This window comes from Amborella trichopoda, chromosome 8 (genome assembly GCF_054954075.1).
Source record: "Amborella trichopoda isolate Santa Cruz 75 chromosome 8, AtrichopodaSantaCruz75HAP2 v2.0, whole genome shotgun sequence".
Classification (NCBI taxonomy): domain Eukaryota; kingdom Viridiplantae; phylum Streptophyta; class Magnoliopsida; order Amborellales; family Amborellaceae; genus Amborella; species Amborella trichopoda.
Genome location: NC_142343.1, coordinates 32582714 through 32726892, shown reverse-complemented (window position 1 = coordinate 32726892; position 144179 = coordinate 32582714). Strand labels below are relative to the sequence as shown.

The following is a 144179-nucleotide window of genomic DNA, read 5'->3' as shown; positions in this document are numbered from 1 at the left end:
CTCCTCATTGATTCCTGAGATCGAAACGTGGAGAGTCTCTTGACCTCTGATTTGATTCGAGCAGTGAACGAAGACTTTTGGCGTGAAGAAGCTGACATTTCCCTTCGTATTGCCCTCGTGATGTCTGTCGATTTATCGATCTCTTCTCTAACCACTTTGCACGCGAGCGCCCAGCGGGTAGAGCTCGTGCCTGGCTCTTCCTGCCCCATTTTTTCTCTATTGGTAGAGAGATAAAGAGGCTGGGGAGAGAGAGAAAGAGAAGAAAAGAGATGGGTAACAAGAGAAACAGGGTAGAGAGGGAAATGGATGAGAGAGAAGAGGTGGGTGTGTAATTACATTGTTTAGAGAGAGAGAGAGAGAGAGTGTGTGTATTTGTGGAAGAAAGGAAACCTGAAGAGGGAGATGCAGGCTGGTCCAGAGATTGAGAAAAAGGGGTTCAAGTCAATGGGTGAGTTGGTTAAGGAGTTTGTTTTGTAGGTGGAGAGGGAAGAACATGGTTTAGGAAATAGCCGTTAGAGGTGGCGGGTGGTATATTAGGTGGTCCGCCATACCATATGTAACACATGATCCAGCTCCCCAAAAATACAGTCAGTCACCCATACCTTGTTTTCATTTTCTTTTGTCTCAAACAGGGGTGGCAATGGGCCGGTGGCCCCGCCCGACCTGATATCCGGCGGTAAAAAACTAGGGCCTAGGAGACAAAATGTAGCTTGATGGTTGGGACTAGGCCAAGCCAAAACAGCCTCGACCCAATACAACCCTTATTTATTCATCTTTTTTGCATTGTTTGCCTTTAAATTTACCCGCCTCAGCCCGGCCTAGGCCTGATAAGGCGAGTGCTAGGGCTGGGCCAGCCCTCAAGGGAATAAGTCTGAGCTAGGGCCAGGGTTGGCCCGGACCATGCCCTGCCGTTTGCCCGCCCTACTCAAACTTTTATTTATAAGTGAGGTTTGTATGAGGCTTCAAAACTACTTCAAAAAAATGAAATAATGGCGTTGAACTTACGAGGACATAAAAATCGTAAAAGTAGACGGTCTAAATAATACACGTTTAATGCATTATTTTTATAAGAGCAATCTTTTTTGTACGGGTTTTTTAGGTGCGCCTTACTGTAATATTAAGCCATTTCCTTTATCAATAAAATTTATATAAGGGCAAGGTCCTAAGCAATCAAATTAAGGTGGACCTCAATTTGTCTCTTAGGTGGTCACGCTGGACACATAGTGTTTTCCATTTTAATAAGAAAAAGCTACATATCCTCTCCTTTAAAAAGCTTTTCTATATTTGAGGGGTAGGATTGCAACGCGAATCAAGGCAGTGAAATCGGTGGTCAGCAACAACGACTTGTTGCCACGATCTCAATTGAGGCTCTCCACTCCTTGCGTTTTCTTCAACAAAAATCAAGAACTTGAAACTTTTGCTCTTTATTTCTCCTCTTTTGAAATTTTACAAATATGAGGTCTGCACATCAAACATTTATGCCCTGTTTGGTAATCGATAGAACACGAAAATTTGATCTATTGTTTTTCGGGTACTACGTTTTCCCTTGTTTGTGAATAGGCGAAAACATGAAAATTTTGAGAGATGCATGGTTCTGCATTTCCACATTTTTCCCTAATTACGAGGAAAATTGCAGTGCATATCTCTCCATAAGAACCTTTGGACCCTTTTTATTTATGGAATTGTATATGATGAGATCATTTCTCTTTAATACAAGGAGGTCACAATTACTTATAACCAATGGTTTAAAAAGCGGATCGGTGACTCTGCTCGGGCACCTCAAAAACCGATCCGGATTGGGAATCGGGTGAATCGATCAGATTAAAGCTTCAAAAAAATTCGAAAAAATTATTAAAATTCATTATAAATATTATTTTTTAGGAATTCAATAAAAAATAAGGGTACCCCATTAAGAATTTTCATTTCTATGCATGAATATGCGAATATTGATATGTTCTTTCCCTGCATGAACTACTATTTACCATTTAATTTAAGTCACACAAAAGGATAAACATAGAATTATCATGGAATAAGTATATCAACATACATGGACTACAATAAAGCATACAATTAGTAACATATGATCTAAACATAAAATGACAGACGACGTCGTTCTTATTCTTTGTTACGCTGGTGCCATTGATTGAATTCGTTTGACAATTCATTGATTCGATCTAAAAACAAATCATCGATATTAGCAAGCGTCTGACTATATCCAAATCCCTGAGTGTTCTGTTGTATTTCCAATCCAAAATTCTCGAAGCTTGTCCATCCTTCATGCTCACCTACACTGTCGTGCTCATCCCTACCATGTTGCTGTTGAGACTCGATATGTGAATAATATGGCTGGGATAGGGTGGCCTCGGAATCATCATCTCTCTCATTTTCCCTTAGACCCCCTTCCCACTCTCCTTCATTAGGTGCAATATCACCAACATCTCCGACGAATTGTGGATACGTTGACTGACTGCTTCCTCTTTCATGCTGCTCATCACCTTCTTCAAGCTCTTCCGCACCGATAGCCTCAAGGAGCGCTCTCTTGTGCAACACTGGCTCCTCCTTTTCTACTACCCATTGGTCTGCTGTTTGTGTGACAAATATTGTGTTTAAGTCTATCGGCTCATAGTCTTCAAGCTTCCTTCTTATTTGTCGCTCTCGGAGGTTTAAGTTGTAATGAACGTAGACTAGTTTATGAAGCTTATCCGAAGCGAGTCGATTTCTCCTAGTAGTGTACAACAATTGGAAAGTACTCCAGTTGCGCTCACAGCTAGTAGCAGAACATGTCTGGGAGAGCACCTTGATTGCTATCCTCTTTAGGTGAGGTACATCAGTACCATATATCTCCCACCATTCAGCTGTATTAAAATGTAAAAAGCATTGTAAGGGCAAGAACAATTCATAAGATTAAATATATGAATGAACAAAATATTAGCTAGGGGATAACCTGAATCCATCTTAGTTCGAGAATTCCTAGCAAGTCTAGTTCCGAAGGATCCTATAGCATCCCTATACATAGCAAGCTAAAACAAATATTTTTTGTTTTAGTGAATTATTCCTCACAAATGTAACAACTCAATAAAGTTCTTACCCAAACATTAAATAATACCTCTTATATTGTTGTTGCCTGGTTTCGATGGCTTCTCTCCAACCTGGCAACAATGTATCTGACCCCTTCCATAATCTTGTGGGAATGTTCAGGTGTCAAATAGAAAAATTTTGGGTTGAAGAAGTAACCTGGAAAATATATCGATAGAGAAATGTCATTTAAAATTTCATAAAAAAATAATTTACAATGAAACATTCTAATGATATAAATATATATTTACCTGCATAATAAATTGGACGTCCAAATTTGGTGTTCCACCTCTGTTCTATAATCTCGATCACTTTGCTAACAAAACTACACTTCTCCCCAATAGCTGATTTCGCTCTTTCAATACCTTCATAAAGGATGCCTATGGTAGCGTTCTTGTCAGCGTCCACCATTCTTAGCACCGTGATCAAAAGGGCAGTGGCCTCTACGACAGTGGAACATCGAGACCAGAACCTCCTATTTGAGACTATGTCGTCCACTTTTATACCGGTACTGGACTTCGAAAAGCGGTCATTTAACCACTCTTCACAGGTAAACAATCTCTTTAATGCACCTTCAGATTTCTGAATGGAGTCCACAGCTAAGTAATCGGTCGCAAAGCGGGTTATGGCAGGCCTGATTATCTCTTTTTTCTTAGAGTGTTCTCTAAATAGAAATAATATTTTAAAGTGGTTGTATATAAATCTCGACACCAACCTTGCTTCATCTAGAGTCTCCTTCACAATTTTGATCTCACCAATCTCCACTAACATAAGATCGATGCTGTGTGCAGCACACGGCGTCTATACTAGATGCTTCCTCTTATCCATTAACTTGCTGCCCGCAGAAACACATGCACGAGCATTGTTCGTAATAAACTGGACTACATGCTTATCTCCTACCTCCTCCACTATCTGATCATATAGTCGTACGTAGAAGTTTGCATCCTTCTTTGTTCCTGATACGCCTTTGCTAGATAAAAAAGCTGTACCTTTTGGAGAATAGGCCAAGAAGTTTAAAAACTCCTTTTTGCTAACTTTATTCAACCAATCATCACTCATGAGAGTAATGCTTGTCCTTGGCCAACTCTGTTTATATTCTTCAATCCACTTAGTAACTTCCTCCACCTCTTCATCTAATATTGGCCCACTGAGCTCATATGCTGTCGGGGGTTTTACCTCGAGCCCTGCTCTCTGGATTGTACTAACCATAGGTGGAAAATATGGGTTATTGGTTGCATCAAAAGGAATCCCTTTATCGTAGAACCATTTACCAACATATCTCCCTAACATGTTTTTTGTACCTTTAACCATGCATTTTAGGGTCATATGTTGTGACTTAGACTTTGAGAGAAATGGGTCTATACGACCATGACCTGCAATACTGGCACTTCTAGATAAGTTAGGAACTATTTCTTCAATGTTTGATTCTTGTTGACACATACTGCCACCAACCCCTCCATACATATTTGAGCTGAGCCCGCCATACATGCTCGACCTGGGCCCGCCATGCATGTCTAAGTCGGGCCCGCCATACATGTATAAGCTGGGCCCGCCATACATGTCTGAGCTAGGCCCACCATGCATGTTTGAGCTAGACCCATCGGGCTTTCTAAACCCATATTCCCTTTGATATTGTTCATGTAAACTCAATCTTATGGCCATGTCCAGCTCATTATTATATTTGCTCTTCTAGGTCATTATTATATTGCTCTTCTGTATCATTCCTACTTGATGGCGTATATAAACTAGCTATCTCCTTATTCATCCTATGTTTGGCAATTTTTTTACCTTTGTTAGCATTAAGAATTGCCGCCATCTGTTTTTTTACATTACTAAGGACACTACTGCATGCAGAAACATTTCCCTTAACCCCTACCAAGTGTTGCTTGAACCTATGTACCCCACTACTTATCATTCTTTGGCAGTAATTACAAATAATTTTATCTTTTTTGTTGGGATCAAGTCAGATCCCATATTGCCATGCAGAGTTTTCTGCAGATCTTGACATGATTCAACTGTTTTAACATGTAAAAAGTTAAAAATTAACCTGACAGTTCAACAAGAAAAATAATCACCATGTGTAGTGATAATATGTTGGGGTAGTTCATGTAGTCATATTTGTCGTTATTTGTTATTGCAAAATACCTCTATTGACAATCATATTTTTGTACATATCAATTACAAACATACAAGATAATATAATACAAAATGCAAGCTCCAAACATGGCTACAACTCAATTATCAAGAACATACATTTTTTGCATTAAAAATTTATTAATAAAAATGAAAAAATGCAGGATAATATAATTGTCATATATGCCACGATTTTTTTACAATGATATTCACTTTAATTCCACACGATAATACAATTTAACAACATGTATTTTTTGCGTTCAACATTTTAAAAATTGAAAATACATTTTTAATGCAAAACTACATAAAAAATATAATACAGTTTTGCATTAGAAATATAATAACATGTATGTTTTTTGTATAAATATTCTATCAACATGCAATTTTTTCAACAAAAACTTTAACAATAAAAATTAAAAATCTGGTTTAATACCTCATGATAATCAAAACCTGGTCACTATTTTCACATCTTTTCATAAAATCACGATTTTTAAAATAAAATCCATCATGTACAAAAAAAAAAAAACAAATAAAAACAATTCTTCACAGAGCCACCTAACATAAGTTATTCCAACTCAAACATGCATTAACAACAGATTAAAAAAATACAGTTTTGCATTAAAAATATAATACCATGCATTTTTTTGCATAAATAATCTATCAACATACAATTTTTTCAACAAAAACTATAACAATAAAAATTTAAAATATGGTTTAATGCCTCATGATAATCTAAACCTTGTCACGACTTTCACATCCTTTGGAAAAATCATCATTTTTAAAAAAAATTCGATTATGGATAAAAAATAAAAAAAAACAGTACAGCAAATTTTCCTAAAATTCGATCGTGGATTACAAAAAAAAATTCGATCATGGATTAAAAAAAACAATCACAAATTTTCAAAAAATTTGATCATGGAATACCAAAAATTCGATCATGGATTATGGATTACAAAAAATTCGATTATGGATTACAAAAAATTCGATCATGGATTACAAAAAATTCGATCATGGATTACAAAAAATTCGATCATGGATTACAAAAAATTCGACAATGGATTACAAAAAAAAAGAAAAAAAAGAAAAATTCGATCATGGATTACAAAAAAAAACAAAAAAACAATTCAATTATGGATTACAAAAAATTCCACCATGGATTACACAAAATGAAAATTCGATAATGGATTACAAAAACAAAAACAAAAAATTTGTTCTTCACAGAGCCATCTTACATCAGCCATTTTAACTAAAAAATCCACCTCCAAGCAAATAAATTACATCCAATTGAGTACATTTTCTGATAAACAACAATATAAGGAATCAAAACCCTAAATTTTGAACACATTATCATCTATAAATCAAATCTAATGGCTTAAAATGAGCAAAATAACGAAAAACGCAGTTCTTCATAGACAACAGTCATTGAATCTAAAAAATGAAGCTCAAATTGAATAAATCAGATCAAATTGAGTACATATGATTATAAACAAGACTATAACGATTAAAAACCCTAGAAATCTAATACATTTAATTGTAATATTTCATGAACAAAAAATCGAAAGGCGGAAAAAAAAAAAAAAAACAGCAGAAATTTTTTTTCACAGACATCACTGTGTTCATCTAAAAACTCAGGCTGTAATTGAGCAAATTAAACAAAATTGAATATGTTACATGATAAAAAACACAATAACGATTAAAAGCCCTACAAATGTAACTCATTATTTTCAAAATATGCAGTGAAATAGATCATATGGTGGAAAAAAAAAAAAAAAAACCCTAAGTTCTTACCTGGTTTCGCGAACCCGAGCCTTCAATCTCCAAATTACTCTATTTTTCTCAACGATTCTCACAAATTCGTAACATAATGTTTTGATGAACAACTTTACGATCAAAATGACTACAAATATTCACAGATTCATGCTTTATTTGGCATGAAACACATGGAGAGGCGAAAACCCTAAAAACCTAACTTTCATGATAAAAAAAAACGAAATTTCTCCACCATTTAATCCATGAAAAGGCTGAAAAAATATGTGTAAAGCCTGCATGTTCGATCACAAGGCAAAAAAAACAAAAACAAATGATAAAAAAAATGATAAATTTTGAAGAATCCCATGAAGAACATTGTGCAGCCCGTGTTCTTCACGGGACTCGCTGATTCCGTACAGTGAATCGACGAGTCACTGTACAGAATCACCCGGTTCTCTCTAGAACCGGGCGATTCCGTGTTTTTTGACCGATTCGGCACGTCCAGTGCCGATTCCCGAGTCGAACCAGGCGAGTCCGATTCGACTCGGCGTTTTTTTAATCACTGCTTATAACTATTGCTTTGATGTGTTACAAAGTTTAAGATTTGTTTGTTTTTTAATTTTGGACTTGTTCAATGCAATAAATATAGCCATCCAATTTCACATCCAATGGTCAAAATTAATTGTAACGACCTTGTTCCAAATATAATTAGTCTCTCTTCTCTAACCCAAACCCCCTCTCTCACATCTTTTCCCAAGCTTTAGCCCCCCCTTCTCTCTCATCCGTAATCCCACTTTCTCTCCCTCTCTTCAACCTCTATTACCTTCTCTCTCTCTCAGAGCAAGCACCTTCTCTCTCTTGTCAAGTATTGTTTTCCAGCTATATTTTTTTATGTTTTGCTTTATTTTCTTATTATGGTGTTGAGGTATTTTCTGAAAGAAAGACCTATGCGATCTTTTACCGAGGATTTTTTTTTTTTTTTTTTTTTTTTTTACCCTTTTCTTTTGGCAAAAGATTACTTGCATGTGGTCTCTATTATAAGATAAATTTCAAAATAAAATCAACATAACAATAAAACCAATATCTTAACAACTTGATGTCATTGAAACAACTATGCACTATGCTTGAGAATAAAAGATAAGATTGCAAGAAACAAAAAAAAGAGTGTCGGAGATTACCTCAATTGGGTTTGTTACACCCTACATTGAGTCACCATTATTCGATGGCGCGAGATCAACAGTCTAGCTTCAATCTCGAATTGGGAAAACAAATTTCGGTCAAGCTACACCAATGGAACATGAACCCCTTTGATCACAAGTTCAAACCCTAGTTGAATTCTCTTAGCAACTTAATTTGAGAGAGATGGATTCTCTTTTTGCTAAACCCTAAAACCCTTAGCTATAAATCCATATTTGAGATATAAGAGAGAGAAGAACTCCATAACCTAAACCCTTAGGTTCTTTCACAATGTGAGAGAGAGAGATAAACTTTCTTAAGAGAGAGAAATAAAAAGATAAGGTGTAGAGATTTTGGGTAGAGACAATCCATTTTTATAAGCTTTGAATAAGATTAGGGTTTCTTAGAGTTTTGGCTTACTTCTTCTTGTGAGATTGAACATAGACCATCGATCAAGGGTGACTTGTGGGGTGAGAGATTTGAGTCATCCATTTCATAGATGGGTCATCAACATTATGGAAGGTGAATGAACCATTATCCCCCTTTTCTAAACCATTTTCCCATCAATAGGAATTAAATAAATTAAATCTAATCAAAATATTGTGCATACTATAAAATAGCACAAATCTACTCAATATTGCCACAAAATCTTTCAAAGATATATCAAGTCAATATTTAGTCAATATCTTCCAACCAGATGGCCACATGCCATATCACCAAAAATGGAAAGAGAATAAGGCTGGGGCACGCCACCCAAGGGAGGCATTCATAGGCCCCACCTTCTAAAAATATGGCAGGCCCATATGCACAATCGGCCCCATGATATGTTTATATATAAAAAATTAATAAAATGGTTTTAGAATATTATTTGAATATTTAAACAATTGTAAAATCAATATCTTTAATTTTATAAATCCAAAAATTATAAATAAAATATCCAGGGGTTCATAAAAATTCAAATAATAATATTAAAATAATTTTCAGCATAAAACAAATACAATTAAATTAATTTGATGGAAAAATGATCCATATGATTTAAGAATCAACAATCATGGGACACTCCACCTTCAACTGTGCACTACAGACCACACTTGCTTTATCAGACCGACCAAGTATTTTCCATGACATACAGTCCAAGCAGGGGTTCATTAGTGGGTCACCAAAGTCTAGCCGATGAGCCAAGGGATTGTAATACCAGTCTGTAGATTTCAGGTCCTCCCCTAGAGACAAGTCTAGGTCACCAAAACCTTATGCGACCGCAGCTCTATGGCGCATAGGGGTATCTCTCGCACATGCATACGCTTCACCCTAAAAGGTGGATTTCTGGCTTTCCTGAACGATCTATCGATATGCATGTCATGTGATGGTACATGGATGAGGTTTTGGCCCCTGTCTCTGTAGGCCACCATCACACACAAGGGTCACACAGTCCCTCGGCTCACTCATCCGGGCATGTTCTCCGACCTCATCAAGGGCTAACCCATAAACCCTCATCGGTTTATTCTTCATGCCCATGTAACATGATTTTTTCCCAACCGACTGGCCTAGATCGTTAAGCACAGATCAGTAACATTAATATGGTCCACGAGGGACCACACTCCCACTGAATTCATGTTCCACTATATCATTTCATTTTACAAGCACTCATAAGGCCTTTAAAGGCCACATGAATCCAACATTTTATGTTTTTTGTTTGCAGAAGTAATCCTTATTTTTCTATTAGATTTCAGATAAGTAACCATTCTCGGGCAATCCTTGTACTACTGATATAAATGTACTTGTTGATCTCTGTAATCAGTCATGGTCTATACATGTATATGTTGAGCTTTTTAATCAGTCATGATTTATACATGTGTTGAGGTCTATTGCATTATATTAATGGTTAGAGACTTAGAGCTCTAATGCTCTGTATTTCTTTATCAGTTGGGCATATGGACTTGGTTATCAGTCAAAAATATTGACATTAGTGCTATTAATTCGGAAAAAGTTTATACAACGCCGAGGCTCTAAATAATCAAATTAAAGCACACCTCAAAAATTTCATTAATAGATGTTGTTTTGATGTCCAAATATCTTTAAATTGATTATCTCGACATCAAGATGCATGGACATGAGAAAAAAATGGATTCCAAATTTTGGAAATAGTGCATCTTGTAATATATTTTTGGACCGTCAATATTCAAGATTTTCAAGTTTTCATAGATCTTCTTAATCTACATTATTTTTAAAGTTTTAAATTTTATAACTAGATATAAAAAGATATTTTAAGGCTATCACAAAGATACCATATTTCTCAACACTATTTGATTGTTTAAAGCTCGGCTCTATACAAACGGCACCTTATCAATTAAAACCTTATATTTTATTCTCCATCAACTTGATGCCTATCACGAGGATATTTCCAGGTGATCATTTTTCATTGGTCATGTATTGTTTTTATTGAGTCATTTATTGATGCTTCATTAGGTTATGTATTAGTGCGATTGATCTATCAACAGTATGAGAATGTTTATGAATGATTACTTGATTTATCAAGTGCCTATCCATATTGATGTCTTGGATCTTTGGACTCGTGCTTCATATATTTTTAATTGACTTTCTAGATTTAATCTTCATTGTTCTTTATTAATCTACATTGTTCTTTATTGCTTTCCATTTTTGCATAATACTGTTGACATGTATGGCTACAAGGCCTTACATGTCTTAGCCTACATTTATGGGAATTCCATATATTCAACAGTCATATCCATATGATTGTAACCCTTCGTCCAACGGTCATATCCATATGAATGTAACTCTTTAGAAACCGTTGGAGATCAGGGAACCCTTTCGTTTCTCAGAGACCTGCTGGAGAAATACAACGGTTACTCCTTCTTCTCCCTTTAAAATGGGAATCCAGAGAGAGAATGTTAACAGCAATGCATACGTATATCTCTCTAAATGGCAAACGGATAAAAATCTAGGCTCTGCAATCACCAATCTCACGCCACCCTTTCTCTGATCTCAGGTCTTATACGCACTCTTCATTAAATTTTTCTAACAAAGGTATCAGAGCGACCAACTTCCATCTTCCCTATTTTTACTCTAAATGTTTTAACCAGCGTTTTAAAAAACGCCGAGTCGAACCGAACTCGCCCGGTTCGACTCGGAATTCGCGAAAAGGGACCGGATCGGTTGAAAAATCAGAAATCGTCCGGTTCTAGAGAGAACCGGACGATTCCGCACAGTGACTCGCCGATTCACTGTACGGAATCGGCGAGTCCGAACAGTGAATCGGCGAGTCCGTACGGTTTTTTTTTTTTTTTTTTTTTTTTTTTTTTTTTTGTAATCCATGATAGATTTTTTTGTAATACTTGATCGATTTTTTTGTAATCCATGATCGAATTGTTTTTGTTTTTTTGTAATCCATGATCGAATTTTTTGGTTTTTTGTAACCCATAATAGAATTTTTTGTAATCCATGATCGAAATGTTTGTTTTCTTTTCTTGTAATCCATGATCGCTTTTTTTGTTTTTTTTTTTTTTTTTTGTAACCCATGATAGAATTTTTTGTAATCCATGATCGAATGTTTTGTAATACATGATCGAAATGTTTGTTTTTTTTTTGTAATCCATGATCGAAATGTTTGTTTTTTTTTTTGTAATCCATGATTGAATTTTTTGTTTTTTGCTTTTTTTGTAACCCATGATAGAGTTTTTTGTAATCCATGATTGAATTTTTTGTAATCCATGATCGAACTGTTTTTTTCTTTTTTTGTAATCCACGATTGAATTTTTTGTTTTTTGTTTGTTTGTTTTTTTTTGTAATCCATGATCGAATTTTATGTAATCCATGATCGAATTTTATGTAATCCATGATCGAATTTTATGTAATCCATGATTGAATTTTTTGAAAATTTGTGATTTTTTTTTTTAATCCATGATCGAATTTTTTTTGTAATCCATGATAGAATTTTTTGAAAATTTGTGATTTTTTTTTTAATCCATGATTGATTTTTTTGAAAATTTGTTTTTTTTTTTTTTTAATCCATATTATTCAAAGAGAAAATGAGAGAGATGATGATTCTGAGGCCACCCTATCCCAGCCATATTATTCACATATCGAGTCCCAACAGCAACAGTGTAGGGATGAGCACGAAATATTGTAAATTAAATGCTGAATGGCGGTTCATGCAGGGAAAGAACATATCAATATTCGCATATTCATTCAAAAACATGAAAATTCTTAATGGAGTACCCTCATTTTTTATTGAATTCCTAAAAAAAAATATTTATAATGAATTTTAATAATTTTTTCGAATTTTTTTTAAGCTTTATTCTGACCGATTCACTCTATTCCCGATCCGGATTGCCGATTCGCTGATCCGGATCGGTTTTTTGGAAGCCCGATCCGGGTCACCGATCCGTTTTTTAAACCATTGGTTTTAATAATAGAGTTTATGTGATTTGTTTGTTACTTTTTATGCCCAATATATATATATTATTTATTTTTATTTTTATTTTTTGCAGAAACATGAGCTTCTCATGACGATCGGTCAAATCGGTTACCATGATGGTGCAATAGAGGAAGCATATAGTGGAACAAGGGCCATAGATGCTGTTTGCAGAACCCATGATAGAACTTGCTCAAAAGTTCAGGAGAGAGAAAAGGCAGAGGTAGTGTTGGGGGTCGATGATCTTGATATTTTTTAAAGAAATTAATCTTCAACAAATAGCATCATATGCATGTGACTTAGAGGATTGGGGTTTTGATTAGTTACACCCCAACAAAGAAAATTATAATGTGGGAAGAGAGAGACAAGTCTTTGGGTGGGTCTCAGTATGCAGCAAAGGCAAATCTACCATCAGGCCTTCAGACGCCTGGTTTTGTTGGTGACTCCATTAATGGCCGGATTAAAGCTTCTGGTAAGAAAAAGAATATGAAGAACTGGTGCACAAGCTGCAAGTTAGAGTGCAATATGGTTTACTTTGAATGCCAAGGAGAAGCATATTTTGTCTTAGGCATAAAAATAACTAGAGATAAAAAATAAATACTGTTGTGCTTAAGTCAAAAGAGATATCTAGATTTTGTTTTTAAAAGATTTAAAATGAAAAATTGTAAGTCATTGTCTACTCTTGTTGAAAAGGGAGTAAAGTTGTCTAGTCTTGTTGGAAGGATTGTCCAGTAGAAGGACAAAAACAAAAAAACAAAAAACAAAAAACAAAAAACAAAAAACAAAAAACAAAAAAAAAACATAACGTTCCCTATGCACAAGTTATTGGTAACTTGGTATATGCAATAAGATATACAAGGTTATATTTGAGTTATGTCATATGACTTGTTAGTAGATATCAAAATAATCCAATCATATCTCATCGGAAAGCCTTAAAAAGAATTTTAGGGTAGTTTCTAAAATTGTACTTTTAAGCAGATAAGCTTGAAGTTATGAGATATTCAGATGCATATTTTAATGAGGATAAGGATGATAGTAAATCCACCTCAAGACATATTTTTCTCTTTGGAGGGGTTGTTGTTTCTTGGTCTAGCAACAAACAAGGGTGTGTAGCTAGATACACGCAGGAAACATAATACATTACATGTAGCATTGTTTGTACTTTTTCCTTCTGGATAAAGTGCTTTATAGATACCTTGAAGCTGCAAATAATTGACGAATCTATCCAAATATTAAGTGATAATCAAGCTACAATTAAATTAATTCAAAGTAGCGTAAATAACTCCAAAGGAAGACATATAGATGTCCAAAATCACTACATTCAAGATGTAGTTGAGAAAGGTAAAGTAACTGTTAGTTACTTGCCCTCATTAGATATGATCGTTGACCCATTAACAAATGGTCTAAGTGTTAAACTACTGTTTAAGCACACTAGCTTAATGGGACTTAAAAATTTTAAGTCCGACAGTTTTCATGAGTGAGAAATCTACATTAGCGTGAAAATCCTCATGATAGACAAGCTTAATGGGACTTAAAAATGTTGAAGTTAGACAGTTTTCATGAGTGAGAAATCCGCATTAGCATGAAAATCCTCATGATAGACTAGCTTAATGAGACTTAAAAATGCTCAAATCTGACGGTTTTCATGAATGATAAATCTGCCTTAGCATGTCAATTTTCATGAGTGATAAATCTGCATTAACGTGAAAACCCTCATGATAGATGACAAATCAACACTAACGTGAAAATCCTCATGATAAATATTGGTTATGAGAGACATATCCACAAAAGCGTGAGAAAAACCTCATGACAATATATTTTCTTAAAGGTCATACTCAAAAGAAGAAGTATGTATGTGACTTATCATGCTTAGCCATCATATCCAAGTAGGGAATGTTGACATGTATGGCTATGAGGCCTTACATGTCTTAGCCTACATTTGTGGGAATTTCATATATTCAACTGTCATATCCATATGATCGTAACCATTCGTCTAACTGTCATATCCATATGAATGTAACTCTTTAGAAACCCGTTAGAGATAAGGAAACCCTTTCATTTCTCAGAGACCCGTTGGAGAAATACAATGGTTACCCCTTCTTCTTCTTATAAAATGGGAAGCTAGAGAGAGGATGTTAACAATGAATAGGCGTACATCTCTCTAAATGGCAAACGGATAAAAATTCAGGCTTTACAATCACCAGCCTCACGACACCCTTTCTCTGATCTTGGGTTTGATCCTATATGCACGCTTCATTAAATTTTGCTAACAAATATCATAAAATATGCTCTAATTTTTTCGTTAGTAGTTCTTGCATTCTTGATTAGCCATGTAAGACCATTTTGCTTAAATTGTTGGAAGCCCACAAATCCAATGATAAAATTTAGTAATATGAACTTTGCCCATCATGTAATTAAGGACATGGATGGGTTATAACTAAAAAAAACTCAATCAAAAGATAAGTCTCACTATCTAATCAATGAGTTTCATATAATTTTTTTAATATGAAATTTGCCCAATATGTAAGTAACTACATGGATGGGTTATAACTGAAAAATCTCAATCAAAAGATAAGTTTTAATCTCTAATTAATAAGTTTCATAACTAACGCTTAAATAAACGGTTTCTATTGTTTTTACATACAGGTTGCCAAACAAGTGCTCGTAACTTCCGGCCACAAGTTGTCTACTTCTACTTTTTTTGTTCCCATAAAAGCATCTTTCTCAATTACCAAATGGCACTTTAAAATAATGTGCTTCTTCAAACTCCATCCAAAGTCGCAGTTCCAAGGTCAGAAACCTTCCAATGAACTTAAAATCTATTTCTATCCTTAATTATAAAGTTTGAACTTCCAAAAAGGGGTTCAATCAAGCAGATCTATAGACACTTCAAAATCTTTGAAAATGGGTGATCCAGATAATATATTATAATATGAATTATTTTTAGCACTTAAAATCCTTCTCTTTTTCTTTTTTTTCTTGAAGAAAAGATGATCATGTGGAGTGTTTTTTAGCATCAAAATAACATTTTTTTTATAGTTTTTAAGGTGCACCATACTTCTAGAATCCCCTATTTTTTCATTATTTACATTCAAGTCCTACTTTTTGAGAATATATATATATGAAAAAGTCTTCCCAACCTCTATAGGCATATATGAATAGTGATTTCGCCCACTCTCATCACCATCCAAAGTTTATCGCACGGTCACGATTGTCTAGTAGTGTTTCAATTTTCATTTGTTTTTTACAAATCCAAATGATCTGAAATTTGGAGTGTGTGTACATCTTAGTGAGACACACCTAATAAAAATGTAAAAAAAATAATTCGTAAAAAAAAATGATTAAAATACCCCTGGAATTTTTTGGGGTATTTTGGTCAATTTATTTCATATAAAATATTTTTTTGATATTTTTCTTAGATTCGCCTATTTTTTATGTATACATATTCTAAATTTCAGATCATTCTGATTTGTAAAAAACAAATGAAAAATGAAACACTTTCGGACAATCGTGACCATACGATGAACTTTAGATGGTGATGAGGGTAGGCGAAATCACTGTTCATTTTCGCCTATAGGCGTTTTGTAGTATATATATATATATATATATATATATATATATATATATATATATATAAGTTCCTGTACGCCCATGTGTGTACTGCTACAGTAAACACCCAATGGCCCAAATCGATTCTGGGTTGATCTGACGGCCACAGTTGTCTGAGAGTGTTTAAATTTTAATATTTTTTCTACAAATCTAAATCACTTGGAATTTTAGGTATATTTTATTCTCATCAAGGAGCATATAATAAAAAATATAAAAATAATAATTTACGAAAAACAAATTGATCAAAATACCCCCGAAACTTTTTAGGGGTATTTTGGTCAATTTATTTCCATGTAAAATATTTTTTTTATATTTTTTATAGATTCGCCTACACGCCTAAAATTTCAAGTGATTTAGAAATGTAGAAAAAACATTAAAATTCAAATACTACCGGACATCCGTGATCGTCAGATCGGCCCAAATTCGATCTGGGCCGTTGGGCGTTTACTATTGTGGTGCACGAATCGGCATACTGTAGCATCTTCCAGATATATATATATATATATATATATATATATATATATATATATATATATATATATATAGGTGCGGTTTGTATGTAGCCTAGGCTCTGAACAATCAAATCAAAGCCTACCTTCAAATAGTGTCGAGAAATGTCGTTTCCATACTGAAAATCTTGGTGATAGCCTTAAAATATATTTTCATCTTTATTTAAAAACGTTAAAGCTTCAAAATTAGTGTAGATCGATAGATCTATGAAAATCTTGAAAATTGATGGTCTAAAAGGCGTTACAAAATACACTATTTCCATAACTTGAAATCCATTTTTTTCTCATGTCCATACATCTTGATGTCGAGATGATCAATTTGAAGATATTTGGGCATCAAAACAACCTCTTCTAGTGAACTTTTTGAAGTAGGCTCAAATTTGATTGTTTAGAGCTTCGGCTCTATGTAAACTTTTCCCTTATGATAATATTAGATTTACCCTCATACATTGGTAAAATATTAGATTTACCCTCATACATTGTTAAAATATTAAAGAACTATCAAACAATAATAAATGGTATATTAACCCTACAACATTTAGGGATATTTTGGTTATTTTGATTTATTTAAAATTATTTTTTGTATTTTTTATAGTGCGAAGCATTGACATATAAAAATTGAGTTCAATCTTATGTATAAAAAATAGCACAAAGTTAAAATGCATTGAGGGGCCGTTTGGATCCTTAAAAAAAATCAGGAAATGATTTTCTTTGGAGATTGCCTATTTTCGCTGTTTGGATCCAAAATCTTTATTTTGTCCCTAAAATACAAAAACTATTTTTCTCCCCACAGGCTAAAAATTTAATTTCCCTGTCAAATTTTCTTGCAGAGATGAACAGCAACATTAAAACGAGAATATAGCTCGTTGGGGCCTAGACAAAATCGGGTAGCCTTTTCCTCTCTCTCTCTTCCCATTTCATACGGATCTCTTTCTAATTTCATCTTGCTTTAGTCACTGCCTTCTCTCTCTCTCTACTTGGTATTGATCTAGATATTCCTTACAATTAATAGTTTTTTAAACAATTTTTTCTGGATCCATCATGGAGCTGAATGATCTTGAAAAATAGGACTTGAGTGTAAAATATGAAATATAAATAATTATTTTAAAATTCTGAAAAAAAAAAGAGTTTTTTTTGTAAATTTTCCCTTTATCTTTTATATATCATTTAATGTCCTTCTTTTCTTTTTTTTTCTAAATTGGTTGATGTAGAATTTGCAATAAAGGAAAATAGTGAAGAGAGAGAAAGAACAACAATACATATATGTGATTTGACAATGGAACATATGATAGCCAAGGGTAAAACCAATATCTCATTCATAGGGATTACTCTGGTTTACTAGAGTTTTATAGGATTACAACTCTTGTCTTTTAGGAAACAAATCTCATTACAATTTTATTTTTATTTTTATTTAATGAAAAGGTCATGTCAACTCATGGGCTAATGAAATAATGTATGCTCAACGGCCCAGACTAAATCTAGGCCGATTTGACGGTCACAACTATATTTTGTATATAAATTTTAAGTTGTTTTCTATAAATCTAAATAACATGAAATTTAGGGTATCCACTCTTCTCATCAAGGCACACCTAATAAACATATTAAAAAATTATTTGCAAAAAATAAATTGATCAAAATACCCCTGAAACTTTTTGTGGTATTTTGGTCTATTTAAGCTTTGTGTATTATTTTTTGATACTTTTATTAAATTATCCTATGTTTTAAGAATAGACACTCCAAATTTCAAGTGATTTATATTTATAAATAAAATAAAATTTAAATACAAAATACAATCATGACCATCGGATCGGTTCAAATTCAATCTGGGCCATTGGACGCTTGTTATAGCTGTCTGCCAGCCGGCTAATCTCAACCTCTCTCTATTATTTCAATAATATTTAGTTATAATTATAATGCCACAATATATTATTAACATTGTCAATAATATTTGAATCTATTATAATTAATAATGTTATAATAACTACAAATAATAATAATACAAGAAAAGACTATATTCATGCAATTGTTATATGTTGTTTATTGCGTGCATTACCCAATTAATTCTTAACATAAGCTCAAATTTTGTAATGATATAATATAATAAAAGGAAATAAGTCATAACCCTAGAATCCTATCATTTCCTAGGAGGTATTTGAACAGGGAACAATGTAGAGATGCACAGTCTCGTGCATATCTTGGAGTGAGGCGAAGGGAAGTTTAGCACATGTGCAATATGGACAATCCCAAAATTCAGTAGTTGATATTTCATAAGGCGTTTCCACACCAGTAGAATTGACCAGTCAATATCCATAAAATGTGCTTCCAAATTTTGTGTCCTAGAAGAAATACTAATTGCTGATCATAGTAGTATTTATGATTTCAAAATCATTATTATTATATAAACATTTTCATGACACATTTTTTTAAAGCTAGAAAGCTTCAAAACTTAATTAGTCCACTTACATTTAGTATACAACCTTCACAAATACTATTCCTTCATCATCAAATTAATTCTTCAATGTCAATATTATCGTATTTTTCTTTTCAAAATACCAGTGCTATTTCAAAATAATGTTTCTTTTGCAATATAATGTTTTGGAAATTGCATTTTGTTTTATTTATAAAGATTAGAAGTTGTGGGTCATTGATCCCATATTGGAGAATAGGGTTAGGAAAATTACGGTTAAATATGAGGACTTCTTCACTTGTGTTTTAAGATTCAAAGGTTGAGAAGGCCTAAGCGGAATATGCCAAGCATGCAAACATATATGCACATGTGTGCGTGAGCTTGCATCAGCACCCTTAGCCCTGCATGTGTGCAAGCCGGGCTCATGGCTCGTATATCTTTTACCACTATGGGCAAAGCCACCTGTGGTTCAAAGGGCATTCTGGTAATTTAGTGCCTATCGGCAACTCAGGTAATTTGATGTGCACCAGTAGATGGGATAATTTAGAGCCCACCTACCGGTACAGTGTGGGACTACCGCATGAAGCATGATGAATGTTCTTGGGAACCCATGTGATGGTTGGTATCTGGTTGTTACAACTAATTAAAAGCTTTAGTGGTTGTGGTTGAGGATCAAAGAGTTACAGCTTTTCTGCTGACATGTGCATTGAACAGTTTCTGTTTTTGAGAAAGGGCGATATTCATTAAGATAATGAAAGGTTACAATAAAAGGAAAACGAAAATAGAGAGAAGAGGCAACAGAAAAAAAGAACAAAAGGAAAAGCAAGGTAAGAAAAGAAAAAAAAAGGGTAAACTAAGCAAGGCTAAGATGAAGTGGCCTGCTCTTTGAAATGGGTAAAAAAGAGAAGACAAGGAATCGCAGTCAACGAAAAAGAAGCGTTAAGCCCAACTTACAATAAACTGCCGAATAGTAGACTGCCGAATAATAGGCCTTCAAAGGTTCTCTGATTTTTCTCTTTCCAAATGACCCCGAGAGAATCGACAACAATAATGCTCAATAGATTAACCCCAGGGACATAAAAAGAGGGTTCCAACGTTGGTACGTGTGGGCGGCCATGGGGCCTCACATGTGCCATATTTTTTTCTCTTAATATTTATCTTAATGTATATTAATATTTATCATTAAAAAGGCTTCTTAAAGAGAGAAGATGTTGTTATCCAACGGGTAGAAGATAACTATCCATCTTTTCGGAAAAGAGAATCACGTTCTCAGATATTCCAAGAGGAAAGCCGAACATTAGATAACAACCTACTTCTATCTCTCTTTAAGAAGGGTTCCATGGCTATAGAAAGGAACACAGAGTTTTTAATTGTTTTGATAAAACCTGATCTCTACGATTCACAGTCTTATGACGTTGCCTTCAATTCTTGAGATTTTAGAAGGTTCATTTCTTTTCATCAATAATTCAACATTGGTATTAGAGTAAGAGATTATTGTCAAAGTGTGTTAGTGTAATTTTCACTCCTCAATTTGATGTCCTCTCCCGTCACCCTAGTTTTGAGTTGCAGGCTCCAAAGCTATGAGTCTAATCCATTTAATTATTCGTTGTTAGCTTTATGGGCCATGAGTCACAACGTTTTTGTTGTTAGCTAATGCTCGTACTATTACTCAAATTTTTGCATCTCATTGTTATCCTACCACAACCTCACGAATTCACTGAAATTTTGTAAAACTCACCGCATCTTGTAAATTTGACTCCAATTTATTTATTTTTATTCCTTCCATGCTCTCTCTCATAGCAAAAGCAAATCTATGACTTTCGTATAGACAAGCCTTTTTTGTTTTCTTCTCTAAGACATCCTCCATCTTGCAATTGGAAGACTGCTTCTGTCAATCAAATTGAACATTATTGCGATGAATTTTAGTGCATATCACTGAATGTCACTGTTGTTTTGACTTTATACCTTTGCTAAATATCAAGACCATCCCATTAGATATTACATCCATATATGACGGACAACCATCCATAACTGACTTCTCCATATTTGATTTCCTCGTTGAGAATCAGATAACGTCCTCAGAAATAACGAATGAGAGAGAAAGAGAGAGAGAATGTCTTTATTTTGTACAGTTGCTGTCATTTTAGAAAGAGAGAGAGCTATTGTTGAAATTGTAGAGAAAGATGCACAGACACAAAAACTGTTGAAACTCAGTCTCTAAAAGAATTGAAAAATCAATCTTTGATGATGGAACGAAACATTTGTTTTTGCTTACTAAGAATCAAACTTTGAAGAGTGATAAAAATATTTGTTCTCAATTGCTGAAAATTATTGTGCAGCTCTTCTTTCTTTCATTTTTGGCTGCTGAAATTAGTGCACATCTTTTATGGAATATTGAAAATTGTTGTGCACACACTAACTCTTCGAGTGAAGGTTTACATAACAATTGCATGTATTTTTGTGCTCTATAATTTAGGAATTTTTCTACATATTCTATTTGCATAATAATTTCCATTGTTTAGCATAAATATCCTATGCTTTGGTCTCTTTAAGTGAGAAAATTTTATGATCTTGATTTAGTGACCTCAATTTTTGGGACTGTGTTGTACCCAGTGATTGAAAACTCGGCGAGTCGAACCGGACTCGCCCGGTTCGACTCGGAAACCGACACACCCGTGCCGGTTCCATAGAAATACAGGGAATCACCCGTGTCCTGAGAGAACCGGGCGATTCCCAACAGTAAAATCGCCGAGTCACCGGTTCTCAATAGGAAAACACGGGAGTGTTATTCACGAGATCATTGATTTTTTGTCATTTTTCTTCGTTTTCAGCTTTTTAATCGAATCTTCCAGCCTTTACTTTAATCTTTTCAGACATTTCAGTCAATAAATTGTTGTAGAATCATCGATTTTGATCACAAATATTTGGATCTGTGAAGAACAAAGCGTGAGTTTTAGGGATCCACCATTTCTTTGATTTCAAGCAAAATAGGGCATCATTTTTTGTAAAATCTGAAGGTTATTGATCTTAAGAGTGTTGTCTACAAGTTTTTGTTCATAATTTGTGAGTATTTTGGACGATTACATCTCATATTTGAATTTGAAGCCATGGTTGCAGGAAAAACAGGTAAGAACTGTTTTTTTTTTTTCCTTCAGTCTATCAATTTTATTCAATATTTTACCAATAATGTGTTAATATTATAGGGTTTTGATTCTTTATAGTGTTGTTTATCATCAAATGTATTCAATTTGATCTGATTTCTTCAATTTAAGGTTGATTTTCAAGAAAAAATGACTGATGTTCGTGAAAAAGTGCCTTTTTTTTTTTGCCATTCAATCGATATTACTCAATTATTTAATGGGTTAAATTTATAGGGTTTTGATTCCTTATAGTGTTGTTTATCATCACATGTATTCAATTTGATATGATTTAATTTGAGCTTGATTTTTTAGAAAAAATGACTGACGTCTATGAAGAACTGCTTTTTTTTCTTTTTTTCTTTTTTTTTTTTCGGCTATTCAATCGATTTTACTCAATTATTTACAAATAATGTGTCAAGTTTATAGGGTTTTGATTCCTTATAGCATTGTTTATCATCAAATATATTCAATTTGATCTAATTTATTCAATTTGAGCCTGATTTTTGAGATGCAATGACTGATATTAAGTGAGTCTGTGAAGAACTGCATTTTTTTTTTTTTTCCCCCCATTCAATCGATTTTATTTCTTTTTTTTTATAATAATGTGTTAATAACTAATTTGTAATCAATTTGATGTAATTTATTTGATTTGAGGCGGATTGTCGAGTTGGAATGACTGATGTCAGGTGGGTCTGTGAAGAACTGCGTTTTTTTTATAAAAAAATTTGATGATCAATTTATTCGAGAAATCGTGATTTTTTGAAAAATTGTTCAAATCGTGACTAGGTTTTGATTATCATGATGAATTAAACTGTATTTTTAATTTTTATTGTTAAAAAATTTCATGTTGATAAATTATTGATGCAAAAAAATACATGTTGTTAAATTTTTAATGCAAAACTGTAGTTTTTAATTTTTATTGTTAAAAAATTACATGTTGATAAATTATTGATGCAAAAAAATACATGTTGTTAAATTTTTAATGCAAAACTGTATTTTTAAATTTTAATGCATAAAATGTATGTATATGATTGATAAATATTTTATCATTATATTATCTTGAATGGCTATATCATTGTAAATATTATTTGTGGCATGTATGTATACTCTTGGTATTAACTGTATGAATATCATTGTAAAAAAATCATGGCATGTATGATAAATATATTATCTTACATTTTTCAATTTTATTATTAAATTTTTAATACAAAAAAATGTATGTTAATACATAATTTGTATATATATTCTTGATAATTGAGTTGTAGGCATGTTTGGAGCTTGCATTTTTTATTATATTATCTTTCATTTTTGTAATTGAGATGTACGACTATTTGTGATCATTTTAATTGAGTTGGGAATGTTCCCATATATTATTGTAAATATTATTTGTGGCATTGTGAATGACTATATCATTGCAAATATTTTTTATGTCAAATGTACGTGTAGTGACATTATGGATGACTATATTATTGTAATGGCTGATATAGATTATTTTTATCTATAATGTTGCATAAATCAATTATTTTTGCCAATAGGAACTAAAATATTTTTGTCAATAGAAATATTTTTCATTAACAACAAATATAACTTCATGAACTGCCCCTGCATATTATCACTATCCATGGTGATTATTTTTCATGTTGAATTATCGGGTTAATTTTTAACCATTTACATATTAAAACAATTGAACCATGGCAAGATCTAGGGAAGACCCTGCATAACAACATGGGGTCAGACTTGATCCTAACAAAAAAGATAAAATTATTTGTAATTACTGCCAAAAAATGATAAGTAGTGGCGTACATAGGTTCAAGCAACACTTGGCAGGGGTTAAGGGGGATGTTTTTGTGTGCAATAGGGTCCCTAGTAATGTAAAAAAGCAGATGACGGCATTTTTCAAGGCTACCAAAGGTAAAAAAATTACAAAGCAGATGGTGGATGAGGAGATAACTGGTTTATATATGTCATCGAACGGGAATGATCCAGAAGAGCAATATAATAATGACTTGGAGATGGCCGCAAGAATGAGTTTACAGGAAACATACCAGAGGGAATGCGGGTTTAGAATGCCTGGTGGTCATGACATGAGCATACATGGTGGGCCTAGCTTTAGACATGCATGGCGGGCCTAGCTCGAGCATGTATGGCGAGCCCAGCTCAAATATGTACGGAGGGTTGGTGGCAATATGTATCAAGAGGAATCAGACGTTGAAGAAATTGTTTCTAGCTTATCTAGGAGTATCAGTATTGCAGGTCATGATCGTATAGACCTATTTCTCTCAAAGCCTAAGTCACAACAGATGACCCTCAAAGGCATGGTGAAAGGTACGAGAAACATGTTGGGCAGATTTGTTGGTAAATGGTTCTACGATAAAAGGATCCCCTTTGATGCAGTTAGTAGCTCATATTTCCCACCTATAGTCAATGCAATCTTGAGAGCCGAGCCCGGGATAAAGCCCCCGACGGTATATGAACTCAGTGGGCCAATCTTGGATGAAGAGGTGGAGGAAGTTAAAAGGTGGATTGAAGAATATAAACAGAGTTGGCCAATAACAGGCATTACTCTCATAAGTGATGATTGGTTGAATAAAGTTAGCAACAAGGAGTTTTTTCACTTCTTGGCCTATTCCCCAAAAGGTACAGCTTTTTTATATAGCAAAAATGTATCAGGGATAAAGAATGATGCAAACTTTTAGGTACGATTATATAATCAGATAGTGGAGGAGGTGGGAGATAAGCATGTAGTCCAGTTTATTATGGACAATACGCGTGCATGTGTTTTTACATGCAGTAAATTGATGGATAAGAAGAAGCATCTAGTATGGACCCCGTGTGCTACACACAACATCAATCTTATGTTAGAGGAGATCGGTGAGATCAAAATTATGAAAAAGACTCTACAGGAAGCGAGGTTGGTGTAAAGATTTATATATAACCACTCTAAAATTTTATTTTTGTTCTGATAACAGTCTAAGAAAAAAGAGATAATCAGGTCTGCCATAACTCGTTTTGCGACAGATTACTTAGTTATGGACTCCATTCGAGAATCTAAAGGTGCATTAAAGATATTGTTTACCAGTGAAGAGTGGTTAAATGACCGCCTCTTGAAGTACAGTACCGGGTTAAAAGTGAACGGCATAGTCTCAAATAGGAGGTTCTGGTCTCGATGTTCCGTAGAGGCCACTGCCCCTTTGGTCACGGTGTTAAGAATGGTGGATGCTGACAAGAAAGCTACCATGGGCATCCTTTACGAAGGTATCAAGAGGGTCAAATCAGCTATTGGGTAGAAGTGTAATTTTGCTAGTAAAGTGATTGAGATTATAGAAAGAAAGTTGAACACCAAATTTGGACGTCCAATTCATTATACAGGTACATATATATTTATATCATTAGAATGTTTAATTCTCAATTATTTTTTTATGAAATTTTAAATGACCTTTCTTTATTTATGTATTTCTAAGTTTCTACTTCAATCCAAAAATTTTCTATTTGACACCGGAACATCCCCACAAGATTATGGAAGGGCTCAGATCCATTATTGCTAGGCTGGAGAGAAGCCATCGAAACCAGGTAGCAATAATACAAGAGGTAATATTTAATATTTGGGTAAGAACTTGATTGAGTTGTTATATTTGTGAGGAATAATGCACTAAAACGAAATATTTTGTTTTAGTTGCATGTATAGGGATGTCATAGGATCCTTCGAAACTAGACTTACCAGGAATTCTTATCCCCTAACTAATATTTTGTTCATTCATATATTTAATCTTATGAATTATTCTTGCCCTTACAATGCTTTTTGCATTTTAATCCAGCTGAATGGTGGGAGATATATGGTAGTGATGTACCTCACCCAAAGAGGATAGCAATCAAGGTGCTCTCCCAGACATGTTCTGCTACTGGGTGTGAGCGAAATTGGAGTATGTTTCAATGGTTGCACACTACTAGGAGGAATCAACTCGCTTCGGAGAGGCTTCATAATCTAGTCTATGTTCATTATAACTTAAACCTCCGAGAGCGACAAATAAGAAGGAAGCTTGAAGACTACAGGCTGATAGACTTGGATACAATATTCATCACAGACACAGCAGAACAATGGATAGTAGAGGAAGATGAGTCTGTATTTGTACAAGAGAGCATTCCTTGAGGCTATCGGTGAGGAAGATCTTGAAGAAGTTGATGAGCAGCATGAAAGAGGAAGCAGCTCGCCAACATATCTACAATTCGTCGAAGATATTGATGATATTGCACCTAACGAGGGAGAGTGGGAAGGGGGTCTAAGGGAAAATGAGAGCGATGATGATTCTGAGGCCACCCAATCCCAGCCAAATTATTCACATATCGAGTCCCAACAGCAAGAGGGTAGGGACGAGCACGACAGTGTAGATGAGCATGAAGGATGAACAAGCTTCGGGGATTTTGAATTAGGACCACACCAAAATACTAACACTCAGGGATTTAGGTATAGTCAGATGCCCACTAATTTGGACGATTCGTTTTTAGAACGAGTTAATGAATTGTCACGCGAATTCAATCAATGGCACCAGCGTGACCAAGATGAAGAACGATGCCGTCTATCATTTTATTTTTAGGTCGTATGTTACGGATTGTATGCTTTATAGTAGTTCATGTATGATGATATACTTAATCCATGATGATTCTATGTTTATCCTTTTGTGTGATATAAATTAAATGGTAAGCAGTAGTTCATTGCAGGGAAAGAACATATCAATATTCACATATTCATGCAAAGAAATAAAAATTCTTAATGGAGTACCCCCATTTCTTATTGGATTCTTAAAAAACAACATTAATAATGAATTTTAATAATTTTTTCGAATTTTTTGTAAGGATTAATCCGACCGATTCGGTCGATTCTCGATCCGGATCGTCAATTCACCGATCCATATGGGTTTTTGATGTGCCCGATCCGGGTTACCGATCCGCTTTTTAAACCACTAGTTATACCATATTTTTATTGAGAATATTAAATATCATTATAGATTCTCTATCTAGAGCTAAAATCAATCGTCAGCAAGAATTGCATACAATAGTTTGTTGCCTCCTTTTTAAGTTTTCTTGCATTACACTGTTCGAGAAAATTCTTCTTTAAGGTTTAGCCTACTGAAAGTCAGCAAACCAATTGATTTGACTATCAGACAACCCTTTTCTTAAACACAATTAAATTTTTTGAGCTTTTAGGCATATTATCTAAAGCTTAAAATGACATTTAAGCTAGTCATGTCAGAACTATCAAAACTTGAAAAACTCAATAGAACCAATTTTTCTATGTGGAAAAGAAAAATTGGATATATTCTCTTCCAAAATAAGGTGGGCTATGTTCTAAATACATAACCACTAATTTTTTAGCCTAATACCAATGGTCAAGCCAGAAAGCGACTTGAAAATGGTTAGAAGATCACAAAATAGCTAGGACTGATGTGTTGAGTTTCATGGATGATGATTTAATTAGAGTCTTTGAGGACCAAACCACAACTCAAAACATGATGGGTGCCCTATCTGAAAAGTATGAGACTACTTCTAAAACCCATGTGTAATTATTATTAGACAAATATAATTCTTGTAGAATGAAGGAATTAGACTCAGTGACCGATCATATTAACAAAATGACAGTGCTCGCAAAGGACCTTGCTAAGGTCGGGAATCTAGTCCCTGACCATATGTAAGTGTCAATTGTCATTAACAGTCTCCTTCCATCTTGGGAGTTTGTTATAATTGCATTGAATCATTTTGCACAAGGGATAACCATGTTGAATCTTCTCATGCACCTCAATATTGAAGCTGAGAGAAGAATGATGAAGAAGTTTAATGAGCTCTACTTTGCTAAACGTTCATCTTCGCAGATTCCCAATAAACCTTACAATAATCAGAACAATAACAATAATAGGTATGAGGGAAAAGGGAGAAATTTTAAAAATGAGAAGACCTATTTTTATTGTAAGGAAATTGTGCACATCAAGTTTAATTGTCCCATGCTGAAAAACAAAAATAGGAACCAGAATAACAACAGTACTCGAAATAATCAAAATAAAAGAAATGACTTGATCTGCATAGTCCTAGAATCTTTAGTTGCCGACCATGATTTGAGGAATTGGTGGGTCGATTCAACCTCCACTCGACATGTCTCGAAGACCAAGGATGGATTCACAGAGTTGAAGGAGATTGCAACCGGTAACCAACAGATTTATATGGGAAATGACACCTACTGTGATGTACTTGGAGTCAGTACTTTTAAACTATGTTTATCAGGAAGAACGAATCTCATACTGACTGATACTTTGTATGCACCAAATATGATGTACAATTTGATTTATGTTCCTAGGCTATTCAAGTCTGGTCGGGTCACTATTGGGAAGCATTCTAGAGCATTGGTGTATGGTACTAAAGTTGACAATTTGTATCGATTGAATATTAATGAAAGTTCATTTCTTTCTAGTTATTTTGATACCTCTTTTTATGCTTGTGTGTGTGGATGATTCATATTTATAGCACTTAAGATTATGACATATAAATAAATATAAAAGGAATCAAATGGTTAAAAGATGTTCGCTCCCCAACTTAAGAGAAATTGTGTTCAAAACAAGTGAGCCATGTAGTTCTGATAAATTAACTAACAAGTTTTTTCCTAAAAGGAAAATGTTTAGTGAACTACTTAATATTATTCACTCTGATATATGTGGCCCATTAAATGTAAAAAGACATAGAGGTATGGAATATTTCATAACATTTATCGATAATTATTCTTCAATAAGTAAAGATTCAATAGATGAACATCAAGGCTACATTGAAGCCATTAGCTCACTTGACTCAGCTGAGTGAACTCAAGTCATGGATGATAAACTTGATTCTATTAAAAGAAATCAAGTTTGGGAGTTGGTTGACCTCCTTAAAGATAGAAAAATCATTAGTTGCAAATGGGTCATAAAGAAAAAGCTTAATACAAATGGATCCATTGATAAATATAAAGCTAGGTTGGTAGTTAAAGGATTTACCCATATGGAATGTATAGATTATTTAGAGACTTATTCTTTAGTAGCAAAATTTTCATCTATTAGGATCATCTTAGCGTCAGTTGCATATTATGATCTAGAATTATTTCAAATGGATGTTAAAACAGCTTTTTTGAATTGAGAATTAAAAGAGATATATATATGTGAAATAACCAGAGGGATATGCAATTAAAGGCCATGAAGACAAAGTATACAAACGTAAGAAATCATTATATGGTCTAAAACAATATTATAAGCAGTAGTATTTTACTTTTCATAATGCAATGATTGAAATTGGTTATATAGCCAATAAGTTAGACCATCGTGTATATGTCTAGAATAATGGGAGCAATTTATATATATATATATATATATATATATATATATATATATATATATATATATATATATATATATATATATATATATATATATCTTGATAGCTAGTAATGATATTGGCATGATTAACTATACCAAATCATAACTAAGTTCTCATTTTGAGATGAAAGATATGGGAGAAGCTTTATATGTATTGGACATTAACATAACAAAAGATAGAAGTTCGAGACTTCTATGTTTATCTCAAGAAAATTATTTAGAAAGTATTTTAAAGAGATTTAAGATGGAAAATTGCAAGCCCGTAGATACACTTGTTTGTAGAGGCTTGAAATTGTCAAAGATAAATATTAATAAAGTTGAAATGGAAAGAATTCCATAAGCTCAAACTGTAGGATGCATAAATTTTGTCATGTTGTATACAAGACCTGATTTAAGCCCCGCATATGGTCTTGTAAGTAGATTTCAGAGTAATCTTAGGATGGTTCATTGGCAAGCAGTAAAAATGTTACTCATATATATTCAGAAAACTAAAAATTACAAGTTGTGCTTCCAAGCTGATAATTTAGAGGTTACTGGGTACTTTAATGTAGACTTTGTAGGAGATCCAAATGATAGAAAATCAACTTTAGTCTTTGGAGATTGATGTATTTCTTGGTCTAGCAAGAAACAAGGTTATGTAGCTCGGTATATTATAGGAGCCGAGTATATTGCTTGTAGCATTGCTACAACTTATGCCGTCTGAATTAAATGCTTCATAAATGATTTAAAGTTGAATATAGCTGATGACTTGTTGAAATATTTTGTGATAATTAGGCAGCCATCTCAGCAGTTAGAAATAGAATCTATAGTTCCAAGGGAAGCACATTGAAATTGATTATCATTATATTTATGATATTATTAGAAAGAATGGAATAACTGTAAGTTACTTGCCATCTTCAAATATGATTGCAGACCTTTTAACAAATGAATTAAGTGCAGAAATATTATCAAAGCATATAGCTTTGATGGGACTTATGAATATTTAAGTCAGGAACTCCCAAATGGGATATTTTTCTTTGATGTCTTAGTCATGAGAAGAAAAGCCGCATTAATATGAAAAACCTCATAACAAGCAGCATGACAAAGATAAATTCATAAATGTTAAACCCACTAATTGATATAGACCAATGAATCTGACCCTCATAGCAAATTGGGAGATGTTGGTACGTGTGGGTGGCCATGCAAGCATAACTCTTTATCCGAAAAAGAGGCTTCAAGAGGAAGCTTCCCAGGTTTCGAAAACAACTCCTAGCTGCTAAATAATTAATCGGAGTTGTCTTTCAAACTTTCAAATCGGCAGGCAAATGTTGCAACTATTGAAGGCCATTCAAGCTCGCGAGTCTACTATAATAGAAAGAAACAGTAAGCTCTCAGCCCTATTTGCTTGCGGGCTCTTCGCCTTTCGTCAAGGCCCTCGCATCAGGCCCTTTCTTTGAACCTTCCAAGTGATCATAAAATAAAGAAATGGTTAATATATTCAAGAGAATTACGTATTTACAAAATACCGTCTCAATTCATCCTATTTCATCAGATCCGGGACGTGATATGGTTCATCCGTGAGTTAACGAGGAAGGGAAGTCAAGTGATCATCGAAAGAGGGAACATGATGACAATCCGATCTCATTTTCCCAAAGATTAGAAGCCTCTTGACTGACGTCGCAAGACATTACAGCGCTTACCTATGTTGATGGGCTCGTATCCAGATAGCTTACAATCTTCTCGATGATAAAAGTTCTCATCGCCTCTTTTTCATTTTGGAGCGTTAGGGTAGAAGATGAGGAGGCTTGTTTGAACGGCCCAGCTTCCAGGGAGCCGGCGTGAGGATTCTCCTTCCACAATATTAGCTGCAACAAGACCATTCATCCCAGTTGTGCATGAAGCAATCAAGTCACGTGTACCATATTTTTCTCTCTTAATATTTATCTTAATGTATATTAATATTTATCACTAAAAGGGTTTCTTAGAGAGAGACTATATTGTTATCCAACGGGTAGAAGATAACTATCAATCTCCTAGGAAAAGAGGGTCACGTTCTCAGAGTTCCCAAGAGGAAAGCCAAACATTAGATAACAACATCCTCCCATCCTTCTTTAAGAAGGGTTTCATGGCTATGGAAAGGAACACAGAGTTCTCAATTGTTCTGGTAAAACCTGATCTCTACGATTCACAGTCTTACGATATTGCTTTCGATTCCTGAGACTTTGACTAGTTCATTTCTTCCCATAAATAATTCAACAAATTTGTTAAAGTAGAATATGCACATCCTGAGGCCAGGGTCCATGCCAGTTAGCCAAACTAGCATGCCAGTCACATAACTCTACTGTATATTTGCATTTGAGGAAAAGATAAGCGATTGTCTCTTCATCCACTTTGAAAAACATGAAGACATTCATGATAATCATTCCCCTCCTCCGTAGTTGGTCCATAGTAAGCACTCTTCTATAAGCAAGGAGCCAAAGGAAGGATATGACTCTGAGTGGCACCTTACACTTCCAAAATTTGGCAAGGTACTTTTCATCCTCAAAGTACATGTCCCTCCATATCTTTTATAGAATGATTTGGTGGAGAACTGTCCTCTCGTTTCAAGGCTCCAAATGAGCCTATCCTATTTCCACATAAAGAAGTGGAAGCTATATAGAGCTTCTAGCAAAACCGAATATTGATATGCAACCAGGTGCATTGAACAGTTACATTAGATGGATATGAAAGAGCACTTTTTTTCTCTATAAATACAAATTTGTTTACTCCTTCTGAGTACATAATTTTCCACCAATCCTAAGTGTTTGACAACTTTCTCTCTCTTAAAAAAATAGGCAATTCTGGTGCTCTAGATCTCGCAACACTTATGCATTTATATTGGTGAGATAGTACACACAATCTTCTGCTTCTTGAATCTCATGGATAAATTTGACTAGAGATCTTAAATGTCCATTGATTCATACCAATAAGGGGAAAATATTGCCTAGTGACAGTGATTTACTCATGATTAGAAATAAAGAGATTGGAACTTTCTTCTTGCTTATATCTCTTATTATTTGCCCGTTTCACCCACATTTCCAACAAATACTCCCTACCATTTATAGAGAAGAGAAATTTTTCATAGATATATAAACAATCAAATATGTCCATCAACTCATGAGGATGCCACAATCGATCATCTCATGCTCCTATTATTTTTCCACATTGTCATGCAATCAAGTTTCAGTATAAAATCCTTCCATATCTGATATTTTAAAACAACAAAAATAGAAGCCTAAAGCTCCAAGATAAATGCGACTTGATTTATTGCTTTCATTTTATTTGAACACTCTTAAACTTTTAGAAAAATGTTTTGATGGAACTAGAGCCCAATCAAAATAAATAAAGCTTCACCTCAAAATTCACGAAAATTTCAAAGCCCGTTGGAAAACTTTCAAATTGATCATCTCGGCCTTGACTGTGTGGTCTGAAAAAAAGATTCAAGATTTCAACGCCTAAAAATGGTGTATATTGTAACACATTATCTAAACCGTCCATTTCGGCTTAAAAAGATCTACAAGATCTATATTCTGTACCATTTTTTGAGCTTCAAATTTTATAGTTGGCACTAAAAATTTATTTTAAGACCATCATGGAGATTTTCGATGTCCAAAGTGCTTTTTGGAAGAGAATTCGAGGTGACATTGTACTTTGTTTTCATGAAGCCTCGGCTTTATAGAAACTGAATCCAAACTTTTATTGAACCTCCATTTAAATGACATAATATTTTATTCATGAAAGTGTTATTCTCTTTGAAAAGTTCTTCAATGTTCTATTATTATCTTTTAATAACTAAAATATACACAATGTTGCCTCATTTTTTGCCTATTAATTAATGCTTACCCCTCATCTCTATTATTTTTATGTCAACTTTTCTGTGCATAATTCAAAATGTATTATTACTTCCCTTTGATTTTTGAGAAATTTGTTACTCTTTTATTTTAATTGTATATCTTGTACTCTTCCATTGTAAAATCATATGATTATTTAAACAATCAATTATTGCATATCAACATACTCCCCTGTTGCATATTTTAGTTGCATATGTTGCATTATTACTAACATTATTACTCTTTAATTTTGAATTTTTTTCATAAATAAGAGGGGGAGAGTTCTTATTCATAGTAGGAATGGTACTCAAAACCTTACGTTGTGATGCCCTACTGCTAACTACTTAGCCTTGAGCACATTCGGTTCTTTAAAAAAAATAATGTACAAAAATATGACTAAAACGTATCATAATGAATGTTGGTTGGTTGTCAAGTCTCGATAACAGGCTAGCAATGGGCGCTAGGCCTGACCAAGCCCTAAAGAACTAACAAATTGCAGCCAGCGCCAAGAAAGGCCAGGCCACAATTGCCTGAGAGCACCATGGCCTGACCTAGCCCACCCATGTTCCTTCTCCTTATTTTTTAAGTTTGAATCAAATGGGCTCGGCCAAGACCAGGCCTATAAGTACACGAGCCAGTGCTAGCGTGGCCCATTGCCATCCCTAATCAATATGTTCTTCAATTTAGGTCATCCTACCTACATTGTTTGGGATTTGTAGCTCTCAAGACTTATCCTATTTATTTTGATGTAAAAAAGAAAACAATACGGAATATAAAGAGGGCTCCACTTCAAAGACTTTCATAGGAAAAACTTAGACCGAGTGCGTGAGCCCAACACCACACAAAAAGTTTGGATTCTCACACTAAGAAACCCACCATTTTTTATTTTTTTTGGAAAATGGTTTGATTGGGCTGCAATCCTTTCAAAATAAGTAAATCATCACCGTATAACATATCGAAAATTGCAAGTCAAGCATTGGAAAACCTTTACATCGATCATCTCGACTTGAACACTATGGTTATGACAAAAAATTGGGATTCCCAACTCTAAAAATAGTACATACTGTAACAAATTATCTAGACAGTACATTTTGCCTTAAAAATAAGTGTTCATAGATCTGCAAACTCTGTAGTATTTTTTGGGTTTCAAAATTTATTGTCCGTGTTAGAAATTGATTTTAGAGACATCAAAAAGATTTCCGGCATCAAAAGTACTTTTTGAAAGAGGATTTGAGGTCAGGCTTTATTTTGTTTTCATAAAACCTAGGCCTTGCAAAAACCTCATCTCTTTGGTTTTTTTTTTTTTTTTGCTAAAAAATTAGATTCTCAATCTAAAATTCCATAATTTATCATGCATTGTCTTAGCACGTGTAAAAAGCAGAACATGTGACGCCACGGCATAGAATCCAGTAACCTAAAAACTCACACGTGCCAAGCCACACTTCCAAGCCAATGGGTTAAGAAGGCTAAACCCCTTAAATACCTTGCCAAAAGGCTAAACCCCTTAAATATAACGTTAGATAACGGCTAGGGAACAACGTGCTCTCCTCCATCTCCAAGGTTTGAAAAACGGAAACTGTTTTCTGTTCCGTTATGCTTATCTTTGGCAGTTGTTCATTATAGTCGAAATTGCCAAGAAAAAGGAGAAATAAAAAAAATATTATAAACGCAATAAAAGATGAAGAAAGTGAAATAATGGATATTTCAAATATTATTCAAATTTTCTGATTAAAGTTTCAAAAATAAGGCGCATTCGAAAGGCCTAATATTGAAAATAAGGGCCCGTTTGGATAGTTCAACGCCAGATGCAAGTGAGTGCACTAGGAATGGTCCTCCTCAGTTTTATAACAGTAATATCCGCTATTTACGTAAAATTTGTTAAATAAAAAAGATGAACAAAAAGGTGTAAAAGAGGCGAAATGGAAAAAAAAAATTGAGATGGGTATTTTGCTAAAATTGCAAAAAAAAAATTGAAATTTGAAACATAATATTTTATTTTTAAACAGGGAAATTTCAAAACAGGAAATATTATTCTCCATTTTTTAGAATTTTTAATGTCTAATACTAAAATCCGATATTGCGGCCACTTCCCTTGTGTAACGCCGTTTATTGAAAATGGAGTTTAAGGAGATTAGGGGCATTACTAAGGACCCCATGCAAATATAGTTGCATTTTTATACCAAACAAAACCCAAGAGATAGGGAAGATGTAGAGGGCTAGAAGAAACTGAATTTTGATAGGAGCTCTAGAGGGCAACAGGCACTGGAGGAGTTACGAGGGATGAGGTTGCAAGGTCTTCACATATTGATGCCCGTTGCGATAGTGCAGTGCTATAGAGGCATAATTTAAATCACATTTGCAGCGAATTAGATGTTTATTCACTTATTTAGTGACCACCGAAGGTTATCAGAAGGGGATTTTTATAATATCATGCTGTAGTGCATGGGATTTTCATAATATCATACGTTAGGAGGTGCAAATTAGTTCGAGTATAAAGGTTGAAAAGGACAAAAGATATGTCCAAAAATACGTGGTTCGAAGTATTTTGAAAAGATACGGCTATTTATGGTCTCATTAAGAGTATGATCTTAAATAGAGCAAAATGACATACCAAGATTCATGAAACCAACCCTAATTAATTAAAAAAAAAATGCATTGATGATGATACTATGGTGCATGGGTACTACAAGGCCATCATGGAACTTTTCATAAATTTTCGATGAAATCAAACATAAAACAATTTTAGATGAAATCAAAGATTGGAGAGAGGGAAAGGAGTTGTAATAAACACGTGTAGATATATGGTGATGAATTTTGTGCATATACGGTGATATGTCTATAAATTCTAATAAATGAAAACACACTGTTATCTGTTAAAAGCAACATTCTTTTTATGTACCATTTTTATTCGTCGAGACCCACACGATATTCCATTTTTTAAACTGGCCATTACTTGTTTTTGACAGTCCTTGTTCTAAAAGAAGAGCAAAGCTCATGTCCCCTAGAATTTCCGTTATTATCAAAGTCCGTCCAAAATTCAAAATTTACGCTCATACTCGATCTTTTGCCTTTTTTGTTTTTTTTTTTTTTTCTTCTAAAATTGGCATTTTTCAGGTACCAAGGTAATTTGAATTTTTTGGATATTCAAAATCCAAAAATTCATTCGCCCCATTTGTTTCATAATTTCTCTACAGAAGCATAGCGAGTAGCATTTTTGGATTTTGAAAATCTGAAAAAATATAAAATAATAATAACTTTTGGATTATAAAAATCCAAAAATGCACCTTGAAAAAAAAAAAATCCATTAACATTTTCGAATTTTTCAAATTTGGAAATTAGAAAATTTCAAATTTTGAACATCCGAAAATGCTCTTGAAAAAAAAAAATTCTTTTTTTATTTTAAAAAATATAAAAATGTTCATGGAAAAACATTGCCAACAAATCACTAAATTTTAGAAATAATCAAATTTAGATCTTGAAGCTTCGAATTATGGGCTGTTTGACAAAATGGGTACAAATGTAATATCAACAAAATATTTAGGTAGAATTTAAATAACATACGCATAAAAAGTAGGGAAAACTTTATGTACCTCCCCACTATACTTCTCCCATCTCCCACTGCCTCATTTGAATGAGCGACGGAGATGCCCCAATCACAATGTCTATATATGGTTTTATTTTAAAAAAATTTATTGAACATTTGGACACCAAATTGGGGGTGTCCATTCCTCTTTAAGCTCGCACCTGCAAAAAATATATATCCCTAAAAGCTTTAGGGGTATTTTGATTATTAATTTTTTATTTTTTATATTTAGTGTGGCGCATTGTGATGATGACACGTATTAAATTTTATATTCATATGATTAATAGAAAAAATTAAATATAAAATACTCTAAGATGTTATATCTGGATCACGTCAGTGGCTCACTAGCGACATTTTGAGACAAATAACCTCAACCGTCCATTTAAATTGGACACTCGATAAGAGAGGAAGTATACAAGATGCATAAGGCAAGAATGTACAAAAAGTTCTCCCAAATGCGTAATTCCTTCTCGAAAGAATTACCTATTGTTTTCAAAGAACGACCGTTTTTCATGTCATGTTACCTAGTGTTTTAAAAAACGGCGAGTCGCAATGGACTCGCTCGAGTCGACACGGGAATCGGTTGCCTTCATGTTGATTCTAGTGTAATATAGGTAATCAGGCGTGTCTAGAGAAGAATAGTTGTTTCTTAACGATATGCTACAGTGAATAGGGCGAGTGGACACGGTTGCTTACAGAAAAAGCCATTTTTTCCACCAAAAAAACTATAAAAATCCAGTGTTTTTATCAATAATGGAGAGAATAATTTTTTAAGTCTATAAAGCGATGATTGGGCTTGGATCAAACCTAAGAAACAAATTTTATGAAAGAACTTTGGGGATTTTTTAGCGGATTAGGGTTTCCTGCAAAAAGTCAATTTTTGTGGCCGTTCATTATCAATTTGATCCCCTTTTTTTTGCTGAATGATCGTGGTAGAATATGATTTCATCAAAGTAAGGTACAATTATTTGTTGTTTTATATTTAAATTTTATAAATTTAGTTATTTGAGCTCATGTTCTTCCTTTTTCACCAAAAACTTCATCAAATTTCTTTGTTTTTTGATGAATAATAGAGAGAAATCACTATTTAAGTACTAGATTGTTAATTTCTTGCTAAAATTTGGGGGTTTTTTAGTGGATTACAGTTTTTCATCAAATCTCGATTTCTGTGGTTGTTCGTCATCAATTTGATCCTTTTTTTATTGTGGTAGAACAAGCTTTCATCAAAATTAAGTACGATTATTTGTTGTTCTATATTTTAATTTTATGAATTTTGTTTTGTGTAAAAAAAAATTGAGCTTGTGTTCTTCTCCTTTTTCAGCAAAAAGTTGTTTAACTTTTTTTTATTCAATTACTAAGCTGGTGTTTCTTTGTGATTCCAATAATCTGGTTTTCCCTGCATTCTACTAATAATTTTAGGAAAAAATGGACATTTCTTATATTTAAAACTATGATATCTATTAAAAATGATAAATATGATATTTATCGGAACAATATTTTTATTGAATTTAGTCATATTTATTTGTTAATGTGGGAATTTGTTGACATTTACTGTTATTTGTTAATAATTATGTTGTTTAGTATTTTGCATCAGTAAAATTGATATTCATCAGTAATATACTAATATAGTCAAATATTCTCTCAAAAAAAGCCTTACCCTCTGCATCTAATTCCACCCGTAAATTTTCCTCGCAATGTGTTAAAGAAATTCTTGAGAACAACTAAGTTACTATTGTATTAAGACATATCTAATAATTTCATACGCTTGGTGGCCCATTTAAAACCAATTAGGTCTCCTGTAATTCACTCCAAAAACTCAAAAATCTATTTCAAAGAGGCAAACAAATGGCTAATTTGGATGCTAAGTTCCTCTTCTTCGTCCTCACCAGGTCTCACACACTGTTGCTTAGGTCGTAGAACCCATAGACCACAAGTACTTGAAATTTTCAAGAGAGAGAATGTACAAAATGAGATGATTCTATGGAAATAAAAAGAGTGTGTGAGTATTTTTTCCATCTCCTGCCTCTGATTGTCTGTTCAATTTAGAGTTATCATTTCCCAAAAAATGAGGCACTTTTGAATACTGGAGTGTTTAATGGAAATCTTGATTAAAATTTAATGGCATTTTTTCTTTAAAATTTTAAATAAACAGGCTTTCTCCTATAAAGGTAGGAGCATAGTTAAAAGGGGATTGTTCTCTCTCTCTCTCTCGAAAAACGATGAGAAACTTGCCATGAAAACCAAGGTGCTTGTTTCAAGCCCCCAAATCCTAATCCTATATGGGTTGTGTAACTGTGCAATGACCTTGGATCTTTTTGTATTCAGAGAAGAAATCAACAACCTGCAGAACTCAAAAGGCCTAGCAATTCCCTGGATTAAAAGCCATTGAATCAGATTCCTCTCATCTCAATATCAATAGCGTCATACTGAGTGGAGATATTTCAATGAGAAAGAGTTCACATCATTCATACTCACCTTAAACTCCGTAAGTCTGCCCTTGTTAACCTCAAGCTCAATCACTGGATCAAGTTCTCAATCTCATTATTAGAACAAGCCATTGAGAAAGAAACCTAGAGTATACCTCGAATTCATGCAATTTTTAGAGAGATAAACAAGCCGTTGGTGCTCGCAGAGCATTGGGGAGCTTTTGAGAGAGATGAGAGAGGGGGTCGATAGATAGGGTCAACACGAGATGAAGAATATCTTCTTTTATTTTAATATTAGATCGTATTTTAGGACTTGTATGCTTTATTGTAATCCATGCATGATGATATACTTCATCCATGATAATTATATGTTTCTCCTTTTGTATGATGTAAAATTAATGGTTAACAATATTTCATACAGGGAATGTACATCTCAAGATTCGCATATTGATGCAAAGAAATGAAAGCTCTTAATGTAGTACTCCAATTTTTTATTGGATTCCCAAAAAACAATATAATGATTTTCATGTTTTTTTTTTATTTTTTTAAAACCGAATCCAATCGATTTGACCAATTTCTTATCCAAAACACCGATTCACAAATCAAAATGGGTTTTTGGGCCGATCCGGGGCACAGATCCGTTTTTTAAACCAATCCTAATACCATTAAGCAAACCGTCAAACCACATCCAAAGCGGGAGGCATTACCACGAAAACGAACGTTATTTCGGCCATGCGCCCGTTATCTTGAAACAAGGCCCGCCCTAAGCGGTTGGGCCAACAATTGGGCCGCTAACTGTGACGAAGGACCGAGCCCACCATTCCGACGCCGGAAAGCTAACACACGGCGACCACAATGCCCGGCGTTTGACGTCACCACCGTCCCTGTTGTTCCCCTGCAACCGTCTCTCTCTCTCTCTCTCATTGTCTGTCCCGTCTTTCTTCCCTCTTTCTCTCTCCTTTCTTATCCTCAGGCCCTTCTTATCTCTTCTTTCTCTCTCTACCTCTATCTCTTCCTTTCTTCTCTCTCTATATCTCTTCCTTTTGTTGAGCCATTGGGGAAGCCTAGCGCCGGGCGCACCCTCGCCCACTTGCGGTCACCGGCTTCTCCGTTATCTCTTCTCCCTCTCTCTCTCTCATCGCATGATATTATATAATAATACCAACTTCGTTTCCCCTTCTCTCTCTATACCCAACATCTTGTTTTCTAGGGTTTGCAGAAATGGGTGAATACCTCTGCAACCGAAGGCTGATTTAATGGTGGATGTGGTTTTGGAATTTTTCGTCATGGGTTCTTAATTGTAGATCGTTCTCTCTCTTAGGACCCAGATCAGTGGATTACAAGGAATTAGCAGGGGTTATCTCTTTCTTCAATCGTCGTATTAGGTACTTTTCTCTCTTCCATTTTTGTGGGTGCTTTTTCTCTTGACATATTGTTGGATTTGGGTTTGTTATCTATGTGAAGTGTTCGGTTTGATCTCTCTCTGCGAAAAACTTAAAGAGTACTTGGCTTGAAACTTTTCTCGTTGGGTTTCTCTTTCAGTGAGCAAACTGGTTTTGGGAAAAAAAAATCTCGAAAGGTCATTCATGGGGATTGTAAAGTTGGCTTGTGGGGTTTCTAGAGTTACTGGTGAGCTGTCATCCATGGCTAGTCTTTCAAGCGAGGATGAAGATTCTCGAACCAGGAACTCAGCTTCTGATGAAGAAAACAATATTGATTCAGGTGGTGAATCTGATGCTCTGGATTCATTTGAATTGGGTGAGACAGGTTCTGAATTTTGCCAATTAGGCAACCAGAGCTTTGCCATTCCTCTTTCTCTTTATGAACTTCCGGATTTGAGCTCTATCCTCTCTGTTGATACGTGGAATAACTGCTTAACCGAAGAGGAACGATATAACCTTTCTCAGTATTTACCTGATATGGATCAGGAAACATTTATGCGAACCCTAAAAGAACTTTTCTGTGGTGCCAATTTCCATTTTGGGAGCCCATTAACAGAGTTTTTCAATAGATTGAAAGGTGGGCTTTGTGAACCTAGGGTTGCTCTTTATAGACAAGGGTTGAACTTGTTTCAAAAGAAAAAACACTACCATATGTTGAAGAGATATCAGGACTCCATGGTTGGGAGTTTGTTGCAGATTAGAGAGGCTTGGGAGAAATGTGGGGGTTACAGTATTCAAGAGAGGCTTCGGCTTCTGAAAATTCTTAGAAGCCAAAAGGGTTTGATGAGCGAGAGGGAGGAGGATTCAAAGATGCATGCTTACGAGTCCGAGAGTGACACTTCTTCAGAGGAGGAATCGAGTGATGGCCTGGTTTCGAGTGCATGGAAAAGGAGGGCTAATGATAAGAAGCATCGATCAACTGGGTTTCCTGCAAAAACTGGGCATCGATCTTTGATAACCATGAGACCTTCAGTTGATGTTTCTTATAGAGGTGAGGTATCCAAAGAACCAGAGAAGCATGGGAAAGTGAACCCAAAAGGGATTTTGAAGATTGCTCCAAAGGTTTCAGCTAGAAACACTGAATCAAGTTCATTCAATTCATTGGGAAATCATGGTGTTGAGAAGAAAACCAGACCCCAAGTCTCACTTTTGTCCCTTCCTCAACAGGATCGTACAGTTGGATTTGACCCAACAATTGGTTCTCGAAGAACCAGGAGTCAGTTCAGATTGGATGAAGCAACAGAGCATTCTAATGAGATGACTAGCCAAAAGGTTCGGATTGCCCCAAAGCCTAGCTCTCTCTTAAAGAGCAATGTTTTAAAAGTGGGGAAAAGGAGTGAAGCTTCAAAGAATCATTACACAGAGGTTGTGAGGCAAGAAGGGAGCCCTTTCAATGGGGGGAGGTTGGGAGAAGAGGACTCCGAGAGTGGCATTGATTTGCAACTGTCGTCAAAGAATGGAAAGATGCATTCCAACCTAAAGCCAAAGAAGGCTAGTGAGATGTTGGGTCCTGAAGGTTTTGTAGTAAACCCCAATAGTTTGAGGAGTTCTTATGATTATTATGATAGAGATGGTGGAAAGAAAGGCAAGGCTTCTGATAAATTCAAGTCGGTGCTTGAGAATCATGTGGCACCGATGACGGAGAGGGCTCAGCCAGTAAAGGGGATCCATGTTAACTGGCCATCAAGTCGCCAGTCCTATCGATCAAACATTTCACTTGATGATCATGAGGAGGCACAAGAAGGTGGTTTTTCGACAAAACTTAATGAGTGGGGGTTGAGAAAAACCAAGAAATGGAAGATGGGGGAGGAGATGGTTCATGACTTTCTAGAAACAAGTAAACCCACTGGAGGTTTTGACTCTTATTTTCACTCTGATCGAAGAGCTAAGCATTCATGGGAGAAGAGTGGAAGGAGGCACATGGAGGATGGAGAAAGCCCATCGAATTCTTCAGAGAGTTTTGAGGAAGACGCAGAGGTGAGACCTTCTACGAAGAGGTTGAGTCATGGGGGTGGCCTTGTGGAGGATAACGTCTCTTACTCTTTGAAGAAAAAGTCAAAGTCTAAGATTGGTTCGAGATATATGAAGAGGCCTATTGAGTCTGATTATTTGCGAGATCATGGCAGCAGATCTTTTCAGGATAATGATCGTTTTGGCCCCACAAAATTTGGAGATGACTATCCCAAACAGAGCAACAAATTGGGCAGAAAGGCTCAGTTAGAGGGATACTATGGAGAAAAGCCAAATATGCCATTTCGTAAACCCTTCTCTGAGGAGACAAAGAGGAAGGGGAAGACTGATTTTAAATATACAAATGGGCCTAGTGTTTCTGATTTCCTTAATGATGATGTTGGGGTTGATTCAGATGAGGATGATAGAACACATATGGGCAAATCAATGAGGAAGAGCTATCAAAAAGATGAACAGGGGAGCTCTCGGATGGGATTGCTCGAATGCAACTCTTCAAAGAGAAAACAAAAAGCAAAGGAGGAATCAAACTACTTGAGCAGACCTGATGAGTCCACGAATTACCTTGATGACCAACCTCTTCCAAATGATACCTATCTCGTAAAGAAGCAAGGGAAAATCAAGGCAGAGGTTGGAACTGGTTATTTGGGTTCGGACTCGAATCGTCCGGTTAGAGGAGCAGCTGATGAAGAGCCTGAAGCAAAGCTGGTAAAGAAGCCTTCTGCTCTGATCACGCCTTCAGTCCACTCTGGCTTCTCATTCTCCATCATTCACCTTCTCTCAGCTGTTCGAAGGGCAATGCTTACCCAAGTCACTTTGTTTGTTCAGAAGCACTCTGAGAGGGGTGAAGGGAGGCAGAGAACAAAGAAGGAAGAGCAACAGGGGTTTAATGGGGGAGAAAATTCTATGCCTTCTCTCTCTTTTCAGGAGATTGTTAGCCGTGTTAGCACAAACCCTGGAGACCCTGCTATTCTGAAAACACAGGAGCCCCTTCAGGATCTGGTCAGAGGGGTATTGAAGTTACTTTCATCGAAATCAGCACCATTAGGGGCAAAATCCTGGAAACCACTAGTCCTGTATGAGAAACCCACAAAGGGCTGGTCTTGGAGTGGTCCAGTTTCATCGGACAATGGGTTAGTAAATGAGGAAACTTCCCCTGAAGCTTGGGGTGTTTCCCATAAGATGCTCTCAAAGTTGGTCGATGCATACGCCAATTGGTTGAAAAATGGGCAAGATACCCTTCAGCAAATTGGAAGTTTGGCTGCTCCCCCTTCCCTTTTGATGCTACCCAATTTGGATGAGAAGGAGAGATTCAGAGACCTGAGAGCCCAAAAGAGCTTGACCACGATAAGCCCAAGCTCTGATGAAGTGAGAGATTATTTTCGAAGGGAGGAGCTTATAAGATATTCAGTTCCCGATAGGGCTTTTGCTTATACAGCTGCTGATGGTCGAAAATCAGTGGTTGCTCCTTTGAGAAGGTGTGGTGGGAAGCCGACTTCTAAGGCGCGTGATCATTTTATGCTGAAGCCTGATAGGCCACCCCATGTTACTATACTCTGTCTTGTGAGGGATGCAGCTGCTAGATTACCAGGTAGTATTGGCACAAGAGCAGATGTTTGTACACTAATAAGAGATTCTCAGTATATTGTTGAAAATGTCTCAGATGCGCAGATAAACCAGGTGGTGAGTGGGGCATTGGACCGGTTGCACTATGAACGTGATCCATGTGTGCAGTTTGATGGGGATAGAAAGTTATGGGTTTATTTACACAGAGAAAGAGAGGAAGAGGATTTCGAGGATGATGGGACTTCTTCTACGAAGAAATGGAAAAGGCAAAAGAAAGATGGAACTGAGCCCTCTGATATGGGAAATGTAAATGATGTTGGTTACCAAGGAATTGGTGATCAAGTTGCAGGTGGGTCTTCAATGGGATATGATTTCTCCACTGATTTCAATGTTGAATCTTCGTCCATATATTCAGATGGTAAAGAGCTTGGATATGCTGATTTGAGGACAAGCATGGATGATGGCATTGAGCCTTTCATAGATTCAGTTCCAGGTGGCTTGCATCAGGGCCATCCTATGGGTTGGGAGGTTCTACGGGTGAATCCTATTCGTCGGGATACAACCATGCAGTGCCATGATAGTTCTGCAAATGATGATGTTGATGATGATGCATTTGATAGAGATAGACCTGGTGGATTCTGAACAGAAGACTTTAATGTGAAGAGCATATGGGGTATGACTTGTTGGTGATTTTTGCAGTTCAAGGTATCTTTTCAGAATTCTTAATGCGTCTTCTGACTTAGTTGCTTCTTTAAGAATTTGTGATAGGTTAATTTGGAAAGCATGTATTCTACATGTTATCCATGGAGACTACCCGTTAATATGAACTGTTGTTTCCTTTTTTTATTCTTTGCATCTTTTATGATTGTCAATGTAATTTTAGGTTTTTAATAGAGTTATATGTAGTTCTATAACTACCATTGATAAATCTTTGTTTTAATGCTGTAGAGGAAAGACAATATCAAATGTTGTATCTTTCCACAAAGGGGTTTTGACATAATGAATATTATTCAAATTTATATGTTTTCCTGCTCTGGACCCTTTCCAATAATGATCTTGTTGAGGTTTTTAATTGACAGGGAACTTATTGCTTCAACCTTTAATTTCTCCATTGGCATTTTCTAGGTGATAATGCATGCGTTTACTCTCATGGTGGGAATTTGGCGAGCCTTATTTCTGAGGCCTAGCAAATAATTGCGTACTACAATGTTATACTAAGTCATGCCATTAAGGTAACACATGCATTTTCCTGGTGGGAATTTGGCGAGCCTTATTTCTGAGACCTAGCAAATGATTGTGTTCTACGATGTAATACTGAGTCATGCGACTCGTACCATTAAGATTTTTTGCCTTGTTTCTGAGGCCTAGCAAATAATTGTGTTCTACACCCAAGCGCAACATATGTTCATAAATGTTCAAAAAAGACCATAAAAGTCTACTCTACAATATCCTCTTTTCCATACCCCATAAACCCTTTCATAGCACTTGAAACTGAACCTTAAAACAAATTAACATTAATAGAAATAAGGAGAGAATCCCAGACAAACCATGGAGTTTTCACACTGATAACCACGCTTCGGGAATGATGCGGAGCATGTTACCATCCTGAAGCTATTGGAGTTGCCAAAGGTAGTTCAGGACATGTGCCTCTGCTCAAATCACCAATTTGTGGTTGGCAGAGGCCAGCATATGGATGACCTCCAACAATTTGCACATGTCTGCAGCCCTAATAAAGAAACATGTAGAGGATAGCTGTGAAAGCAGATGGTAGAAAGGTGACTTGGAGGTTGACTCAGATAGGGGATCTTAAGAAGGTGACTTAGAGGTTAACTCGCTTAGGGTATGGTATGAAGCTGTTCGCTATCATCTTGGCGAGAATGAGTAGGAAACATAGGATTGGAGTTGGGGGATTGGCCAATTTCATGAAAGCAATGGACACCTGTTGATAAGGGTTCTGGAACTTCGAATGACAGTTGGGTTTCGGACCAAGTGAGGGAGGTGAGCACCCATTATGCACTTGTTATTGGGCGTACTGACTCTGTGAATCTGAGTATGATCAAGTGGAATGCAATGCACAGGTTCTTTCCCTCTTCCTCTACTTCTCTCGTTTCCTCTCATGATACCCTTCTGAAGCTATAAACTAATGTAGTCAAGGAGTACGGGAAAAAGCAGATGGGGATTCTGAGTGTTAAAGCAGGAAGCGTAGAATCATTGGTGACTGTAGAAGGATGGAAGGAATCTCCTTGGATTTGTGCTAACGAGGCTCTGTGAGGACTCTACTCTAAGTTTAACATTAGCCTTCAACACAAATCCTGTAGACTTGCAATGCACAAGATTTGCTTCACACTTAGCTTGTGATTGGTTGAGATTTCCGGTTTATATGCTATATTCCTCTAGCACCGACCACAGTCCCCACCACAAAGATCTACTTTTGCAGTCATGTATATAGGAGTGGCTCTTGGGTCTCAATAAAGATCAGAGATGGAGACTGCAGTGTTCTTTGTGCACCCATGCATCACTGGTTCAATAGATCAAGCATTGGCTCTGCATGGATCCTTGCTTCCACAAGCATTGATCCTTATATCTCACGGATGGAAAGTGGCGTTGCCTAATAGCTTACAAGACTAATGGTACTGTGGTATCCCATAGTCAACCCATCCCCCCCCAAGTTGAATCGTCAATGACCTTTATAGCTCGTTGGAACATCACATTTAAACCCTGTAATATGGGGACTTTCTTCATGAGCTTTAATTTAGGTGGGCTGTGCAAATCTTAATCTAATAGGTAATTGGGTGGTTTAAAAAACATTAAATGCATTTGGGGAATATCTGAATTCATGGGCGAGCTTCGAGAAAATGAAAGTGTAGTTTAGCAATTTTTACTATTATTTCCCAAATCTGACATGTTGGTTGGGGGTTTGAACACTATAGATCAGGTTCATTTGGTCGAAGTGGGTTCCACAAAGCAATCATTGTGTCATGCAAGGCATTTATAGCATTAACAAAGGTGTAGATTTTAATTGCAACAAATTTTTTTTTTTATTTTGTATTTATCACTTTAAATGCAACAAAACCGCATGAGGCCGAGAGGAGGCTTCATGCTTGTGCACTTGGAATTCCAAATTCTATGTTGTGCCTTTGTGATAGAATGTGATTTAAAGGAAAAGTTATTCGCTGCAACGTCCATCTCTGAGATGGATGTTGTACAAAACCCATGGGGGCTAAAATGAATTTAGATGGTGTAGAAATTTTCCTTAAAAAAATCACATTTGAAATATTGAAAATTTTATTTTATTTTCATTGTCATCATCATCTTAACCTAGATCATGAATCCCTAAAATTTTGGATTAAAATCTATTTTTAAGATAGCTTTATGTGGGGGCCCGCATATGTACAGTATGAGTCGACTGACTCATAGAAACCCCATCCTTACCTGAAAAGCAAGGTTATTGTGGTGCTTTTCGTGCATATTAACTGATTCAGTGTTTTTTAATTGCAAAAATATTTTTATTTGGTATTTTATTTATATTAGCACTGAACCTGAAAGGACACACTGCTATACCCAATTAGAATGCCAAATTCCATGTTCTGCCCTTCCCAAATAATCTGATTTTCTCTGAAAGCAAGGTACTTAGCAATGTTATTCTCATTAATTAATTCACGGTTTTTCAATTGCAAAAAATTCTTTTTTATCGAAAATATTAGTGTTATTATATGAAACTCAAAGATCGCCTTGGAATGCCGATTGTCATGTTTTGTCCTCGCAAAAGTATGTGATTAACTTTGAAAGTAAAGGTAATAGTAATTCTGTGCGCAATGGGTTCTGTACAATGGACATGGTAATTGATAGATTTATAAAATGTGAAATGTCTACATCGAAATGAATACTGAGGACACTGGTAAACATGATGAGAGCAATATGATAATTTTCATAAAATTAATATTTTACCCCTGAAAGAATGGTGATATGTGTTGATGAATGAGGGCAACAAGGTGATTTCATTTAATACTGATTCCTGAGGATGGATGATGCACTATACAGATGTCTCAGGTAATAGAAGGTGAAGATTTAGTTTCAGGGGAAAGTACTTTAGGAGTTGAGGTATGCTTGGATGTGATAAGTGCTTAGCGGGATTGAAGATTATGGATTACCATGTAAATTGCCCATAGGATTGCTTAGTTTATGGCTGTACTGAAAGCCCTTTATGCAAGCGAGGATGACTGCACAAGCTAAAATGGATATGATGGCTACTGACACATGGATCATAGATAAAATATGAGCTCTAAGAGTATGCACGGCTACAATCGAACCATTGGGTATTATAGGGCTTCACAACTTTGGACTATTTTAAAGGTCCATATCTATTATAACAGTGAGTATCGGTTATGTAATAGAAAGAAAATGACCACTCTTTTGGGTATTCACTTAATCTTATTAGGTGTGGGCGCTTTTCTCCTAGTGTTCGAGGCTATCTTCATCTAAGCTCTCAGAGTATGCACGGTTACAATTGAACCATTGGGTATTATAGGGCTTCACAACTTTGAATTATTTTAAAGGTCCATATCTATTATAACAGTGTGTATCTGTGACTTACTCCTACGATCCACATACACTTACAGAATCAGTCTTTGCCCCCGTGTTCGTGGGTATGATAACCAAGACCACCTGGTGAATAATAGAATACATAATTTAACAAACTCAATTGAGGCATAATATATTATTATGTAAGCATTAAGTTAATAAATACAAAAAAGGTTACTTCGAAGATGATCTTAAAACAATTTGAAATTACAATTCATCATAATTTATAGTTCCACTTCCATAAAATTACCTGGTTATCATGAGAGATCTCTGCTTTAGAGAGAGAGAGAGATGTGAAAGGAAAACTTATGTATCTGGAGTCTATTTTCCCAGGGGTGTTTCCTGCTTTTGTAAGGAACTAAGGATTAAGGGTTGACATAGATCTAATGCTATTATTAAATCAAACAAAAACGTAGCATTAATTGGGTGTTAATACCATGGATGCTTCTAACAAATTTATTTTATACGGTATGGAATAGTGTTATGAACGTATGATCCATTATATTATCAATCACCCTATGAATCAAAAGCAAGGAACACTTCCTATTCACATGGACTTTCCTTCTCTCTCCAATTTGGTAAATGTTGCACACTTTTAGCAGTCTTCTTGGTTGTCTTTGACACATTTCTTCACATTCCTTTTTTTTTTATAATGTATTTAGCGCTCTCACTACAGAAGGAACTTTATATGGGCCTCATCAAGATGGTGTTTCTGTTGCTATAACTGGTTGAGTATTTAATGCTGTAATTTGTAGGAGATTATTTTTGTGTTTCTTGCTTCCATTAAGTTGATGAATGTGTTAATAGGAATCTTTTCAACTGAATATGTTTTCAAAGCAATATTCAAAGCAACTGGTATATGATTACTGTTGGACAAAAAAGAATTAACTGTGATTGTATACGATGGGCAGAACTATCTTTTGATCTTTTGTTTAGGACTTATTTGTCTTATTTCGCGAAGAACAGTATTGTCCATAGTCTGTAATTAGGTTACAACTTAATATAAATAAGAGTTGTGGAGGTCAAAATAGATGACCATGCCACTGTCTTTCTCTCTATCTCTCACATGCCTCCCCCTCTCTCTCTCTCTCTCACATTTCTTTCTTTCCTCTCTTTCTCTCTATAGAACCTATCCTACTCTTCTCATCTCTTTCTCATGTTCTTGAGGAAAAATCTCCAATGGAAATTATTCATCCTAACTCACCCATGTTCCTGTACCTCCCAAGGTGTTCAGTTGTGTATATTTTGTCCACATCCTTGGTCCAGAGGGGGACAAGATTGATGCTAAGCTTTCAAATGTATTTTTCTAAGATATCCATCCCATCAAAAGGGATACAAGTGTTATGATCATATTACCAACGTTTGTTATGTCTCCATGGATGTTACTTTATTTGAATCAGCGCCTTACTTGTCCTCTACAGTCATGAGTGCTCTCTTCAGGGGGAGAGTAAGATACATTTTAGTGAGAAGAGAGCACATCAGTTGTTCCTCTTCCTATTCCCACACCAGTTTTATCTGACGAGAATGGTTTATCTGAAGGGAATGATGTGCATCCAGAAAAGGAGTTGGAAACATATATCAGGAGGAAGGAAATGGTACAACCCGAAGTTCGAAGTGACTATACTTTAAATGCTAACCCGGAGTCCAGAACTACTCCTGACTCAGGTAATTCTTTCACCCTCTCGAAGAATCCTAATTTGGACTTGCTTATTGCTATTCGCAAGGGTATACCTTCTTGCACTTAACATCCCATAGGAAACTCTATATCCTACAATTCTGTCTTCCTTTCATCATGCCTTCATATCTGCTCTGTCTTCTGTTGTAATACCTTCATGTATTGCAGAAGCACTTTCACAACTTCAATGGAAGGCTGCCATGGGTGATGAGATACAAGCACTTGAGTGGAACAATACATGGAAATCACCAACATTCCTAAAGGGAAGAAGGTCATAGGATGTCGGTGAATATGCACTGTAAAATACAAAGCTGATGGCATCATTGAAAGGTATAAAGCAAGATTGGTTGCAAAAGGTTTCATTCAGACTCCCAGTATTGACTACCAAGACAATTTTGCTCCTATGGCCAAGTTGAACATTGTTAGGATCATTCTTTCACTAGCTGCTAATAAATCCTGGCCACTCCATCAGCTAGATGTTAGGAATGCATTTTTTCATGTAGACATTCAAGAAGAAATCTATATGGCAATGCCTCCTGGTTTTCAGATTAAAGGGGAGACAAAAAAGGTGTGCAAGTTAAAGAAGGCGATATATAGACTTAAACAGTCTCCTAGAGCATGGTTTAAACAGTGAGGCATTGTTGAAATTTGGGTTCAAAAGGAGTCAAGCTAAATCATACACTCTTTGAGAAGAAGAATACTGCTGGAATTATTGCCTTGATAGTGTATGTTGATGATGTTGTTGTGATAGGGGATAATGTGAAGGGCATTGAGGATCTTAAATCTTATTTAAGCAAAGTGTTTGATATCAATTATCAAAGATTTAGGACCCCTTAAGTATTTTTGGGGAATTGAAGTGGCGAGACCAAAGAAAGGGATAGTCATCTCCCATACAAAATGTGTGTTAGACTTGGTAACAAACGGGGATGTTAAGATCTTGACCTATGGATACTCCTTCAGAAGTCAATCATAAACTTCATGGAGAACGGGGAGAGTTACTCAAAGATCCCAATCAGTATCAACGAATTGCGGGCATACTTGTATACCTCACGATCAATCGACCAGACATCTCTTATGGAGTTAACCTGATCAACCAATTTATCCATGCACTACATAAACCACACCTTGATGTTGTGTACAAAATACTAAGATATCTCAAGTCTGCACCAGGGAAAGGGATGTTTTACTCCAATCGCAGGCATCCTAATGTTGTAGTTTACATTGATGCTGATTGGGATGGTTGCCAAACTGATAGAAGATCCACAACTGGTTATTGTACTTTCATTTTGGGAAACTCGGTTACTTTGAAAAACAAGAAACAAAATGTGGTTGCAAGATCAAGTGTTGAAACATAATACAAGGCAATGGCTGACACTACATGTGAAGTAATGTGTATCAAAAGTGTTCTTTTTATTTGGAGGTTAGAGTTAAGATTGCCATGACTCTATATTGTGACAATGAAGCAACCATTCATATCATGGAAAATCGTATTTCATGAAAAGACTAAACACATTGAAGTAGATTGTCACATGTGAAGTCTAAAGATCAGCTTACAGATATCTTCACCAAAGTTGTTGGACCGAACAAATTACATGATATCATAAGCAAGCTGGGCATAATTTATATCTATACATCAGCTTGGGGGGGAGTATTGGAAATAAAAGAACTAAGCTTGATTGTATTTGATGGGCAAAACTGTCTTTTATCTTTTGTTTAGGACTTATTTGTCTTATTTCTCTAAGTAAGGATGATATTGTCTATAGTTTGTAATAAGGTTGTGGAGGTCACAATAGACCACTACGCTACTCTCTTTCTCTCTATCTCTTATGCGTCTCCCTCTCTCTCTCTCTTCTTCTTCTTTTTCTTTGTTTTCTTTCCTTTCTTTCTCTCTTTAGAACCTATCCAACTGTTCTCTTCTCTTCTTTAATTTCAACTATTACTCCCAGCATGATCCACTCCTGTCTTCAAACAGAGGAAGGAGGGGTCTCCAAACTACTGCCAATTTTGCTTGGTTGCAAAACGTTCCAATGGGCACCAGCAACCTGGTGGCTCTTTAAAAGATGCGATGTTTCTTCGATTTAAGAACTGCTGCAATCCTTTCAGCTAGAACAACCTCCCTAACTTTCTTCCTCTTTCTGTTCTTCTTAAATCCCCTGTAGCTGCCTTTTCACCCCCCATTACTCTTTGTAGGTATTTCTTATGGCTGACCACCTAAAGCCACCAAGAGACAGTGGTCCTACGACCATAAAATCTAGGGTTAAACCCTATGGTCAAACCTAGGTTAAAGGGGTTAAACCTAGGCCATATTTCTAGGGGGATCAATTGAATAAATTATCAAGTTATAGTTTTTCTTTTTTAGTAAGTTACTTCCAGCTTTGATATTTTCCTTTTTTTTTGGGCAGTTTCTAATTTTTTAACAAGGGTTAGCTTCTAAAATAATTATAAAGGAATCAAGATTCATAGGTTTGTTGATCTTAATTGGTGTTCCAGTTAGAGAAATACGGACATGCAGCCCCTTGTAGGGCCTATGCCAACTCAATGAAAATTTGCGTTACGAGATTTTGGAGAGATTCCACTTTGAGGAGAGATTCTTCCTTGCAGCCTTTTAAGATGATACCTCCCTGTCATTGTCTTGGTAGAACACTGTACAAAAGGAAGGGTTTTTCCTTTACACACCTCCATACGAGTAGTTTCTTTATGTTATTTTTCATGTATATATGATTCTCTACAAATTAAAAATATATGATGATGATTTGCATTGGTAATGGACACCACATAATTTTGATGATGCTCTTGATAATCATGGGTGTGTTACCTCAAGGAAAACCACATCTTTAATAGCAGGTATATAATTTTATGAATACCACTGATACCTATTTCTAGCTTTTTGAATACAACTGATTTTTACTTCTATCTTTTTCTTGTTTATTTCAATAAAATCGGTAAAAGGTTTCACATTGAACTTAAATAATGTTGCCAGTGTGATACATACCCCTGAAATTATTCTGGTTTTGTGTTAGGCAGGAATCCCGTTGAGCACCGGGCTGTGAAGATGCTCTAACGCAAATACCTAATGTTTATTGAGGAAGTATTTTGTTCTTGCGACATTGAACATGTGAAGGGGTCAAAATTTTAGGTAGTTCCAGTTATTTCTAGAAGTTCAAAAGTAAGTTTTGATGATATTTAAGAACTAAAGTAACAGAACACTAAATATGTAGAAATTGATGCTTTCTGTAGGACCTAAGGTGAAAATTTTGTTGGTAGAGGTGGTTCGATTGAGAGCGGCACATTTGTACATTGAAGTTGGGGAGCCATGTGTATATTTCTTTTTCTTTCTTGCGAAATTGTAAAATAACACTTCCTGCTTGTTGAGGCCAAATGCTTATCCAGTGTCGACAGTGTAACGGTTTGCTTTGTTCTTTGGAAAAACTTTATGAGGTTGAGGCTCTAAACAATCAAACTAAGGCACACCTCAAAAATTCAACAGAAACTTTTTTTTGATGCCTAAAAACCCTTAAATCCGATCATCTTGACCTTGAGATACATGAAGATTAAAAAAATGGACTTCGTCTTGTAAATAGTGCATCTTGTAATGCATTATGTGGGACCAATTTTCAAGATTTTCAAGTGTTCATATATCTGCTTGATCTACACTACTTTTTAAACTTCAAATTTTTTAATTAGAGATAAAAAGTACATCTTAAAGCCATCATAAAGATGTTCGGTACTAAAATGACATCTTTTGATAATATTTAAAGGTGCGCCTTACTTTGATTGTTTAGGGCCTCATCCTCATAAAGCACACCCCTTGTTCTTTTGTTATGAAATGCATATCTTGGCAAATCATTTTCATTCATGTAATTGTTGTATTAGCCTGAGAATTGCTAGAATATAAGAATTATGTGGCATGAGAGAACAAGAAACACTGCAACTGAACAAGAAGAAAAAAAGAAAGTGGTGCCAGGATATGGTTATTGGTTTTGGGGAGAGAACCAATCTTGTATTCAACATGTCTGTTGCTTTTGACTAACCCCAGTGATATTGGAAACCTTCATTTTTATTTTTATTTTTATCATTTTAAATGACCGTGTTTTGGTTTACTGTCTTATTGTGCATTTTTTCATTTATGAGTTGTAAATTATCCTTATTATGGGTGCATTTCCGTTGTATCTTTAGATACATGCCAGAACAAGATTATCTTTTGAGTACAGATGATCAGATTATGGTGTAAATAAAGCCATGTAGTTTCTCAGTAATTACTAGATAGGTTAAAAACTTTATTTTTATTTTTTTTGAAAAAATCCAGAAATTTCCATAAATTTTTTGAGAGAACCTTTTGTTTGAAATTGGGAACTTTTGACAATATCTGGATTGCCTTGAACAAGTACTAACACGGAAAGATAATTTATAAAATCACATCCATGAGTTGAACTATTCAATAATTTACTTGGATCGACTTGCAAATATATAATTTTCTTTTTATCAAATTTCAAATAGTCCCATTGACACGACACATGATCATAAATTGTTGTATGGGGGAAAATTGTTGCATGGGTGAAATGTTAAATAGTTGATCTGATAAATTTCTTCATTAAAATACCCGCAAAATATATATGCACGTCCCTTGTGTGTGGTCTTCTTTTTGTGTTATCCATCTTTCTCTGAATTTCATCGTATTGACTTGTCTGTGGTGTACTTTTCCATGTTAAAAAAAAGATGTAGAAATTGAAGATGAAAGCCATGAGACCTGTGACGAGCCTAGAACTATTGCTTTTAAGTTTTTTTAATGTTGCAGAGATGATTTATCTTTGGTACAAGGTGGTCACAATTAATCTCGACCATTGGATGTGAAATCGGGTAATTGCATTTATTTCATTGACCAAACTCAGAGTTCAAAAGAAATTTTTTCATATTTTGTGACATTCAATCTCTTAGATTTCACATTGGATGGTTGTAAGTAAATGTGACATCTTTGTACAAAACGTAAGTGGTCTCATATAATCCCTTCTTTTTATGTGATTTTTCATACCGTACTCACTCCAAAGATCAATTTCATGAAAAAAAATGTTTTGGAGCTAACAAAATGCTCTAAATTATACTAACTCTAAACCCTCAGTTTGGGGAACAATTAGATGGAGGGTTTTAAGAGCTCAAATTTTAATCACATTGAGAAGATAAAAAGAAGCCCTAAACCATGTACTTTGGGTGTTGGATCAAATGCAAAAATTGGTCTTGTTGTCATGACCGGTACATACTCATAAGCAATTAACCAAAGGATGAGGTTTGTATGAGGTGTGAAAATTTATGTTTAACCTTAATTATGAACTTTAAAAGTTCAAAAAATAGTGCAAATCGAGCAGATTTATAAAACACTTGAAAACCTTGAAACTTGACAGTCCAATAAATGTGTTACAAGATGTATTATTTTTAAGACTTGAAATTCTTTTTTTTCTTTGTATCTATATATATCGAAGTCGAGGTAAATTGAAAGGTTTTCTAACTTTGAAACACTCTTTTCTACTAGATTTTGAGTTACACCTTACTTCTATATAATGAAGGTACAGCCTTTTATAAACTTTTTCCTTAACCAAAATATCATACAGTAAAGCCCGACAAAGCGTTGTAGTATCAGGATACACGTGCTTTTGCACACGTCGCCAAAGCAAGAGAAGTATAAAATCAAGTTACCCTTAATTTTCATCATACTTCGTTTCAGCAAATATTGGTAAACGTGATTGGTAAAATAGTTTAGATAAAATTATAAAAGTTTTTATAATGAAACATCAGGTTTTCCCAAGGGGTGGATTCCTCTTTAAAAACGACTTGCATTGGAGGGAGCATTTTGGGACTCAAGCTTGGGTCAAGGCGATAGCAGCTGGGTTTTCATAACAGTACGTCTTAAGTTTCATTCTTCAGTAATTTTATTTTGTCAAAAAGATGATATTTTTTCAAAGAAGGGAGTTTCCTCCTTCAAATTCTATTTCCATTCCTCAGTAATTTTGTCAAAAAGATGATATTTTTCCAAAGAAGGGAGTTTCCTCCTTCAAATTCTATTTCCATTCCCATGTATGTATCTTTGTCAAAAAGATGATATTTTTCCAAATAAGGGAGTTTCCTCTTTCAAATTCTATTTGGATGAGAGAGAGAACACGGAGATATAAACATTAAATTAGGTTGGGAAATCGATATTAGTTATGATAAATTAGGTTGGGAAATCGATATTAGTTATGATCTCTTGTATTATACCCTAAACTCTCTCTTGGCAGGAACCTATTTCTGACTAGATGGTGTATTTGCACCCTTAATTATGACTTAATAAAGTAGAACACAAATGTTAGAAGAGAATAAAATAAAGGAAAATTAACAAACAAAAAAAAAGTATTATTTAATTTTTAAATTAACAAAAAAAAGTATTATTCAACCATTGGATAGATTAATTGGGGGTATTTTAGGAAAAAAAATTGATTGAAAAGGAGGATCTCAACGAAAAGTTCAAAACAATTTGGACCATTTTTTATTTTTGAAACAAAAAGGATCTCTATATTAATTTCACTCTAATATATTTTATATTTTATTATGTTTGTGGTTTATATCAAGCATCAATGTTAAACAATCAAAATAATGCGCACCTCCAAACCCTGTTAGAAGATTCAGTTTTGGTGTCAAAACTTCCTACGATGGCCTGAAAATATATTTCCAGCTGCAGTTATGAAATTTAAAGCACGAATAATGGTGTGGATTGAGCAAAGTTGTGAAATACAATATTTTTTTAATAAGAATATTTTTGGTTATTAGGAGGTTGTTACATCATTTAGGAAGGACTTGACATTACCCACATGAAACATTAATTACCACTAGTGTACTCCTTGTGGGTCATGTTATACATCTAAATGATGTCACACCCTTTATAATGACCAAAAATACTTTTATTAGAAAAATATTGTATTACAAAACAAGAGTATATAAGTGTTTAAAATTTATTGAGTACAATTATAAAAAGAAAAAATTTACATAAGGCTGCAACTTTAAAATGTAGAATTACAGATGCACCTCAAAACTCCATCGAAAAAGATTGGTTTAATGTTGAAAAACCCTCTAATTGATCATCTCAACATCGAGATATATGCATACATATATAAAAAGAAAGATTTTGAGTCTTAGAAATAGTGTTTCTTGCAACATATTATCTAAACCATCCATTTTCAATATTTTCATATGTTTATACATCTACTTGATTTTTACCATTTTTGGTGTTTAAAAGTTGGAAAAAGTTTACATAAGGTTGCAACCTTAAAATGTGGAATCACATATGCACCTCAAAACTCCATCAGAAAAGGTCGTTTTAATGTTGAAAAACTTTCTAATTGGCCATCTCGACATCGAGATGTATGAATAAAAAAAAGAAGGGATTTCGAATCCCAAAAATAGTGCATCTTGCAACACATTATCTAAACTGTCCATTTTCAAGATTTTCATATATTTATAGATCTACTCGATTTTAATCATTTTTGGAGTTTAATTTTTTTTAATTAGATATAAAATAGGTTTTCAAATAATCCTAAGATTTGTTTATACCAACATCACATGTTATGATAAATTTGGAGGTACGTTTTAATTGGATTGTTTAAAGTTGCAACCTTATAGAAACCACTCCCTTAAAAGTTTATAATGAGAGAAGAAAATAGATTTTGAAATAATCCTAAGAAGTTTTTACACCAAAATTACATGTTATGATAAAATTAAGAGGTGCGCCTTAATTGGATTGTTTAAGGTTGCAACCTTATAGAAACCACACCCATAATAAAATGCCTTTTAAATAAAAGAATTGTATATAATGAGACCATTTATTTTTGACACAAGCCGGTCACGGTTACTTACAACCATCCAATGTGAAGTTTGATAATTTGGATATATCACAAAGTTCGTAAAAAAAATTTCTTTTGAAGTTTGAGATTGGTTAATGGAATAATTGCAGCCACCCAATTTCGCATCTAATAATCAAATTAATGTCTTACCTTGTATCAAAGGTGAAACTAAAACAGACAGCATTGATTATTGCAACCATATTGGAACTTCAATAGTGCAATGTAGGACTAGGGACCAAAAATAAAACAAAATCTGCCCTTTCAAAAGAAAAGATTCAGTGGTTATTTTCTGGTATGCCATAACTAAAATAGACGGCATTGATTATTGCAACCATATTTGAACTTCAATAGTGCAATGTAGGACTGGGGACCAAAAATAAAACAAAATCTGCCCTTTCAAAAGAAAAGATTCAGTGGTTATTTTCTGGTCTGCCAAGCGATAAGAGCGTATTCTTCTTCTTGGACTGAGGCTGATACAGTTTCAAATTTCATAGTCATGGGCGTCAATTTGCAGGCGCAAAGGCCCCTGCTTTTTGCATTTCCGCAGGGTTTGAACTCCAACGAAGCTCAGATAAGCTCGGTTTGTGAAATCTGTGTGAATTCTAGGGTTTTGAGACCTGGAATTCGTGGAGTTCTAATAAAATCCAGGGAGTCAAAAACACTGGTTGATGGAATTTCAGTTCGATCAGCGCTCCCTTGCGCTTTCCTTCTCCATCATTCATCAGGTGTTTCTCTAATTTCTTTAAATTTTTTATTTTTTAATCAATTTGGTAGAAATACTTTGAACATTTCAGGCCTCTTTTTGTTTTTTTGGTTTTTAATATGTTGGTTTTGAGTTCAGGTCCACGTCTTCGAATTGGGCGGGTTTCCTGCACTACAAGGAGCGAACAAGAAGGCGCCTCTGTTTCTGGTACATTTTAATTGCCTTTTTTTTATATTTTTCATTTTTTGGTCTCTATGCATTTGAAAATTGTTTTGGATTAAAAAATAAGGTTTCGTGTGATTTTAGCTCCATGTGATTTGTGTGCTTTCTCTTTGGTTCTTTGTTCATTATACTTCTCATCATTTTCGCAGTTACTTAAATTGGCTGAATTTTAAATTTTGGCCTTTGGCCATAGTATAAGCTATTGACCAGGTGCAACGCACTTACAGAGATGTATATCTTGATATGTAAATGAAGTTTCTGATATGGTTCTCTTCACTTATGGGTATCATAATTTTGTGAAAATTATGTTCATCTTTAGTATGAAATACTTAAACTTATGCAGGAGTGAATCCCATTTAAACCCGTGGAGCTCAAGCTCTTTGTTTGCGAACTAGATTTTAGGTGCTAGATTCCAATGAGTTAATCTATAGTTCTTTGTTCAAATTATCCACATGGCTTGATGGTTGAGGCTAATAAGTTCTATTTGTAGTAGAATTATGAATTTTATAGGGAAGTGTTTGTTGGAGGGATGTGGTCTTTCAAGGCCTCGATCGCCAATGTATACCTTGTATATATAAACAGTGGGAGCATGGGACTCGAAAGGGACCCTATTGTGGTTGATTCGCCAGTTGGCGATCAGGTGCATGGGAGTGTATCTCAGATGCACAGAAACCTCTGCCCACGGGGCTACGCTTAAGGCCCATGCATCTATTGAAGAGGGTCTGGGGCCATCCCTTGGTCGAAGTCGAAGATACCCTGTGGGTTGGCTGGAGGGTAGAATGGAACCTCCACGTGGGAAGGCTATCGTGTGAGGACAAGGTTCTAATCCTTGACCATTACCTACTCATGACATGTGAATATGAAAGCTTCTTATGAGAAGCCTTCTTCTGGGGTGGTCCTGGGAAGTTCGTGCACATGTGCATGAGAGAGGAACCCCTGCACCCAAGGTGCTTGACTTCTCCTTGGGGGTGCACTTGAAATCCGTTAATAGACTCCATATCCCCTCCATCTACTGGTTGGCTTTGATGGACCAAGATTGAGCGCCTACCTAAGAATGTGGGTCATGGGTTCGTTGGGTCGATTTGAGAAAGTGGACATGGGTTTTGGGGTAAGCTGAATAGAATACCTTAGTGATTTGATTTTTTGAGCTTGTAGGCGGCTAATTTTTTTCAAGAATTTTTGAGACCTCCAAACTTTTTGCAATGATAAAACAAACTTAAAATGATTTTTGAGGATTTTTAAAAATATTAAATGATTTTTATGGTTTCAAGAAAAAGAAAATATTAAATGATTTTTTGAACTCAAATTGGTCTAAGAAAAATTGTTTTCATTAATTCCAATCTAGGACAAATAGGACACATGTGGCGTACATGGCCAATGCACCATGTGTGTGGCCACCCCGTGGGCTCCACAAGGCCTCACATGATGCTGACATCAGCATGGCAACAACATCTTGAGCGGCACACTAGTTTTAGCCCTTGTTTGGTTGTCCGCATGTTGGAGATATGAGTGTTTTATTTTAAAGGGATGTGGGGGGACCACTTTGGACATGTGAAGAAAAGACACTTCTTCTGGAAGGGACATTTGTTGATATTAAGCTAACGACCTAGGACATTCCTATATATGGCCTCCATAATGACACTTGACACATGAGGCCATGAGGGTTTGCCCACATGTGTGATAGAAGGATAATTTTCATTGGTCACATGTGTGAGGTCATGTGAATTAGTTAAAGTGAGAGAGAGAAGACACATCAGCCTATTTTGACTAATATCACATAATAACCAAGCGTAAGAGCGAAGAAATGAGAGGTACGCCCCCGCCCATGGAATCTATCTCTCTCACACTTCGAGTAAAATATCAAGAGGCTAACCTTGGTCACTGGATTAATGTGGATTAACCTAGACTAAATCAGGATTAAATTCAATAAAGGGAAACCAAGGGCTTGGATGGTCTTGGAGATAAAGGTGTCCTATTCGATCACTTTGTCCTATTTGATCCCTTTGAATTCCGTATTCGAAGTTGTGATCAGATCTATTCATTAAAAAGAATCTCTTTGATACATTTCTTATGTACCCATAGGTGCTATATTGGATTGGAATCAGATTTCGGATCAATCCATATTGATTGACGGCCTCCATTATGTTGTTGCTAGCAAATATCACTATTTTTGGATCTTTCAAACCATTCCTGTTGGAGATTCGGACCGATTTTCTTCTGTTCCTTTGATAAAAAGATTCAAATCCTGTCCTTTGAGCTATGATAGCTAGATAAAGATGGGTGATTTGGATTAAAAGCTTTCTCACCCTATGGATTTCCAAGATCAAGGGCTCATAATCCACCTCCCATAAGAGAACCTTCAACACACTCACGTAGCTTTAATTTTCTCTTATAAGTAGGGTTGCTGAACCCCTCATTTTTCAATCTCTTGGAAGTAATGAAATGCTGCCCTAATTTCTAGTGAGAAAAAAGTTAGAGTGATGGGCTCTCCCATAGTAGTGAGAGAAGGAGAGGTGACCTTGGTTCAAAGTTGTGTAGTCCATAGCTCCTTTCTCTACCATACTTCACCATACTTTTCATAAGCCTAAGTAAACTCCCAAGGAGCATCACACACTCTTCTTCTAGCTGAAGCACGTTCCTCATAGGTGATTTCTAGCAAGGTTTAAGCCCTCTTACTATCCCGCCTTCATAATATCCAGGTACAGTCTTGCATTAGTCTTCTTCAAGCTGAAACACCTTCCTCGTAGGCGATTTCTAGCAAGGTTTAAGCCCTCTTACTATCCCCATAAGACTATTTTCTAAGCCCTCATAATGTCCTGTCTCTCATTAGAATATATCTATTACCTATACTTGACCTCATGTTTGTGCATGCCATAGGGAACTCTTTTAAACCTGAAACCTAATCTTGTGTCAATCCCCAAGTTCTTAAATAGTTTGGAAGAGGTTCTATTTGTTTCTCACTTGTACCGGTGCTACCGAGGTGGAGCATCTGGCATGGGGTGTATGACCTCCTGAGGAGTTGATCTCAAGCATCCTTAAGGTAAAATCGGCTTTCCATGGTCCATGATTGTTTGTTAAATTGTACTTTGAGTTGTCATTACAAGAGATAGCTTTGTTGAAGTTTATGCAAGTTTTGTAAATCTTTGATGCAATTGTTGTTTTAAGTGTATGTGGCTAAATGTTTTGACTAAGTATAAATTGTCTTGTATTTAAGCTATCTCTTGGTGTCATTTTCAATGGAAATTGAATTGAGGCCATGATGACTTGTATTTGATGTATTCTCGAAGTCTTGTAATTGAGTTTTAAGTGAGTAAATTTGTCTATGAATGTGTATGTAATGTGCACTTATGTGCCTTAAGTGAAGTTTTTAAGTGTTGGGTAAGTTGAGACCGCAGTTTTACACCTAACAGTATCACCTTCTTACAAGGTTCAGTACGAAGGCACACTAGCCAACCCCCATGGTGGATTTAGTTTTCAAATTGACATGTGCACTCGTATTTTAGGATGATCTCTGATTTTTAAATATTACATATTGCATACGTAGGTCTTTGGTATCGTAAAGTGGTTGATGACAAATGACTTTCGCGTAAGAAATTATGTCGTTTTAATGGTTGATGTGTATAAAATGGAGATCTTTGCATCTCTATGATTGTGTATAGATGGAGAATTGGTTCTTCCTGTTTGATTACTTCAAAGCTTTGAGAATATGAAATATGTAGTATATATTAAAATTGTTCGCTTTAATTGATGGAAAAAATTGTCTGATTATTTGTTTGGACCAAATTGTCTTTGATTATTTTGAAATTTTTATAAAATGTGTTTTTACGAAGGCACGTGGATCACTCAGTGTTTATTCGAAGACAATCCACAGATATAATTCTCGGTGGTTCATATTGATGATATTGTCATTGCACTGAGTGATAAGGAAGGAACTAATAAATTGAAGGAGTATTTGCGACATTATATTTAGACAAATGATTTGAGATAGCTAAGGTACTTTCTTGGAATTAAAGTCACCCGATCTAAGTATGGTATTAGTCTGTCTCAAAGGATGTATGTAACAGATTTATTATCAGAAAATATGGATGTTGGGTGCTAAGCCATTGATACACCTGTAGATCCAAATATTAAATTATCAAAGGATGGAGGAGAGTTATTTGAGGAACGGGGCAGGTAGAGATGACTTGTAAGCAAACTTATTGACCTGATGATTAGTCGACCTTATACAGCCTTTGCAGTGAGTATAGTAAATCAATTCATGCACTCCCCCAGGACACCACTGTGGGAGGCTGTGCAAAGAATCTTGAAATATCTCAAGGAGCCTCCAGGTCGAGGGCTTATTTACAGGCAGAATGGACATTTCAGCATTGGCAGTTGTTTTGATGCTTATTTGGCAGGGTCTCCATTAAACAGCTATTGTACTTCTGTTGGAGGACATTTGGTGACTTGGAAGAGGAAAAAACAAAATGACATAGCTAGGTCTGTTGTAAAGGCTGAATACAGAGCAATGATTCACACTACATGTAGCAAAGGATGTATGTAACAGATTTATTATCAGAAAATATGGATGTTGGGTGCTAAGCCATTGATACACCTGTAGATCCAAATATTAAATTATCAAAGGATGGAGGAGAGTTATTTGAGGAACCGGGCAGGTACAGATGACTTGTAAGCAAACTTATTGACCTAATGATTAGTCGACCTTATACAGCCCTTGCAGTGAGTATGGTAAATCTATTCATGCACTCCCCCAGGACACCACTGTGGGAGGCTGTGCGAAGAATCTTGAAATATCTCAAGGAGCCTCCAGGTCGAGGGCTTATTTACAGGCAGAATGGACATTTCAGCATTGGCAGTTGTTTGGATGCTGATTTGGCAGGGTCTCCATTAAACAGCTATTGTACTTCTGTTGGAGGAAATTTGGTGACTTGGAAGAGGAAAAAACAAAATGACATAGCTAGGTCTGGTGTAGAGGCTGAATACAGAGCAATGATTCACACTACATGTAAGTTAATGTGGCTGAAACTTTGATGCAAGATATGGGATCCGTAGTTACTGAGCCAATTAAGATGTTTTCTGGCAGTCAAGCAACCATCCATATAGCCTGCAACCTAGTATTTCACGAGAGAACAAAGCATATCGAAGTGGCCTGTCATTTTATTAAGGAAAAAGTAGTGAGTATGTATAGGTCTACTTCATATATGAGATCAATTAGCTGATATATTCACCATGGCTCTTAGTCCTAATTAGCTTCAGATGATTTCTTCCAACCTGTGCATGGGTCACATTTACGCTCCAGATTTAGGGAGAGGGTTAAAGATTAGTTCTTCTAACTATGTGCTGTGTTTGTCAGCCAAGAGGGCACTTCTGGCCTTCTGTAAGAATTTAGGAGATCGGTATAACACTTAAGGATATTAGTGTCTTTTGTACGTAAGATATTAATATAATTAAGATAAGAGGGGCGTGGATGATGTGTAACCCTCATGTTACTACTACCTCCAGTCACCTCTCTTAATTTTCCCGTCTCTCTTTTTAGTCTATTAGAGATCTTCTCTTTAACTTTCCTCTCTCCTCTTCCTTGCATCTCTCTCGTCTTGCACTCTGGTCCGTTATTCTTGACAGATATCATAACTCAGAAGGTGGTCTAAATCCTTAGTTTTATATGAAGTTTCAATGCTGGGTCTTATTGCTAGATTGTTGGAGATTCGGTATAACCCACTTCTAAGATAAAAATACAGGGAGATAATTCTTTATTGATTCATGTATTAAGTACGTAAGCTATATCTCGCATCTGCGCCCCTGCCCCCTACAACTACAACTTTTGATCGGATTATACTTCATTTATGGACTTCTCTTGGCTTTGGGGTACTGATAAACATGTGCCTGCTGATTATAGAGATCCTAAGCAAATCTATGTTACCAGGTAAGTTCACAAATAAACAGCTTGTTTGTCACCTTTATTTAATCAGACTTTAACACATGATTGTGAATATGACATTTTTGTTTCCCTCTATTCTCAAAATGTCCCTAGTATTTCCTTAATGACTAAGATTTACCAATACTCACCTTCAGATTGTAAATAAAGTGCGACTATCTTGTCATTTTAAATACAACGGAGATTATTTTAGTCATTTTACAGAGTGCATCTGTAGATGCCATGTGTTAGAGTACAAACATGAATAAAAACATAAAATTAGTTTCCCTTTATTATATAGTCATTTCCCATTTCAAAATTTTTTTATTTTTATTTTTATTTTGAATCTGTAATTTACTTTCTCTGTTACTCTAAATCTAACCTATTTTTAAAAATAAATAATTTTATATGGAAGCCTCGCTTATCGAAAAGCATCACTCATGTCATTCACTGTCTTTGCCTTCCCCCCTCCCTTGGAATGCCGTTCCATGCATTGCATATGGGACATGATTGTTATTATTGTGGTTCTATATATTTTTGGATTTCCCTTAAATTTATTTTAAGGAATGAGAGGTAGAAAAGAGTAATAAGGTTTGTCTACCACAAAGATCAGCTTGCCTTCCCTTATAGTTTTCCCTCAATCTGGGTTTCACATGCTACATTCTGGCTGGAATTAGCTGTTTTCATTATCTGCCCCAACACACAAAAAGTTGCATATTTTCAAAAGTATTTTGTAATGTGGGGCCTATCCTTGTGCCACCCCACATGAGTGGGTTTTTGTGGTCTGGCATGCACTATATCACACTTAAGATACAATATAGTGGCTTATCAAAGCAGGCCTTTAATCACTAATGGTAGAGCTGAATAGCACACCATGTTTTTCCCTTGCAGTGAAGTATTCTGTCTTAGAGACAGGTTTTAATATTTGGCCTCAGCATGGGAGTCAACCTGGTCCAAAACTGACTCAAGTTGGTAATTGGTAAGGCTTCTCCTTGATTTGGTTTACCGTTGTACTCTAATGCATGTATATGCTGACATTACTTGTGTCGGTATTTCTTCTAAGCTGTAATTCCATAATAGTATATATGACAGCGGAACTATTATCTCAGGATTTAACTAATTGCATATGGGGTCCCACTTTATAGAAGCATGTGACTGTAGGCTACTATGGAGTTTGTGTGGTGTTGGGGCTTTTATAATGCGGGTTTGATTAGGGTCATGTAGGTTGGTTCATACTTACCAGGATCACCCAAGAAGTGATCACTCCAACTTTAAAAGCTCGATCCTGTGGTCCGGGATGAGAGACCTCGATTCCAAACGGTTTTTAAATTTAGGGATCTCGATCTACAAAACTGGGGATCTAAGATCCCTGGTGAATGAGATCCATATCCCTCTCATCCAAGTCATGGGTCCATGAGTAGGTGAAATTAAGCCCCCACCATTTCTTTTACATTGGTACCAAAGATTACCAACACATTTCGAGTATCATGCACTGATCACCCCCCTTCCTCCACCCATACTTTCTTTGACTCCTAGCCAATAACCCCTCTCTCTCTCTCTCTCTCTCTCTCTTTCTCTCTCTCTACAAAGGTATATTTCTTTAAAATTTTTAAATTCTTTTAGAATTGGCTATTGGTTAGAGATCAACCAGTTGAGAAATAGTCCTAATGCCCATAATGGCAACTAGGGTTTGAAACTTGAAGTTTGAACTTTGAACTTTGAATTTACAAGTCATGAAAATAGACAATAAAACATACACGCCTCTGCCATATTACGTTATAGAACCCATAGATGAAGGAGAGCAACTGCAAAGCTAAAGCTTCACCATTTTCAACTCAAAAACCTTTTCATTTCACTTACTGGAAGCTCTTTAAGCTTTATACAATTTATCTTTGGCTTCAATTGCCTCTTGCTGATCATATTCATCATTATGGAGACCTTTTCCCTTTCTTTTCTTTTAGACCCTTTTCTCACTTTGAATCTAAAGAGCGTTTGATCAGTTGCATGCCCAATTGCGTGTAAGTGAAATGACCAAAACGAGGAAAAACAATGACACTAATTTTCATCAAACACTAGAGCTTCTTTCATGCAATGAGGACTGAAATTTGGATCCTCATTTTGAATTTTCAGTTTCACTTCTCACTTACAAATCACACTCCAATGAAAATAAAAATATTTTAGAAAACATTATTCTTTCTATTTAATGATAATTTGGCTTTTGAATTCAGAAAAAACATCAATCATATCATTTAACAGACTTCGTTCTCGAGCTAGAGTACCCTTGTTAAGCGCTCTTGGGAGCCTCAATTCTAAGCTAGGCAGACCTTCATCCCATATACTTTATCATTCATTTCCTGGAGAAGTTTGAATCATGCTCCCTTCATATTGGAATCACGATTCCTTTAAGTCATGCTGAACGGATCTCCATACTTATCCACATATCTTTGTCTATCTCTTGATCCTGTGGTCCCGATCCTGATTTAGGATCTGTCACCGCTTTTGATCCCTGTAACTATGGGTTGATTCACATTATTGTGCTAGATATCAAGTCATTGCTTGATAAAAAGTTAAAAGAATACTTGTTTGTTAGTCCAATTAAGGTTATAAAAATATTCCTTTTCCTTTTTGCTTTAACAGGATGTTGACTAATTGATATATGCAGGCAATGTAAATAGAGCTAGGGTATATAAGGTTATTGTTGGGTTTTGTGGCCTTGAAAGGCCTAAAGAGCTTGTAAATATAATATTTTATAGTGGAATATGCACTTTAGTGAGAGAGTGTGTGTTGACTGACTAAGGGTTGTACGGTTTATGGTCATGTTCAACACCCTTCCCCTTGGGCATGTGGCACTGCTGAGAAGGGTTTATAGTGGGTCATCCCTTGTTGAGGTCGGAGAGATGCGTAGGGAGGTTGTTTATAGGCCAGGAGAACTGTGTGGTCTCCTATGTACGGATATAGGCCTGTGAGAGCAACATGTACACATGATAGGCACATTACTGGGTAGCAGCCCTATAGAGGGACATGTGTACATGTGAATAAAGAGATCCCCTTTTACACTGTGGTGACAAGTGGTAGACTTGTTCTTAAAAAGGGAACTGAAATCCACATTCCAGGATCATGGTCCCAGTGTTAATTGTCTAACTTTAACCAGCCTATCATGAACCTTTGAAATGAGATTGCGGGTCATGAGCCTTTTTTGGGTTGGATAAGAAAATAGTAGTGGATCATGGTTCTTGGGGCAAGTGGAGTGCCCTTATTGTCGCTATTTTTGACTCATTCGTACCAGTTCACTTCTAGTATATTTTATTTCGGTTTTAGAAATGTTTTTATGATTTTTAAATATTTTTCAAAATTTTAAAATATTATTTCTGCTGTAATATTTATCAAAAGGGTATTTTTGAAATTTTTAGAACTTGAAATAACATGTGGGACCAAGGATCCAGCTCCACATGTGTGTGTGTTTTTTTTTATGGGGACCACGTGTCACCTCTAGTGGGCCACGACTCATGTTTTAAACAAAAAGTGGCACGCCACTTTTCTAGGAAAAAGGGGGCACACCTCATATTTTCTTGGTTCAAGCTTTTAAATTAATTAAAAGACAGGAAATTTTTTTAAAATAAGATTTGGTTTTTTATTCTAGTGGGAGTTTTAAAATATAGATTAACCTTGATTATGGGAGATCTAGATTATGATAAGATTGATCATATTTCACATTTAAATAGGAGTTAAATTTGGGTCAAAATATAAGGGGATGAGGTTCCTATTTTTCCACGCAAAATCATTATGGCTGATTTTTGGGATGGATGGCTTTGATTATATCCTCACCTCACAGATTTTCTAATTATCTTAAAGGTCAAATTGGAAATTGGTTAAGCCATACTTAGATTGGAATCTTATTCAAAATAGAAAATAGATCTTGTTTCCATTTAAACAAGATTTGAGCCCTCTCTCTCATTACATCTAGATATCTCTCTCTCATGCGCATATTCTTCTCCTCCACGCCACTTTTCTCTCACCCTCTCTCCATCACACCATATCTTTCTCTCCCTTTTTATCAAAGTGAGAAACATGTGACTCGTCTTTTTGGTTTAAAGAGAGTCGCGCCACCCTCTCTTCTATCTTAGGAGTGACTTCAATCAAAGAAAAAAAGGAGAGAAAACGATGGGACTTTTAAACCCTAAGAGAGGCTTGTTATATTTTAAAGAAAAAAAGGAGAAGTCTTGCTTAGAGAGAGATCAAGTCACAAGTTCAGTCCTATTTTACTACCATAGGGTTTTTATAAACCCTAGTTGATTTTTGAGCTCTCAAAAACCCTAAAAAAAGACGTATTGCCTACAAAGCTTCCCTAAAGGAGTAAAAGAGCGTCATCAATCAGGGAATCGGGTGTGGGGTATAATTAGACTTGTGGCGGTAACTTTAGGTTTCAATAAGTTTTTCTTGTAGTTTTAATTAATTTTTAGTATTATTTCTTATTTTTTATGAATTTTCAAGAAGATGTATTGTACTAAAAAATTATAGTGGAAGTTTGTTTAAAGCTCCTGGATAGTTTCTATTTCTTTTGGCAGTGGAAATAAAGATCCTAGGTTGTATCTAGGGTATTATTTTAATTTACAGCAACATATAGTAGTAGTTCATATAAGTGTAATTCAAATATATTGAATAAAAGAAAATTTTTGAATTTAATGCTTTGAGTTCCACATAGCCACTTCTTTCAGTTATCAGGTCATAATCCAAATGGGAATTTTTGTGACCATGAAGTTTCTAGCAGTCAGTAATTTGGGGAGGATCTAATTTGGGAGAGAATTGCATTGTCTTGTGATTTTACATGTTAACAATGTCAAGATGCCATTGGAATGTGGTTGAGAATGTAGCCAAGTTTGTCTTCCTCAACCTTTATCAATAATGGAATTTTATGTGAAACTTGCCCAGAAATCCCGTGTTGTAGTAAATTATTTCCACTCACTATCATGACATGACTTACTTCCAATTGCAATAAGGGATTGATACTTCTGTATTTTCTGTAACTTTGTCGATAATAGCCTAGAATTGGAATGTTTAATTTATTATTTGTTGAATTTTGTTTGAACTTTCTTGAATCTTTCAGGTCCCTATGAGTCTATCTGAAAGAATTTCTAATGTTATGTTGCAACTTTAGAAAATACAGAGAAAGAAATTAGACGCCAATCACAGGAGGACCTAAAGATTGTTGATAGTTCCTTTCATCAATTTCCTTCAGAGAATCTGAAGGAATCTCCTCCAGAATATGAGCCAAATACGCCATCATCGATAAGGACAGTTGCATTATGGGTGAGTAGTGACTGTCTTCAATTTCATAATGGTTAATTTCTTCAATAGTTGCAAGGATGCTCTAGCTCTCGGCTATTGTGATTTCATCTATCATCGTTTGAATGTTTTGAGCTCACGTGTCCATGCTGGTCTGACATATATAAATATATATCGGTCACATGCCAGGTTTGTGCTGCTGTTGCTTTTGGAGTTGCTATAGGTTTCAAGGATGGAATTGGAAAAGCATCTGAATTTTTTGCAGGGTATGCTACGATTCACGTTCTTTCAGATACATCCTTTGTTGTCATGAATCCATTGTTCCATTCTTTTTTCTCTGTGTTGCTTTGTTGTCTTTTCCTCTTAAAACATGGGAACTGTACTTCTTTTCATGCTTTCGGCATAGTGTTCGATGGTCCAATCTATAACGCCACATTAGGCAATTAACCTTATTAGTTTATGCATCTCTATTATAACTCATATATTTGTCTTGCCTAAATTATTTTGTGACAATTTCTGACGGGTTGGGGATGTACATTGGAGCACAAAGTACTAATACGTGTAGTTGCTACTATATGTTACTAGGACATATGAGTGTATTTGTAATTATCAGGTGTTATTCGGGTATTTTAGTCTTTCGTAAAAGTGAGGTTTTTATGTTATTTGAGAAGAAAGAAGAAGATAGTCGCTATGCATGAGTGGGGGAGAGGATTTGCAATCCATTGTCTAAAGCTATGTGTTGTGTGGTTGGACATCCTTATATTCATATATGTATATATATTGTTCATCATCATTATCCAAGCATTATCCAATTAATTGGGGTCGGCTATATGGATCTTGTTCCTCCATTATTCTCTATCAAGGGCCATATCCTCAGTAAGATAAAAAAGCACCATATTTGTTCTCACTACTTCTATCCATGTCCTTTTAGGCCTTCCGCTCGCCTTTTATGAGCCTGCCACTTAAACAAAATCGCACTTCGTAACCAGTGTTGTTTTAGGTCTATGCTGCACATGACTAGCCCACCTAAGTCTACTTTCCCTCATGACCTCATCTTGTCGCCTCTTGGAGTCACACCTAACATCTCTCGTATGTATTCATTTCGAAATTTATCTATTCCTGTCTTGCCGCTCATCTATCACAACATCCTTATCTCAGCTATGCTCATCCTATGGACATATGTTTCCTGACCTAATTTTTTCCATTCTCATGGATCATCTACCCAACTATAAAAAATAATCGATTTTAGGTACTTCTTGGCCATTAATCTTAACTAATTCCTCATTTCTACTTCTATTATTACTAAACTTGTATTCCATATATTCTTAGTTTGATAGATTTAGCTAATTTAAAATTTTTAGATCCCTCAAAAGTTTTAACTTTGCGTTGATGTCATCTTTAATCTCATCAATCAAACCTATGTCGTCCACAAACAACATAAACCTCGGTACCTCATCTTGCAGATGCAGTGTTTCAAAAAGCGCTAGACGACACGTAGGTGGCCATGGGGGTTGAGGTCGCCCAACGCCTAGGCGGGCGCCCAAAACCTGGACGGCCTTGTAGAAAGAAAAATGTTAGAATTTTTATGATTTTATCCATAACTATATACTAAATATAACAATATAACTATATAGCACATAATCCATAATTCATATTTGATATTTCCATGAATGAGGAGAGTTTTGACAGTCCATAATCCATATTTTCATACAATGCTAAAACCATACAAGCATACATTGATACACACAAGAGTTAGATAGTAGAAATTAGAAACTAAAAATAAGAAAAAGAAAATATACAGAAATTCAGAAAATATACAATCTAGGACTCAATAGTCACTTGTCAACACCAAGAGTCAAGCGTCTTCAACTCTTCATTCTTCAGTCATCATCAGAAGGAGTAGGGTAAGCCTCATCATATCCATTAGATTCGAGAAGCCTCATCATATGCATTAGATTCAAGGCCATCATCATCATAGTCATCTCTCTTTCAACATTATGCTCGTCCTTCTCTGTTTCTTTTGAATCTGCCACTTCCTCCTCTTCTTCTACCTCCCTCTTACTCTGTGCAGATGAGGCCTTAGGAGTCTTGGTTGCTCTACTCTTTTCTATCTTTTGGTGCTTCCCTGAACTCAAATATTGTATAATCTCCTCCCTGATAGCCTCGGGAACATTTTTACACGGGATAACATCCCTCTTGTTACCGACAAGCTGTTTTTTGAACCAGTAAATACCCCCATTAGTATCATTTCCACAATAATTATATTTAATATGATTTTTGTCATTCGGATTCGGGTTATGACCATAGTTCCAACCCGGATCAGTGCTTCTAGAAGAACTTGGAGAAGATATTTCTATAGAACAAAGCTCATTTTCATCTTTTTCTAGTTCAACTAAATTCAAATATTGTCTAATCTAATCCCGAATAGCTTCAGGCACCTTTTTACAAGAAGCAACATTCCCTTTAATACCAGGAAGGTGTTTCTTAAATCGGTTAATACCCACATTGGTTTCTTTTTCACAAAAATTACACCTTATACAATTTTTATCGTGTGGTTTAGGGTTATGACCATACTTCCAACCCAGATCACTTCTTCTAGTAGAACCAGAAATAGACCTATCCAAATGACAAGGATTTTGTTCCTGTTTGTGTTTTACTGAACTCATATATTGGTTAATCTCCTCTCTGATAGCTTCAGGAACATTTTTACAGGGGGCAAATTCCCCTTAATACCGGCAAGATGTTTCTTAGACCGGTTTATGCCCCATTTTGTATCTTTTTCACAATAATTGTATCCTTTGTAATTTTTGTCATTCAGATTCGAGTTATATCCATATTTCCAACCTTGATCACCACTTCGACTAGATCCTGAAGAAGATATCTCAAAATAATACAAGAAATAAAAAAAATAAAGTTTTGCACTTTGATTTCTTGAACTCCAAACTTCTACCTCTGAGATGTTTTCTGGTGCTAAAATATTTTAAAACACCCTCTAATAGGATTAAAAAAACTTTAAAACTAAATCTAATCTTGATGGTTGATGTTTGGATCCATTTCCCGTGACTTTGAGAAACACTTTGATCCGATGAAAATCACAAAATCTAGTTTTTTTGAGGTTTCTCTCTCTCTAAAATGGATTCATGTGGGTTTAGGTTTCAAATGGGACCTAAAACCCACCTTTAAAAACATTGTTTTTTCAAAAAAACCTAAAAAATATCTAAAAAAAATCCATTCCACACCTGGGCAGGGCGTAGGCCCTAAGCGGCCTATCAAGGTTGGGTGTTGGCTTAGGCGAGTGCGTACCGCCTAGGCGGCCGCCCTGGGACCGCTCGCTTAGTTTGGCCGCTTAGGCCTAGGTAATGCACCTAGGCCTTCTGGACCGCGTAGGCGCTGGGCGGCCCGCTTTTTGAATCACTATGTGGATGCCTAGTTAACTCATCTCGTAGATGCCTAGTTAACTATGTGGGGTAGTTTATTTCAGAAGTTCACCGGCAACTTTTCAGCATTCATGAAGAGAAGGAATGTACCAAACAACTGCAGTAGTTATTGATTCATGAGGAGGGTATATGGAGACAAAAATCGTGACAGATGTGGTTGAGAGATTGTGATTTTAACACAATTTTTTCATCTTTCAACTATTATTAGAGGAAGAAATGATAGAATTATGTTTCTCAAGAATCAAAATGGGGTTTATCTTGCTATTTTGAGACTGATATTGAGAAGCATATGATTGGATATTTCGAGAATTTGCTTGCTCAAGAAAGCATTGTTGACTTGAATTTGGCAAATCAATTTCGACCCCGTATTTTACTTGCTCAAATAAGTAATTAAGCTAGTCTTGTTGGAAGAGATAAAGGGATGAATTTGGTACATGAAGAGTTAGAGTACCCCGGGTCCAGATGGGTTGTCTGCTAAGTTCTACATATTCGGCTAGGATGTAATAAAACATGATCTCTTTAATGGCCCTGAAGGATTTTTCCGGATAGGCAAACAAATCAATTCTCCTTTTATATGTCTCATTCCTAAGGTGAGCTCTCCAAGTGTTATGAAAGATTTTAGGCTCATTGACTTATGCAATGCTTTGTATGAGATTATAAGCAGAATTATTGAGGCGGGTTCGGAAGTCTTATTGATCCTTGACAAGCAGCGTTTTTAAAAGGGAAACTTATCACGGATAACATATTGACGGAAAATGAGCTTATTTCTCTGTCATAAATATTCCAATAGGGCCAAACTATGCTTACAACTTGATTTGAGTAGTGCCTATGGGTGTCTTGGGGTTTCATCCTTGCAAGGATGCAAGTGTTGGGTTTTTCAGAGCTTTTCATCTCTTGAATTTGGCTTTGTTTTTTCACACCACCTTTCTCAATATTGTGCAATGGTTCTCCCAAAGGATACTTTCGAGGGAGAAGGGGCCTACGACAAGGGGACCCTCTATTGCCTTTTCTATTCTTGTTAGTTATTGATTTCCTTAGCAGACAGTTGGATGAAGCAGTGATGCAGGGTGTGCTTCCCAGGGCCTTCCCCTCAAGTTGTGATTATGGGATCTCTCACCTTTTTTGTGCAGATGATGCACTAATATTTAGTGATGCCACTAGTACTATTGCTACTGTTATGAAATCTATGCTCTTAGATTTCAAATTAACCACTGGCCAGAAATTGAATATTACCAAAAGCAAAGCTTTTGTCTTTGATGTTGCACATGGTATCAGGCATATGATTCTAAAGGTGCTTGGTTTTGTTGAAGGGTCTTTACCAGTAAGATATCTGTATCTTCCTTTGTTTCGTGGTGATTTAAAGCATTCTCATTGCCATAGATTGGTTGGGAAATTTTTTGGCAAGATAGGGACATGGCAAGCCCTATCTCTTTCTCACTCAGGCTGCAATTGTTAAAGTCTCATCAAGCATTTTTTGGATTCTTTCTTTCATCCTGCCCAGGCTGTACATGCAATATGATGGAAAAATCACTGCAGAACTTCTTATGGGCATGCATAATTGAAAAGAAAAATATTCATCTTGTAAAATGGAAAACTGTCTAACTTTGGAGGAGGGGCGTCTGAGGATATAAATACTGCCGATTTCGATACTGTCTGCATGATGAAATTGGCATTGAGGATTTTATCTAACCCATCTTCTGTACTAGCACGATTCTTCAAGCACAAATATTTTCAAGGACTCTTTTATATGGGGGGTTAAGAAAAGGAGCTGCTCCTAGGCTTGGAAGGGGCTTCTGTAGGGCATAGCTAACTTGAGGGACAATGTCAGATGGGTTATTGAGATGGGCAGTCAGTGGATTTCTGGGCAGACCCATTGTTATCTGAAAGTCTATTTGAGAGTCATATGGTGTGAATGTCCGCAAGGACCTTGGTTTACTCGCTAAATCTAAGGTGTCATATTATTTACAAGGCTCTCCTCAGACTTGGAACTTTCTTACCCCCACTTCTAGTCATCTAATTAGAATATGGATGGAGGTGGAGGGTTTCACTGTCCCTTTGAAGCCATAGGGAGATTTTCTACTATGGATTCCTGCTTCCAATGGTTTGTTCTCAGTTAAAGCAGCATGGGAATTCATTCGACCAAAGGGGACCTCTCAGCCTATTTTCATAGCGATATGGTCTTCAAAATGCCATTCCAGAGCTAAGTAGTTTTCTTGGCTGGCACTTCATCACAACTTCTGACCTCATTCCTTCTTAAATAGCGCGATCTCCGTGGATTCTGTATGTCCCTTTTGAAACAATGGTGATGACAATATTTGGAATCTGTTGCTACAATGCGAGTACAAGATTTATTGAAATCGATTGCATGGAGGTATGGTAAGCGTCTTATTCCTGGCACATCCTTTACAGTAATGTTAAGAAGTTGGATTGGCTTCATATTCAAATCAGATAGGCTTCTTAGCATTTGGCTATCCCTTTTCTTCACTACAGTTTGGTTTTTATGGGAACAACACAAACGCAAAATTTTCCAGAAGAAGGTTTCAAGAAGGGAAAATTTGTTGAGAAAGATCATTCATCATGTTCGTGATTTAGCAGATGCCGAAGGCTTGGGACTTCTATGTATCGGAAAAAGCAATAATCGAAAACCTACAAATCGCTTGGCACCATCAGAAGACCAAAACCTCTACCCCGGTTGCCTGGTCTTTCCCTCACCACCAACTTTTCAAGCTTAATGTTGATGAGCTTCTTTCTAAAACCCGGGTATGGCAGGTGGTGGTGGGGTCATTAGAGACAACGATGGAGTCTTTATTGCTGCTTTTGCTACCCACTTTGACATTGCATCAAACAATAATGCAGCCTGTTTTGCTTTGAAGGTGGGCATGGATTCGGCTATTGAACTTGAATGTTTTCCACTCCAAATTGAAAGCGATTCGTCATTACTAGTAAACATTATTCAGGGGCGTTGCAGAGCTCCATGGACACTCCACAGTAGCAGCCAATTGTCGACACAGAATTTCTAATCACAAGTGGAGCATTTACCACATCTATTGTGAAGCCAACATAGTAGTAGATACACTTGCCAAGGAGGGAGTATCTCTCTCTGATGCTACAGTTTGGCATTCTAGACCACCAAATTTTATTTGTCTTTACTTCATGATTTGGCACAATTTCCCTACAGCAGGGCTGTTAAAATGTGATCTGTATTTTCTACTTTTTTTAATTAATGAAAAACAGGTAGGGGGCCTTCTCCCCCACACATGGGAGACCCTTGAGGGGTTGACATCACCCCCACGTCATCCTCCATGTGGGGTGACGTGGGACTGCCCAAGACAACACGTGGACACCCATTGGCTATTTGGGTGTCACGTGTGGGTCCCGAGGAATGTCCTTTTTTATCATTACTTACAAACTATTTTAGAAAACGAATTTTCTTGCCCAGAAAAATCCAAAACAATTCCCATAAATCCATAAAAATCATTTTAATGATTTTCCATCAAAATAAATCATTTTGACATTTATTAAAAACATTTACAAGGGAAATCAAGATCCTTGGAGTTGAATTATAAAACGGAGCACTCCACTCAGCTAGACTTGGAATTCAAAGCCACCATCTCGGTATGACCCAACAGACTCTTGACCCACAATATATAATCGGGGGTTCAGGATTTCAGCCCATCAAAGTCAAACCAATGTTTGACCCTGAATCCCCAACTATGAGTGGATTTTAGCTGCACCCCCAAGAGGACGTACCCACATAAGGTTCCTCTCTTGGCACATGTGCATATATCTAATCAACAGATTCATGGAAGAGCGGCTTCCCATGTATTGCAACTGTATATGCACATGCTACGAAAAGGTTTTAGGAGTTAGGGATTTAGGCTAATGTCCTCTATTGGCTCTGACCTTCCTATGCAAAGCTTTTTGTCATCAAGATCATACGTAAATCGTATTGCCCTGACCCCTCACTCAATCATGTGGCACAAACATAACAACCGACCTTGACTAAGAGGTAACCCTCGAGCCTCTCGATACTTCTTATGATATAAATCCTTCTCATGACTTAATCGATGTTCCATGACTTTTGGTCCCAGTGCACCAAGATCCTAGAGTTTGTTGGGTTTTGTGGCCTTTAAAGGCCTAGAGATCTTGTAAATATGATATGTTACAGTTGAATATGCACTTCAGTGGGAGTGTGTGTGTTGATTGACCAAGGGTTGAGCTTCTTAGGGCTTTGGTCATGTCCAAAACCCTAACCCCTGGGCATGTGGCACTACTGAGAAGGGTTTACTGTAGATCATCCCTTGTTGAAGTCGGAGAGATGCCCAGGATGATGTTTGTATGCCAGGAGAACTGTGTGGTCCTTGTGTACGGTTGTAGGCCTATGAGAGCAAATGCCACAACCTCAAAAAACTTACGCATGGCATGTACACATGACAGCTGCGTTACTGGGAAGTTGCCCTACAGAGGGACACGTGTACATGTGCTTTAGAGAGAGCTTTTTTTACACTGTGGTGACAAGTGATAGACTTGCTCTTAAAGGGGGGGGGGGAGAAGTGAAATCCACATTCCAAGATCATGATCCTACTATTTATTGTCCAACTTTAACAAGCCAATCATGGGCCCCTGAAATGAGACTGTGGTTCATGGGTCTTTGTTGGGAAGGATAAAAAAATAGTAGTAGATCATGGTTTCTGGGTTAAGTGGAGTGCCCTTATTATTTCTATTGTTGTTCAAAAGTTTGTTGAGATTAATTGAGTTTGAAGTCATATGGACTAATATACATAGTCAAACATCGTGTTCATCTATTGGAATTCTTTTTAGTCCTTCTGCCACTGTTTTGAGATCTTTTTATTTTTTTTTGAGCTTGAGTTCCACAATAGAGGGATAATAAAGAATTTTGGATGGATTGTGATCATTTGGAATTTGCTTCCTTAAACATTGAAAGTGCAGGATTTGTGAATTATGTATTCCTTTCCTGTAATTCTAATCTACTTTTCTTTTGTTTATCCAACATCTTAATTTTGAAATATATGTTTACTCATCTCTATTATTTCGCTGGAGCTATTGCATTTCATGGAATTTTTTTCCTTCAACCCAAGGCTTTGTAAATTTATTGTGCTTGACATGCTATTCGGAATTTCAGGTACATTTTGGAGCAGAGTTTGTCTGTGGACAATCTATTTGTCTTTGTACTGATTTTTAGGTACTTTAAGGTGCCAGTTGCTTATCAGGTATGGAACTTTGTGTCCGACTATTTAGTTTTGTTACTGGTGCTGGTTAGGCTATTGTGATTTGTTGTAACTTAATTTTGAGGTTCAGCTTGTATCACAGTCTTACTGATTTTGTTCCAACACAGCTCAATATTGTTTAATTATTCCTATGCTCGTGATTTAATTTTTAATCTTGAAATTAGAGTCGGGTTCTTTCATACGGTATTGCTGGTGCAATTTTCTTTCGAGCATCAATGATATTGCTGGGGACTGCCACCCTCCAGGTTTGTTTATATCACTTTGTCCCGTTGATATTATTTTACTTGTTGTTATATACATAGATGTGATGGCTATTGCATCTTATTTGTACTTCATTTTTAGAGGTTCGAGGCAGTAAACATACTTTTTGCGGTGATTCTTCTGTACTCATCATACAAGGTACCATTTCTTATCTTACTTATGTATTCATCTTTCAAGGAAAGTAGAAAATTATTTAAAGGAGTTTTCATTCTGCACTCATGTTTTGTTTGAGATGCTGATTGCTTATGAGTGATTCTTCTGTACTCATCATACAAGGTGCCATTTCTTAGCTGAATTATGTATTCGTCTTTCAAGGAAAGTAGATAATTATTTAAAGAAGTTCTCATCATAATTACCGGACTGTCTCCACCGACCTCGCGTTTGCTGTTCTGAATCCCTATTCTGCATTTTCATTAACTCCATAGAAACTGTTTTTCGGAACCAAGGAAACTCGATTCCTTAATTTTGGAATCTCGATTCGACACATCTCTAAAAACTATTTTTCGGAACTAAGGAAACTTGATTCCTTAATTTCGGAATCTCGATTCAACACATCTTGAGAAACCATTTATCGGAACCAAGGAAACGCGATTCCTTAGTTTCGGAATCTTGATCCAACACATCTTTAGAAACTTGAACCTATTAATTGTGGGTAGACATTCCCAAATATATCAAATCTAGATTCCAATGAGGATTAAATCTTTGTTTCCACGTCAATTTGAATAGAAATCGTCCTTCAAATGCTTCTAGTGGTTGCAGGGTTTCATTATTTTATTTGTGCCACCCTAGATGCCCTTTACTTTAAATTTAAAATATAACTGGTAAATACAAGACATACAATTAAAAAGAAAACCATGACACAAACATGATCCTGTTTTGTCTTTGTAATAATGAAGTCAAAATAACTATTTAGAAATACTTGTCTTTTGTATGTAATGACCGTAAGTTCAATAGTAAACACATAAAATTTGGGAAACCTTCTAATAAGAGGCATCCAATATAGGTTCTAAAGTTGTTGAGGTTCGAGATGTGCATGTCGCTTCCTTCTCCATAAAAATGAAATCTTGATTCCTGATAGGGTTGTCAAACGCATTCCACAGTCCATATTATTGTAAATCTCGATCTTAAACTAACATGGATCTCCGATCCATATACTTCAGAAACTTGATTCCACATATGTTAGATTCACTATTCGAAACAACAACATATCTTTGTTCCACATATGTCAGAAACTCAAATCCATAGATGTCAGAAACTCAATTCCGCATATTAATGAATCTTGACTCTTGGAGTGTCGGTTCTAGGCGGATGGGAATCTCGATTCCAAGGAGGACAGAATCTCGATTCCATATGTGGATGAAACTTGAATCTATTTTCGGTCGAAACATGATTCTCAAAAACTAGGAATCTCGTTCCTAGTGATTCCTATTGTATGGACAACGATTCCTAAGACAAGAATCTCCAGCCGGCTGTATTCCGTGATTTCGGTTCCTAAAACGATTTGGGTTCCCAGGTGTTTCCAACCACTCATGTTTTGTTTCAGATGCTCATTGCTTATTATATAATCTTTATGAGTTGTTTAGTTTTGATGATTGATTCGTTTTGAAACATCTTATCAATTCATATTCTCATCTTTCCTGCCTAGGAAGTGAGTTGTTTATTTTGCTTTTGTATCTTCATGCTATTTACTGTCTTGATAAGAAAAGGTAACTAGCATGCAGACGTTCATGCAATTTACTTTTATATTTGTATGCATCTTAACAATGGTATGTTCTTTCAATTGATGAGTAAATCTAATTGTAAATGCACCATGGTAAAAATTGTGAGTGTATTGAAACCAATTCTCTTGACTTGGATGACAATGTAAACAAAAAACAAGCCAATACAATTTAAATACTTTCAATACACTCGATATTACAACTTGCAAAATCAAATTACAGCAAGGTCACTATAACTACAGTGAGCTATTGACTTCTAAATACACTCAAATGAGAGGATACAACTCAATTAGGGTCCCTTACACATGAACAAAACAAGCCACAAAAGGAGATCATCAAACTACACATGTATAATGTGTATTTGAAAATTCAGTACTGCTCAAACTTACAAGGCAAATTTATACATCAATAAACTCATGAAACTCATCGCAATATGATCTCCATCACATCAACATACATATGCTCAAGTGTGCAATGCATCATGACCATAGGAAGCCAATTGGAGCTCTCGGTGCCCGGTTTATGGCATTGGGTCTTAGCTATGTGCCATTGGGTGACATGCGATGGCATACCACAAAATCGGGCCAATTCTTCATTTAACAAATGGGAAGCCAAGAATTTGCTGATACACACTAAGGATTTGCAGAGTTCTAAAGATCAATTCAAGTAGAAAAATCGTGGGAGAAAACCGGGCTCTTAAAATACAAAATCGGTTCAATTAAGTTCACAATTCGTCTCTCAAAATTTTGGCATAGTCTCCTCTCATAAATCAACAATTCAAGAGATCAAGAAAAAGATCTAAGTGACTTATATGATCACAAAAAACTTAAAGAAATGTCAGCCAAAATTACTCCGAAATTCAAGGAAGAAAACTCATGGAAATTATGTCAAAATGTGCATGGGTGAAGCCTTTAACTATATGAATCAAGTGAGATCAATACAGACTCAAAGGATCAAAGATCTAATCATCTAAGGATGGAGAGATATTGTTGTAATTGAGAATTTGCAGCAAGGAGAAACTAAATGGATCAATGAAAATAGAAAAGATCTTACTCAATTATTCAAGGCTTGAAGACTTGATCATCCATGGCTTGAATTTGAGCTTTGGATCACCATTAATGAATTAGTGTAAGACCTTCAATGGAGTTCTTCTCTTAGCTTAACTTGAGCAAAGATCTCATAGAGATGAAGGAAGATACTAGTTGTGGGTGTGCCACTCACAATGGGAGAGAGAGAGAGAGAGAGAGAGAGAGAGAGAGAGAGAGAGAGAGACAAGTTCGTGTCATTTTGGAGAGAGAAAGGGTTAAGTGAACTTATGTGAGAAATGAAGTCTCGAGGGGCATTTATAAGCTTCTAGCCCACAAGTGTGGAGATGTTTCTAGAATCAGCCATGCAACAATTTAAGTATGGGCCATAGGTCAAATGAGGCGTTTTGGACTAAGCATAATTCCCTACAAAAACAAAGACAGGTCTCATCAGACCTGTGAGTCCACTCCCAAGTTCCAAACCATGAAACATGACATCAAATTCAAATTAAGATTTATTGTCAAAGTCCATAGTCTCATTATAGGCATCACCACCTTCTCCATCATCTCTATCCCTTGCATCTATTGCCAATCCAATCGTTTCCTTGTCACGTTTTCTTTGTCCTCTATCTCCCTTTGAGCCATCCTCCTCCTTTTCTTGTATTGTGTATTAATGTGAAATTTTTCTATAGAATATTTCTCTGGAATATTTCATGTCCGTGCTTGAAAATGCCTTAAAAAATAATGATATTTCAGTAAGTTTGAATGCTAGTAGATTATGATGCAAATACATATTTTATGATTCATCTTTCATTTCACACATACCTAATGATCTTCTATTTTTCCCGACTAGTTCAGCTGTTTTCTGGAGAAGAGGAAGAGACGGACCTATCAGATAATGTGATTGTGAAGACATGCCAGAAATTTATCCCTATCACGAGTAACTTCCTCTTTTCTATATTTCTTCTTTTGTGTATCGTTCCACCTTAAAAGTTGACTCTGTTGATTACTACACACATACACACACATATCTACATATCTAGGTAATGTAGAGTACTTGACAAATTGTTGATACATTTCTTTTGTTGACATGCCTTGAGGCATGTAGATGTTTGTTTTGTTATATGTAGTTTTATCTTTCTTTGCCATTATTAAAGATATTAAAGATTAATTATTTTGTGGTTATTAGTGCTCACTGTAGTGTGAGGTATCTGTGCCCTTTTTATAAACTTTAGGACATTAGGTTTCATTAAATTACTTACAAGATTATTTTTGTAATATGTATCAACATTATCTGTTATAATAAGTAAAATATTAAAAGGTGCATGTAGGGAGATTCAATCCTAAGCTGTTCCACATCCAACTGGTCTCTTTCCTACTTGCAAATCAGTGAGCTTCCAAGTACCATTTGACTCGAGCGCAGTCATTTCTTCATCCATAGTTTTCCTCCATCCAATATGCAAAAGAGCTTACTAATAGGATTTAGGTATGGAAGAAGAAAGTGCTAAAGCAAAATTTCCAAATTTAATAAAATGAGGAATATGCTGTTTTGTACCAGATCACTGACCTTTACGAAGTGCTATTGGAAGGTAAATACTTTAAAGTTCATGAGTAGGTTCAGGAATAGGATGAGGATCTGCAAACAAAGATGAAGATTGGTCGACTGCTTGAGTTGGTGGTGATGGCCCATCTTTTAATTTCCTCTTCGTACACATTTTGAGAGGTTCCTCCTATGGAACTCTAGTGAAAGGAGGAGAGACAGACCCTACAGAAGGAGACACTTGAGGTAATGAATTATCAATAGAGAAAGAAATAGGAATGGAAACAAGGGTAGAAGTAATGGGTTGTGAATTCACCCCTTGTGTGAACTGTCCAATTTATTTCTTGCAGTTTGCCCTCATCAGAAAAGTATGGAATATTTTCAAAAAGGTAACATCAGAACACACAAAGTTCTTTTTCAAACCATAATGATAACATCGATAGCCTTTTTGGTACGAGAAGACCCTAAAAGTACACAGTTAATAGCTTGGGGATTGGATTTGTCTGTTCTAGGACCTAAGACCTGAACAAAGCAAACACACCTAAAAACTTTAGGGAGCACAGTAAACAAGGGTCTATCGGGAAAAGGCAAAGAATGCAGTGATTTTCCTTCCAAAACAGCTGAAGGCATATTAATTCATCAAAAAATAAGCTATCAAACAACATCTCATTGAGAATGAAGAAGTAGGACACACAACGCCTTTACCAAATACACTAGATAAAGAACCATCGGCTAGAGTGACAGTAGTAGTGCTATCTGGTTTACTAAGAGACGAGAACATAGAGGACTTACTAATCATATGATCAGAGGCTCTTGAATCAATAACCCAAGAAGAAGCCTTCTCAGATGAAAGGAATGCAGAAGTACCGCTAGAGTAGCAGTGGAAGAGGAGGGATGAGTAAGATGGATCTTAGCTACTTGATGATTAACTTATTATATTCTTCTATTGATAGCAGGAAAGAGTCACTGGCAGAATGTAGAGTCTGGTCTTGATCTTTGGAGCTAACTGGGTGCACACCATCACCTTCAGAAAAATAAGCCACTTGGTTATCCCAAGCAGACTTACCAAACTTATCCCTACATTTTTCAGTAATGTGATTTGTTCGTCCACAATGGGTGCTGCCTCAACCTCTACCACGATCTTCCCCTGAAACCCGACCACACCCTCTATTTTCACCACCCCAGCCATTGCTATCACCTCTACCCATGGAGGAGGTTAAAGCATACCCATCACCATTGCTAGTAGCTTGAAGAAGATACAATAAACCGTTGAAGAGAGTGTACGTTATTGAAAAGAGGGAAGTCCACTACTAGCTAAGATCTACCCCCAAACAGCATGATGCTCAGAATTAAGGCCAGATAGGAACTTTGCAACTCTGAATCCCTCTCTTTGCTTTTTAAGAAGTTCCATATCAAAAGCTAGGGGTTGATAAATATTCAACTCTTCCCTCATACCTCGAAAAGAACGATAATAATCACTAAGGCTTTTATTTCCTTGTTGTAAAAGACAAACTCTCATAAAGTTGATAAATTTGAAAAATATTTTTATCAAAGGACTATATTTCCTTTACAACTTCCCATACTTCCTTAGCAGTATCATAGAACATAACATCTGCTGTCACATGGGGTTCCATACTATTCCATAACCATGTTATATTCTCATAGTTCTCCTTAAGCTACTCAGCATACCCACTTTCCTACTCTTTTGGGACATCTTTAGTAAAAAATTTCATCTTACCCCTTGTGCCTAGAAAAACCATTGTGGATTGGGCCCACAAAAGGCAATTGGACCCATTTAATTTTTCAGAGATTGATGGAATCCCTATTATGTCATTGACAGTAGGAATTCCAGGTTTACTTTCCTTGACCATAGGAGTAAAAGAATCTCAAATATGCAAGGTATGAAAGTATATGTCAGACCAGACGCTAAAAAACACCTTAAAAACTTACTGGAAATTTATAAATCCAACGATCCACAAGCACAAAATAGCAGATAGCACTCACAATAACTTCTCATCAACTGTAGAAAGAACACTTATCTGTTTAAAAGCTGATGAACAAAGCTCTTTCCACTATACCTTACGATGAAACTGCAAAACATGTCATTCACAACTCCTTCAACACAGCTTATAGCATTTTACAGTTGTTCCTTGTGACTTGCTTTCCACAGAGAGGAACCTTTCAATGGTACGTACATGCACAGAACACAGAGGCCACCATGTTGGCCTCACACACACTGAAATATTTCTTAATGAAAACAACACTAACAGAATTATCTTTTTTTTTTTTATACGAAGATAGCTATTTCTTTAAAGAAGAGAGAAGACAACAAGCAGATCAGTGCTTGGATGCCATGTGACCAGTACTGTGAACAGTGTTATGAATAATGCTTTGAACAGTAAAAATTGTCAAAACTAGAGAGAAAGGGAAAAGAAGAGAAAAAGAAAGAGAGAAATGATGAAAGAGAAGAGAGGAGAGAGTGACATGAGATTCAGTCACCCCATGTCTCACTAACTCATTGAAAATAAGTATCCTAAAGTATATAAAAATGGCTGAAATGCCCCAATCCACAAAACAAGTTATTCTTTAACAATTACGATGGAAGTAAAGAATGCTCATCCATAAATGTTAGCATGCATGCATATCAAAGATAGGGGGCATAGAAACAAATCTAATATAATCAATTTCAATTGGTTTAGAGTTTGAGTTCATAGTAGAAAAGAAAAGGAAAATACTGTAGTAGATGCCTTTGAAGGCCACAAATTTTCTATTAGAAGAAACACAACCTTAAGCTTCAATGCATATAATGTTTGGGTATGTATGCCCAGCTTCTCCATGCCCCCCAAAAAAGCATAAAACAAAAAGAATGGCTGGGTGTGTTGCAAAGTGGAAGGGAGATTGGATTCTAAACTGTTGGCATATATTCTTGATACTTGTTCGGAATGATGCTGATGGACACTTGTGTGATTTCCCCATTGACATAATGTCCAACCTTTGATGTACGTCTTCTTGACAATTCACCTTATGAGTCTTTCTAATTGTATTTTGAAGAGAACAAATGCACAAGTTCATTATTTCACACTACTTTTTATACTGTGTAAGCACTAAGGCATAAGAGATGTCATTCCATTTGTGAATCATGTCAGATTTCTTATTATTTCTTATGATCCTTATTTTTGTATAAATGGAATATTTATGATTGTGAAGTTAAACTTTTCATGTTTGTTTTTGGATCCTTTTCTCTTTTGAATCTATTTTTTTGTAGCGTTTATATCATTTTATAATTAGAGTTACTCGTCCATGGAGTCATAATTATACGATATCTTTCATATTGCTATGTTATCAAAAAGGGCTTGTGGGCTTATCATTTTAGTGTAACGAACTTCGAAAAACATTTAGGCTCATAGATGTTTTGGGGCAAATGTGTATGATGGTACAAGTAGTCTGGTATGTATTGCTATGTTGATTACTTTTGTTTATTGTGTTGCTAACTCTTTCAATAAGGCTAATGTTCTGCTCTGGTCTTTTCTTAAACAGATGGTTACGATGGAAACAGATTCATAACAATGCAGGATGGTGTGAAGAAAGTAAGTATTATGTGGTTTCAATTTTCTCATGAGTCATAACCTATTAGGAAAGTCAGAACTGGGATGATTTGCGATTAACCTAAATGCTTACAATTCACATAGCTTGTTTATTGGACATTTCATTTAATTAATGCATTTTTTGCCCATACCTTTTAGTTGGACTGCTCAATAAGAACTATTTATAATTATATTCTCACACTTGTTATGGTTTTTTTAAATGTGAACTTGAATTCATTAATACCGATTGCTTATTATGTTGGGTAACCATTTTTGGTAGGCAACTCCATTGCTCTTGACACTGGCTGTTGTTGAGCTCAGTGATATTGCATTTGCAGTACGTCTTTTTTGCTCCTTGTTTTTCTTTTTAGTTTTTTGTACTTTCCAGTTGATTTTCAGTGAAAGTTTATTGTCTGTCTGTTACACTGTTATTGTGATTTATTTTTTACTTTCTAATGCTTAGAGGCTAACAATAGAAATCTGTGATATGTCTAGGTGGATTCCATACCAGCAGTTTTTGGGATAACAAGAGACCCTGTCATAGTTTTTTCTTCAAACCTCTTTGCGATCGTAGGTAATATTGAATTGATACCACTCAATCCTTTCTCTCAAACTGAGTCTGAGTATATTGTTGTAGACACTGATCCATATAACTCTAGTACATAATGCCACTGAATGCATGCAAGAGCCTTTTGTTACCAAATATATGCTTTGTATTTCCCGATGTTTTCCAATGCTTACACGTTTTTTGGCTGACAGTCCTTGTTAAATCTGTAAGGTGTAAATCCAGCACATCTGTATGAGTCATCATAGGGGGTCATGTTGCCCTTATTTATTTCATGTATGTGATTTATATTGAGGCTATCAATGGCGTTTGTTTTTTTACGTTAAATCAGTATTTTCAAACTCTGTGAGTGCAACGTCGACTTGGTAGAGCACTTGCCTGAGTACCGTCATTTGGCAGCTAAAAAGGGGGGCCAGAAATCAAGCCCCTTTTTCTTTCACCATTTTTTGCCCCAAATCCTCTAGAGAGCCCAATTTGTGCTCAACTGTCATCCATACACTCGTGTTTGCATGATCTATCCACTAGATGGATCAAATTCCAGGGAAAAGAAATCAAATGTCACAGATTTGAGATATCATTATTTGATTTGCTTGACAATTGTTTCAAAAAGCGGCCCCCTAGTGCCTAGGTGGCCCTTCTAAGCACTGGGTCCCTTGGCGGGTGCCTAGGGAGATTGCCTGCCCAAGGGCAAAAATGCCGCTTGTGGAGGGGCGTTTTCATCCTTTTTCCCCCTAAACAAGGGGTAAGAAAAAAAGTAGTTGGGGGGGGGGGGCGGGGTTGAGTTAAGTTCTTATGTGACCTAAGTCCCCTTTTGTTACCTTTCAGAGTGGAAAAACTTGGAAAGACCACATTTGTGAATTTCTCTAAGATCCATTAGGCATTTCAAAATTTGGAAAAATTGATCCAAACATCGCCCTTTTGGTTTGAATTTGCTTTTGTAGTTCTTTAAAACTTATTAGAGCATGTTTAGGAAGCATTTGAGGTTGGGAAGCATCTCATACATTAAAGATTGAAAATCTAGGAAAAAGGTTAGTTAAGAATCTTTATATTTGAGATTGTATTTGTTATTTTAATATCTTCTTTAGGTTCTTCTTGAAGTGGTGATCTGATTCAGAATTATAGTTATAACTCATTTCCAAATGACAAAAATTGTATAAGATGTAATTATTGCGTAAAAGATACTAATGGGGGTATAAACCTGTTCAAAAAATACCTTGCTAGTATTAAGGGGGTTGTTGCCTCTTGTACAAAGGTTCCTGAAGCTATCAGGGAGGAGGTTAAGCAATATTTGAGTTCAGTAAAATACCAAAAGGAATAAAAGGAGCCTTGTCATTTGGATAAGTCATCTGGTTCTTCTAAAATTGGTACTCCAGGTTGGAAGTATGGTTATAACCCGAATCCAAATGATAAAAATTATATAAGGTGTAATTTTTGTGAAAAAGATACTAATGGGAGCATTATAAACCGGTTCAAAAAATACCTTGCTAGTATTATAGGGAACGTTGGTTTTTGTGAAAAGTTTCCTGAAGCTATTAGGGATGAGATTATACAATATTTGAATTTGGTAAATCCAAAAAGAAGAAAAGGAGCCTTGTTATATGGAAATGTCTTCTCTAGGTTCTTCTCGAAATGGTGATCCGGGTTGGAAGTATGGTTATAACCCGAATCTGAATGGAAAACTTGTATAAGATGTTCTTATTGTGGAAAGGATACTTATGGAGGTATTTACCGGTTCAAGATACAACTTGCTAGTATTAGGGGCATTTTTTTTTTGCCCGTTGTAAGAAGGTTCCTAAAGATATCAAGGGCTAGATTAAATAAGATTTGAGTTTGTAAAACACAGAAAGCAAGAAAGGGTAAAGAGGCATCCTGTAGAGCAGCCTACATTCCTAGGCTTGATCATTTGCACAGAACAAGAGGGGGATAGAAGAAGAGGAAGAGGCATATTGAGAAGAAACGGACGAGGACGGGCGTTATGTTGAAGAGGGAGATGACTCTAATGATGATGGACTCGACTTCGATGCATATGATGAAGCATACCGTACTTTTTCTGATGATGATTGAAGAGTCTTGACTCTTGAGTCTTCGAGTGTGTATTTTCTTTTTCTTATTTTCTACTCTTATGTGTATGCCTGTATCCTTATATGGAACTATGGATTATGGAATGGTATATGGATTAAGGGGTATGGACTATGGAGTAGGGTTTATGGATGATGTCTGTATTATTTTTATATTTTATTTTTGGTTGTGCTAGTAGTCTATTACAATGGTTAGCAACTTTGGATTATGGGATTTTTTAGTACTCTATAATGTGTTAATGTGCTATTTCCATATTATCATATTTGTGTTAAATGGTATAGCCTGATAGTTGTAAATTCGTAATTTCGTACTCGTATTCCCTTGGCTGCCCCTCTTCTTCAACCCAGGCTGCCTAGAAATCTGGCGCCTGCCTAGGCGCTGGCTGCCCAGACCGCCTAGGTGCGCACATCGTTTTTGGACCATTTCTTTATGTCATAAAAACTTCTTGTCAATCTTATGTGAAATTTCATCATTGAACCTATTTCGAGGTTCACAATCCAATCATTTCAGATTTTTGAGATTCTAATTATCATATTCAACATGCATCCAAAACTTTAAGAGCTGGGATCTCCTAAATCCAAACTCGAAGCCCAAAACTGCTTTGGGGGTTTCAATTAGGGTTTTTCAGGAAGCTTTGATAAGGATTAGAGGTGCTGATTTGCATCGAGAGCAAAGATCAGGCAAATTAGGAGTTTGGCTCAAAATTTTGGTTAAGTTTTATTATTTTTTTTGTTTCAGTTTAAATTCATAAAACTACTTTAGTTTTTGATAATATCATTTGACATAGCATTATTTTAGTTATTCTTGCATTTTTTGTGTAATTGTCACAATAGTGTAATATACAATTTATTTTCCAATCATTTCATATATAGAGGAACTTTTTACATGTACACAGAAGTTTATGCATTTATAATGATGGTTTTGTTTTTAATATGATGATATAGATTATATATTTTGAATGGTTTGTTTATACATCCACTGTGCTTGGACTATTTAAAACTAAAAGTGGTAATTTTCTTTTCAAAAATTCAATGGATCAAATTTTTTCCAGCTTTGATGCATAAAAAAAAGTTCTTGTTTAAATTTGAACTTATATAAAAGAGTTTTTTCAAGCATTGATTGCAATGATGATATTATTTTGTTTAATTTTATTTTTTATGCATCTATCGTACGTTGATTGGTTTAGTGGTACTCTTGGTTGGATGTGTCTCTGTGCTTCCTTTTGTCAGTTTAGGAAATGACAAGGGAGGATCCAGTATAGTAGAATGTGATGAAACTGCCAGAGAAGGGTAAGGGGTGGATGAAGTGAGGACTTTATGGGAAGCCTGTGATGATCAATATTGATCACCTAAAACATCACCTCGCCCACATTCAAGGTGATGAGGAGGCTTATTTAAGTAGGCTTCCGCGAGTGAGGGAGGAGACAAAGCGATTTATCATGATTTCAAGGGGAAAGAAGGTGCAGAGACAGATGGTGACTCTGGAGATTGGGAGTGAGTATTATGCTTCTTCTTGAGAGGAAGAGGAGGCAGAGTTTGTAGCGCAAATGGGGATGGCACTGAGGGCTGGTGTGGAAGACATGCATAGACAATAGGCCTTTATAGATTATATGTTTGCAAGTCAGGCAGGAGCCTCAAGTAATCGTCCTCTGCCTCTCGAACCTGTAGTACCTGGTGTGGGGCAGTGTGGGCCGGAACACTTCAAGTTGTCCACCATTCGAAGACCATTTACTACGTCTTGACCTTCTACTACTTCCTGGCCTTCTCAACCCCAACTTGCTAGGCCTACTAAAAGTCAAATTGACCCGTCACTTCACAAACCCCTATATGAGGTAAAGACCTTTAGTCCACGTGGGAGGGGAAATGAATTGCACAAAATTTTAAGTACAGTTTGTGCAATTCATTTCCCCCTGGCCTTCTTAAAATTTTGTGCAATGCAAGGAAATCTGACAATAATATTCAATATAAGGCAAGTAGGGTCGGGATTCAAGGGCCCAACTTCTGGAGAGCTTGCAGACCCTTGCTTTGATGTGGAGGTGGTTATTCCTCAATAATTACAAGCAGATGTGTCCTAAGATTGGAATTAGCATTATGTCTAATGGTTGGAAGGATAGGTCAGGGAAGCATTTTGTGAATTGCTTGGTGTATCGTTGGAGAGGGATATTCTTCAACGGTATTGTAGATCTCTCTCAAGAAAAGTGGACTAGAAAGAGTTTGTTTAAATGGCTTGATAAAGTAGTGGACGAGATTAGGAGGAAAATAGTTAATGGAATCCACCTACCAAGGGGTCAATTCCTCTCCAAAATCCCAATCCTTCACTCTGGGTAAGGTATCTTGCTGCCCTACGAATCTTAAATATTGGAATCTTGATTCTTCCTTGTAAGGATGTAGATCATGAGTTACACAGGATTCAGATTTCCTTGCATTATAGTATTATATAGTAGTACAGTATAGCAATGTGGTGTTGTATAGTGGTATAGTATAACAGTATGGTATAGTATAGCAGTGTGTTATATTTATAATATTCTATGACATATACTATATATTGTATATGAGCATATATAAGCATAGTAGAATGTAGTACATGGCAAATAATTATATTGTAGTAAAGCAGTATAGGATTGTGTAACAATGTGATATAATATAGTTGTATATACTTTACTGCTATACTAGTTAACTTTTCTCAAGGGTTCAATTTTTAACTAGATGGAGCTCGCTTTTGTATAAGTTGTCATTTGATCCCCTTGGATTCGCTACCATGAGGAACTTTCCGTTAGTTGCGATCCCCTACTCCTGATTTCTATCCCAGTAACTTTGGGGAGGAAAATGTAGCTAAGGACATCAGAGATATTGCAAAGAGCTATGTTAAAGCAAGGAGGTTGCTAAGGAATAAGAGGTAGAATTGATTTTGGAGCCCTTGGGCTACTCACTATGCAGACCTATAGTAAGAAACCATCATTGAATTGAAGGTAGTAAGTCTAGGTTGAGCAAGGGAAAGATATTATGTTATTCAGATACAATCATTCCTCCATCCTTAATGCGACAACATTGTCATGAGAAGCTTTGCTACAACTAGGTTTATAACCTCATAGATGAGGAAGTTTGTTGCTACTGATTCTTCTTTACTTTGTAGTATGTGGCAGGAGTTGGCCGACAATCCGATGTGTAAACCGGCCTGTAAGTAGATGGAGGGAAACACAGAGTTTGTGGAAGAAAAATGAATTTTTGGGTTCTTGGCAGGATTGAACCAAGAATCTGAATTAGTTAGGGTTACTTGGTAGGGATACTCGTCCATCACTTAACCAGGTATATTCCTTTGTCTAGAGAGAAAATTCAAAAACATTTCATGCTGCCTAGTCAAGTACTTGACCGATTTGCCCTTCTTTCAGCCTCATTACGCCTTAGAAACAATAAGAGGGGTGGAACTCAAAAATTTTGAAAAGGGGGGCAGAATCAAGGATATAAAGTGTAATCATTGTGGTAGAAATGGTCATACTAAGGAAACTTGCTGGGAACTAGTTCTTCGGCTAGCTAAATTTAATGGTCCATGGCAGTCTACTTCTCACAGGGCTTCATCCACTAGGAAACCTGCTACTGCTTGTACAGATCAGCCAAGTAAAAAATGCAATCCAATCTTCAGTTCCTACTCTAAAAGAGATGATAACAATCCCTAAAGAGGAGATTGAAAGTCTTTGCCGATTGTATGCATAGTTGGATGGCCCATCCACAACCTCTACTTCATCTTTTGCAAACTCAAGTACTCATGCTTTTGCTAATCATGTATCCCTTACTCTATCTGGACGGTCTTATATTATTGATTCTGACGCATCAGATCACATGACCGGTATGTCTTTCTATACTTGTCGTTCTGGTAGGGATAGTTAAGATTGCTAATGGATCTTTTTCCGCTAGTGCAGGAAAAGGAATTGTCGATGTTTCTCAAATGTCATTTTCATCAATTCTTCATGTTCCCATCTTTGCTACAAACTTAATGTATGCCAGTAACATTACCAAGAGTTTGAATTGTAGCGCGACATTCTTTTCTTCACATTGTGTGATTTTCAGGATTAGACACTAGCTAAGATAATTGATAGTGGTCATGAAGCTAGTGGTCCCTCGACTCGGCAACAGCTACCTCTCAATCCTACAGTCCAGTTCCATGTTAATAAAGATCAGATTTGGCAATGGCATCTCCAATCTGTCATTCATCTTTTTAGCTGATAAAAGTTTTGTTTTTAAGTTGTTTATCTCTACTAGTGTCTTTGAGTTTCGATGTGAGGTTTGTAAGCTGTCAAAAAATTGTAGAAACTCTTATTTACTAAGCACTAATAAGAGCAAGGCTCCTTTTTCTATTCTTCATTCTGATATTTGGGGCCCTTCTCCTATTACATCTTGTTTTGACTATTGCTATTTTGTTTGTTTTGTGGATGATTATTCTTCATGTACCTAGAACTACCTTATAAAAACCGAAGATAAAATTCCAAATGTCTTTAAGGTCTTTCATAAGATGATTCTCACTCAATTTCATACAAAAATTAAAGTACTTCGATCTGCTTAAGGTGGAGAGAAATTTAATAGAGACTTATAGCCCTCTTTGGATGAACATGGAATAATACATCATCATTCTTACACTTGTACATCATAACAAAGGTGTTTCTAAAAGAAAAATTAGACATCTTTTAGAAGTGAATCATGCTGTCCTCTTGGGTATGAATGTAATTCTAGTCCGAAGATGTGCACGCGACATCTTATCTTATTAATTGGATGCCATCTAATGTTTTAGACTATACGTTTCCATATAAACTTCTGTCCTGATCGTCCATTATTCATTGTTCCCCTTAAAGTTTTTGGTTATGTTTGCTTTGCTCATGTTCTACTTTCCTGCCATACTAAATGGGATCTAAAATTTATAAAATATATTTTTCTTGGTTATTCATATCACAAAATGGTTACAAATGTTATAATCTGGTGTCAAGAAAGAAAATCGTTTCAATAGATGTACCATTTTTCGGTCCATTCCCTTTTTTCCCACCTCGCTTCGATGGGAGAATAGTGTGTGGAAGAGAATTAAAAGTCTATACTCGATGGAAACAGAAGGTGGAGATCATCACAGCTAACAGACCTTCATGCCAATTGTATACCTCTGATCCAGGTAATATTTGCAGACCCCATTGTGACAATTCAGATATACCTATTGTTTTACACAAAGGTAGATGAAGTTGCACAACACATCCGATTAGCCATTTTTTCTTATGAATTCATGTTTCCATCCTATCATGTTTTTTTGTCCTATGTCTCTTTTGTTTCTATTCCATCCAGTGTTACAGAAGCTTTAGCTCATCCCAAGTGAAAAGAGGCTATGTGTCAGGAGATAATGGTATCAATGAAGTATGGTACTCGGGAACTGGCAGACCCTCCTAAAGGGAAAAAGCTGGTTGGTGGCAAATGGGTTTACACCATGATACATAAGGATGATGGTACAATTGACAAATATTAGGCACCATTAGTTGCTTAGGGGTTCACTCAGATTTATGGAATAAACGATCAGGAGACATTAGCTTCTGTGGCGAGGATGCAGCTAACATGAAGTGACCGTCACATCAACTAGACGTCAAGAATGTAGTCCTTCATGGGGAATTCCAGGAAGAAGTGTACATGGTTCCTCCACTTGGATTCGCGGCTCATAAATATGAGAGAAAGGTGTGTAGGCTGAGAAAGGCCATTTATGGACTAAAGTAATCCCCTTGAGCCTGGTTTGAAAGGTTTGGTGGTGCTGTCCAAAGATTCGGGTATACTTGAAGTCATTCCAATCATGCTTTATTTGTGAGACATACCAAGGTCAACACCATTGCCTTTGTTGTCTATGTGAATGATATTGTTGTGACAGGTAATTGTCCTAAGGAAATTCAACAACTCATGAGTTTATTGGATAGGGAATTTGAAGTTAAGGATCTAAGAGAGGAATTTTTATTTCTCGAAGAAACAAGGAATCTTGGGTCAAAGCCAGTTGATATGCTTACAGAATACAACCACAAACTTGATGACAAAAGGGGTGAAGTAGCTAAAGATGTAGATAGGTTTTTAAGGTTAGTAGGTAAATTGATATACCTCTCTCACACACGCCCTTGTATTGCATATGCTATGAGTGTGATAAGTCAATTCATGCATGCTTCTACAACTCACCTTGAAGCTTCTTAAAAAATTCTTAGATATTTAAAATTGTCACCAGGTATAGGACTGTCGTTTGCTGACTGTATACCGGGATCAGGAAGATAATACTACATATGGAGATGAGAATCAAGAAGATTGGGAGTTGAAAACACTTAAAATTAAAGAAAAGAAAAAATTATTTTGGTTTGAAAAAACTATTTTTTATTTTTCTTTTCGACTATCAATGATGAAATTGACCATTTTGATATATAGAACATGATCAATTTGCAAGTGCTGTAAGAAATAGAATGTCCCAATATTTTTTCGTCCAAGTGATGGAAAACGTTTAATATCTTTCACATATCCTCTCAGTTTGTCAGTTTTTGGGAAATGATACAACAAAAAATGTCTTTATGCGGTATGAAAGAATCATGGGCATCTAGGAGTTGAGGCTTATACAAATGCAGTTTTGGATGGTTCTACTATGGACCAGAGATTGACATCAGGTTATTGTGCATTGGTTGGAGATAACTTTCTGACTTGGAGGAGTACAAATTAGGAAGTTGTAGCCCTTTCAAGTGCTGAAACAGAGTATCAATCCATGGCTTTTGGAGCATGTGAGTTGTTCTGGTTAAAAATCCAATTAAGAGATCTGAGTTTTCTTATAAAGGGATCAATGTCTCTGTATTGTTATAACAAAGCAGCCATTATTGTAGTTCACATTCTGGTTGAGTATTATCGAACCATGCATATAGAGGTAGATGGACATTTTATTAGAGAAAGAGTTGCTACTAGAGAAATTTGTCTTCCTTATGTGAAGGCAAAAGATCAGTTTGCAAATATTCTAAGAAAGGCCATTGGGAAACCTCAGCTACTATTTATCTTAGACAAGTTAGGCATGATTGACATGTATGCACCATCTTGAGGAGTGTTGTGAAAGTGAATATTGGCTCCTAGTTTTCTTTTGATTCTATTTTACGTCCCTAAGGACATATTTGTCCATCTATTCTCGAAAAGAGCGCTTTTGTACTTAATTTCATAATTAATATAATACTTAGAAAGGTGCGTGGGGCTTTGATTTTGACCTCACGTGACCTTTCTTAGCTTTCTTCTCTCGAAGTATCTCTTCTTCCTCTATTTCTTTCTAACGAAGCCTTTGATCTCTCGCTCACTATTATCTCCTTCTCCCTCTTTGCTCCTTGGTTGCTTTTGTATTTCTTACTCTTAACTAATCTGAGAAGAATCTTTGTACATTGGTTAGAGAGAGACAAGCTTTGCATACGATCTCTTTGTGCTGGTCATAATGTCTTTATCACACACCCTATTGAATAGCCGATTCCAATTAGTCGGGAAAAGGCTTCGATGATGATGATGATGATACGTCTTGTTGAACACATCTTGGTGAGCAAGATGTTTACTATGAGAGCCGTCCAAAATGGGGCAGTTCCATCTTGTTTTCTACTTTCTTGTGGTCTCCCCCTGAGATCAGGTAGGTTAAGTACTCATGTACTAAGGCGATGAGTTGCCATCATTTTACATGATTGTCATTATTGCATACATAACTAGAACATAGCAACTACGAAACTTAGATTGATTCCAACAAATATAAGTAACTGCTCCTGAAATTCTAATCATTAGCTGTTGTTGGACTGTTTAAAGTGAGGTAAGTTCATGGCTGATTCATTGAAATTAGCGGCCATTTAAAACAATTGAAATAGTCGAGTATAAAGCTTTTCACCTCTAAATCCCACCAACAGTAGAAATAGTCAATATTTTAATCTTGAGATTGTTTTGGATTTACAATTGGAGAAAGTTTATATAAGGTGTCACCCATATACTGTAGAAGTAAGGTGCACCTCAAAAACCCACAAAAATATATTTTTCTGACTCTAGAAAAACCTCCAATTGATCATATTGACCGCTAGATGTATGGATATGAAAAAAATTGATTTCAAGTATTGAAAATAGTGCATCTTGTAGCACATTATCTGGAGCGTCCATTTTCAAAATTTTAAAGTATTCATAGGTATACTCAATCTGCACCATTTTTAAAGCTTTTAAGTTCACGAAAACCATTTTTTAGGTCATCACAATGTTATCCTGCACCAAAACTACTTCTTTTAGCAGAACTTAACGCCGCGCGTTATTTGGATTGTTTAAGGTTGACACCTTATACAAACCACTCCATTTAGAATTTATTATCAGTTCAACTTGGGCATATTGTGGAGGGAAATACATGTTAACTTTTACATTCTGCAATTTTCCATGGATATTCATGGTATATTTTGTGGTTCCTTGTAAGTGGACAGATATGACTTGGGGCTAATCCGTTACAATTTGCTTATCCTCTATTGTAGGTCTAAGGTCACTTTATATGCTCATTTCCAGAAGCATGTCAGAGCTAGAATATCTACAGGTGGCCTCGAAATACCTCTAATTTCACTCTACTATTGGCTTACTTGACTTGGTGTCATTTAAATTGTTAATTAAGTGTTTTTCTTTGTCAATCATTAATTTCAACGTGTTACTTCCTACTGTCATCCATTCTTTTCTTATCCTTCCTTGTTTTCTTTTTTCTTGTTTTTTGTTTGTTTGTTTGTATATATGTGTATCATTTTAGTTGGGAGAAGGCTCGGATGATGATGATGATGATATGTGTATCATTTTGTAGCCCTTTGAGATACTAACCACAAACAACCATCCGTATTATAGAATGACATGTCATCACTTATCTCCAAGCTGTACAACTTCTATAAACTGTACTTTTTCCCATCTTAATCTTAATTGTCTCTGTTTATTTTTGTGTTAAGCAAAAGCAAGGAATCTCTCCTTTAGGATTTGAATACTTTAACTCAAAATTCTAAAAACTGGGGTAGCCATCGGACTATATCTCATGGACAAATAAATGCTTCTTTGAGTTTTATAAAAACTGGATTGGCCATTGTCGAACAGTGGTTTCCAATTCACAGGTTTAAAAGAAAAACTAGGGAAATAGAACTGCTATTGATTGCCTTGAATCTATGCAGACAAAGTTATGCTGATGCTTGAAAGTGTGCCTCAGTGAATCATTGAAAACTTCGAAGTGCGTTGAATGTCACTAGTACAATATACAGTATTTCCTATCAAATGTATGGGCATAGTTGGGTTCTCAATTTCCCTCACATTGTATAAGTTTGTGATTCACTATATAGGGAAGGAAAATTGTTTGCTCCTTCATATTCCACTTCTTCACAAGATATCCGTAGTGTGAAGTCTCTAAGAGAGTGATACCTCATAACTTCAAGCTCAATTGTAATCTGGGAGCTTGCTTCAATTAGATTTGCTTCATAAGTGTAGGCTCCTTCTAGTAAACTAGGAACCCTGGGTAAAGCATCACAATCCTTATCATGTATCCTCATGCAAGTAAATATTCTTTTTGTCAATTGCCATAGGGCCAACCTTTTATTGTAGCGATTGCAACTGGAACCATCAGTTTACCACCATGAAGTTTACTTTATTGTGTAGTCTGTCTTGTGTTCTGTTCTTTCATCATTCACTTTCACTCTTTTATATATTGGAGGGGTATGAAAGCTATTTATAGCTAGGGTTGGGGTTTCATACCGCTGATTAGTAAAATAGAGAGGGAAGAACCTTTACTTCGTTCGCATGTTCTCCTGCTGGCTAAGTAAGTCTGGGTTTGTGTGGTTTGTGTTGTTATGCTTTGTTTTCTTTCTCTGTGTAAGTTTTAGACCTAAGTGTCCTAATTATATTTGTATGGGCAATTTTGTCCACATCATAAATTTCAGTAAAATATAAGGCTAAGAAGTGCGTGACGGTGGGTAGAACCTCATGTATTTCTCTTTCCTCTCATGTTTCTCATATTTTTCTTTCACCTCTTCTCTCTTCTTGTTCTCTTTCTTTTTCTCTTTTCTCTCTATATTATCTGACATGGTATTAGAGCTAATCCTTTTTAATTCTTGAATCATTTCTTTCTTGAATTCTTTGTCTTTTCATCTTCCCCTTTCCTTTTCTGAGAGAGGAATCATGACCTTCCCCTTTCTTCCTTTTCTTTTTAATCATAAAACTGTAGTAACGTGCTATAGTACTGTGTTACAATGCCGTACTACAATAATAGGCTACAGTGCTTTGCTACTATACTGTGCTACAGTAACGTGCTATAATACCGTGCTAGAGTATCGTCCTTGCGGATCAAGATTTAAAAAGAGATCATGATCTAGTTTCAATGTTGGTAATATGGTGATGCTTAGATGTGTTCAATGTGGTGTTGCCCTAATTTGTTCAAGTGTGAGAATGTGACCGGATCTGAATGATAAGTATCTCTCACTATTTTAAATTGTTTTTACATTGTACTAGGTTTGTGTGAGTGACTGAAATTGGCCAATCTGGGTTGTCCTTCTCCTTTATATTTTATGCTTATGGAAATTAAACCTGAAATCCTTGGTCTTCTAGAAACTGTGGGGATACAAATCACCTCTGTAAAACTAAATAATTTCAATTATGTTGTATGGGCTTAATCTATCAAAGTATCCCTAGGTGCAAGGGGTAAACTGAACTATTTGACTGAGGACAAGCCTAGTAATTTTGATAGTAGATATGGAGAGTGGATGAGAGAATTACATAATCATGACCTGGTTGTGTAGTATGAAGCTCCAAATAAGTGGTAATGTGATGTTTCTTGATACAACTAAGGAAAATTGGGACACTTTGAAAGAAACATATTCATCAGATAAAAATATCTCTCGAAAAAATGTTTCTATTCCAACAAGGTAAATAAGAGTGTGAATGAGTATTGTAATACCCCCAGGGGTATGTGGGAAGAGCTAAATCTATATCAGCCTATAGCTGGTGATGTGGATTATAGAAGAGGCAGCGTTAAGAATTTAGTGTTGTTAAATTTTTATCAGGCCTTGATCTTGAATACCATTCTGTATGTGGACAAATCTTGACAAGCAGTGAACTCTCATCTCTTGCTAATGTTTACTCGTGCATTCAATGAGTCAATATATCTGCTCCTTCTGACTCAAATAGTAGTGATGGATCAGCATTGAATACAGTTATAGGGACAGGTGATGGAGGCAGAGGTTGGGGACATGGTCATGACTCAGGAAGAGGCGGAGCTAGAGGTCATGGTGGCAAGGGTCGAGGAACTTGCAAGTGTACACATTGTGGCCGTACAAATCATACGGTTGATAAGTGTTCAGACAAGGTTGGTAAGCCTGCTTGGGCAAACCAAGTTACCTACACATCTGAGAGTGATGGGCCTTATCTGAGAATACTCAATGATCACCAACAACAGTCTGATTCCATTGGTAACCTTGTTGTTGTTTCCAAAGAAGAATATATTTAAACAAGTAGAACAGTCTATGGTTCCCTCTACCTCTCGTACTGCCACCCTTACAAATTTAGGTACTTATGTGCTTCTTGCCTCTTAGAAACCTGCTCCATGGGTTATCGACTCAAGACAATCTGATCACGTGACTAGAGAGTGCTACGTTTTTGTTTCTCTAAATATGTGCATTCCTAATTCTTCTGTTAAATTATTTGGCAAGTGTGGGGGCTCGTTTGGAATAGGGCCCCCCACATGGTGGCCCACTTTAGTGCGGTGTGAGGCTCACATGGGTCCCATTAGACCTACACCCCCCACCTGTTTAGCTCTCTCTCTCTTGGCTTGTAGCTCAAGGCTTCCAGAAGCCCAAGATTTGGAAAAGATTTTGAGAATATTTTGATTGAGAGAGAGAGGATTGGTTGAGTAAATTTTTAGTAAGTTATTCTATAACTTGAGAGTTTTGGTAACTATATCATATTTTCCTAAAATCAAATATTTGATTGGAATGAGTTAAACAAAACTGAGGGATAATGGTTCTAGAACCTTCTCTTTAATCGTGACGGCTGATTTAGGGAATGGTAGATGAGATCTTTTCACCCCACAGATCTCCTTAGATCGATTGTTAAGATCAAATCTCAAAAGATGGCAAACCCTTGACCTAGAAACCCTAGTTTGCAACTATAAATGCCCCTTAAGGGGATGGCCTCTCTCTCTCTCTCCTTCTCCTCCTCCCTAGGGCAGCATGTTCCCTCCCTCAATGTTCCTTCTCCTAGGGTTTTAAGGGGTGCCATGCTCCAAGTAAGACCACAGGGGTGGCACAGTTAAATTAGTGTGACTTAGGTAGAGGTTTCCCTATCCCATTGAAAGGACCTTGGCCATGCTCTCATGTTAGAATTTCGCATATTGTGTGAGACAAAGTGAATGACCTCCATCACGTGTGCCATTGGTGTTGAAGATTTGGAGTGGAGTGTAACAAGTCCTTGGAGCTAATCCTTGGCAAGGTATTCAGATATTTACGGTTCCAATTTTTTATGAGTCATTCTTGTGCATTGTCTTGATCTTAGTTGAACAAAAGTTCTTTGTAATGGAATGCAGGTAAGGATCCTAGAGTGTATTAGGTTTTATTTTTTTGAGTTTTGTAGTTTGGACAGCTATAAGTGTTCTCACCGGTATAAATAAATGAAAGCAAGAAAAATTTTTAACTCTAAGCTAGACCACATTGACATTTAGGCTTGTAACTGCAAATCTCATACTGGGAATTCTCATGGCTGCACACATTGTGATCTAATCATTTTGGAAATATCTTCCTAGAAAATTGAAAACCTTTTAATTCTTCAATCCTCCTCATTTCAAGTTTTCATCGGCCATCCAGATTAAATATTCTTGTTTACTATGATTCCACCTGGCATGAGAGCCCAGTCATGTGAAAATTGCATAGCATTGACTCTTATCCCAAAATCCAGTTCTTGAAATTCTCATGAACATTAGTCAGATTTGAGCAAGATTACAACCAATATGCCAAATATGATGTTTTGAACAAAAACAAGGAAAGTGGTGATCATATGAGAGACATGTTTGAGACTCAAATTCCTAATGCCGGAATCATTGACTTGCTTGCTCTGGTTTCAAAAACAATAACCCTTTTAGTGTCCAATAATTGATAGGTTAGATCTCCCAAATGTGGCTCTAGTGCCTTAGCCTCAATAATCAGAACAAGGGATTACATCCTTTTGATGCACATTTATATGTTAAAATGACAACAACCTACAGGAAGCACACCTTTCAAAAGATAATAATGCAAAGGAATTCCAAATTTCATATATTTATAAATGTGTGAGTACCCAGCAGATCAGTTTTTCTTGTTGCCAGAATAGAATGCTTATGTCATGGTATTTGCAATGTTAAACAGATTTATTGCATTCCATTTTACAGTTCTTCTGAAATTTACATTTGAGTACTGTAAACTTTAAATCATTATTGACATAAACTAGCATTTTGACATTAGATGCATAAACATTGCTTCATTGAACTCTCACTAGAATGAATATTAAGATGTTTCAAGGCTATTCGAGAGGGATCATGTCATCTCTAATGAAACGTATTTTGTTTCTTTTTTGTTTGGTTCCAATAGACTGTAATTTTGCTATTGGGAATCATAGTTAATGTAATTGTAAACCATTGAGTATTGCATCATCTGGCCTCTTCTTTTGGAAGCGGTTTTCCTTCCGACATCTGTTTTATACCTAATGAGTGTATCTAGTGAGACATTCTTTGCCTGTTTTTGCAGCCTTCCATAGGTGTTGTTCTGGGTTTCATTGGTAGCAAGATGATACTAGATTTCTTTGGTGGGTATCAATATTCCATTTTCATCGTGCTTCATTTTAATCGATATTAGACAATCATTGTCATGAAAATGTACAGCTATATGTATTTCTGTTTTTTGTGTGTACACTATGAATAGTTGAAAATAATATTGAGTAGCCACAAGAGTGTAAACAAGAGAAGAGAACAATTAGATAGGATCTAAAGAGAAAAGAGAAGAAAGAAGATAAAGAGGAAGAGGAGAGAGAGAGAGAGAGAGAGAGAGAGAGAGAGATAGATAGAGATGTGTGAGAGATAGAGAGAGAAGAGAACAGAAGAGAAGAGTGGCATGGTGGTCCAATGTGACCTCCATGCCTCTTATTTATATTACATTTAACCTAATTACATTCTATGGACAATACTGCCCTTACTTAGAGAAATAGGACAAATAAGTCCTAAACAAAAAAGACAGTTCTGCCCATCAAATACAATAAGCTTAACTATGTTATTTCTAACAGTCCCCCGCATGCTGTTGCATAGAAATCAACCATGCCCAGCTTGCTTGTGATATCATGTGTTCTGTCTCGTCCAACTACTTTATTAAAATATCTGCAATTTGATCTTTAGACTTTCACATGAGGAGTATGAAGATCTTGCAACAACCTTCTGATGAAGTGACAACCTACTTCAATGTGTTAAGTCCTTTCATGAAACACATGATTTTTGGTAATATGAATGACTGCTTCATTCAGTCAAAGGGAAGCGTAACTTTAACTCCCAAATAAAAAAGAACACTTTTGATCCACAGAACTTGCCCTTGCTGCCATATTTTGTTTCTAGCCAGTTGTAGATCATCTTTGTGTTTGGCAACCAGCCCAATCCACATTGTGTAAATAGCAACATCAGAATCCCTTGATTGAAAAATAATATCCCTTTCCCTGGATCAGATTTGAGATATCTTAATATTTAATACGCTGTATTAAGATGTGGTTTATGCCGTACATGCATAAATTTCCTGACTACGCTAAGCGCATAAGAGATGTTTGGTCAAGTGATCATGGGTATATATGTTTGCCCACTATTTGTTGATATTGATGAGGATCTTTAAGCAACTCTCCCTTTTTTCCATGAAGTTTATGGTTGATTTCTATAGGAGTATCCGCTGTTCTAGATCCCAACATCCCCGTTTGTTGTAACAAGTCTAACACATTTTTTTTTCGGGAGATGGCTTTCCCTTTCTTTGATCTTGCCACTTCAATTCCCAAAAAATACTGAAGAGGGACCTAAATATATTGCTTAAATAAGATTTAAAATCCTTAATGCCCTTGACATGATCCTTTTCACAACAAAATCATTTACATACACTATAAGGGTTGTTATTCCAGCACTATTTTTCTTCACAAAGAGCGTATGATTGGCTTCTTTTAAACCTAAACTTTTGCAGTGCCACACTGAATTTTTTAAACCATGCTTTAGGAGATTGTTTAAGTCCATTCCATATATTGCCTTCTTTAATTTGCACACCTATCATGTCTCCCCCTTAATCTGAAAACTAGTGCCATATAGATTTCTTTTTAAATATCTCCATGCAAGAATACTTTCTTTACATCTTGCTGGTAGAGTTGCCGAGATTTATTAGCAGCTAGTGAAAGAATGATCCTCTTGGCCATAGGAGCAAAAGTGTCTTGGTAGTTTATATCAGGAGTCCGAGTAAAACCTTTTGCAACCAATTTAGCTTTATACCTTTGAATGGTGCCATCAACATTGTATTTTATAGTAGATGTCCACTGACATCCTATGAACTTCTTCCTTTTACGAAGGTTGTTGATTTCCCGTGCGTTATTTGCTCAAGTGCTCGCCCTTGGCGCCTTTGCAACACAGGAGGGTACTCAAACAAAAGATAGAGCTGACTTGAAGGCATGATGAGAGGACACAGAATTATAGGATATCAAGTTTTCTATAGGATGTTGAGTGCAAGAACGTGTAACCTTGCGAATAAAAATAGGTAAGTGTATCTTAGGATTTTCTGAAAGGGCGGAAGAATTACCTGAGTTGGGAATAGTTCCTAATTTCGGGTTAGCATTTGAGGCATAGTTGTTTAGAACGTTGGGTTGTACCATTTTCTTCCTCTTGGTATATGTCTTCAGCTCCTTTGAATGCGCACTTTTCTCTTCAGATTAAAATGGTGTGGGAATAGGAAGGGCAACCACTAATGTGCTCTCTTCACTAAATTGTATCTTATTCTCCCCCTGAGGAGAGCACTCATGACTTATAGATGAGAAGTACGGAATAGATTAAAAGAAAGTAACAACCATGGAGACATAGCAGACGTTGTTAATAGGATCATTATACTTGTATCCCTTTTGATAAGATGGATATCTTAGGAAAATACATTTGAAAGCTTTAGCATCAAGCTTGTCCCTCTTTGGACCAAGGATGTGGACAAAACATACACAACCAAACACCATGGGAAGTGCAAGAAACATGGATGAGTCAGGATAAACAATTTCAGTGGGAGATTTTTTCTTAGGAACACGAGAGAGCATGTGATTTATTAAAAAGGCAGCAGTGAGAATTGCTTCAGAGCAGAAAATTTTTGGGACCTTCATTGCTAATAAAAGAACTCGGGTGACTTCAAACAAATGCCTGTTTTTCCTCTCAGCAATACCATTCTGTTGAGGTGTATATGGACACGTTGTTTGGAACTCAATCCCATTATCAAGAAGATGATCTTTGAGTTGATTTGACACACACTCACCCCCATTGTTGCAACGGAATATTTTAATTTCTGCATCGCACTGAGGTTTAACCATTTTGTGATAAACTTGGAATAGATTGGCAACTTCATCTTTGTGTTTCATTAGATAGATAGTTGTGAGCAATCATCCACAACAAAGAAACGGAATCCAAGCAGAGGGGCAGCTGAAGAAGGACCCCACATATCAGAGTGTATAAGAGAGAATGGGACATCACTCATTTTGTTAATACTAATAGAAATGAAGTTTTACAATGTTTTGACAACTCACAGATGTCACCTTGCAATTGAACTGACCAAGAGAAAAACGTTTTGGAAAATAAAAAACGCAAAGTAAAATATGCATGACCAAGGCGGGTATGCCACAAATACACTCTTTATTTATTAGCAATCGAAGATGTAGTTGCAACAGTCAAGGCTCAATCAGGAGTCTCCAAAAGGTACAACCCTCCATTTTCACGATGATGCCCCAATGTCTTCCCCATCATCAAGTCCTAGAATACATAATGAGAAGGGAAAAGCTTATACTGCAATCTAAGGTCTTTGTGAGATTACTGATTGATAGGAGGTTACTAAAAAGATTGGGAACATGCAAGGTGGATGACAAGTTAACAGAAGGAGTAACGTATATAGATCCCCTTCCCGTGATTGGAAAACCATATGCTATTTTAACATATACATGCCTAGAACAAGGAATATAAGAGGAGAATAAATCAGCCATACCCATCATATGTCCAGTAGCTCCAGAGTCAATAATCCAAGGGGTTTCAGATTTATTTATATAGACATAATGGGCTGATGCAGATGCAATATGAGACTTAGAGGAAGGAGGATCTCAAATGGAGTCTTGCTGCTTGAGATCTAGGAGCTATCTTTTAGGAATAGTTACGAACTCTTCTTCAAGTTCAAAGAAGGTAGTAGCTTTCTGCCCTTGAATAGCTGAGTGCAGCACTGTCATTGATAGTTGCTGCCTGAGAAAAGTTTTTCCTTGGGCATCCAACCAGATCCCAACATATATCCAACGTGTGTGGAGTCGTCCCACAACGGGTGCACTTCAATTTGCCATTCTCATTAAATGTGGGGCTTTTGTGGCCACATCCACCACCACGGCCTCCACCCTGGTTCCAAAAACTTCCTCCACCTCGATTACCACTAGAACTTGAGAATAGGGCAGATCATTTTCAGTTTCACCTATAGATGAGTTTTTCATGCTGAAGAAGGGAGAAAATAGTACCAAGTGATGGAAACATCTCTCCACCAAGAACATTGCCCTAAATGATTCATATTCCACATTAACTCCCCTCAAAAGATTGAAAATCTTCCTTTGTTCTATTCCCTCTCTTTGCTCCTTTGCACAAGATGAACATTGTATGGGCTGGTGATGGCTTATTTCATCCCAAAAACAACAAAGATGAGCATAATAGTCTCCCATTGACAAGTCACCTTGTTTAAAATGATTGATTTGCTGCTTCAATTCCTGAAGCCTCACAATATTATTTTTTTGGGAATAGACCTTAGAAACTGCATCCCATAATTTCATAGCGATATTGCAGTTCATAAAGGTGCAACTTTGATTGGGTTACATAGAAGACAATATCCAATTCATAATTCCGATATCATCAGCCTTAGTCTGCATATTTAGCATCCTTGAGATCTAGTTTTTCCACACGGCCATCAATATAACCCAATTCTTTTTTTCCACCAAGAAATATTTTGACTGACTTGGCCCATTTTAAATAATTTATGCCATCAAATTCAACTGTGGTGATTGGGGTCAAAGAGGCTCTATATTTGATGTTTGTAGAGACATTCTCTATTATAGTTGAGATCGGGTTACACCCTCAAAACTGAGATCAGGTTACACCCTCAGATTTGATCACGGTCTATTTTTCTTGGAAAAAAAATAAAAATAAAATAGCACTATCAATATTTCCTTGATTGAGGTATACAAACCCTAATCCATCCAAAATCTGGGTTTCCTACCAAACACATTATTTGCATCTAGAAATCATAAAAATAACTCACCTCAATTGACATGGTCACTGCTGAAACCAACAAAAATCTAGGCTTTTAGGGCATGATGGCATGATCTGACCTCAGGGATGATGTCAGCCCTAAACACTATTTCGACGCACCTTTTTGAGGATTAACCTTTTTCTAGCTTTGATAGCAACTTGAGAATAATCTTGAGTAACCGCAATATTGTAAAGAAGAGAAGAGAACAAGTAGATAAGAACTAGAGAGAGAGAAAGAAGAAACAAGATAAAGTGGAAGAGGAGAGAGAGAGAGAAGAAAGAAGATAAAGTGGAAGAGGAGAGAGAGAGAAGAGGTGACGAGGAGTGGTGTGGTGGTCCAATGTGACCTCCATGCCTCTTATTTATATTATGTTTAACCGATTACAATCTATGGACAGTACTGCCCTCAGAGAAATAGGACAAATAAGCCTTAATCAAAGATAAAAGACGGTTCTGCCCATCGAACACAATAATGCTTAATTATTTTATTTCCAACATGAATGACATTATAGTGTCTTTGTTTTGCATCTATACAAGAAGGAAATATTCCTTGGTCATTGTTTTCTCCATTCATGCTGCAGGGTATCATATATCAACTGAGGCTTCCCTAGGTTTTGTGGCCACCGCTCTCAGTGCAGGTGTGATTTTAAGTCTTATTAAAAAGTCCGACTAGGTAGTTTTCCTTATGAAGATCATTAGCAGCATAACTAACAGAGATTGGAGGATAAAGCCATGAGATATCCAATGAAGAGCCAAAATTGTTAGACCTTCTCAAAACCAAGGTCAAATGCTTGAGTTCTATTCAAGGTTGCAAAGCTTATTGGAGTTGGTCTACATCTTCCGAAGTTATATCAGCTTCAGATGCTTATTTTTGTGCTGGAGAGTCCTCTGAAGCCATGCCAAGTTGCTCAAGATCTTTCAGCATGGTAAAGGTTCATGTAAATTTTCATTCACTGTCCCCTTTGTTTTGATCGGTAAAATATCCCATCCTTTTACATCAAAGCTTGAGTTCTCTATATGTATGATTTCTACCATTACCCTTTCAATCATGGAGTCTGTTTTTGGATGGTATATACATGAGGCAGCCTGTAATGTAGATGTTTCACCCGAGCCACTTAGATGAGACCATCTTATTGAGCCGATCTTGGACAGAGTTAAACTTTACTCTCTCATTTATGTACTAATACGTAGTTCATGGATACGTTAATGGTTAAGATCCTAATCTATGGCATATGTTGACAAGGACTCAAATGTCAGTATTTTGCTCCTTCTAGTGTTAGCTGTGGCGAGGGCTGCATTTTGCCCTCTTCAAGCATGATCTACTTTGTTCATTGGTTATGATTTATGGGATTTTGCAATGTAAAATTTTTACCTTCTTTGCATCTCATTCAACTTATGGTGAGGCTTCCCGATTCCAGTGGTCATTTATTCGATACCTCCTAAAGAGCGGGAACTGCCATTCTAACCAAGTTTATGTTTGTGAGGGACAGATAATTTTTTTGCATGGAAGGGGCGGATTCTACACTTGGGTTTCCACCCCCGCATAACAAACGTAGGAGTGCAAGTTGACGGAACTGGGATCTTTCGCTTCCCAAAAGTTTTGTAAGTCAAACATAAGGCACATTTATCCAGTAAGAATTTTCAGAAAGTTGCTCACTCACTGCCTTCTTAAATGTCACAAGTGAAACGGCTTTCTCAAGCCATTTTGACAAGTTTCTATTTTTATAAGATTGGTTCTTAGCGTGTGAATGTTAGGAGTATCTACGTTTGGGAAAACAAAAAAAACTAGTATTTATCAACATTTACTTTGATAAAATTTCTATTTCTATAAAATGGTTGGTGAGTTTTACACGGAAAGCAGTATGGTGCACATCAATTACCAGAAGTGAATAATCTAATACTTTTCAATTGCCAAACACTTTCTTTTATAAAACTACATATTTTACTAAGGGAAAAGTTTATATAGAGCTGAGGCTCTAAACAATCAAATTTGAGACCACCTCAAAAATTTCATTAGAAGAGGTTGTTTTGATGTTCAAATATTTTTTTAAATTGATCATCTCAACATCAAGATGCATGGACATGAGAAAAAAAATGCATTTCAAATTTTGGAAATAGTATATTTTGTAACACATATTTGGACGGTCAATATTTAAGATTTTCAAGTTTTTATAGATCTGTCGATCTACATTATTTTTGACGCTTTAAACTTTATAAATAAATATAAAAATATTGCTTTTTGCTATCACAAAGATTTCTAGTGTTGAAACCACATTTATCAACATTATTTGAAGGTAGGCTCTAATTTGATTGTTTAGAGCCTAGGCTCTATACAAACTGCACCTTATATAAGGTTGCAACTTTCAAATGTAGAATTATAGATGTGCCTAAAAAATCCAATTGGAAAAGGTTGTTTTAATGTTGAAAAATCTTTTAATTAATCATCTCGACGTCTAGATATATGAATATAAATAAAATAAAATAAAAAAGATTATGAGTTGCAGAAATAGTGTATTTTGTAACGCATCATCTAAACCGTCCATTTTCAAGATTTTCATATGTTTATAGATCTATTGGATTTTAACCATTTTTGGAGTTTAAAATTTTATAATTAGGAATAAAAATAGATTTTCAAAGTTGCAATCGTATAGAAACCACACCTTTTACAAAAAAAATCCAAATATAATTATATTTTACGATATTATTTACTCTTTCTCTTCATTGTAGTTTAATTTCCAAATATCAAACATGGAGCGTTCTTGATTTCTCGGTTCAAGAGCGCATTTTTTATGTTTTTTGAATGTTTATTACGAAGTCTTTAGTTTACCTCTTATTAGGGGTCATTTGCCAGCCAAAAATTTCGTTGCAAAAACACAACATTTCTGGAATATTGTAGTATTTCCCAGTTTGACAATGAGAAATACAACAGTGAAAAAAAGTCCAGATTTCTCAAAAATGAGAACACCACACTTACTCATAGAAGAGTGAATTACCCACAAAATTGGAAATGCGATTTCCCTTTTTTGTTTGGACTTTTTTGTTGTTTTGAAAATCTGTACAAAACTTCGAGTAGTTTTACTTTTTCGGAAATTAGATCAAAATGAAATTCGGAGGGCATGTGTGCCAAATTGGGAAATTTTATAAACGTATCAAGAAATAATTTATATAAAAATAAAAATCACCAAATTATCCCTCAAATTTTCATCGGTAAATAGGTCGCTTTATTTTGTGCATAAAGTTTTTTAATATTTTTTTTTATATGGATGTGAGTTATTTAGATATATAGATGTCCAAAATTTCATATCCAACCAATATGCACAAAAATTTAAAATCAAAATACTCGGACATGCTTTGAATCATCCAATCAAGATCTGACGGTTGACATCGGAAATATATTACATAATCTATGATGCGGAATTTTAGGGGTTTTTTGGTTATTCTTAAAAATATTTATATTTTTTATATGTAACATAGAGGCTCAGAATTTTAGCTCAATCTAGTGCATACAAAATAAATAAATAAATCAATTGAAATACTCAAATATGCTCTTGGCTGTATTTTGATTATTATATTTGGCCAAATTATTTTTTGTACTTTTTTTGCAGCTTCCTAAGGGTGAGAAGAATAGAAGTCCAAATTTTGGCTCAGTTTGATGTTTAGAAAAATTAAAATAAAATTGAGTACTTAGACATGCTCGTACCCTATTCAGATGTTTTCTCTTTCTATGTGATGCATGCCTATTTCACTTGACTTACCATGATAGCTATGATTTTGAAATTCCATTCATTTAAAAAATATCGCGATTTCATTAACGAAAACTTGAATGAACAATTAAAATAGGCTAATTTTCAGACTATTACTTTTCATAAAATTGAATCACAACTATAGGCATGAAAATTTTGATGGACCAAATACTGTGTTGTAAAATGCACTATTTTGAGGACTTGAAATCTTTTTTTTCTTCATATCCACACATCTTGATATCGAAATGATCAATTGAATTTTTTTTCAACCTTAAAACAGCCTTTTACGAAGGAGTTTTTAGGTGCATTGAGATTCTAATTTTTAAAGTGTCAACCTTATATAGATTTTTTCCTTAAAGAAATACATGAGTTTGAACTTTTTTTAATTATTTTTTTGAGAAAAGAATTGAGTTCAACGAACATAATTTTCTTCAAACAAAATATGGGAGCATTCTTTGCTAAAAAAAAATGTTTGGGTTCGGCCAGGGTATGGCTAGGATATTTTGGGAAAATTTAAATGCCAACTAGGGACTTCGAGAATAGTATGTGCAAGATACTCACATTATGAATTAATTTATCATTGTACGCAACAAATTTGAAACTCTTATATACTCTTGTTTTGTAGATGGAGCAATTTTTCAATTATGTTATTTTTGTCATTATGAGAACTGTGATGTCATCCACATGAGTTTGATGTGTGGCATTTAATGCTCTAGTGGGTGATGTTACATATCATGTAGATGATATCACATTTATCCTAATGATCAAAAATATCTTTAATAGAAAAAGATTCATGTACAAAACAAATGTATAAATGTCCAAATTTTGTTGAGTAGAATGATAAATTACTCTTTAAAGCACTCGAACATAACATTTTTTTAATTCTTTAAAGTATATAAAATTTTATATAAATTTACCTTTTTTCTAACTTTCTGTCTATTCCATGTTTTCATTTATCCATTACCAAATCTTTTATGGAACCTTACGAGATCATAATAATGGAATGAAAGGTAAATATCCCTTTATTTTTTAGATATTTAAAAGATATTAACCACAAATTTTTAATTTTACATGAATGTCCGTTTTCCCTTTTTTACTTTCCTCAAAAGCCTTGGCTTATTTCTTTGTTGTCAGTTCAAACTTAGAATTTTTAAAAAATTATTTGTTTAAAAATTATGTCCACAATTCAGAGTTTTGAACTTTTAGCAAGAAAAAAGGGTAAAAGTTCACAAATTTTGTTTTGAAAATTCTTTTAATTTTAAGGTTACATTTGGAAGGCTAAGTTCAGAATTTTCTTTTTATTTTTTATATTTTATTATCAAAGTTTTCGGTACGGAACTTAGAGTTCTAAACATAACATTTAAATAAATAAATAAATAAGATTTTCGAGACTTGGAATTCATACATATGTTTTGCTAACATCTACATTCGAAATTTTAGGTTTCAGACATAATTTTTAAGTACAAATTTGTTCTGAGCAGTTAGCAAAGGCATGATTTAGGAAAAGAGACCGGGCATAATGGGTTAGTGTTTTGACGATTTACAACCCTACGTGATCAAGGGCATTTTGGAAAAAATTGGAAAAGAAAAGGAAAATAAAATACATGCCCGTGAAATTGAAACATTTAAGAGACCTTTTTTAAATACCTGTAAATAAAAAATATTTTGAGAGGAAAAAATAGATTACGTTGATTTCCGCAATAATAATATCTCAACTGATTCATGGTATGCTTTTTCTTGAATGGACTATTCTAAAATAAGCTTATTTCATAAGCAAAAGATTTTCATTATATTCCACAAATATGTGGTTTTCCTTCTACCTATAATATGTATTTCTTATTTTTTCTGTTTCACCTGTATTCGCGTCCATTATTGGACTTTTAGACGCTGAATGTTACTTGTATTTAATTTATCGAAAAATGTCAAAAAAAAAAAAAACCAAAATAATTGGAAAATCAAGAAAATCCTAATGCCTATTATCCTCAATCGAATCCGAATAAGGAAAAACTTTATATAAGGTTGCAACCTTATAATGTAGAGCTACGAATGCACCTAAAAAATCTATTGGAAAATGTAGTTTTGATGTTGAAAAACCTTTTGATTGATCATTTCGACATCGAGATGTATGACCATAAAAAATAAAAAGACCTTAAGTCTCAGAAAATAATGCATTTTACAACATATTATCTACACCGTCCATTTTCAAAATTTTCATATGTTTATTGATCTACTTGATTTTAATTATTTTTTAAATTTAAAATTTTATAATTAGATATAAAAATAGATTTTGAAATAATCCTAAAAATATTTTACATCAAAATTATGTCCTACGATAAAATTCGAAGGCGCACCCTACCTCTATAGCTACGGATGCATCCGTATGCCAGCCGAGTGCACCCTTGTAATAAATAATTGAACTTGAACGGTTGTTCCACGCAGAACTTGCTCATGAACCTCTGTCACGCCCTCCCTCCCTCTGGTCTGTGAGAAATCAAGGGAGAGGAGAGAGAAAGAGCGAAAGGAATGGCATTGCTCTCTTTGCTCTGGTACCGGTTCGGCTCCCTTTTCCTCTATTATCTCCAACAATTCCCTATGATTTTCTTTGATGGAGAGATTATTGTATTTGTTGCGGATGATTTGTTTATGAGCTATTTTTTGATATATATATATATATATATATATATAGGTGCAATGATCCAATGCAACAGTTGTATCATAGTATAATGTAACAACACTTCTAGCAAACTATGTAGAGAGAGTTTTTTTTTTAAGGTGGTGTTTATACAAGGTTGGAACCTTAAATGTAAAATTACGGTTGCACCTCAAAAATCTATAGGAAAATGTTGTTTTAATATTGAAAAACCCTCTAATTGATCTTCTCGACATCGAGATGTATGCCTATGAAAAAAAAAAAGGATTTTGAGTCCCAAAAATAATGCATTTTATAACACATTATGTAGACCATCTATTTTCAAGATTTTCATATGTTTTTTTAGATCTACTTGATTTTAATTATTTTTGGAGTTTAAAGTTTTATAACTAGATATAAAAATAGATTTTGAGATAATCTTAAGAATATTTTACATCAAAATTATATGTTATGATAAAATTTGAAGGTGCACCTTAATTGGATTGTTTAAGGTTGCATCGTTATGGAAACGTTCATTTATTACACTTAACAAAGAAGGAGGCCTTTAGGTAATACAAATTCTGGACAACTATTTGCGTTTGAAATTCAAAAAGCCCTTTTGTCTGGTGTTGTTATTTTCGGATAAGAGGACAACTAAGGGAAAAAAAAGAAGAAAATTACGTATATTTTAGTTATATTTACTGTTATTACATAAATACTTTTTAGTTTCTATTATATATATATATATATATATATTCTGAATTTCAGAAGACTTTTCTTAAAAACAGATGGAACTACCCATTTTTTATTTTTCAAAAACCAAAATATTTAGAAGGAAAAATGATGTAAATATCTGTTATATTTCTTGTTAATACGAAAATACTTGAAGGTTTCTGTTATTACATATAAGTCCATTTTTTCAACTTCATAACATTTTTTAAAAAAATACTAAACTGCCCATTTTCGATTTTTGAAAAAACAAAATTTTTAGAAGTTTCGATTTTTCAAAAACTAAAATTTAAGAATTTCGGTTTTTCAAAATATGAATTTATTTGTTTTTCGAATTTTAAAAAATAAAAAATTGTCGTGCTAAAACCCCCAATATAACAGTATCCATTATAATTGTAATAGGAGACACTCTATTTCACCCTGCGAAATCGTCTTCGTTTTCATGCTTGGAAGTAAGAGTAAAAGAGATATCAACCCATGTTATAACTTTCAGTAAAACGGCAGCTAGATGTCCGCTAGTCCCCCGTTAAGACAGAGAGAGCAGGCAAGAAGCAATAGACCAAGAGGAAAATTGCAGGTATTTTCTTGTGAGAGAGGTAAGAGAGAGAAAAAATTGCAGAGGAGTTTAGCGTAATGAGAGAGAAGCAAGGGAAATGGAGGAGTTTAGCGTAATGAGAGAGAGTAGCAAGGGAAATGGAGTTAAAATGGATGGGCTACTATTGGGTTTTTCAAAAATCAAAATCAATGTAATCCAGAATTCAGGATTACATTGACTGGGTAAGAATCTAATAATATCAATTTTTGCATTAACAGCCAGACCCAATTTATCCCGCATTAAGACCCAACTAATCCGGGATTCTGTACTGTGGTTGAACCCAACAATACAACCAAGATCACCATTCTCAACTGGCTTTCTCTCAGACTGTCAAGGGAGAGAGACAAGTGGTCACTAGTATGAAGTATTATCTTCTGATCGAGGCCAAAGATGGTGGTGTCTCCAAGAAATTAAAAGCCGTGCAGATGCTTTCCTTCTCCGCTTCTACTAGAATAAGAAAGTAATGCGGCTGATGTTTTTAACTGAAGATTGATGATTGGTGGGGTTTCGGAGATATAATGAGTTAGTTGTGTTGAGGATGTATTTTGGATCGTGGACATTTATTTCCCTGTAACAAAACACTAGACTTCTACTGTGTAGTTTAGGAAGATGATTTTTTGCTGTGGAAAGGGAGACGAATTTGAGAGAGAGATGACTGTAAAAAAAGAAGTGCGAGGAATTTTGAGAAGGCCTTAAAGAGAGAGGGGTGGTGCTCGTAACATTGGTCATATCGGACACCAAATGATAATAGACCTCTCAATATAGTCCGTACGTAATTTGCTCTTTTAAAAATTCCATTAAGCCCCACTTGGGCACTTGGGTCAAGCCTATAGGGACCCAAGCTGACCCTAGGCTGCCTGTGGCCTAGCCTCATTGCTAGCCCTTGGTTGTTGGTCAAATTAGTAAAATTCTTCTAATCATCTAAGGTTCTCTGTTGCAATTGGGGTATTTTTTAGGATAATTTTTGAAGTGATAACTGAGTTAAATGAAGATTCAAAGGTAAAACCTCAATGCTAATTGATTTGCACTGATCACCCATTTGGTTTTGTAAAAGGTTACAACCCAATAGTCATTTGCTTTTGTATTTTAGTTACATTTTTTTTATTTTTATGTTAAGATGAAAAATTAAAATTTTCAATTAGTCTTAAAATATTTTCCATTTATGAAAATATTTTGAAGATTTCAAATTGCACAAATTAGTTGTTTTCAAAATGCTTCTTTACCTTTAGGAATCAAGCTTAGGCTTGACTAATTAGCAGTTTTACCTCAGCAATTCTATATCTCATGTTCAATTCCTATTGCAGAATTATCCAAAAACAAAAACAAAATAACCACCATCAAACATTTCAATTTTTTTGATTGTACATCCTTCATGTTACAAAAAAACTCTCTCACACAGTAATTCTTCTTATTTCACAGCTTCTCGTCAAAGTCTCTCTCTGTGCAACTGAGAGTCTCAGACAAATATTCAACCAGAGTAATCACACACAGCAAGCTGCAACCGCGAATTCTCAATCTCCTCTACAACAAACCTCCTAACGAAAGCTCTCCTCCACCAAACCTCAAAAGCGCGCCTCAAATTAGGATAATCGTCACCATTGTTCAAGAATCGATCAAACCAGTTGACCACAATCACCTGTTGCTGAGCTAGAGGCAAAGTAAGAACGGTTTGGCTCAAGCCATCTTCGACAAGCTTCTTATCAATGGGTTTACCAGCTCTCCTCATCCACCCAAAGTCATCATACAAAGCTTCAAGCCATGTTTGCAATAGAGAAAACCTAGCCTCCTTAGAAGTTAGTATTTGCCCTCTACCAATGGCTACACAGAGCTGAGCGGTTACCTTTGAGATTTCATATCGATACATAGTGGGAATTCTCGAATGCAAAGCCGAAAGCTCACTTTGATCAGCCCATAAGCTCACAAACTCTTCACCCATTTGCCTATCTACCAAGATATCAACAACCCACTGTAAATTATCTGATTCTCTACTGATTTCAGCCATGATTAGCCCTCGATCTCGACCGCTTGTTTCCATGGCCGTGGCCTCCATGAAATGTCTCAAAAGAGAATCAATGCAGCAATGGCAGATGTGGTATAAAGTCTCCTTGCTAATATCGATTCTATTGTGGTTTTTGTTGTGTGTGTTGTTTTCTTTGAGGAGCGCAGATATGAGGGCCTTCATTTCTCTCCGGGCTTTCTCATCCTTGGCCTGTAACACACCTTCCATGAGTTGCAGGAAAACCCCATCAAAGCTTTCAGAGGTTGAGGGTTGAACTGAAACCCTTTCCAGGGTTTTGATGGCAGGTCCTTGAAGGTTGAGCGCATTGAGAACTGAGATGACTGTTTCTTCTTCTTCCTCAGACCATGGCATGGCTTCGATGCACTCCAGGCATGATATTATACCAGCCTCAAACATGATGGCAACTGATACCTGGAAGAGAAGTTCGATTGTAGGGCATGAAAATGCCAAAAATAAACCAGACGAAAAAAAGTATCATTCTGTATTAGACCACTGGAAAAAAGGGGGGATAAAACCCAACAATCTAGTCACTGCGACTATAAACAGTGTACTGAACTGGGAAAATTACTAATATTTTGGATTTCACAATAGTTAGTAGATTACAGTTCTACTCTATCGAGCTCAGATTATCCAGTGATTAAGAAGCAGATAAGAGACGCAAGGGTTATGATTTGAACTATAAAAATATCAGAGTACAATAATTTCATAACGACTACCTAAAGGGCCATAGCACAATGCCTTTTTCTTTTCCGTGTTTGCATCAGACGTTTTAGGATGTAATTAGGTTCTCCAGCTTTTGTTTTAGAAGTTCTGGGATGCAGATTGCAGAGAGCAATGCATATAGTTTCAGTTTTAACAATGGACTCACAAATATTTCAGCTAAAATACCAACCATATTTGAATCACTCAAAAGCCATTGAAATGGCAGCATTTGATCTTGTTGAAAAACTGCTTCAGAAGCAACCCACCAAATTTAGCCCACTACTGCAGCTGAAAGTTTGGACTGATAGAAGTGAAAATGGTTTGATTTATGGGCTCATATACAATGAGTGCACAGAAGTTCTCTGCAACGCGCTGACGTCCCCAAAGCAGGCTAATGTCAACAATGGATGGTTATGTGTGTGGCTCCTCTGCTCAGAATGTATCAAATTTCTGCCATACTTTGAGAGAAGGAAAACCAAGAGCAGCCATCTCTTGTCGACATCTGATGGCTGGTGAGATGTGTTAGCATCGCATGAAACTTCACTGCACTCATTGAATGTTCGCCTGAATTTCAGTTCGAAAGCAAAGCACAATTTGGAAAGCATCCACAAACACCATATTTGGATACTAATCCTAATGCAGTAGGAAATATTGGAAAATTTCAAGCACAATCTGTGCGAATTGGTTTTCAAAGCGAATTAATGAAAATTTGGATCCAAATATCATAAAACTTGTTTCTTTCAAATTCGTAATGGCTTCCTCGCAAATTTAGAGCACACTTCATGAATTGCGATTAAGTTTCTCCTAAAATTTGCCAAATTTGGTGGCAAGACTAAATCTCATATGAAAGGAAGATAAATGACAGAACGGATGCAGTGCTACGCCAAACTGATCCATGAACCTCCATTTTTCAGCATACCAATACTAAAGCAACACAGAAATGAAAAAAAAAAATCTACAAATAAATCAAAGAAACAAAATCCATTTGATTACCTTTAGAACTGCCAACACCCTCTGCAACTCCTCCTTCATTAACCTCTTCCTCAAATCCTCTGAAGAATGCATTAAAACCAGAGTCTCAACATAAGCCTCAACATCATCACAGTCTTCAATCTCCACCAAATGACCCGCTTTCTTGTCCGGCAATTTCCCCACAAAAAACCCACTTTTTCCCACCAAAACCCTCCTCTGAACCCTCATCGAAACGCTAAAACCCTCTTTTGACCTCAACTTGAGCTTCACATCACCAGATTCCGATAACGTGAACCCCGAAATGATCTTGTCCACTCTTTCCTGCAACTTGTGGTGAGGATTTTCGGGCAATTTGGGTGGATCTTCATGGTTATTCGACATCATTTCGAGGAGGGTGGGGCTTGATTTGGATGAAGGGGGGCTTCTGGTCGGTGAAACCCTAATTTTGTAAGGTGGGTCAGGTAAGAAGCCATGCTTGATCATGGCGGAGATGTTGTCTCTGGTTGGTGTTGTTGGGGGAGGTTCCATGGCCTCGTATATGGGTTAGATACTGGTTTATTGTGGACCCAGGTTCTTGTTTTGGTGAAGGGATAGGGAGGTGGCCGAGCCAAGGGCATGCATGAGAGAGAGAGAGAGAGAGAGAGAGAGAGAGAGAGAGAGAGAGAAGAGAGGGAGAGAGGAGAGCAAGGAGGGAAATTTTGTGTTTCAGTGGCAGCTGCTCAGAACCTAAGAAAAATGGACTAGAGATCGAGTACAGAGCAATGGAAGGGAGGAGGGAAGAAGACCCTTTAGAGAGAGAGAGAGGGGGGTAGAGTGGGGCTAATTCACAGAGGGGCAAAAATTCAGAGGGAGTGCCTTCAAAGTAGGTGCAGGGGTTGACAAGGTAGAGGGAGAGAATGTGGGGCAAAATCTAGAGAGAGAATGTGGGGCAGAATCCACAGAGGGTGCCTGCAAACTGGGGTCAGGGGATGAGAGGGCAGGTAAGAGAGAGAGAGAGAGAGAGAGAGAGAGAGAGAGACGGAAGAGAGAGAGAGAATGACAGCTGATCTGCTAACAATCAAAGGTGGCGAGGGCCTTGATCCGGATCCACCCGGTTCTAGAAAGGGTATTCGAAACAAATTGTTTCCTACGGGGCAGCCTCCTTGGCCGGTTCAAGCCGGGCATGGGCCGGTGCCGACGCTGAGGGCAATACTATTGGGGGATAATAATGAAGCACAAATGTTGTCCTACTAAAGAGTGAAAAAAGACAGAAGAAGGCCCTCTCTCCTGCCCTTCATCACCGCAATCAAACTTTCAAATATTTCCCTTCCCTTTTACTTTAATGTTATACTTTTTACTTTACTTTAAAGAGAGGTTTTTAAGCCTTGAAATTGGATGCAAGTTCCTCTTGCATACCACCTTTAGAATTTGTATTTATATGGTGTGAATTCAACCATTTTCTTGTTTTTTAGTCCTTTATACGGTTGGATTTGATAGTGGAAAAGTACTTTTGGAATCTTTGTTTTCAACTTCAACTACCGTTGATCAAGGAGCTACAGCTAAATCCGATGTGGACAAATATTAAGTCGTCAGCGAACCAAGCTGTACATATGGTCCTGCGGTTGTGGCCCCAACACCTTTGTTGGGTGGGGTTTGTTGGATTTCACAACTCTCTCAAACTTTTTCTCCCTCTACTATCAATATTATTAGATAAATTTATGCTTATGCCCCTAAAATTATCTTATTAAAAAAAGAAAGCATTTTGATACAGCTGTGACTCTATCAAAATAAGTAAAGCCTCACCTCATAACTCATCAAAAAATTGTTGTTATGGTATTGGAAAACTTTCAAATCAATAATTTCCCCCTTAACTATTATGGCTTAAATTTTTTTTAAAACTCTCAAGCCCTAAAAATAGTACATATTGTTACACGTTATCTAAAGCCCTAAAAATAAGTGTTTACATATCAGCAAGATCTATACCATTTTTTTAGCTTTAAAATTCATACTCAGTATTAGAAATTGATTTTAGAGCCTTCATGAAAAATTTCGATGCTCAAAATGCTTCCAGAGGATGATTCAAAGTGATGCTTTACTTTGCTTTCGCAAAGCCTCAGCTTTATAGAAACTTCTTTCTTAAAAAAATCTTTTTGACATACCTTGCCCCATGTACTGATCATCATTACTATTCATAAGGGTATTTAAAAAAATTTAGTATCATCTAGGCGTATTTTAGAGTCGTATATATTTACTTGGATCTCAAGTTAATTTTAAGATTTTATAGGCTTATAAAAGAATGGATGTCACATTTTATTATGCTTATGTTATTTGAAATAAATTTTATTTTATGAAAGATGAAAATTCTTCTTCTTTTGACTTGATTTACAGACACTTTTTCTAAATTATTGTTGGCTTTTGCTTGTTTGAGATTCAAAAAAAATGTGAATATAAATTATCCACATTTCGTTCTTGCATCAAGGGGTATCATAGCTCAATTAAAAAATAGTTGGAGATTGTTGTTGTTGGTCGTAACAGTCTTAGCCGTAGAGATGTTGTTCTAATACGATTACGCAAGGAAATCTACAACTTGATGAAGAGGATTATACAGTTGTTTGTTTGGTGAGTGTAGCCATTAAAGACCTTATGAGTGCTTGTAAAATGAATTGATATAGTGGAACATGAACTCAGTGGGAGTGTGGTCACTCGTGGACCATACTAAGCAAACGATATTTGCTGATACCGGACTGTGCTTGATGGTCTAAGCCAATCGATTGGGAAAAACCCATGTTACATAGGCATAGAGTATAAACCGATAAGGGATAAATGGGTCATCCCTTGATGGGGTCGGAGTATGTCCGGATGAGTGAGTCGAGGGACTGTGTGACCCTTGTGTGTGATGGTGGCCTTTAGAGATTGGGGTCAAAGCCTCATTCATGTACCATCACACGACATGCATATTGATAAACCGTTTTGGGAAAGCAAGACACTTTTTAGAGTGAAACGTATGCATATGCGAGAGATACCCCTATGCGCCATACGAGTTGTGGTCGCATCAGGTCTAGGTAACTATGACCCGTCTCTAGGGAAGAACCTGAAATCTACAGACTGGGATTGCAACCCCTTGGCTCCTCAAATAGACTCTGGTGACCCACTAATGAGCTCTTGTATGGGCTAGAGTCATGAGAAATACTGGGTCGGTTTGATAAAGCAAGTGTGGCCCGCAGTCCATAGTTGAAGGTAGAGTGTCTTAATGTTTGATTGATTTAATTTCTAGACCATATGGATCATTTTTCCATCTAATGAATTTAATTATTATACTTGTGTTATGATATATATGATTTTAGATCTCTAGATATTTTATTTATCAAATTTGAATTTATAAAATCAGATATATTGATTTTACATTGATTTAAATATTCAAATAAATTCACAAATTATTTTATTGAGTTATAAAAATATTTAAAATTGCATGGGGGCCTATTGTGCACATGGGCCCACCATGGCCTAGATGGTGGGGCCCATGAGATCCTCTTATGGGTGGCACGCCCCACCCATTTAGAAGCTTTCTATTTTTGTGATAAGTGATTTTGGCTTGTAAGCCAAGTTGCTACGTGTTTTGGAAAGGTGTTGACTTGATAAAGCTTTGAATGATTTTTTGGAAGCGTGAGAAGGGTTGTGCATTATTTTGGTATGCACAATATTATATTTAGAATTATTTTATTTAATTTATATTGATGGGAAAATGGTTTAAAAAATTGGGATAAAGGTTCTAGCACATTCCACAATGTTGATGGCTCATCTATGGAATGGATGGCTCAAATCTCTCACCCCACAAGTCACCCACGATCAACGGCTCATATTCAATCTCATAAGAAGGAGCAAGCCAAGGAAAACCATAAGAAATCCTAATCTTGTTCAAACCCTATAGAAAACGGATTGTCTCTACCCAAAATCGTTCTCTCATTGAAAGCCCAAAGGGGGCACGTCCCACTCTCTCATCTTTGATATCTCTCTCCCATACTGTAGAAATGGGCTAAGGGTATAGGCTATGGGGTTCTTCTCTATCCCATCTCTCAACTATAGATTTATGGTTAAGAGTTTTAGGGTATAGCAAAAAGAGAATCCATCTCTCTTAAACTAGGTTGCTAAGGGAATTCACCTAGGGTTTGAGTTTGTGATCACAGGGGTTCATGTTTTATTGGTGCGTCTTGGCCTAAACTTGCTTAACCAGTTGAGATTGAATGTTGATCATTGATCCCCCACCATCGGATGGTGGTGACTCAGTATAGGGTGTAATAAGCCAAGTTGAGGTAATCTCCGGCACTCTTTTTTGGTTTCTTGTCATATTTAATTATATCGTCTTTATATTCCTAAGCATAAGAATTGTGGATATTATCTTTGTTTAAATAAAATTGGTTTAATGACATTAAGGTTTTTAAAATATTAGATTTATTAGTTTTATTTTCTTTGAAGCAAGAATTATTGTAATAAGACTACTTGTAAGTGATATTTGCCAAAAGAAAAGAAAATGGGTGAAGAGAAGAAAAATAAAAATATATATTCTCCGACAAGATCGCATTAGTATTTCCTTCATTGGTATCACAGCTATTGATACTTGTTGTTATGAGTTATCTTTTTCCCTTTACTGAGTCTAAATCAAGTTTGAGAATGAGATATAAGAAAGCTAATGACCTTTGTGGTCAAGTAATACACCCATAGTTAAGAATTATTGGAATATTCAAACACCGAAAAAGGCATTCTGCAGAATGGGTATTCTGAGTTATTGTAGAGCAGTGATATAAAGAAGATAATGATGTATTATTTCTATTGCATACTTCAGTGATATTATGTGTCTTTGAGAGTAGGATCTATTGGCAAAATTTCAGTAGGAGATCCTACGGAAATTAAGAGTTATGAACTCATTAATGAAGGGTGTCAGACCCTGTAAAATCTAGGAAATGTTCATTGAGCTTCATGATTTTTCCCACAAAACATATGATTTTATTACGAACTAAAATTGGACTGTGAGTCAAAAAATTGAATTTACTTTTAAACAAAAATAGTTTCATCAAGAAACTCCTTGTGGTTTGAAAGATATGGTCTATTTATTGAAGTGTATGCAAGTGTTGTTTTCTGCAACGAAAACTATTTCAATGACTTGGAAGTCATGATTTTATTTCCATTCTTAACAGAATATTTTATTGTTCAAGGTTTTTAACTTCAATTATGAGTCAATTTCTAATAAAATTTATTTGAGAGAGAAATATCTATGGGAAGAGATGAATAAAAATTTTGGATTGAAGAGAGGCCATCCTGAATTTTCTGCAATTTGGTATGTTCTTCATTGAGATATGAATAACAATATTTATCAAGCCTACTTAACATAGTGATGTGAGGCTTGTGAAAACATATGTATTACTATTATGAGTCTACTTTTAAACAAAATTAGTTTGAAAGGGAAACTCTAAGAGGATAGAGAGAAAAAACAATTTTACTAGATAATATTCATCTTGAAATTTTGCAGTATGATTTATTTTGTGATGTAAATATCACTTATTTATTTCTCAATAGAAAAGTATTATTTGGGATTCACACTAGGATGTTATGATTTGGTTTTGAGTCTAGTTTTCAACGCAAAATATTTCACGAAGAAATTCTTTGAGGATTGAAAGAAACAAATTTTTTTATTAAAATGTGCTCAACCTGATTTTCTACTGAGAAAATTGCATTGTGACGTAAATGGTACTAAAATGAAGACTCAATAAATAGTGCGATTTAGGGGTGGAACTGAGTACTATTTTATATTTTTTAGTCTATTTGAATACTCAAAAGGATTCCAGGATAAACTCTTTATGAGTTAAAATATATCATATTTTTATCATGGGATGTTCTTGTTCAATTCTGCAGTAAATTAAAAGATATGACATGTTAAGCCACATTTTTTGATTCCTCATAATGAAGACCTTTTTAGAGCTCATTTAAAAACTTTTATAGTGTGTTATGAGTATGGTTTATTATAATAAAATTTCAGAGAGAGGTAACACAAAATTGGCAAGATATGACACTCTATGTGAAGAGTATTCGATTTGAGAATAGCAAAAAGAAAAAGAAATACATACCTATAAAAACATCTTGGTTTCTTCGACATGAAGGGATATATAGAGAGACTTGGTGGTAGCATAGAAACGTTAAAGATCAATGAGAGAATCGAAATTGTGATATTTGAAATGATGTGATAAATATTTATTCACGGTGTAAGACATAGAGAATCCAAGTGTTGAAGAGATGGACACTTCATGACATGTGAAACCGAAACATACTCTCCATAAGTTGCGTGCTCTTCTAAAATAACAAAAGCTTGTCAAATAAATAAAAGCAATGAATCAAGAAAACCTAGGTACCACACTACATAGTTTTGAGATATGAAATCTATCCCACATTACATGGTAACGTCATATAGGGAAAGAAGATTCAATAACTTTTTATTTTATATTTAATATATTTTGGTTAATTGTTTTATGAATGTGTATGGAGTGTATGGATATTAAGTGATAGGTGCTAACAAATTTGACAGAGACGATTTTTGAATACCTTATGTTTTAGTGTCTCCTTATGCTAGAGTATGAACTACTTAAGATAGTAATATACATGGAGATGTGATTTGATCAAGAGCTTTGAGCCCTACGAATGAAACACGAGAGATGGGTGTGACTCATTCAAATATGTAAACACGAATGGAGTGTTTCGATGGAACTCAGTCTTAGTGACAATTCTCCCAATAATGTCTATAATATGAGGCGTAACATGTGATGTTGATATCTTGATAAATTCTCCATATTTGCTAAAAATGAAGTATTTTGTCAAGGATTTAATGACCATTCTTTAGTAATGCCTTATTTTGGATACAATTATAAGATGATATATATAAGGGAAATTATCGCTAATATACCTATATTTTAAGAAAATTGAAAAAAAAAAACCCAATTTCCCAAAACCTCACCCATACCCTTTTTTCACAAATTTGGCTTTTTTTTTTACAAAACTACCCTTTATGGGGTAGTTTTTGTACCGTAAAAAGCATTACAGTATTAAGAGTACTGTAATGAGCATTACAGTATTGTTAGTATAATAATGCTATTTAAATGCTTTACAGTCATAAAAAGACCGTAATGGAGTTGAATATCATTATGGTATTAAGTGTACTATAATTCTCTTTTTGGTGTGGAGGAGATGTTCCATGTATCGTTACGGTGAGGAGATGTTCCATGTATCGTTATGGTACTAAGGATACCGTGGGGAGAACATGCACTTCCTTAAGGAGGTGTTGGATGGAAAGTTGGAAGACAAGGAAAGGATAATGAAGAACCCTTGCATGGACACGACGGGGTCTACTCTCCTGCATTTTGTTGCTATCAATGAGAGGGTCTCCATTGTGAAAAGGCTCTTGGAAATCATCCCCTCAAAGAAGCTGGAAGATAAGAACGATTTTGGTTGCACCCCACTTCACTGTGCAGTGTTTAGTAGAGAAAAGGTAGAATTGTTGGTGTAAAAGGATCCATCCATACTCTCTCTCTACGATGCCTCCATGAAGACACCCCTCGCATGGACACTTCTTTCAAGCAGCGATGTCATGGAACATCTCTACCACACCAAAAAGAGTATTACCGTACTCTTAATACTGTAATGATATTCAACTCCATTATGGTACTAACAATACTGTAATGCTCATTGCGGTACTCTTAATATTGTAATGCTCATTACGGTACCGTAATGCTTTTTATGGCATAAAGACTACCGTAAAGGGTAGTTTCGTCCAAAAAAATCAAAATTCATGAAAAAGGGTGTGGGCAAGGTTTTGAAAAGTTGAGGGTTTTTTTTTCTAATTTTCTTAAAATATGGGTATATTAGCGATAATTTCCCTATATATAATTTGTTTTTGTAGCCATGAACTTGACTTGGTAGGAAATTAAAAGTGAATGCGGTAAAATGATTTTTGAAGGCTACACATGTATTTTAAAATTAAAATTGGATGATTTGAGAAAAAACTACCCCTAAGAATATGGTTTTGAGATAACCACATAGTCTTGCAAGGTCCACTAAGTCTTTGTGAAAATCATTTTAAATTGTCATACTATTAAATAATTATTGCTTGTGAATGCATATATATATATATATATATATATACCAAGTCAATTTTTTTTTCTATTAAACAGAAAAATATTGTGTCTTGAAGGTATTTATAAAAGTGGGAGAAAAACTATCATGCACTGTTTTTTTTTTTTTTAAAATACTTATATACCTTGACCCATGTTTCTAGTTATTTAAAATCCTTGATTACCTAAGACCTTGAACCATAGGGAATGTTGACGGAAGGGCATCATGCTAGGCTTCCTTGACACATGTTGTGTTGATTAAATAACTTGATTTGTATGGATTTATTACCAAAATGACTAGTGTGGTTGAACCTTTGTGGTTCATGAAGGTTTTGTATATTGTGAAACCAACACAAATTGAATGAATTACTTATTGCATAAGAATGCTAATAATGTATATTTTGTGTATACAATAATTGAGTGGGAGTTGTTATAGTCACATTTTTTTTTTAGCTACTTGGATATTCAGATATACAGGTGCAAGCTATCTCACGAATCCAGATGATGTGAAGTTTACATCTGGATATGTATTCATGCTTGGAGGGGGTAGAGTTTCTTAGAAGTCAAAGAAACAGGATGTGGTGGAATTGTCCACCATAGAGGTAGAGTACGTGGTGTGATGTTCAGTGGCCAATGATGCCATATGGATTAATAAATTTCTTAATTACCTTGACTTTCACCTTGTGCGTTTTGAGGCAGTAAGGATTTTCTGTGCCAACATGACGGTGATATGCGTGTCAAAAGAGTCACGATTCAATAAGAACTCCAAGCATATAAAACCATATTTTTAGCACTTGATGAATCAGGTGAGATTGAGAAAGATCGAGATCCAGATAACTAAATATTCTAGTGGGAGCACCTGTTAGTATTTGACATGCTAACTGGAACAACATACTATAGTGTTGTTCATCCATGGAACCCGGATGTGTGGCGCGGGTTGTATTGCTACATAAGGGAGCAACTTATTTAAATAACTTCTTTGATCTTATGAACATTTGACGCCATGCGATGAGGGGACGTGATAATTTTATACGACATTATGTTCATGATTCGCAATGCGATATGAAATATGAGCTAATGACCACTTTTGGGGATAAGATCCGAGCAGCAAAGAGAAAAAAGTGTTGCCCTTATAAATCTTTTTGTGAAAAGATTGATGACGAAAGCCATTATTAATGTATTAAGAGATAATATATAAAAAATGCTTGAGAGAGAGATTGTAATTGGGAGAGATAGTAGAGATGAAAGAAAGTGAGGAAGAAATAATGTAAGGCCTTCAAAGGCCAAATGAGAGATGTTGGGTGAGTGTGGTCATTGAAAGCCTTATGAGTACTAGTAAAATGAAATGATATAGTGGAACATGAACTCAGTGGGAGTGTGATCACTTGTAGACCATACTAAGCAAACGATGTTTGCTGATAGTGGACTGTGCTTGACAGTCTAAACCAGTCGGTTGGAAAAAAACCCATGTTACCTGGGCATAGAGTATAAACCGAAAAGGGTTCTAATGGGTCATCCCTTTATAAGGTCGGAGTGTGCCCGGATGAGTAAGCCGAGGGACTGTGTAACCCTTGTGTGTGATAGTGGCCTTCAAGGACGGGGGCCAAAGCCTCATCCATGTATCATCATATGACATGCATATTGATAGACCATTTCAGGAAAGCAAGCTACCTTTCAGGGTGAAATGTATGCATGTGCGAGAGATACCCCTATGCGCTATAGGAGCTGTGGTCTTATCAGGTCTAAGTGACATTGGCGCGTTTTTAAGTGAGAACCAGAAATCCATGGACTAAGATTGCGGCCCCTTGGCTCATCGGTTAGACTTTTGTGACCCTGCATGGACTGTGGGTCATGAGAAACACTGGGTTGGTTTGATAAAGCAAGTGTGGTCCGTAGTCCACAGTTGAAGGTATAGTGCCTTAATATTTGATTGATTTAATTCCTTGACCATATGGATTATTTTCTCATCTAATGAATTTAATTATGCTTGTTTTGTGATATATATATGATTTTAGAATTATTATTTGAATTTTTCTAAATCTCTGGATAATTTATTTATCAAATTTGGATTTATAAAATCATAGATATTGATTTTACATTTCTTTAAATATTCAAATAAATTCTAAAATTATTTTATTGAGTTTTAAAAATATTTAAAATTACGTGGAGGCCCATTATGCACATGGGCTCACCATAGCCTAGATGGTGAGGCCCATGAGATCCTCTTATGGGTGGCACGCCCCACCCATTTAGACGCTTTATATTTTTGTGATAAATAATTTTGGCTTGTAGGCCAAGTTGCTATGTGTTTTGGAAAGGTATTAGCTTGAGGAAACTTTGAATGAATTTTTGGAAAGCATGAGAAGACTTGTGCAGTATTTTGGTATGCACAATATTATATTTGATATTATTTTATTTAATTTTTATTGATGAGAAAATGGTTTAGAAAAAGGGGATAAAGGTTCTTGCACCTTTCATAATGTTGATGACTCATCTATGGAATGGACGACTCAAATCTCTCTCCCAACAAGTCACCAAATTAATGGTTCATATTCATTATCACAAGAAGAGGCAAGCCAAGGAAAATATTAAGAAATCATAATCTTGTTCAAAGCCTATAAAAAAGGGATTGTCTCTACCCAAAATCTTTACACCTTATCTTTATATCTCTCTCCTAAGAAAGTTTCTCTCTTTCTCATGAAAGCCCAAAGGGGCACGTCTCATTCTCTCATCTTTGATTTCTCTCTCCAACATTGTAAAAAGGGGTAAAGGGTTTAAGCTATAGGGTTCTTCTCTCTCCCATCTCTCAACTATATATTTATGGCTAAGGGTTTTAGGGTATAGCAAAAAGAGAATCAAACTCTCTCAAACTAGGTTGCTAAGGGAATTCACCTACGTTTTGAGTTTGTGATCAAATGAGTTCATGTTCTATTGATGTGGCTTGGCTTAAACTTGCTTTTCCAGTTGAAATTGAAGGTTAATCATTGATCCCACGCCATCGAATGATGGTTACTCGGTGTGGGGTGTAATAAGCCCGATTGATGTAATCTCTGACACTATCTTTTTTGTTTCTTGTCATATTTAATTATATTGTCTTTATATTCTTAAGCATAAGAATTGTGAATATTTTCTTTGTTTAAATAAAATTGGTTTAATTGCATCAAAGTTTTGAAGATCTTGAATTTATTAGTTTTATTTTCTTTGAAACAAGAATTATTGTAATAAGACTACTTGTAAGTGATCTTTGCCAAAAGAAAAGAAAAAGAAAAGAAAATAGGTAAAAAAAGAAAAATAAAAAAACATATTCCCGACAAGATCGCATTAGTCTTTATTTCAGTGTTGCTCAAGCGAGACCAACAACAACGTGCCTTAAACGAAGGAATCTATAGGAATGGATCCAAATCTGAAAGCTTGACTATGTGATAAAGCACAATGTATATATATTTAAAAATTTTCTTTTCTTACACCGATAAGATCACTTATAATGTCCAATTACAAATAAATCACTATTGAAATAAATAAACAAAGTGGTTCTCACTTGCTACCACTTAAATACAACTCTTTTATTCAATAGATAAAAACACATTGCTTTATGGGAATGGAAAAGTACACCAAAGAAATAAAATAAAACAAGTAAAGTTGTATGAGATTACCTCAAACGAGCTTTGTACAGCTCACACCGAGTCTTCTCATTTCAATGGTGCTCAAGATCAATGATCAGTCTCTTGATTCTACTATATATAGCAAAACCCTCTCAAAGGCATATGTATATCGATCGATAACTAAATTGCTAAGGCCTCAATGCCTTAGTCTATCTTAAAACCCCTTGGTTTAACCTTAGAGAGATGAATCATCTAGGTGGAGTGTGCCCCCTTTTTTTACCTTTCTATGAGAGAGGGAGAGAGTGCTTTCCTTGCTTGGGGCGTGCCCCCCTTTGCAACCTACTAGAGAGAGAGTGAGAGAGACCCAAGTGGGGCGTAGCCCCCTAGAGAGAGAAAGAGAAAGCTTAGATAGAGCTTTTAAAGAGAGAAGAGGAGAAGTGTAGAGATGATTATGAGGGGAAAAGTCTTTATTTATAGATTTTCTATGCTTTAGAGTTTGCTATCTTTAGTGAGATCAAATTTAGATAATTGATCTAAGGAGACTTGTGGGTTGAGAGATGTGAATTATTTATTCCTTAGATCCACCATCAAAATTCAAATAAAGGTGCTAGAACATTATCCTCTATTTCCTAAACCTATTCCCATCAAATATTTAAACAAGAAAAATATCCTCATACCTTCTTTTTTAACGAACATTCATTACTTATTCATTTAATCAAAATATCTTCATTCACAAGATATACTAAATTTTATTATAATGACTCCTATTGCATGAACATTTCATACAAAAATAGAAGGCCAACAAGCATGGAGGCTCTCTTACAATATTTAGTAAGTAAGCCCCCCTTGGGTGGGGCATGCCACCCTAGGTGGCCCCTCATAGGCCCCACCCAATCTTCCATTGTGATTTAAATGGGCCTCCTTGTCACATGATGTGTCCCACATATTTTAATAAATAATTTAAATTGATTTTTAAAATAAAATAGAATTTATTTATTTTATTATTTAAAACAATGAAAATTGATTTTCTCTTATTTTATAAATCCAAATGATGAAAATCAAATATCAAGAGAATCACAAAAATTCAAATAATTATTCTAAAAATCATATAACGTAAATTTGATTAAAACAAATTAATTTTGATGGGAATCGGATCCATATAAGTCTAGAAATCATGAATATATTGGAACACTCCACCGTCAACTGTGGACCACAATCCATACTAGCTTTCTCAAATTGACCCAACGGCTCTCATGACCCACAATCCACTGTAAGGGTTCATGATTAGGCCACCAAAATCAACTAATAGGCTAGGGGACGTAATCCTAGTCTATGGATTCCAAGTTCTCCCTTAGAGACAAATCCATGGTCCTCCAGACCATGATGCAATCACGACTCCATAGTGCATAGAGGTAATATCTCGCACATATACACAATTCACCCTCAATAATAGATTATTATCTCGATATAGTTATCTATATATATGCCATGTGATGGTATTATATTGAGGTTTTAGCCCTATCTATAAATGCCAATCATCACACACAAGGGCCACACAGTCCCTTGGCTCTGCAAACACCGACCTCATTGAGGGATGACCCATTGAACCTTTATCGGTTTAACTCTATGCCCCAAATACCTTGAGTTTTTCGACTTGATTGACCTAGTACATCGAGCCAAGTCAGAGTATCGACAAATAGTATTTGCCTAGTAGGGTTCACAAGAGGATTGCACTACTACTAAGTTTCTGTTTCACTATATAAAATGCTTATACAAGCTCTCATAAGGCATTTAATATCCACATTAACTCCAATAAAACTAGCAATGACATCAGCAAGAGCATAATTTTTAAGAAGAACAAAAAGAACCAATCTTCTATTAGATTCAATATTCTTGGAATTAGTTGATATTCTTGTCTTTGATGTGCTCCTATCTTTGATAATGATCGTATTTTTTTATAAAGGACTAGGTGATCCTATCTCCGATAGTGATCCACCTTTTGATAAAGAATCTAGTAATCCTATCTTTGACAGTAGTCATGTTTTAAACAAAGAATTTGGTGATCCTATCTTTGATAATGAAGACGAAGAGTTTGGAGATCCTATTTATGACTAAGAACAAGTTACAATTGATGATGATGATGGCAATGATGGTAATGATGTGGACAATCTTGTGAAGAGATCAAAGAGTAGCATTTAGGGCCAACAATTGTAAGGACCAATAGTGGGGCTACGGCTAACCTTTTTCATTTCATATATTCCACCCCACAATTTCATGATACCATAGTTAGTTCCACTAAAACCTTTAGTAATTGATTCAAGGATATTTTGATCAAATCCCATAACCCACAGTCGAAAGATCAAGCTTCAATGTCAATGCACAATATTCGGGTTGAACAAGACCTTGTGTTCAGAGGAGGATTTGAATTAACTCAGTTTAAAACTCGAGGGCCAGTTTTCTCCAACAAGGAGAGAATAATGGAGATCAAGAGCTGGGTGATTCAAACATTAATCTTATTTTTTTAATTTAGTGAATGTGGATGTACAGTTTATTTTAATTAGGGTTAAGTTTTAGGAATTAGATATTCGGCCTAATCTCCAATACTTAGTTTCTTTCTTTTTTATTTTTTTTACTATATATGGTATTTGTTCACGGGTACTATTCACACGTTATTGTTCACAGTGGTATTTTGAAAATTTAGTATTGTTTAGGTGTATTTTAGAGTTTTAATATTTACTTGGATTTCAAGATAATGTTAGACTTTTATAGGCTTATAAAAGATTACATGTCACATTTTAGGATGCTTATGTTAATGTAATGAATTGTATCTTATGAAAGAAGAAAGTTTATTTCTTGACTTGATTTACAACCATGTCTTTTCTCTATAGCTGCTGATTTTTTCTTGTTTGAGGTTCAAGAAACAAGTGGTTTCAGTTTCCCTCCTTTCTGTCCTGCATCAACAAGGCTTGGGCTTTGAGATTGAGCAACAATCAAACATGAATGTTTTTAGAACCCTCTTCATGTTTCATATCCATACCTTCATTGCTTCAAAGGTAGGGTTTCTACTCAGTTATAGTTATTTTTAACATATCTATGTATTGCGATCTGATTATCTAGTCCTTGTTTACCTCCTTCACATTTGCTACATATATTGAAGCTAGGGTTCATCAAAGCTTTGAGAGTTCATCATCAAAGCTTTATAATTGATCAAATTTTGGGGCTTTATAATAAATTTTTAGTTTTTATATTTATTAATTTCTATTTTTTTTTTTTGATCTATACGAGTCCAAAAGCAATAAGCTCTTGAAACACTTGCTCCTAAAAAAGCTAATCTTAACAAATAGCAACCTTCTCTTGGTTATTCTCTCGACTTTTGAACTTTAAAGTAGGGTAACTTAGGCCCTAAACCTTCTATTATTTGCAAGAAGAAAGTTTTAACTAGAATATAGTAGCTCTCTCTCTCTCATTTATGTTAGGGTGCTCACATTATGGAGTAATTTATCATTATACTCAGCAATTTTGGACACTTGTAGACCTTTGTTTTATATATGAAGTAATTTTTTAATAATGATATTTTTTGTCATTAGGATGAGTATGACATCATCCACATGAGAGGTGACATCACACATATAAGAATCAAATACCATTAGTATGCTTCATGTGGGTGACGTCATATACTCCATGTGGATGATGTTACACATTTCCTAATAACCATAAATACCTTTATTAAAAAAATGCTCTATGTACAAAACAATAATATATAAGTGTCCAAAATTGATTACAATGATAAATTACTCTATAATGCGAGCATCCTGAAATAACCCCTCTCAAATATTGAAATTTGCAATTTGACTTTTGAATATTATCATATTGATCCAGATTTGCACAATCCCAAATGTTGGGGAAACAGGTTTTGATAACCTTGTTGGTTATTTTTTATTTATTCTTTTCTTTTTCATTTTTCTTTTTAAGGTAAAAATAAATAAATTTTGTAACATGTAGCAAATATTGAGAAATTGGGTAAGTGATGACTTCTAATCTTTGCAACTCTAATGTCACATGATTTAATAAATTTTGAGAAATTGTTGACTTCGAGCCTTTATAATCCAAAGTAAAGTTTTATTGACATGAATTCGGACCTTAAAAATCTAAACTTGACAAGAATTTGGGGCCATGAATAGATAGAAATGTTCGGAACTTGGTTCCAAAGTCATTGTTATTTTGAACCTTGAAAGTCTGATATGGGGGAATTTTGGGAAAAAAATGGAAAAACCAGCATGAACATACAATACAAAAAATTGGGGGAGATTTGTATAATATTACTTTAGGGAGAGAAGGTTGTCAATCTATCATTTTAAAAAATCAAAATGGTTTTAGAGGTGCATAAATTACTCAAATTATTTTCTCCTCCAAGAACAATTTGAAATTATGGACGTCAGATTAGAATAATCTTGAGATAAGAAATCTCAAAAATGAATTCCTTTTTTATAGTTATTGAAAGTGAATGAAATATGATTACAAGAAATGCAAAAGTCCGAATGAGATTATTGCGCTCTCCTTCCAAAAATCTATTTTAGGTTTTGAAATATGTGGCCTTAGATGCATTTTCGCTTTAGATTCATCATTCTACTTCTCAAAAAATAGTGCATGTTGTCGATACGTGAAGAATTAAAATGAAAGGTCCAAAAATAAAGTTTAAAACAATAATGTGAAAACAGGACCGGATCGATTGGTCCCTATTCACTGATGGCTATTCTGGTCCGGGTTAGTTAATGAGCAAGGGAGGCCCTTGACCCGGCGATGAATTGGTGAACCGGTTTGTCTAGCTATTGGAACTGGCGGTCCAAAATTCGGGGCAAAATGACATTTTTTGCCTCCATCTATTTTATTTTTTTACAAGAAAAAAAAGGTGGGGTTTTTTTGTCCTTTAAATACATTACGAGTAAAATGGTAAGTTAACACTTTGCATAAAAAGAGAAATTAAAAGAGAGAAAGAGGGGATTTATTTGATACATCATCTATCCCTCTCAAGGTTCAACTCTCAAACCAACATGTGAGATTTCAGCCAGTTTCAACGAGATTCCGCTAGTCAACTTCTTAATTTGTTTTAATAATTACTTCTTTCCACTACTCTTTCTCTATCTCATATTTTCTTTATTCTATTCCTTTTGTTAGTGTTTCCCTGTGCTTCTCTTAAATGTAGTCCTTTCACTCACTCACTCTCTCTCTCTCCCTCCCACTCTCTCTCTCTCTCTTTTTTACTCTATTCATCCCACTGTTTCTTCTTTAACCCCCCACCTCTCTCTCTCTCTCATTATTTACTATCTTGATATTTAGAAGTAGTAATATCTTATGAGACCCTCTCAATAGTAATATCATATGAGAAGCTCTCACATCCATGTATATAGGATTTCAAAAGTTCATTATTAAATTTGGCACTGTTCTCTAAAAAAGTTATCACATTGATGTAGGATTTGACTTTTTTAGAGATCAGTGCTAAATTTAATGGTGATTTTTTGGGATTTTACACACAAGGGTGTGAGAGAGTCTCATAGGATCATTGCTCATTTAAAAATATTTAATATTTATTAGAGTTTAAAAAATATAGAAATAAAAATAAAATTTATGTTGCCATGCAGGATTTAGGTCCTTAAGAAATTACGAATTAGGGTTTTACAATTTTGTATTGTATTTTTTTCATTTTTTAGTTCAATTTTAGGTTATTTTGAGGGCTTTTACAATTTTTAAAGGCTCATCATAATATTACTTGAAAATATATATAGAAAAAATGAGACACTACTGGATAATCATGACCGTGCGATGAACTTTGAACGGTGATGAGGATCGGTGAAATCACTATTCCTTTTCACCTAGACAAAAAGAGAAGCGACTTGGACAAAAAGAAACGAAGTGACTTAGACAAATCTTGTTTGTCGATAACCTCGGACCAATCAATCGAATGTTGATTAATACGTAATTAATCGAACACTACTTGAAAGCGGTTCTTCTGTTCAGAAACGAAATGTTCCAAATGTTCTTGGAAATTCTTGCTCCCATTGGACCATTTGTATCTATATGCAGTAGCATCCTGATTCATGGATCTCTCGGTTCGAGAAATAAGAGGATCGAACCATTTCTTCTGACTCTTTTTCATATTCGATAAATGTTTGTTGATCGTATATTTCATTATAGTTATATGATTTAGAGTATTATTTCCTTTTTGATCCCTTTGAATTCCATAGGCATTGGGAAGACTTTTCCTCTTATCTATATATATATATATATATATATACACACACACATACACACACATTTAGTTTTAACGTTTAATATTATAATTTATAAATAAATAAAGGGAAAAATTTATATAAGGATGCAACCTTATAATGTAGAACTACGGATGCACCTTAAAATCCATCGAAAAAGGTAGTTTTAATGTTGAAAGACCATTTAACTGATCATCTCGATGTCGAGATGTGTGACCGTGAAAAACAAAAAGATTTTAAGTCTCAGAAATAGTGCATTTTATAACATATTATCTACACCGTCCATTTTCAAGATTTTCATATGTTTATAGATCTACTTTATTTTAACTAAAAATAGATTTTGAGATAATCCTAAGAACATTTTACATCAAAATTATATACAATGATAAAATTTGAAGGTGCACCTTACCTCTATAGCTATAAATGTATCCGTATACAAACTACACCCATAAATAAAAGGTGAATCCTAAAATGAGAGAGAGAGAGAGATTTGTTCGTTCCTATATTGTAAGAGAGAGAGAGAGAGAGAGAGAGATTTGTTCGTTCCTATATTGTAAGAGAGAGAGAGAGATTTGTCCGTTCCAATATTGTAATTTCTTTTCTTCGTAGTTCATTTTGTAATTTGTAATTTTATATGCAAGAACTTTTAGATTAGTTTACGTTTTGTAAAATTCACTAAAAATTAAAGCATAAACAAAAAAGAAATAAAAATATATTTGGGGCATTTTTTTTCTACTTTTAATTTTTCAGGTTTTAGTCTGAAAAATGCAAAAACAATCTAAAAAATCCAATAAATAGAAAAAAAAGGAAATATAAATAAAAAAGAGCTATATTTGTTTCTATTTCTTAAAATTTTCTTTATTATTTTGAATTATCCATATTTTTTTTATTTTCCCGTATTGTTTTTTATTTTAATATTTTATTAATTATTTAATTTCGTAGATCGGACCGGTCTAATTTGGCAGTCCAACAGAACTGATGCCTTCACCGGTTCGGTCATTGGTTTGTCCTTACAAAATGGGTTTAAAATAGCCAGTTAAGCTTCGAAAGATAATTTGTGGTGGTCCTAATATTTTTTTTTTACAAGGGACAAGCTTTTTATATTTCCCCTATAGCATAAAACTTATATGCTTCCCCTTATCCAACCGTTCATTCTGAATGGACGACTGAGATGGCCCCAATCACAATGTCATGTCTCTACACTATTTCATTTTTAAGTTTTTTTCTAGAAATTATTTTAACACCAAATTTTGGGCGTCCACTCCTCTTTTAAACTTGCACTTGAAAAAAAATATATATATAAATGACTAAAATACCCCTGAAATATTTAAGGGGTATTTTGGTTATTATATTTTGTCGAAATGTTTTTTAAAATATTTTTTGTAGGTGCGCCTCATTGAGAAGACGATATTTACCAAATTTCATAGTCATACAATTTGTATAAAAAAAAACTAAAAATAAAATATTCTAGGGTGTCAGATCTAGATCAAACGATGTATGGCTCACTTGATCTCTATTGGATGGCTGGATGGGAGGGGAAACATATATCTTTTATGTTGTAGGGGATGTACATAAACCTTTCTCTTTTACATGAGTACTGAATATTATTAAATCAAAGAAGCAATTACAATGATATAAAGTTTAAAACAAATAAGGAGAGACAAGTAATCTAAAAAAGCCCGTTTCTTTGTCAAGTCATCCACAATGGGGTTTGCTTCTCTATATATATGGTTGAAATTAAAAATGCTGCAAACAATATCTCCATAATTTGTAACCACAAAGATCTTAGACGTCAAGGATGTCTAGACAAGCTATTGCACCAGTTAATGACATTGATATAGTTTCCTTCTATGGGCAACAAATTCCCCAATCTTTTATGCTTCCAAATTAGCAAACTTTGTAACAACGCAGCTATTTCTACATGATTAGCAAAAACCACTCCACAAGGGACAACTTAACAAAAATTACATTACAGCCATTGTCCTTACACACACGACCCTTTCCTGCCCTCGATGGATTCCTACAAGAAGATCCATCAAAATTTAGTTTCAAGCATCTAATCATTGGCAGAACCCGAATACATCTAGGTCTTACCTTGATGAACCTTAAACATACTAAATGAGCAGTATTATTCTTAACATCTAGCCGGGAAACACCCCACCCTCCGTTGGTCACCCTAAACCAACTCTAAGCTCGGAAAAAAAATTTATTCTTCAATGTTGACACACATGTTGCCACTCCATCAAAAGTCCTTCTAATCCTTTCTAACCATAACTTCTCAAAAGATATTAGGATATCCCAAAACATTCCAACAATCTTTGGAATATCGCAAATCTTTGTCCCGATTAATAATATTACACACCAAATAAGGAAGGGCCATCGAGACCCCTACCTTACTTTCTGCATTGCCCAACACGATAATAGATAAGCATAAGGGCATCACAAGAAAAGATGATCTCTATTATCTTTATCATTTTTGCGAAAGAGACGTACATTTACAATGATTTTACCTTGCTAAGGTTAGCAATTGTTAGAATTTTTCCCTGAGTCATAACCCAAATAAAAGCCGGCACCTTATGAAGAACTTTCTATTTCTTTACCTCTTTTAAGAATGGGCTGATTCCAACGAACTCGATCATAAAAAAGAACGTGATAAGTAGATTTTACTGGAAAAATATCATCAGCCTCCAACTCCCATACAATCTCATCATTTGCGTGATTTGAAATATGAATCCCCCCAACTTTTTTAGCAATTCCAAATATTGATCAACTGCAATGTGAGGTAATTAATTGTAAATACAATTAATACTGCACACAATTGACTACCCATTTAAAGATCCCACCTCATTAACCTTCACCATAGGTTGAGCACTTATGAAGAAGGAGAGGATAAAGTAACTTAAAAGGAATCTCAGAAGCCCATTTAGAATGCCAAAAAAAAAGTTACATCCCCTTTGCCTACTGACCAGTTTGAATGTCGAATTACAAAAGATCTTAAAGAAGCAATAGCTTTCTAAACAAAAGATTGATTACAAAAGATCTTAAAGAAGCAATAGCTTTCTAAACAAAAGATTGACTAATGTTGTATTTAGATTCCATAACTTCTTTCCAAATTTGATTGTCATTTTGCATTGCACGCTACCACCATTTTGCAACTCATTCCAAATTTGATTGTCATTTTGCATTGCACGCTACCACCATTTTGCAACTCAGGATTGGTTAACAAATTTTAACTTACGAATACCCAGCCCTCCTTTGCTTTTTGGTGTACAAACTCAAATGCTACTTTTTGAAATCATTATCATATCCCCATAAAAAATTCTTCATAAACCTCTCCAATTGTTTAATGATATTAGCAGGCATAAGAAGTAAAGACATATGGTAAATAAAGAGGTTAGACAAAGAAAAGTTTATTAGAGTAATTCTACCCGCTAATGACAAATGTTTGACTTTCCATATATCTAGCTTCCAAATAGCTCGCTTCACCACTGGATCCCATACCTCCTTAAGTAATCTCAAGTCTGATAAAGGCATCCCCAAGTACTTGATTGGAAAATTTTCTACTCTGCAATTTATTATCTTAGCCAAAATTTTAATCAAACACTAATGACAACGAGCACCAATAACTTAATTTTTGGCAAAATTAACTTTGAGGCCCAAAGCAAGTTCACAATATTTAAAAAATCTTCTAACATTCAGGACGTGATCAATGTGGATGACGTCACACTCCTCTTAATGACAAAAAATAACCCGACTAAAAAAATATTGTATTATAAAATAAAGGCATATAAATATCTAAAATTTATTGAATACAAATATAAAATACGCTATAATGTGAACACCCTTATATAACCTTTTATTAAACTAAACTTTCTTTTAGACATTAATAACTAGTTATTTTGATTCCCAAATCAAAACGCCCTTTTGACTCAAACAATTTGCCATCATATCTATAAAAGGGATAAATTCTCATAAAAATATTGGTCACTCGCTAATGTGCATTCCTTGGGGGCCGGTCCATACAAGACAAAATTTGACAGGAGATGTACTGTCCACACCTAAAACAAATTCATGTAAAATGTACAAAATTTGACAGTAGATGTACTGTCCACCCCTAAAACAAATTCATATAAAATATGCCTTGGATTCGAATTGGTAAATAAATGCATATGACATGATTGCCTCAATTTCAAATTTATTTGTTGCCTTGGTCTTCCCATAAATGTGTCGTAACTTGATTTCTACCTTCTTCTTTTTTTGTTTTTGTTTTTTTGTTTAGTGAGTTTTTTTTACTAGTAATCATCAACTTACAATTTGTCCACAGTAGGGGCCAAAGCTACATGCCCCTCTCCAAAAAATGTCATCATAACAAGGATAAGTTCATATTTTCTCTTTCCAAGTATAGAAGCTCAAGGCGTGATTCTTTGTCAGCCTATCTATTTCTCTCTTTATGATATCATGCTTTTGAAATTGCTAGTTGGAAGATATTACGATTAATATTATAATAATCTATATATAATATAATATTTCTATTATAATATAAATTTATTATATATTATAACATATAATTAATTATAATTATAGTAATAATTAATTACTATATGATATAGCCCTTGATAAAAAAAAAAACATGATTCACGTGGTCGACTCCAAATAATTAGAATAAAATTTGGATGACGATGATGATAGTTACAAAACAAATTTTTATAATTATTATAATTATATATTTATTATAATTTTTATATATAATTATTACATATAATTAATATTTAATTATATATTTATAATATATCAATTAATATATATTAATTGCAATAAAATAGAATTTATTATTTATATATATTAATTGTTATAATTATTAACACTCTAAGGTTTGAGATCATTTTGTTGGACGGACCTCAACCCACCTTATAAAATATAACTTACAAGTTTTTGGGGTCTGTGGGTCCTCTTTCAAGCTCCTAGAAATGCTAATTGCACCTATTTTGGTGGAATTGGCATTTCCGTATAAAAAAAAGCTTAAAATATAGAAATGGGATTCACATCTTGGGGGGCCATCCAAATAATATTTCTATGGAACCAAACAGGTCCTTAGGGAGTGTCATTCTTCCGTTCAGAGTGTATATAATCTTCGGGATTATAAATGAGACCATTTCCTTTTGGTACAAGGTGGTCGCAATTAATTTTGACTGTTGGATGTAAATTTGGGTAGCTGCATTGATTCTATTGATAAAACTCAAAATTCAAAGGAAATTTAGGAAATTATCATAAATATACCTTAGTGTTTTGCTTATTAAAAAAAAATCTATACTTTGTAAACCTTGTCTATACTTTTTTTTTCCACTTTTTATGTTTCTATGATAAAAATAGCTTTCATGATAGTCGTAATATCGTGAATGCATCACAATACTTAAAAATATTGTGATAACCAAGATAGCTATAACGGTACTTAAAATGCCGCTATTAATACAAAGAATATCACAATACTTTAAATACCGTAATGATCTTCGGTAATAAAACCAAAACCCCATTTCTTCCTTGCTCTCTTCGTTCTTCCTCTCTGAAGATGAATTGTAAAGTAGTATTTCCGCTACAAGGTTTAATGGAAGCCACCATAACCAGATCGAGACCAATAGACCAGAACAAATATGGAGGAACCCTTCCTCGTCCCTAAACAAAACCCTAAAATTCCCCTCATTGGTTTCTTTGGTTTACATGAGTTTCAATTCACAGCTTAAATTTAGTGAAATTAGCTAACAAAATGTGAGCAGTAGATACATGTAAGCTCTTGGATCCTTGCAAAAGCAATCACTAATCTAAAACAACCCTAGGGAGAGATTCAATTTCTCTAGCAAAAAATCAACAAAGAAATCCCTTCCTAGTCTACACATAGAGATGAGAGAGAGAGAGAGAGATGGAGGAATAAAAATTGAACAGAAAATAAACCAAGCATTAAGCACCAGTGAAAATCAGTGAGCTTTTGTTCGCAAAGGGCCGAGAACCTGTTCCGGAAGCATATCGAGAGGAAGAACCGAGAGAGCGAAGAAGAAATGGGGTTTTTGATTGCTGATGATAATTACGGTATTTAAAG

The 144179-nt window shown here is 35.4% G+C and overlaps 4 protein-coding genes across 27 annotated transcripts in view; 2 read left to right on the top strand and 2 right to left on the bottom strand.

The window, feature by feature from the left end:
* Positions 1–475, bottom strand: part of LOC18423567 (putative respiratory burst oxidase homolog protein H) — a 5781-nt gene extending 5306 nt beyond the window's left edge. Inside the window, exon 1 of the mRNA XM_006828168.3 lies at positions 1–475. This exon is cut by the window's left edge and continues 197 nt beyond it. Within this exon, the coding sequence (XP_006828231.2) occupies positions 1–209 (209 nt within the window). The 5' untranslated portion in view covers positions 210–475.
* A 39765-nt stretch (positions 476–40240) lies between these two features.
* LOC18423569 (nuclear factor kappa-B-binding-like protein) lies at positions 40241–54108 on the top strand. Of its 14 annotated transcripts, none has more exons than XR_016060716.1 (4): positions 40241–45156; positions 50572–50697; positions 53732–53843; positions 53945–54108. XR_016060716.1 is itself a non-coding variant. In XM_088873727.1 (2 exons), exon 2 carries the CDS (start codon positions 41062–41064, stop codon positions 45091–45093), a length of 4032 nt encoding a protein of 1343 aa, XP_088729853.1. In that variant the 5' UTR covers positions 40261–40860; positions 41018–41061; the 3' UTR covers positions 45094–45485. The 14 variants fall into 14 exon arrangements, 1 of the variants encoding a protein (XP_088729853.1); XR_016060718.1 differs by lacking the exon at positions 50572–50697 and adding an exon at positions 45577–45683 and having other exon boundaries at positions 53728–53843; XR_016060712.1 differs by adding an exon at positions 45577–45683 and having other exon boundaries at positions 53732–54108.
* Positions 54109–58802: 4694 nt separating this feature from the next.
* Positions 58803–110550, top strand: PDE149 (integral membrane TerC family protein). Of its 11 annotated transcripts, none has more exons than XR_016060701.1 (14): positions 58803–59297; positions 59414–59482; positions 70567–70718; positions 70884–70960; positions 79275–79362; positions 79545–79625; positions 79723–79779; positions 83238–83324; positions 87462–87511; positions 87789–87845; positions 88004–88082; positions 98659–98717; positions 103915–103972; positions 109280–109949. XR_016060701.1 is itself a non-coding variant. In XM_011628900.3 (14 exons), the coding sequence occupies exons 1-14, from the start codon at positions 59069–59071 to the stop codon at positions 109369–109371; spliced, it is 1230 nt and encodes a 409-aa protein (XP_011627202.1). In that variant the 5' UTR covers positions 58803–59068; the 3' UTR covers positions 109372–109949. The 11 variants fall into 11 exon arrangements, 6 of the variants coding, with proteins under 6 accessions (XP_011627202.1, XP_088729850.1, XP_011627205.1 ...); XM_011628900.3 differs by having other exon boundaries at positions 83243–83324; XR_016060703.1 differs by lacking the exons at positions 103915–103972; positions 109280–109949 and adding an exon at positions 110189–110550.
* A 7172-nt stretch (positions 110551–117722) lies between these two features.
* LOC18423571 (BTB/POZ domain-containing protein) lies at positions 117723–121379 on the bottom strand. The gene is made up of 2 exons (XM_006828172.4): positions 120110–121379; positions 117723–118825 (listed from the first exon to the last, which is right to left on the bottom strand). Exons 1-2 carry the CDS (start codon positions 120614–120616, stop codon positions 117863–117865), a joined length of 1470 nt encoding a protein of 489 aa, XP_006828235.1. The 5' UTR covers positions 120617–121379; the 3' UTR covers positions 117723–117862.
* Positions 121380–144179: the final 22800 nt, after the last annotated feature.

Bases quoted from the DNA above. Each gene is read 5' to 3' on its own strand.
- LOC18423569 (XM_088873727.1), top strand. From the start codon at position 41,062: ATGGGGATTGTAAAGTTGGCTTGTGGGGTTTCTAGAGTTACTGGTGAG.
- PDE149 (XM_011628900.3), top strand. From the start codon at position 59,069: ATGGGCGTCAATTTGCAGGCGCAAAGGCCCCTGCTTTTTGCATTTCCG. The intron at 79,626-79,722 runs GTTTGTTTATAT...CTTCATTTTTAG, and splicing joins TGGGGACTGCCACCCTCCAG to AGGTTCGAGGCAGTAAACAT. The intron at 87,512-87,788 runs GTAAGTATTATG...CATTTTTGGTAG, and splicing joins TGCAGGATGGTGTGAAGAAA to GCAACTCCATTGCTCTTGAC.
- LOC18423571 (XM_006828172.4), bottom strand. From the start codon at position 120,616: ATGGAACCTCCCCCAACAACACCAACCAGAGACAACATCTCCGCCATG. The intron at 118,826-120,109 runs GTAATCAAATGG...CTTCTCTTCCAG, and splicing joins GGGTGTTGGCAGTTCTAAAG to GTATCAGTTGCCATCATGTT.